Source organism: Scomber japonicus, chromosome 21 (genome assembly GCF_027409825.1).
Source record: "Scomber japonicus isolate fScoJap1 chromosome 21, fScoJap1.pri, whole genome shotgun sequence".
Classification (NCBI taxonomy): Eukaryota; Metazoa; Chordata; class Actinopteri; order Scombriformes; family Scombridae; genus Scomber; species Scomber japonicus.
The window spans coordinates 28603340-28742047 of NC_070598.1; the positions used below are offsets into that span (position 1 = coordinate 28603340).

Sequence of the window (138708 nt, forward strand, 5' to 3'; positions counted from 1 at the left end):
CGGTGTACAGCTGCACACCTGGTGGGTCCTGGATGCAGCTGAGATGGCGCCTCTGCGTACTCCAAATGTCCCGGATTCGGAAAGCGTCGAGCAACGGGACGCCCAGGGTGTCGTTTCCTGACGGGCCGCCGAAGGCGTCCAGCAGGTCCTGTATGAGGAGCGTAGTCTCCTCGGCCCCACGTGTCCTCCGTCGACAGTGGAGCCGCCACTCCTCCTTGGTGATCCTCTGGATCACCTCGGCGTCAGTCAGGCCGACCGTCCCGTGCCTCCCCTCCAGCTGGGACCGCTTAGCCTCCTTGAGACGGCTGGCATCTCCGGGGTCCACCTCGAAGATGCAGTGAGACAGCTGCCCCATGAAGGCAGGGTACAGCTCGTGGCTTTGGGTGGTGGCACCCAATGAGAACCGTCTCATTAGGTGCCAGATGTCTAGCCTCACCACGAGCTGTCCCCACTCCTGTGATCCAGAAACAACATAATAATGTGTTAAATCATTCATATTACATTTTAACTGTCATTGGGAGCGTTAGAGTTTACAGTCTCTCTTTCACACCTGAAACAAGGCAGCTGTCTTCGACAAGCCGTCTCTCTTGCAGCAGTCCCGGTCCACGTACATGACCTCTGGAGGGGGAACCCCGGCGAGTCGGTACCGCCTCATTAGTCCGGCCGCCATACTGGACAGGCCCTCAGCGCCCTCGGTGCACGTGAGGACGCTCATGAGGACCTGCCCGTGCTCATTCCCTACATTAGAGACCCAGGCGGCCGTGTCGGAGGCGGCACCTGCGAGCTTCTTCGTCACCTGGCAGGGGGAAAGAGAGAAGGGGGGGGGGGGGGGGGGGGGATTTCAAAAGTTAATGTCAGTGAGCACACACACACACACACACACAAACACACACAGAGAGCTGTGGTGTAAAATATGAAATTGTGAGAGACAACTTGCCATCTTGGTCGAATCCATCTTCAAGATGGATCCGAAGGTGGACGTGATCCTGGCCTTGTACTCATCCAGCCGCGTCAGGACATCGTAGCCGAAGACCGTCAGCAGCCAGATGGGTGATGGAACAGGGGGCATTTGGGGCGGTGGTGGAAAATGCCCCCCGGACAAGGCCAGGAACTGCTCGCAAACGCCGAGGTAGTTGATCGCTTTCCGCATCCAGGCGTCAGAGTGTTGCTCCCGCAGGGTGTTGTACAGCTGATTCGCACTATTGCCCAGAGTGCGGGACTTCAGCTGTCCAACCACCCTCAGGTCACAGGACAGCCTGCAGAAGCACAACACAAAGTTATATACACATTTATCACAACTAACACTCATACATATATATATATAACGATAACAAGTCTGTCTCACTTGTACGTCAGTACAGCCGGAAACTGGCAGCTGTAGGTGGGGGACAGCTGCCTGATGATGCCCTGTGACCATCCGCCGACCTTCTTCGTGCATCGACGGCACTCCAGGTACTCAGTGGCCATGAGATACCAGCCGTCGATGTCCAGGACCCTCCGGATGGTCCTGTAGAGCCCAGCCTTTGTGAGGATCCCAGTGCACAAAGGCTGGGGGCATGTCAGCTGCAGACCCCAGATCCTGTGTGGCATCCAGAGAAACAGCCGACATGCGAAGAAGGGTTCGGGGGACGCGGGAGGCTGATTGTAGATCGGCCGGGCTTGGGGAGGGTACCACCAGAGGTTCAGCTCATTGATGAGCTGAGCCCTCCCCGTGCTGCTCCTGGTAAACAGCACCCGACCGATCCACTGCTGCTGCTCCGCAGTGAGAGCTGCCCGCCAGGACACAGGCAGCAGCTGGAGGGAGAACAAGACAAACATACAAAGCACTTATACTTATATACTTATTCTTATACTTATACTTATTAATATTTTAGGAAATGACTTTATGGGTGAGGACAGCAGTGACCTCTGAGACCTGACAGGTAACATTTAGTGTTTAGTGACAGACAGCTTTACCTCAGCACTGCTAGCAGGTGGTGGAGGAGGGAGGAAGGCAGGCCCAGGCATCTCCTCCAAGTCCTCTCCGGGTGGCGGCGGCAGCGGTCCTGCTGGCGGTCCTGCTGTGGAGGGAGCTGGTGACTCTGCGGGCTGGTCCAGGATGAGGGCTGCTGGAGGTTCCGTGGGGAGGTTCTCCTGCGATGCTTCCAGCAGCTCCTCATCACTGGGTTCCAGCACGGCAGAGACACCAGCCCCCTGACGCGGTGCAGCGGCGGTGGTGGCAGCGGTGGTGGCAGCGGCGATGGCAGGAGGTGGATGCAGCGGTCGGAGAGAGAGAGAGAGGGGCCTGTACTTGGGAGGCTTAAAGAGAAATACAGTGTTCAATAATCTGAAATATTTGCAGAGTATAGAGGAAAATATTAAGAGCAGTCAAAATGAATCCCAGCTTCTCTTTCATAAACAATATTCCATATTTAACACTTTATTTTTACTACTTACACTCTTCAGTGTCAACTACCGCCTTGACCAGCTCTTCATCTGATGGCTCCTCAGATGACAATGAGGGAAGAGCTGGTCTGGAGGAGGCTGCAGTCACACAGTCAGAGGGAATCAACAAAGAGCAAAAACAGCGAACATGAGAAAAACAGTCAAGTTGAACTCTGGGATGTGATCAGACTGTACTGGAACTTGCCTGGAAATGCAGGCTTTGGTGGCATCAGCTTCTGCAGCTTGGCCTGCATTTCCAACACAGACAGAGAACGCCGCCCGGAGAGAAAGGCCTTTATGGCAGGGTCAAGAGGTCTACAATGAGAAGAAACACACAACAGCATGTATAATGTCACAACATGACAAATACGTCTCTGCAGAGAGTGCATCTATTCAACATCACAGCTTTAAAACACTTACGTAGATCCACTCTTGGTGGCCCAGGCAGAGGCTGTGCTGCTGCTGCTGGTGCTGCTGGTGCTGCTGGTGCCGGTGGTGGTGGTGGTGCTGGTGGCAGCAGCGGTGGACGATCCAGCAGCAGCAGGAGCAGCTCTCTGCCTGTCTCTCTTCCGGATGTACTGGACGGCGTTCTCCATCTGTGTCCCGGGAGCTGGGGCCTTCCTCCGGAGGTAGTTGACAAACCTGTGCAAATCAGAGAGCTTGTTAGATGAATGTAATCACCACAGCAGCTACATAACTATTCACATTTTATTACATTTGACCTGATTTTCTTCTTGTCCTCCGACTCGTACAGGCTCTGCAGGGTCTCAGATTTAAAGTCACCAAAGCCAACAAGTGCCTGTCCCTCCTGACCGGGCTGGAGGGACTTTGCCCGCGCCTCCTCGAACGCACGGTGGAACCTGACTGCCTCCACAAAGTCAGGGTACGCCGAGGAGTAGCGGACAAGGGCATCCTGTAAATTGACACAGAAGTAAAGCTGTCATCACTCTTATAAGTGTGTTGTATAAATATCAGACTGAAGGCTCTGACTCTACCTTGTTGGCCATTAGGGGGGACTGAGACCCTGTCCTCTCTCTCTCCTTCTGGTGGGAGGCGACCAGGTTGACGACGTAGCCCACGTCGTTCTCCAGGAGCCAGTGGAAGATCTTGCCCTGGTACTTGCCAAACTGGACCTTCCACCGGCTCAGGACGAGGGCGGCGTTGGAGGTGTCGCCGCCCTCGGAGGCGACGTGGGCCCAGGCCTCTGCATCCACCTCCTCTGGCTTCTTGGCCCTGTACCCCCCAACTGCCTGCTGGTTGGCCAGGGCCTGTGCTTCGGCCGAAGCCTTTAGGAGGAGAGTCCCGTTGGGGGCTCTCCTAAAAGTTGGATGTTCAGTCTAAGCAGAGAAAATGAACATCAGCGTTATGATAAGTGCAAGTACAGATATGAAATGCAAATGGGGTGAAGACACATGTAGTACTTACAGTCATACTTTCAAAAATGATCTGTATAACACAAGAAGACAACACAGTTACATTAGGGTTCAGCTGTGCTCATAATTTCTCTCTTTTAAATATCACTGTGTGTGTGAAAGTAATGCAGCAAAAACATAGGTTTACATTAGTGTTCAGCTGTGCTCATAATTTCTCTCTTTTAAATGTCACTGTGTGTGTGAAAGTAATGCAGAAACTTATAACATAGGTTTAATAATGTCTCTAGAGGATTTATATGTGACACGTGTGAAAATATAATGCACTTAATAAATATTCATTGATTTTTTACATGGTATATGGCGCCTGTCATGTCGTCTGTGTGTCAACATGTGTGTCAAAGCGTCCCGTTACAACGCGTCAAAGCGTCCCGTTACAAACACATGTAAAAATAAATTCAGAAAATAATTCTTATATAAAGTCCGATATAAATAAAGACATTATGTGCACTTTACAAGTAATAGCGGGACCTAGCAAGACCGCGCCGCCATTAGCGGCAACACCTCAGCTAGCAATACAGCCATTTAAGAGTAGTATAACGTAGTTAGTAGTAAGAGTGGTATAACGTGACGACGGGAAGCAAAATTCAAGCATATATTTTTATTTAACACGGCATAATATTCGGCTAATACATACAGCACTTTAGATAAGTATTAAGTGAGTTTTACACTTACCAGATGCTCTCCGTTTCCAGTCTGAAGGCTGAATGAAGGCAGCGGGGCGGGGAGAAAAGATGGCGGAGAATTGGGACAAATCCAGCTCTCCTATTGGTTGAGAAAGTTGGATTCTCCAAATTGAGACAAATATTTCAACCTGATTGGCTGGGCCGATTTGCTCAATGAAAAAGAAAAAGAAAAACTGGGAATTGGGACAATTGGGACAGAGAACAAGTGTTTCACGGATCGCGAGAGCGTACCGAACGTTCTTCTCTGTGCGAGGAGGCGGGAGAGAAGGGGGCTTTTGCTCTTGCGAGATGTGAAGCGGGGAACCCGTGTTCGATTCCCGGTTGGAGCAAGGATTAGACACTGGGTGTAGTAGTGTGTAGTGAGTGACAAAAGTGATTGTAGTCTTTATGATTCCCAAAATAATGAGTAATGAATGTATGAAATTATATATATATGTACATTTTTGTGTGTGGATTCATCTAATGTAATTTCTGCTGCTGTTATTTGTGACCTTTTTTTAATAAAACCACTTTATAATAACCCACAGTTTGCTGCAGACTTTTCCAGTGGAGACAGACCTGGATCAATTTGAGGCTGAAGTGTCCCTGTCCAATGGAGCCTCATTCTGTCCCTGCCGTTATTTTAAGTGTACAATCTTTTTATACTTAAGTTACACCCCATAAATGTATACATCATCTTAAACATGAGTACTCTGCTTTTCATCCATAAAAGGACACAATCTATACTGGTTTATATTCCCAGCTCCAATGCCTTTACTGTTTGACAACCTCTAGATATTAATGACCATTATACTGGATGGAACCAGATTTCACATGAAGACACTGACTGTTATATAAACTATACTTTAAGGCCTACACACAGAGACAGAACTTTAGCTTAGAAATACAATAATAGAAATACATAGATCTGTAGCAGAAAATACACTACATAGTCTTTATGATTCCCAAAATAATGAGAAATTATATATATATATATATATATGTACATTTTTGTGTGTGGATTCATGTAATGTAATTTCTGCTGCTGTTATTTGTGACCTTTTTTTAATAAAACCACTTTATAATAACCCACAGTTTGCTGCAGACTTGTAGTCTTTATGATTCCCAAAATAATGTTTGAGTAATGAATGTATTAAATTATATATATTATATTGTGTGGATTCATGTATTGTGGTTTCTGCTGCTCTGTTATTTGTGACCTTTTTTAAAATAAAACCCACAGTTAGCTGCAGACTCTCTGGTGAACACAATGAAGCATTAATAGCAATAAGCAAAAAGAATAAGACAGACACATGTATTTACCATTGAAAGGTTTTTTTATTATAAAAAAAAGTAAATAAAAACAAATTAAAAAAAACTAAGATGCCCCCCCCCCATTGTCTTGTCCTTTCTTCCTCAATTCCTCCTTCCACTCCTCCACAGTCTTTCCCCCGACGGCCGCACAGTACGCCACACCATTGACCCTTGTGTGGCCCGTGTCCAGCCTCTTGGGCTGGCCACACTGGCGGCAGACGTACTGTGCCACTGGCCGTCGGGTTTTGCCCCCAGGCAGCGGGCCCTGCTCCCCAGCAGCGGCAGCCGCCTCAGCCGCCTTCCTCTTCCTGTGGGCTGTTGATCGGGGTACAGCAGGAAGAGGAGGAGGCTGAGGGGCAGGTGGGGTGAGGCTACCTGGGAGCAGTGGAGGAGCAGTGAGGAGTTGAAGAGGAAGATGAGGGGGGGGGGCAGCAGCAGCTGGAGGATGTCCAGGGGGAGCAGGGGGAGCAGCAGCAGCAGCAGTAGCAGCAGCAGCAGCAGCAGGATGAGGAGGAGGTGGCAGGCCCCTCCAGGAGGGCCCTGGCTCCTCGGGCACGACGAAGGAGAAGAGCTGTCCTCGTCCCACCGGCACGGAGGACAGCCCTTTGGCAGCAGGGAGAGGCTGTTGGGCAATGGCTACTGCAGGGACGACGCCAGTTCCCTGCAGCAGCACAGCCGCTCCCCTCTCCTTCTGGCGTCTAGAGAACCTGGAAGGACAAACACAGACAGTTTTTACACTCTTCAGCTTTCATCAAAAGATAAAATCACAGTGCAACTTCATGTCACACTCTTACCATTGTGAGAGCGTCCTTTGATTTAGCTCAAAGAGCTGAATCTCAGTCTGAGCCATCAGCCTCGGGCTGGCCAGCACTGCCTCTCTGACGGCCACGTAGTCCGCCAGGATGAGGGACCACCGAGTTTTGGCGATCCCCCCGACCCGCGTGGCCGCGGGGTGGAGACGGCAGAGCTGGCGGCAAATGGCCTCCACCAGGCGACTGGTGCTAGGCCAATTTGCAGGGCCCGAGTGCGGTCCGAGAAGGCAGCTGAGAGGAGAGCGAGAGTGTTAGTGTGCATTAATGTACAGCAGATTTTTACTAGAGGAAATCAGAATATTGTTGATGACACTCACCGTTGGAGACTCTGCTTTCCAGGGCAAGAGGTGTCCTTCCCCTTCGCTGCCTTGAAGCGCCCCGCGTGCTGCCCCTCCCGGTGTCTGGGAGGGTAGACGACTCTCTTCTTGTCGCTCTCTGGCAGGCGTTGCCAGAGCGCGACGAGTCTGTCTACCCTCCTGTCTGAAAGCCCCTGAAGGCTCCGTGCCTCCAGCAGGGCCTTGGCCAGCTTCAGGACATGCTGATATCCTGGCTGGCCATCAGGACCCTGCATCTCCTCCTGAGGAGAAACAAGACAGAAGGAAGACATGAGCAAATAGCCAGTAAGCTTTATCCAAAATCTACACTGCTACTACTATTATTATTATCATTATTACTATTGTTCAAGAATATAATCAGTAAAATTAAGTTGAATCAGTTAACTTACCTCAGACTCTGAGGAGGAGTCGCGGGAGGCAGGAGCAGGCTTCCCTTCAGGGGCCTCGGGAGGGGCGGATTGGTCGGGGGCGTCCGGACCGGATGGCTCAGACTTGGGTGCGTCAGCTGGATGACCTGACCGGGCTGCTGGAGTATCGGGCGGGAAGATGGTGGGATCGTCCTCGTCCACCTCGATACCCTCGTCGACGTTTTCAAGCGCGTCGACGGCAGCAGCCTCGTCCGGAGTGTCAGGGTCCAAGCTGACATCCTCAAGCACCCTGTTAGTCTGCTGGTACAGGTACTCAACCCCGATGAGCTCCCCTGTCACAGCAAAAAACAAAGGATTTGAGAAATGCTACTTGTCTTTTTGTTTAGTTTCACATTCATGATGTGAGACTAAAGTGAAGACACATCACTTAAAGTTGTCAGGTCACATACCTGTGTACGCAGCAGGCTTGGTGAAGTCCTTAACCATGTGAAGGCCAAGCACCCTTTGGCTCTTCTGATTAAGGACGTGCTTGAGGTGGCCACTGTAGGAGTGCAGAGGTGCCATCTGTTGACCCTCAGCTGCATCTGGTGGTGGTGGTGGTGCAGCTGCTGCTGCGCGGTCCTCGTTCCACCTCACCAGTCCATCGACCAGGAACGCCTGAAAGTACTTTGCACTAGCTCTCGTTCCTGAGGAAGGAGGTTTCACATGAAAAAGTGAATTTTCATTTCTACGAGAACACAGAATATATTTGATCACGTGGCACACATTCAGATACCTGGGATGAACCGGTTGAGGTGGAGGTGGAAGGACTCCAAGGACGTGGAGCCCCTCGTGCAGCGATAAACCGGCAGGATGACTCCGCCCTTGGTCAGCCTGCCGGTCTCGGTGTACAGCTGCACACCTGGTGGGTCCTGGATGCAGCTGAGATGGCGCCTCTGCGTACTCCAAATGTCCCGGATTCGGAAAGCGTCGAGCAACGGGACGCCCAGGGTGTCGTTTCCTGACGGGCCGCCGAAGGCGTCCAGCAGGTCCTGTATGAGGAGCGTAGTCTCCTCGGCCCCACGTGTCCTCCGTCGACAGTGGAGCCGCCACTCCTCCTTGGTGATCCTCTGGATCACCTCGGCGTCAGTCAGGCCGACCGTCCCGTGCCTCCCCTCCAGCTGGGACCGCTTAGCCTCCTTGAGACGGCTGGCATCTCCGGGGTCCACCTCGAAGATGCAGTGAGACAGCTGCCCCATGAAGGCAGGGTACAGCTCGTGGCTTTGGGTGGTGGCACCCAATGAGAACCGTCTCATTAGGTGCCAGATGTCTAGCCTCACCACGAGCTGTCCCCACTCCTGTGATCCAGAAACAACATAATAATGTGTTAAATCATTCATATTACATTTTAACTGTCATTGGGAGCGTTAGAGTTTACAGTCTCTCTTTCACACCTGAAACAAGGCAGCTGTCTTCGACAAGCCGTCTCTCTTGCAGCAGTCCCGGTCCACGTACATGACCTCTGGAGGGGGAACCCCGGCGAGTCGGTACCGCCTCATTAGTCCGGCCGCCATACTGGACAGGCCCTCAGCGCCCTCGGTGCACGTGAGGACGCTCATGAGGACCTGCCCGTGCTCATTCCCTACATTAGAGACCCAGGCGGCCGTGTCGGAGGCGGCACCTGCGAGCTTCTTCGTCACCTGGCAGGGGGAAAGAGAGAAGGGAGGGGGGGGGATTTCAAAAGTTAATGTCAGTGAGTGCACACACACACACAGAGAGAGAGAGAGAGAGACAGAGAGCTGTGGTGTAAAATATGAAATTGTGAGAGACAACTTGCCATCTTGGTCGAATCCATCTTCAAGATGGATCCGAAGGTGGACGTGATCCTGGCCTTGTACTCATCCAGCCGCGTCAGGACATCGTAGCCGAAGACCGTCAGCAGCCAGATGGGTGATGGAACAGGGGGCATTTGGGGCGGTGGTGGAAAATGCCCCCCGGACAAGGCCAGGAACTGCTCGCAAACGCCGAGGTAGTTGATCGCTTTCCGCATCCAGGCGTCAGAGTGTTGCTCCCGCAGGGTGTTGTACAGCTGATTCGCACTATTGCCCAGAGTGCGGGACTTCAGCTGTCCAACCACCCTCAGGTCACAGGACAGCCTGCAGAAGCACAACACAAAGTTATATACACATTTATCACAACTAACACTCATACATATATATATATATATATAACGATAACAAGTCTGTCTCACTTGTACGTCAGTACAGCCGGAAACTGGCAGCTGTAGGTGGGGGACAGCTGCCTGATGATGCCCTGTGACCATCCGCCGACCTTCTTCGTGCATCGACGGCACTCCAGGTACTCAGTGGCCATGAGATACCAGCCGTCGATGTCCAGGACCCTCCGGATGGTCCTGTAGAGCCCAGCCTTTGTGAGGATCCCAGTGCACAAAGGCTGGGGGCATGTCAGCTGCAGACCCCAGATCCTGTGTGGCATCCAGAGAAACAGCCGACATGCGAAGAAGGGTTCGGGGGACGCGGGAGGCAGATTGTAGATCGGCCGGGCTTGGGGAGGGTACCACCAGAGGTTCAGCTCATTGATGAGCTGAGCCCTCCCCGTGCTGCTCCTGGTAAACAGCACCCGACCGATCCACTGCTGCTGCTCCGCAGTGAGAGCTGCCCGCCAGGACACAGGCAGCAGCTGGAGGGAGAACAAGACAAACATACAAAGCACTTATACTTATATACTTATTCTTATACTTATACTTATTAATATTTTAGGAAATGACTTTATGGGTGAGGACAGCAGTGACCTCTGAGACCTGACAGGTAACATTTAGTGTTTAGTGACAGACAGCTTTACCTCAGCACTGCTAGCAGGTGGTGGAGGAGGGAGGAAGGCAGGCCCAGGCATCTCCTCCAAGTCCTCTCCGGGTGGCGGCGGCAGCGGTCCTGCTGGCGGTCCTGCTGTGGAGGGAGCTGGTGACTCTGCGGGCTGGTCCAGGATGAGGGCTGCTGGAGGTTCCGTGGGGAGGTTCTCCTGCGATGCTTCCAGCAGCTCCTCATCACTGGGTTCCAGCACGGCAGAGACACCAGCCCCCTGACGCGGTGCAGCGGCGGTGGTGGCAGCGGTGGTGGCAGCGGCGATGGCAGGAGGTGGATGCAGCGGTCGGAGAGAGAGAGAGAGGGGCCTGTACTTGGGAGGCTTAAAGAGAAATACAGTGTTCAATAATCTGAAATATTTGCAGAGTATAGAGGAAAATATTAAGAGCAGTCAAAATGAATCCCAGCTTCTCTTTCATAAACAATATTCCATATTTAACACTTTATTTTTACTACTTACACTCTTCAGTGTCAACTACCGCCTTGACCAGCTCTTCATCTGATGGCTCCTCAGATGACAATGAGGGAAGAGCTGGTCTGGAGGAGGCTGCAGTCACACAGTCAGAGGGAATCAACAAAGAGCAAAAACAGCGAACATGAGAAAAACAGTCAAGTTGAACTCTGGGATGTGATCAGACTGTACTGGAACTTGCCTGGAAATGCAGGCTTTGGTGGCATCAGCTTCTGCAGCTTGGCCTGCATTTCCAACACAGACAGAGAACGCCGCCCGGAGAGAAAGGCCTTTATGGCAGGGCCAAGAGGTCTACAATGAGAAGAAACACACAACAGCATGTATAATGTCACAACATGACAAATACGTCTCTGCAGAGAGTGCATCTATTCAACATCACAGCTTTAAAACACTTACGTAGATCCACTCTTGGTGGCCCAGGCAGAGGCTGTGCTGCTGCTGCTGGTGCTGCTGGTGCTGCTGGTGCCGGTGGTGGTGGTGGTGCTGGTGGCAGCAGCGGTGGACGATCCAGCAGCAGCAGGAGCAGCTCTCTGCCTGTCTCTCTTCCGGATGTACTGGACGGCGTTCTCCATCTGTGTCCCGGGAGCTGGGGCCTTCCTCCGGAGGTAGTTGACAAACCTGTGCAAATCAGAGAGCTTGTTAGATGAATGTAATCACCACAGCAGCTACATAACTATTCACATTTTATTACATTTGACCTGATTTTCTTCTTGTCCTCCGACTCGTACAGGCTCTGCAGGGTCTCAGATTTAAAGTCACCAAAGCCAACAAGTGCCTGTCCCTCCTGACCGGGCTGGAGGGACTTTGCCCGCGCCTCCTCGAACGCACGGTGGAACCTGACTGCCTCCACAAAGTCAGGGTACGCCGAGGAGTAGCGGACAAGGGCATCCTGTAAATTGACACAGAAGTAAAGCTGTCATCACTCTTATAAGTGTGTTGTATAAATATCAGACTGAAGGCTCTGACTCTACCTTGTTGGCCATTAGGGGGGACTGAGACCCTGTCCTCTCTCTCTCCTTCTGGTGGGAGGCGACCAGGTTGACGACGTAGCCCACGTCGTTCTCCAGGAGCCAGTGGAAGATCTTGCCCTGGTACTTGCCAAACTGGACCTTCCACCGGCTCAGGACGAGGGCGGCGTTGGAGGTGTCGCCGCCCTCGGAGGCGACGTGGGCCCAGGCCTCTGCATCCACCTCCTCTGGCTTCTTGGCCCTGTACCCCCCAACTGCCTGCTGGTTGGCCAGGGCCTGTGCTTCGGCCGAAGCCTTTAGGAGGAGAGTCCCGTTGGGGGCTCTCCTAAAAGTTGGATGTTCAGTCTAAGCAGAGAAAATGAACATCAGCGTTATGATAAGTGCAAGTACAGATATGAAATGCAAATGGGGTGAAGACACATGTAGTACTTACAGTCATACTTTCAAAAATGATCTGTATAAAACAAGAAGACAACACAGTTACATTAGGGTTCAGCTGTGCTCATAATTTCTCTCTTTTAAATATCACTGTGTGTGTGAAAGTAATGCAGCAAAAACATAGGTTTACATTAGTGTTCAGCTGTGCTCATAATTTCTCTCTTTTAAATGTCACTGTGTGTGTGAAAGTAATGCAGAAACTTATAACATAGGTTTAATAATGTCTCTAGAGGATTTATATGTGACACGTGTGAAAATATAATGCACTTAATAAATATTCATTGATTGTTTACATGGTATATGGCGCCTGTCATGTCGTCTGTGTGTCAACGCGTGTGTAAACGCATCAAAGCGTCCCGTTACAACGGGTCAAAGCGTCCCGTTACAACGGGTCAAAGAGGATTTATATGTGACACGTGTGAAAATATAATGCACTTAATAAATATTCATTGATTTTTTACATGGTATATGGCACCTGTCATGTCGTCTGTGTGTCAACATGTGTGTCAAAGCGTCCCGTTACAACGCGTCAAAGCGTCCCGTTACAAGCACACATGTAAAAATAAATTCAGAAAATAATTCTTATATAAAGTCCGATATAAATAAAGACATTATGTGCACTTTACAAGTAATAGCGGGACCTAGCAAGACCGCGCCGCCATTAGCGGCAACACCTCAGCTAGCAATACAGCCATTTAAGAGTAGTATAACGTAGTTAGTAGTAAGAGTGGTATAACGTGACGACGGGAAGCAAAATTCAAGCATATATTTTTATTTAACACGGCATAATATTCGGCTAATACATACAGCACTTTAGATAAGTATTAAGTGAGTTTTACACTTACCAGATGCTCTCCGTTTCCAGTCTGAAGGCTGAATGAAGGCAGCGGGGCGGGGAGAAAAGATGGCGGAGAATTGGGACAAATCCAGCTCTCCTATTGGTTGAGAAAGTTGGATTCTCCAAATTGAGACAAATATTTCAACCTGATTGGCTGGGCCGATTTGCTCAATGAAAAAGAAAAAGAAAAACTGGGAATTGGGACAATTGGGACAGAGAACAAGTGTTTCACGGATCGCGAGAGCGTACCGAACGTTCTTCTCTGTGCGAGGAGGCGGGAGAGAAGGGGCTTTTGCTCTTGCGAGATGTGAAGCGGGGAACGCGTGTTCGATTCCCGGTTGGAGCAAGGATTAGACACTGGGTGGAGTAGTGTGTAGTGAGTGACAAAAGTGATTGTAGTCTTTATGATTCCCAAAATAATGAGTAATGAATGTATGAAATTATATATATATATGTACATTTTTGTGTGTGGATTCATGTAATGTAATTTCTGCTGCTGTTATTTGTGACCTTTTTTTAATAAAACCTCTTTATAATAACCCACAGTTTGCTGCAGACTTTTGCAGTGGAGACAGACCTGGATCAATTTGAGGCTGAAGTGTCCCTGTCCAACGGAGCCTCATTCTGTCTCTGCCGTTATTTTAAGTGTACAATCTTTTTATACTTAAGTTACACCCCATAAATGTATACATCATCTTAAACATGAGTACTCTGCTTTTCATCCATAAAAGGACACAATCTATACTGGTTTATATTCCCAGCTCCAATGCCTTTACTGTTTGACAACCTCTAGATATTAATGACCATTATACTGGATGGAACCAGATTTCACATGAAGACACTGACTGTTATATAAACTATACTTTAAGGCCTACACACAGAGACAGAACTTTAGCTTAGAAATACAATAATAGAAATACATAGATCTGTAGCAGAAAATACACTACATAGTCTTTATGATTCCCAAAACAATGAGTAATGAATGTATGAAATTATATATATATATGTACATTTTTGTGTGTGGATTCATGTAATGTAATTTCTGCTGCTGTTATTTGTGACCTTTTTTTTAATAAAACCACTTTATAATAACCCAGTTTGCTGCAGACTTGTAGTCTTTATGATTCCCAAAATAATGAGTAATGAATGTATTAAATTATATATATTATATTGTGTGGATTCATGTAATGTGGTTTCTGCTGCTCTATCTGTTATTTTTGACCTTTTTTAAAATAAAACCCACAGTTAGCTGCAGACTCTCTGGTGAACACAATGAAGCATTAATAGCAATAAGCAAAAAGAATAAGACAGACACATGTATTTACCATTGAAAGGTTTTTTTATTATAAAAAAAAAGTAAATAAAAACAAATTTAAAAAACTAAGATGCCCCCCCCCCTTTGTCCTGTCCTTTCCTCCTCAATTCCTCCTTCCACTCCTCCACGGTCTTTCCCCCGACGGCCGCACAGTACGCCACACCATCGATGCGAGTGTGGCCCGTGTCCAGCCTCTTGGGCTGGCCACACTGGCGGCAGACGTACTGTGCCACTGGCCGTCGGGTTTTGCCCCCAGGCAGCGGGCCCTGCTCCCCAGCAGCGGCAGCCGCCTCAGCCGCCTTCCTCTTCCTGTGGGCTGTTGATCGGGGTACAGCAGGAAGAGGAGGAGGCTGAGGGGCAGGTGGGGTGAGGCTACCTGGGAGCAGTGGAGGAGCAGTGAGGAGTTGAAGAGGAAGATGAGGGGGGGGAGCAGCAGCAGCTGGAGGATGTCCAGGGGGAGCAGCAGCAGCAGCAGCAGCAGCAGCAGCAGGATGAGGAGGTGGTGGCAGGCCCCTCCAGGAGGGCCCTGGCTCCTCGGGCACGACGAAGGAGAAGGGCTGTCCTCGTCCCACCGGCACGGAGGACAGCCCTTTGGCAGCAGGGAGAGGCTGTTGGGCAATGGCTACTGCAGGGACGACGCCAGTTCCCTGCAGCAGCACAGCCGCTCCCCTCTCCTTCTGGCGTCTAGAGAACCTGGAAGGACAAACACAGACAGTTTTTACACTCTTCAGCTTTCATCAAAAGATAAAATCACAGTGCAGCTTCATGTCACACTCTTACCACTGTGAGAGCGTCCTTTGATTTAGCTCAAAGAGCTGAATCTCAGTCTGAGCCATCAGCCTCGGGCTGGCCAGCACTGCCTCTCTGACGGCCACGTAGTCCGCCAGGATGAGGGACCACCGAGTTTTGGCGATCCCCCCGACCCGCGTGGCCGCGGGGTGGAGACGGCAGAGCTGGCTGCAGATGGCCTCCACCAGGCGACTGGTGCTAGGCCAATTTGCAGGGCCCGAGTGCGGTCCGAGAAGGCAGCTGAGAGGAGAGCGAGAGTGTTAGTGTGCATTAATGTACAGCAGATGTTTACTAGAGGAAATCAGAATATTGTTGATGACACTCACCGTTGGAGACTCTGCTTTCCAGGGCAAGAGGTGTCCTTCCCCTTCGCTGCCTTGAAGCGCCCCGCGTGCTGCCCCTCCCGGTGTCTGGGAGGGTAGACGACTCTCTTCTTGTCGCTCTCTGGCAGGCGTTGCCAGAGCGCGACGAGTCTGTCTACCCTCCTGTCTGAAAGCCCCTGAAGGCTCCGTGCCTCCAGCAGGGCCTTGGCCAGCTTCAGGACATGCTGATATCCTGGCTGGCCATCAGGACCCTGCATCTCCTCCTGAGGAGAAACAAGACAGAAGGAAGACATGAGCAAATAGCCAGTAAGCTTTATCCAAAATCTACACTGCTACTACTATTATTATTATCATTATTACTATTGTTCAAGAATATAATCAGTAAAATTAAGTTGAATCAGTTAACTTACCTCAGACTCTGAGGAGGAGTCGCGGGAGGCAGGAGCAGGCTTCCCTTCAGGGGCCTCGGGAGGGGCGGATTGGTCGGGGGCGTCCGGACCGGATGGCTCAGACTTGGGTGCGTCAGCTGGATGACCTGACCGGGCTGCTGGAGTATCGGGCGGGAAGATGGTGGGATCGTCCTCGTCCACCTCGATACCCTCGTCGACGTTTTCAAGCGCGTCGACGGCAGCAGCCTCGTCCGGAGTGTCAGGGTCCAAGCTGACATCCTCAAGCACCCTGTTAGTCTGCTGGTACAGGTACTCAACCCCGATGAGCTCCCCTGTCACAGCAAAAAACAAAGGATTTGAGAAATGCTACTTGTCTTTTTGTTTAGTTTCACATTCATGATGTGAGACTAAAGTGAAGACACATCACTTAAAGTTGTCAGGTCACATACCTGTGTACGCAGCAGGCTTGGTGAAGTCCTTAACCATGTGAAGGCCAAGCACCCTTTGGCTCTTCTGATTAAGGACGTGCTTGAGGTGGCCACTGTAGGAGTGCAGAGGTGCCATCTGTTGACCCTCAGCTGCATCTGGTGGTGGTGGTGGTGCAGCTGCTGCTGCGCGGTCCTCGTTCCACCTCACCAGTCCATCGACCAGGAACGCCTGAAAGTACTTTGCACTAGCTCTCGTTCCTGAGGAAGGAGGTTTCACATGAAAAAGTGAATTTTCATTTCTACGAGAACACAGAATATATTTGATCACGTGGCACACATTCAGATACCTGGGATGAACCGGTTGAGGTGGAGGTGGAAGGACTCCAAGGACGTGGAGCCCCTCGCGCAGCGATAAACCGGCAGGATGACTCCGCCCTTGGTCAGCCTGCCGGTCTCGGTGTACAGCTGCACACCTGGTGGGTCCTGGATGCAGCTGAGATGGCGCCTCTGCGTACTCCAAATGTCCCGGATTCGGAAAGCGTCGAGCAACGGGACGCCCAGGGTGTCGTTTCCTGACGGGCCGCCGAAGGCGTCCAGCAGGTCCTGTATGAGGAGCGTAGTCTCCTCGGCCCCACGTGTCCTCCGTCGACAGTGGAGCCGCCACTCCTCCTTGGTGATCCTCTGGATCACCTCGGCGTCAGTCAGGCCGACCGTCCCGTGCCTCCCCTCCAGCTGGGACCGCTTAGCCTCCTTGAGACGGCTGGCATCTCCGGGGTCCACCTCGAAGATGCAGTGAGACAGCTGCCCCATGAAGGCAGGGTACAGCTCGTGGCTTTGGGTGGTGGCACCCAATGAGAACCGTCTCATTAGGTGCCAGATGTCTAGCCTCACCACGAGCTGTCCCCACTCCTGTGATCCAGAAACAACATAATAATGTGTTAAATCATTCATATTACATTTTAACTGTCATTGGGAGCGTTAGAGTTTACAGTCTCTCTTTCACACCTGAAACAAGGCAGCTGTCTTCGACAAGCCGTCTCTCTTGCAGCAGTCCCGGTCCACGTACATGACCTCTGGAGGGGGAACCCCGGCGAGTCGGTACCGCCTCATTAGTCCGGCCGCCATACTGGACAGGCCCTCAGCGCCCTCGGTGCACGTGAGGACGCTCATGAGGACCTGCCCGTGCTCATTCCCTACATTAGAGACCCAGGCGGCCGTGTCGGAGGCGGCACCTGCGAGCTTCTTCGTCACCTGGCAGGGGGAAAGAGAGAAGGGAGGGGGGGGGGTTTCAAAAGTTAATGTCAGTGAGTGCACACACACACACAGAGAGAGAGAGAGAGAGACAGAGAGCTGTGGTGTAAAATATGAAATTGTGAGAGACAACTTGCCATCTTGGTCGAATCCATCTTCAAGATGGATCCGAAGGTGGACGTGATCCTGGCCTTGTACTCATCCAGCCGCGTCAGGACATCGTAGCCGAAGACCGTCAGCAGCCAGATGGGTGATGGGACGGGGGGCATTTGGGGCGGTGGTGGAAAATGCCCCCCGGACAAGGCCAGGAACTGCTCGCAAACGCCGAGGTAGTTGATCGCTTTCCGCATCCAGGCGTCAGAGTGTTGCTCCCGCAGGGTGTTGTACAGCTGATTCGCACTATTGCCCAGAGTGCGGGACTTCAGCTGTCCAACCACCCTCAGGTCACAGGACAGCCTGCAGAAGCACAACAACAACAAAGTTATATACACATTTATCACAACTAACACTCATACGTATATATAACAATAAGAAGTCTGTCTCACTTGTACGTGAGTACAGCCGGAAACTGGCAGCTGTAGGTGGGGGACAGCTGCCTGATGACGCCCTGTGACCATCCGCCGACCTTCTTCGTGCATCGACGGCACTCCAGGTACTCAGTGGCCATGAGATACCAGCCGTCGATGTCCAGGACCCTCCGGATGGTCCTGTAGAGCCCAGCCTTTGTGAGGATCCCAGTGCACAAAGGCTGGGGGCATGTCAGCTGCAGACGCCAGATCCTGTGCGGCATCCAGAGAAACAGCCGACATGCGAAGAAGGGTTCGGGGGACGCGGGAGGCTGATTGTAGATCGGCCGGGCTTGGGGAGGGTACCACCAGAGGTTCAGCTCATTGATGAGCTGAGCCCTCCCCGTGCTGCTCCTGGTAAACAGCACCCGACCGATCCACTGCTGCTGCTCCGCAGTGAGAGCTGCTCGCCAGGACACAGGCAGCAGCTGGAGGGAGAACGAGACAAACATACAAAGCACTTATACTTATATACTTATACTTATACTTATACTTATTAATATTTTAGGAAATGACTTTATGAGGACAGCAGTGACCTCTGAGACCTGACAGGTAACATGTAGTGTTTGACAGACAGCTTTACCTCAGCACTGCTAGCAGGTGGTGGAGGAGGGAGGAAGGCAGGCCCAGGCATCTCCTCCAAGTCCTCTCCGGGCGGCGGTCCTGCTGGCGGTCCTGGTGTGGAGGGAGCTGGTGACTCTGCGGGCTGGTCCAGGATGAGGGCTGCTGGAGGTTTCGTGGGGAGGTTCTCCTGCGATGCTTCCAGCAGCTCCTCATCACTGGGTTCCAGCACGGCAGAGACACCAGCCCCCACACGCGGTGCAGCGGCGGCAGCAGCGGTGATGGCAGCGGCGATGGCAGGAGGTGGATGCAGCGGTCGGAGAGAGAGAGGGGCCTGTACTTGGGAGGCTTAAAGAGAAATACAGTGTTCAATAATCTCAAATATTTGCAGAGTATAGAGCAAAATATTAAGAGCAGTCAAAATGAATCCCAGCTTCTCTTTCATAAACAATATTCCATATTTAACACTTTATTTTTTACTACTTACACTTTTCAGTGTCAACTACTGCCTTGACCAGCTCTTCATCTGAAGGCTCCTCAGATGACAATGAGGGAAGAGCTGGTCTGGAGGAGGCTGCAGTCACACAGTCAGAGGGAATCAACAAAGAGCAAAAACAGCAAACATGAGAAAAACAGTCAAGTTGAACTCTGGGATGTGATCAGACTGTACTGGAACTTGCCTGGAAATGCAGGCTTTGGTGTCCTCAGCTTCTGCAGCTTGGCCTGCATTTCCAACCCAGACAGAGAACGCCGCCCGGAGAGAAAGGCCTTGATGGCAGGGTCAAGAGGTCTACAATGAGAAGAAACACACAACAGCATGTATAATGTCACAACATGACAAATACGTCTCTGCAGAGAGTGCATCTATTCAACTAACATCACAGCTTTAAAACACTTACGTAGATCCACTCTTGGTGGCCCAGGCAGAGGCTGTGCTGCTGCTGCTGCTGGTGGTGGTGCTGGTGCTGGTGGCAGCAGCGGTGGACGATCCAGCAGCAGCAGGAGCAGCTCTCTGCCTGTCTCTCTTCTTGATGTACCGGACGGCGTTCTCCATCTGTGTCCCGGGACCTGGGACCTTCCTCCGGAGGTAGTTGACAAACCTGTGCAAATCAGAGAGCTTGTTAGATGAATGTAATCACCACAGCAGCTACATAACTATTCACATTTTATTACATTTGACCTGATTTTCTTCTTGTCCTCCGACTCGTACAGGCTCTGCAGGGTCTCTGATTTAAAGTCCCCAAAGCCAACAAGCGCCTGTCCCTCCTGACCGGGCTGGAGGGACTTTGCCCGCGCCTCCTCGAACGCACGGTGGAACCTGACTGCCTCCACAAAGTCAGGGTACGCCGAGGAGTAGCGGACAAGGGCATCCTGTAAATTGACACAGAAGTAAAGCTGTCATCACTCTTACCTATAACTGTGTTGTGTAAATATCAGACTGAAGGCTCTGACTCTACCTTGTTAGCCATTAGGGGGGACTGAGACCCCGTCCTCTCTCTCTCCTTCTGGTGGGAGGCGACCAGGTTGATGACGTAGCCCACGTCGTTCTCCAGGAGCCAGTGGAAGATCTTGCCCTGGTACTTGCCAAACTGGACCTTCCACCGGCTCAGGACGAGGGCGGCGTTGGAGGTGTCGCCGCCCTCGGAAGCGACGTGGGCCCAGGCCTCTGCATCCACCTCCTCTGGCTTCTTGGCCCTGTACCCCCCAACTGCCTGCTGGTGGGCCAGGGCCTGTGCCTCAGCCGAAGCCTTTAGGAGGAGAGTCCCGTTGGGGGCTCTCCTAAAAGTTGGATGTTCAGTCTAAGGAGAGAAAATGAACATCAGCGTTATGAAAAGTGCAAGTACAGATATGAAATGCAAATGGGGTGAAGACACATGTACTACTTACAGTCATACTTTCAAAAATGATCTGTATAAAACAAGAAGACAACACAGTTACATTAGTGTTCAGCTGTGCTCATAATTTCTCTCTTTTAAATGTCACTGTGTGTGAAAGTAATGCAGCAACTTATAACATAGGTTTACATTAGTGTTCAGCTGTGCTCATAATTTCTCTCTTTTAAATGTCACTGTGTATGTGTGAAAGTAATGCAGCAACATATGTGTTTACATTAGTGTTCAGCTGTGCTCATAATTACACTCCTTTAAATATCACTGTGTGTGTGTGTGAAAGTAATGCAGCAACATATAACATGTGTTTACATTAGTGTTCAGCTGTGCTCATAATTTCTCTCTTTTAAATGTCACTGTGTGTGTGAAAGTAATGCAGAAACTTATAACATAGGTTTAATAATGTCTCTAGAGGATTTATATGTGACACGTGTGAAAATATAATGCACTTAATAAATATTCATTGATTTTTTACATGCTATATGGCACCTGTCATGTCGTCTGTGTGTCAACACCTGTGTCAACGCATCAAAGCGTCCCGTTACAACGGGTCAAAGCGTCCCGTTACAACGCGTCAAAGAGGATTTATATGTGACACGTGTGAAAATATAATGCACTTAATAAATATTCATTGATTTTTTACATGGTATATGGCGCCTGTCATGTCGTCTGTGTGTCAACACGTGTGTCAAAGCGTCCCGTTACAACGCGTCAAAGCGTCCCGTTACAAGCACACATGTAAAAATAAATTCATAAAATAATTCTTATATAAAGTCCGATATAAATAAAGACATTATGTGCACTTTCCAAGTAATAGCGGGACCTAGCAAGACCGCGCCGTCATTAGCGGCAACACCTCAGCTAGCAATACAGCCATTTAAGAGTAAAGGTGGTATAACGTGACGAAGGGAAGCAAAATTCAAGCATATATTTTTATTTAACACGGCATAATATTCGGCTAATACATACAGCACTTTAGATAAGTATTAAGTGAGTTTTACACTTACCAGATGCTCTCCTATTGAAGTCTGAAGGCTGAATGAAGGCAGCGGGGCGGGGAGAAAAGATGGCGGAGAATTGGGACAAATCCAGCTCTCCTATTGGTTGAGAAAGTTGGATTCTCCAAATTGAGACAAATTGAGACAAATAATTCAACCTGATTGGCTGGGCTGATTTGCTCAATGAAAAAGAAAAAAAAAACCTGGGAATTGGGACAATTGGGACAGAGAACAAGGGTTTCACTGCTGCGAAAGGATGACACGCAACATCGTGAAGCGTTTCCACATTTTGACCCTTGCTCCTCTGGAACACCCGAGTAGGACGTTAGTCCTGTGGCTGGAAAGCCTGGAGCTCTTTGCCGCATTTCACAAAATCTAAAAACATGACAAGAAAAAGTTGGCGCCTTGCTCTTGCTGCGCGGTGTAGGGGAATGGGTGTTCACCATGTCGGGGCTCACCGTGAAGGGGGTGACTGGGACCACTGTTGTGTTCGTCTGCTGTTGGTGAGCGGGGCGTACTTACTCGGCTTTCTCTTCATCACGTACAAGTCTTTCGCCTTTTACTAAAGACTTCCGTGGAGAGGAACACCCACGAGTTAGATCTATTTTTGGCGGGCTTTGCCGTTTGGCAGAGCCTCATTGTGTTTGTGAAAAGACAAGCGAGCGGCCTTCCTCAGTAAGACGTGTTTTGCTGCGTGTATCACACCTAGGGGGGCCGAGCTGCTAAGCAGCGGCCGTTCTCCAAGCCCGTTGAAACGACGGCACCACGCTGAGGCTGAAGCTTGCGGGAGGTGGGCCGGGGCGGCCAACGTCCAGGGGTCATCGCTTCTCGGCCTTTTGGCTAAGATCAAGTGTAGTATCTGTTCTTATCAGTTTAATATCTGATACGTCCCCTACCCGGGGACCATATATTAAATTGCTTTTTGGAGCAGGGAGATGGAATAGGGGCTTGCTCCGTCCACTCCACGCATCGACCCGGTATTGCAGTACCTCCAGGAACGGTGCACCCCCTCTCTCTCTCTCTCTGTTTAATATGAAAAAAGACTTAACTGAGTAGGTAGGCCGGCCTAGCAGCACTGACGAGTTGAGATCCATCTCAAGGTTGTTCAAGCACCCCTGAAAATGAGCAAATTATCTTTGTTTCCTATGAATTATTTTATACAACTTTGGCCAGGGGGATTGAGTCACAGCAGATGGCAGGTTGCCTGTCTCAAGGAGAGCAGACATGCCCCCTGCTGGATCTTCATCAGTATCTCTAAATCACCTGCGTCGAATAGGGGGGAAAGTGCAGCGTGACACGGTGTGAGATTTGCACCTTGGGGCGGCACACACAGAGGGAGATTGTGGGGGCATAAGAGGTTTGGCATGAAGGCCATTCCACAGCGAGGCTTGTCATAAAGATGAGTCCACAGGGTGTGTCTGAGAGGCTCTCGGTTGTCCTGCTATGGGTCACACGAGGGGATTGATCGCTCTTTTCATGCTTCATGCAAGGGTGCTGCCCACTGCCCTCCGGACCGCACCGCGGCCAAGGGGTCATTCTTCCCACGGGGGAGTAAAAGGGAAGCAGCACCTGTCTGCCTGTGTACTTGCCAAGGCAGTACATATGAAAAATTGGAATCGATACAGAGAAGATTAGCATGGCCCCTGCGAAAGGATGACACGCAACATCGTGAAGCGTTTCCACATTTTGACCCTTGCTCCTCTGGAACACCCGAGTAGGACGTTAGTCCTGTGGCTGGAAAGCCTGGAGCTCTTTGCCGCATTTCACAAAATCTAAAAACATGACAAGAAAAAGTTGGCGCCTTGCTCTTGCTGCGCGGTGTAGGGGAATGGGTGTTCACCATGTCGGGGCTCACCGTGAAGGGGGTGACTGGGACCACTGTTGTGTTCGTCTGCTGTTGGTGAGCGGGGCGTACTTACTCGGCTTTCTCTTCATCACGTACAAGTCTTTCGCCTTTTACTAAAGACTTCCGTGGAGAGGAACACCCACGAGTTAGATCTATTTTTGGCGGGCTTTGCCGTTTGGCAGAGCCTCATTGTGTTTGTGAAAAGACAAGCGAGCGGCCTTCCTCAGTAAGACGTGTTTTGCTGCGTGTATCACACCTAGGGGGGCCGAGCTGCTAAGCAGCGGCCGTTCTCCAAGCCCGTTGAAACGACGGCACCACGCTGAGGCTGAAGCTTGCGGGAGGTGGGCCGGGGCGGCCAACGTCCAGGGGTCATCGCTTCTCGGCCTTTTGGCTAAGATCAAGTGTAGTATCTGTTCTTATCAGTTTAATATCTGATACGTCCCCTACCCGGGGACCATATATTAAATTGCTTTTTGGAGCAGGGAGATGGAATAGGGGCTTGCTCCGTCCACTCCACGCATCGACCCGGTATTGCAGTACCTCCAGGAACGGTGCACCCCCTCTCTCTCTCTCTCTGTTTAATATGAAAAAAGACTTAACTGAGTAGGTAGGCCGGCCTAGCAGCACTGACGAGTTGAGATCCATCTCAAGGTTGTTCAAGCACCCCTGAAAATGAGCAAATTATCTTTGTTTCCTATGAATTATTTTATACAACTTTGGCCAGGGGGATTGAGTCACAGCAGATGGCAGGTTGCCTGTCTCAAGGAGAGCAGACATGCCCCCTGCTGGATCTTCATCAGTATCTCTAAATCACCTGCGTCGAATAGGGGGGAAAGTGCAGCGTGACACGGTGTGAGATTTGCACCTTGGGGCGGCACACACAGAGGGAGATTGTGGGGGCATAAGAGGTTTGGCATGAAGGCCATTCCACAGCGAGGCTTGTCATAAAGATGAGTCCACAGGGTGTGTCTGAGAGGCTCTCGGTTGTCCTGCTATGGGTCACACGAGGGGATTGATCGCTCTTTTCATGCTTCATGCAAGGGTGCTGCCCACTGCCCTCCGGACCGCACCGCGGCCAAGGGGTCATTCTTCCCACGGGGGAGTAAAAGGGAAGCAGCACCTGTCTGCCTGTGTACTTGCCAAGGCAGTACATATGAAAAATTGGAATCGATACAGAGAAGATTAGCATGGCCCCGCGAGAGCGTACCGAACGTTCTTCTCTGTGCGAGGAGGCGGGAGAGAAGGGGGCTTTTGCTCTTGCGAGATGTGAAGCGGGGAACCCGCGTTCGATTCCCGGTTGGAGCAAGGATTAGACATTGAGTGTAGTAGTGTGTAGTGCACAGGTGTCAAACTCATTCCACAAAGGGCCATGTGGCTGCAGGTTTTCATTCCAACCAAGCAGTGAGTTTGACATGCCTGGTGTAGTGGGTGACAAAAGTGATTGTAGTCTTTATGATTCCCAAAATAATGAGTAATGAATGTATGAAATTATATACAGTATCTCACAAAAGTCACTCACTTTTTTGCAAATATTTTATTATATCTTTTCATGGGACTACACTATAGAAATGAAACTTTGATATGCGTGTACAGCTTGTATAGCTTATAGATTTACTGTTAAATTGTATCAAAGTTTCATTTCTATAGTGTTGTCCCATGAAAAGATATAATAAAATATTTGCAAAAATGTGAGGGGTGTACTCACTTCTGTGAGATACTGTATATATATATATATTAGAGCTGTCAGTCGATTAAAAAAATTAATCCCATTAATCACATGGTTGTCCATAATTAACTCATGATTAATCACAAAATAATCGCATCTTTTGTATCTGTTCTAAATCAACCTTAAACTGATATTTTCAATTTTATAATCATATATCAATAAAGGGGTAGCCAAATACTTGATTTCTGCAAATGCAGCATATTTATTAGTCCCCATAAGTGCAAACTACAAACCAAAAGATGCAAAGGGAAAAATAATATATTATATATACACTCAACCCCAACAAAAATAACAGGTTGGTATATCACACACTACATACAGCGTTGTAGTACTGATTTTTAAAGTGCAGGAACGCCCAATGCATGCTGCAGAAAAAAACAATAAAACAAAAACAAACAGTGCAATACAGAATAGGACTCAAATAAGTGCAGTTAGGCATAATGTAACCTATAATAATAACAGCTATTCAGCCATAGTAAAAATCCAGCATCCATCACAGTATCCAGTATCCAGTCAGTGTCATATTGATCCATAGTTAGTACACTAATCATCCAGTCAGTATATTCATCCAGTCATTGTCATATTCATCAAGTCAGTCTAATATTCAGCCATAGTCTGCGTCATATTCATCCAGAGTCAGAAAGACAGACAAACACAAAACATAATAGTATCCAGTACACTTATGTTTTCTTGGGACTCTCTGGACTGAGCCAGTCGCTCAAACAGACGAGCCTGTTGACATTTTCAGCTAACAGGGAGGCTCGCTTCTTCTGAACAATGTGCCCAGACAGTGAAAACAATCTCTCACATGGTACAGAGGTGGCAGGTGTTGCCAGGTACTTGCGTGCAAGGCGGGCCATCAAGCTGTGTGCACCTTCATGGTTGGACCACCACTCCAGCGGACATGCCTCCAAGTCAATAGTGGGCTCCGCCCTGTAGCGGGCTAGACAAGTCTCAATAGTGTCCTCCTCGTCATCAGTTGAAGACTCTGCGAACATGAGAGCTAACCTTTTCTTGGGAGGCTCAGACGTCGTCGGTTGTTCCGGTTGGGCAGGGCTTATCCCCCTGAGCAAGGCAGTGATGGAACGCCACACCCCAGCCCTGTCAGCTTTGTTGAGAGACTTTAGGTCCTTAAACCTCGGGTCGAGAGCCGTCGCAACCTTAAGCCATTCCATGTTGGTTTTGTCTTTTCGCTGATCCAGATCGTTCATGAGGGCCTCCTTGAATTTCGCCAGGTATGCTGGGTCATCCTCAGAGACCTGCATGGCATTGTAGAGATGGGACAGGGCTGGCAGGACCACTGAAGAGGATACATACTTCTCTCCTCCCAGGAGTTCAGTTATGTACCTGCAGAACAGAGAAAACATAAGTTAGAATTGTTAAGATGAATTATATAGGGCTGAGGACCCCCCCCCCCCCCCTATGACACAAACAGCTTTCTTTCTCTCTTGCCCTTTCCTCATTTCTCTAACACATCCCCCATCTCTCTCTATCACACACTCCCAGACCCCTTCCCCCATCACCCACATGCACGCACGCACGCACACACACACAAGAACAATATCAATCATTTACCTGCAGGGTTCCAGCACTGCCTCCAGCTTCTGCAGTTTATCCATCTCTGCTGGTGTAGGCATGGTGACTTTGGTTGTATGCAGGGCCAGGGTATTTTTCAGTGGTTCTTTATTTTTAAGAACACTCCTCACCATCTCTAGGGTGCTGTTCCACCTAGTGGAAACGTCCTGTGTGAGAGCATCTTTTGGTAAGCCATGAGCAACTTGCTGCTGCTCCAGTTCTGCTGCATTTGGTGGGCTGTGTTTGAAATGTCCCACAACTTTCCTGCACTTTGCCAGTACACCATCAAATGGGCTGTTATTTAGAGTCACTGTGATGGCTCGTTGCAGCAGGTGTGCGGCGCAAGGCATGTGTTCAAAGGGGAGCTCCCTGGACGCCGCTATCATATTGCGTGCACTATCGGTGGTCAATGTGCTGACTTTGTTTTCAATGTCCCACTCCTGAGCTACTTTCATGAAGTGCTCTGCAACTGTGTTGGCCAAGTGCCTCTCCTCTGTCTTCATAACAGTCAACACATGAGACTTGAGCACCCACTTGCTGTCAAAATAATGTGCTGTGACGCCGAGGTAGCTGTGATTACCGAGTGAGGTCCAGTAGTCACCAGTGAGCGCCACAGTGCTAGTCTGAGCTACAGCCTCCGCTACTTTGGCTCTCTCACCTTCATACAAGTCGTGCATCTTTGTTGTTGTAGTAGTTCTGCAAGGCAGTGCATACGTATAGTCACCGGAGGCGATGCGAATGATGTTGCGCAGACCCTCGTCCTCCACAATACTAATCGGCCTGCAAGACGTAGACACCCATTTAGCTAGCTCTGTTGAAAGTTGGCAGGTGGTGGACACGTCTAGTGGTCTCCGTGCCACACCACCCAGAGTCGTTTGTTTTAGATTAGAGGGTGGCGGAGGGCTCTCCGCGTCAGCTGTATGCTTTGCAGCTAAGTGATACTTCAGACTGCTCGTGCTCCGGTGGAAACTAAACACAGATTTACAGTAAATGCATATCGCTTTTGTCCTGTCAATACCACCATCTGGCAGGGCTTTGAAGATAAACTTTCCATTCAAAATCGACGTCGCCTTATCCATGTCTCTCAGTGTCTTTTTTGTTGCTTTTGTTGTGTATAAACGCCGGCTGCAAGCGTGTCCTTTTTCTTGCAGGTGTCAGTCATAGGGCGTTAGCTTGCCGAGGTTCGCGCCTCTGTATAGTCAGGCAACGCCCATATGACCGTCTCCTACTACGGAAAGACCAAAGGCTCAAAAACAACGGCCGCGCGTTAATCGTGCGTCAATTAAATTGACGGCGATAAGGGTGCGTTGGATTAACTAGTTAATAATGCGCTAATTTTGACAGCTCTAATATATATATATATGTGTGTGTGTGTATATGTACATTTTTGTGTGTGGATTCATGTAATGTAATTTCTGCTGCTGTTATTTGTGACCTTTTTTGAATAAAACCACTTTATAATAACCCACAGTTTGCTGCAGACTTGTAGTCTTTATGATTCCCAAAATAATGAGTAATGAATGTATTAAATTATATATATTATATTGTGTGGATTTATGTAATGTGGTTTCTGCTGCTCTATCTGTTATTTTTGACCTTTTTTAAAATAAAACCCACTGTATAATGACCCACAGTTAGCTGCAGACTCTCTGGTGAACACAATGAAGCATTAATAGCAATAAGCAAAAAGAATAAGACAGACACATGTATTTACCATTAAAAGGTTTTTTTATTATAAAAAAAGTAAATAAAAACAAATTTAAAAAACTAAGATGCCCCCCCCCCCTTGAGGACGCTCATGAGGACCTGCCCGTGCTCATTCCCTACATTAGAGACCCAGGCGGCCGTGTCGGAGGCGGCACCTGCGAGCTTCTTCGTCACCTGGCAGGGGGAAAGAGAGAAGGGGGGGGGGGGGGGGGGGGGGGGGGGGGGGGGGGGGGGGGATTTCAAAAGTTAATGTCAGTGAGCACACACACACACACACACACAAACACACACAGAGAGCTGTGGTGTAAAATATGAAATTGTGAGAGACAACTTGCCATCTTGGTCGAATCCATCTTCAAGATGGATCCGAAGGTGGACGTGATCCTGGCCTTGTACTCATCCAGCCGCGTCAGGACATCGTAGCCGAAGACCGTCAGCAGCCAGATGGGTGATGGAACAGGGGGCATTTGGGGCGGTGGTGGAAAATGCCCCCCGGACAAGGCCAGGAACTGCTCGCAAACGCCGAGGTAGTTGATCGCTTTCCGCATCCAGGCGTCAGAGTGTTGCTCCCGCAGGGTGTTGTACAGCTGATTCGCACTATTGCCCAGAGTGCGGGACTTCAGCTGTCCAACCACCCTCAGGTCACAGGACAGCCTGCAGAAGCACAACACAAAGTTATATACACATTTATCACAACTAACACTCATACATATATATATATAACGATAACAAGTCTGTCTCACTTGTACGTCAGTACAGCCGGAAACTGGCAGCTGTAGGTGGGGGACAGCTGCCTGATGATGCCCTGTGACCATCCGCCGACCTTCTTCGTGCATCGACGGCACTCCAGGTACTCAGTGGCCATGAGATACCAGCCGTCGATGTCCAGGACCCTCCGGATGGTCCTGTAGAGCCCAGCCTTTGTGAGGATCCCAGTGCACAAAGGCTGGGGGCATGTCAGCTGCAGACCCCAGATCCTGTGTGGCATCCAGAGAAACAGCCGACATGCGAAGAAGGGTTCGGGGGACGCGGGAGGCTGATTGTAGATCGGCCGGGCTTGGGGAGGGTACCACCAGAGGTTCAGCTCATTGATGAGCTGAGCCCTCCCCGTGCTGCTCCTGGTAAACAGCACCCGACCGATCCACTGCTGCTGCTCCGCAGTGAGAGCTGCCCGCCAGGACACAGGCAGCAGCTGGAGGGAGAACAAGACAAACATACAAAGCACTTATACTTATATACTTATATACTTATTCTTATACTTATACTTATTAATATTTTAGGAAATGACTTTATGGGTGAGGACAGCAGTGACCTCTGAGACCTGACAGGTAACATTTAGTGTTTAGTGACAGACAGCTTTACCTCAGCACTGCTAGCAGGTGGTGGAGGAGGGAGGAAGGCAGGCCCAGGCATCTCCTCCAAGTCCTCTCCGGGTGGCGGCGGCAGCGGTCCTGCTGGCGGTCCTGCTGTGGAGGGAGCTGGTGACTCTGCGGGCTGGTCCAGGATGAGGGCTGCTGGAGGTTCCGTGGGGAGGTTCTCCTGCGATGCTTCCAGCAGCTCCTCATCACTGGGTTCCAGCACGGCAGAGACACCAGCCCCCTGACGCGGTGCAGCGGCGGTGGTGGCAGCGGTGGTGGCAGCGGCGATGGCAGGAGGTGGATGCAGCGGTCGGAGAGAGAGAGAGAGGGGCCTGTACTTGGGAGGCTTAAAGAGAAATACAGTGTTCAATAATCTGAAATATTTGCAGAGTATAGAGGAAAATATTAAGAGCAGTCAAAATGAATCCCAGCTTCTCTTTCATAAACAATATTCCATATTTAACACTTTATTTTTACTACTTACACTCTTCAGTGTCAACTACCGCCTTGACCAGCTCTTCATCTGATGGCTCCTCAGATGACAATGAGGGAAGAGCTGGTCTGGAGGAGGCTGCAGTCACACAGTCAGAGGGAATCAACAAAGAGCAAAAACAGCGAACATGAGAAAAACAGTCAAGTTGAACTCTGGGATGTGATCAGACTGTACTGGAACTTGCCTGGAAATGCAGGCTTTGGTGGCATCAGCTTCTGCAGCTTGGCCTGCATTTCCAACACAGACAGAGAACGCCGCCCGGAGAGAAAGGCCTTTATGGCAGGGTCAAGAGGTCTACAATGAGAAGAAACACACAACAGCATGTATAATGTCACAACATGACAAATACGTCTCTGCAGAGAGTGCATCTATTCAACATCACAGCTTTAAAACACTTACGTAGATCCACTCTTGGTGGCCCAGGCAGAGGCTGTGCTGCTGCTGCTGGTGCTGCTGGTGCTGCTGGTGCCGGTGGTGGTGGTGGTGCTGGTGGCAGCAGCGGTGGACGATCCAGCAGCAGCAGGAGCAGCTCTCTGCCTGTCTCTCTTCCGGATGTACTGGACGGCGTTCTCCATCTGTGTCCCGGGAGCTGGGGCCTTCCTCCGGAGGTAGTTGACAAACCTGTGCAAATCAGAGAGCTTGTTAGATGAATGTAATCACCACAGCAGCTACATAACTATTCACATTTTATTACATTTGACCTGATTTTCTTCTTGTCCTCCGACTCGTACAGGCTCTGCAGGGTCTCAGATTTAAAGTCACCAAAGCCAACAAGTGCCTGTCCCTCCTGACCGGGCTGGAGGGACTTTGCCCGCGCCTCCTCGAACGCACGGTGGAACCTGACTGCCTCCACAAAGTCAGGGTACGCCGAGGAGTAGCGGACAAGGGCATCCTGTAAATTGACACAGAAGTAAAGCTGTCATCACTCTTATAAGTGTGTTGTATAAATATCAGACTGAAGGCTCTGACTCTACCTTGTTGGCCATTAGGGGGGACTGAGACCCTGTCCTCTCTCTCTCCTTCTGGTGGGAGGCGACCAGGTTGACGACGTAGCCCACGTCGTTCTCCAGGAGCCAGTGGAAGATCTTGCCCTGGTACTTGCCAAACTGGACCTTCCACCGGCTCAGGACGAGGGCGGCGTTGGAGGTGTCGCCGCCCTCGGAGGCGACGTGGGCCCAGGCCTCTGCATCCACCTCCTCTGGCTTCTTGGCCCTGTACCCCCCAACTGCCTGCTGGTTGGCCAGGGCCTGTGCTTCGGCCGAAGCCTTTAGGAGGAGAGTCCCGTTGGGGGCTCTCCTAAAAGTTGGATGTTCAGTCTAAGCAGAGAAAATGAACATCAGCGTTATGATAAGTGCAAGTACAGATATGAAATGCAAATGGGGTGAAGACACATGTAGTACTTACAGTCATACTTTCAAAAATGATCTGTATAACACAAGAAGACAACACAGTTACATTAGGGTTCAGCTGTGCTCATAATTTCTCTCTTTTAAATATCACTGTGTGTGTGAAAGTAATGCAGCAAAAACATAGGTTTACATTAGTGTTCAGCTGTGCTCATAATTTCTCTCTTTTAAATGTCACTGTGTGTGTGAAAGTAATGCAGAAACTTATAACATAGGTTTAATAATGTCTCTAGAGGATTTATATGTGACACGTGTGAAAATATAATGCACTTAATAAATATTCATTGATTTTTTACATGGTATATGGCGCCTGTCATGTCGTCTGTGTGTCAACATGTGTGTCAAAGCGTCCCGTTACAACGCGTCAAAGCGTCCCGTTACAAACACATGTAAAAATAAATTCAGAAAATAATTCTTATATAAAGTCCGATATAAATAAAGACATTATGTGCACTTTACAAGTAATAGCGGGACCTAGCAAGACCGCGCCGCCATTAGCGGCAACACCTCAGCTAGCAATACAGCCATTTAAGAGTAGTATAACGTAGTTAGTAGTAAGAGTGGTATAACGTGACGACGGGAAGCAAAATTCAAGCATATATTTTTATTTAACACGGCATAATATTCGGCTAATACATACAGCACTTTAGATAAGTATTAAGTGAGTTTTACACTTACCAGATGCTCTCCGTTTCCAGTCTGAAGGCTGAATGAAGGCAGCGGGGCGGGGAGAAAAGATGGCGGAGAATTGGGACAAATCCAGCTCTCCTATTGGTTGAGAAAGTTGGATTCTCCAAATTGAGACAAATATTTCAACCTGATTGGCTGGGCCGATTTGCTCAATGAAAAAGAAAAAGAAAAACTGGGAATTGGGACAATTGGGACAGAGAACAAGTGTTTCACGGATCGCGAGAGCGTACCGAACGTTCTTCTCTGTGCGAGGAGGCGGGAGAGAAGGGGGCTTTTGCTCTTGCGAGATGTGAAGCGGGGAACCCGCGTTCGATTCCCGGTTGGAGCAAGGATTAGACATTGAGTGTAGTAGTGTGTAGTGCACAGGTGTCAAACTCATTCCACAAAGGGCCATGTGGCTGCAGGTTTTCATTCCAACCAAGCAGTGAGTTTGACATGCCTGGTGTAGTGGGTGACAAAAGTGATTGTAGTCTTTATGATTCCCAAAATAATGAGTAATGAATGTATGAAATTATATACAGTATCTCACAAAAGTCACTCACTTTTTTGCAAATATTTTATTATATCTTTTCATGGGACTACACTATAGAAATGAAACTTTGATATGCGTGTACAGCTTGTATAGCTTATAGATTTACTGTTAAATTGTATCAAAGTTTCATTTCTATAGTGTTGTCCCATGAAAAGATATAATAAAATATTTGCAAAAATGTGAGGGGTGTACTCACTTCTGTGAGATACTGTATATATATATATATATATATATATATATGTGTGTGTGTGTATATGTACATTTTTGTGTGTGGATTCATGTAATGTAATTTCTGCTGCTGTTATTTGTGACCTTTTTTGAATAAAACCACTTTATAATAACCCACAGTTTGCTGCAGACTTGTAGTCTTTATGATTCCCAAAATAATGAGTAATGAATGTATTAAATTATATATATTATATTGTGTGGATTTATGTAATGTGGTTTCTGCTGCTCTATCTGTTATTTTTGACCTTTTTTAAAATAAAACCCACTGTATAATGACCCACAGTTAGCTGCAGACTCTCTGGTGAACACAATGAAGCATTAATAGCAATAAGCAAAAAGAATAAGACAGACACATGTATTTACCATTAAAAGGTTTTTTTATTATAAAAAAAGTAAATAAAAACAAATTTAAAAAACTAAGATGCCCCCCCCCCCCTTGAGGACGCTCATGAGGACCTGCCCGTGCTCATTCCCTACATTAGAGACCCAGGCGGCCGTGTCGGAGGCGGCGGCACCTGCGAGCTTCTTCGTCACCTGGCAGGGGGAAAGAGAGAGGGGGGGGGGGGGGGGATTTCAAAAGTTAATGTCAGTGAGCACGCACACACACACACGCACACACAAACACACACACACAGAGAGCTGTGGTGTAAAATATGAAATTGTGAGAGACAACTTGCCATCTTGGTCGAATCCATCTTCAAGATGGATCCGAAGGTGGACGTGATCCTGGCCTTGTACTCATCCAGCCGCGTCAGGACATCGTAGCCGAAGACCGTCAGCAGCCAGATGGGTGATGGAACAGGGGGCATTTGGGGCGGTGGTGGAAAATGCTGAGGCAAACGCCGAGGTAGTTGATCGCTTTCCGCATCCAGGCGTCAGAGTGTTGCTCCCGCAGGGTGTTGTACAGCTGATTCGCACTATTGCCCAGAGTGCGGGACTTCAGCTGTCCAACCACCCTCAGGTCACAGGACAGCCTGCAGGAGCACAACACAAAGTTATATACACATTTATCACAACTAACACTCATACATATATATATATAACAATAACAAGTCTGTCTCACTTGTACGTCAGTACAGCCGGAAACTGGCAGCTGTAGGTGGGGGACAGCTGCCTGATGATGCCCTGTGACCATCCGCCGACCTTCTTCGTGCATCGACGGCACTCCAGGTACTCAGTGGCCATGAGATACCAGCCGTCGATGTCCAGGACCCTCCGGATGGTCCTGTAGAGCCCAGCCTTTGTGAGGATCCCAGTGCACAAAGGCTGGGGGCATGTCAGCTGCAGACCCCAGATCCTGTGTGGCATCCAGAGAAACAGCCGACATGCGAAGAAGGGTTCGGGGGACGCGGGAGGCTGATTGTAGATCGGCCGGGCTTGGGGAGGGTACCACCAGAGGTTCAGCTCATTGATGAGCTGAGCCCTCCCCGTGCTGCTCCTGGTAAACAGCACCCGACCGATCCACTGCTGCTGCTCCGCAGTGAGAGCTGCCCGCCAGGACACAGGCAGCAGCTGGAGGGAGAACAAGACAAACATACAAAGCACTTATACTTATATACTTATTCTTATACTTATACTTATTAATATTTTAGGAAATGACTTTATGGGTGAGGACAGCAGTGACCTCTGAGACCTGACAGGTAACATTTAGTGTTTAGTGACAGACAGCTTTACCTCAGCACTGCTAGCAGGTGGTGGAGGAGGGAGGAAGGCAGGCCCAGGCATCTCCTCCAAGTCCTCTCCGGGTGGCGGCGGCAGCGGTCCTGCTGGCGGTCCTGCTGGCGGTCCTGCTGTGGAGGGAGCTGGTGACTCTGCGGGCTGGTCCAGGATGAGGGCTGCTGGAGGTTCCGTGGGGAGGTTCTCCTGCGATGCTTCCAGCAGCTCCTCATCACTGGGTTCCAGCACGGCAGAGACACCAGCCCCCTGATGCGGTGCAGCGGCGGCGGCGGCAGCGGCGATGGCAGGAGGTGGATGCAGCGGTCGGAGAGAGAGAGGGGCCTGTACTTGGGAGGCTTAAAGAGAAATACAGTGTTCAATAATTTGAAATATTTGCAGAGTATAGAGCAAAATATTAAGAGCAGTCAAAATGAATCCCAGCTTCTCTTTCATAAACAATATTCCATATTTAACACTTTAACTCTAACCCATTAGGGGCTCTCCTGAAAGTTGGATGTTCACTCTAAGCAGAGAAAATGAACATCAGCAAGTACAGATATGAAATGCAAATGGGGTGAAGACACATGTAGTACTTACAGTCATACTTTCAAAAATGATCTGTATAACACAAGAAGACAACACAGTTACATTAGTGTTCAGCTGTGCTCATAATTTCTCTCTTTTAAATATCACTGTGTGTGTGTGAAAGTAATGCAGCAACTTATAACATGTGTTCAGCTGTGCTCATAATTTCTCTCTTTTAAATGTCACTGTGTGTGTGTGAAAGTAATGCAGCAACTTATAACATAGGTTTACATTAGTGTTCAGCTGTGCTCATAATTTCTCTCTTTATGTCACTGTGTGTGTGAAAGTAATGCAGCAACTTATAACATAGGTTTAATAATGTCTCTAGAGGATTTATATGTGACAGGTGTGAAAATATAATGCACTTAATAAATATTCATTGATTTTTTACATGGTATATGGCACCTGTCATGTCGTCTGTGTGTCAACGCGTGTGTAAACGCATCAAAGCGTCCCGTCACAACGGGTCAAAGCGTCCCGTTACAAGCACACATGTAAAAATAAATTCAGAAAATAATTCTTATATAAAGTCCGATATAAATAAAGACATTATGTGCACTTTACAAGTAATAGCGGGACCTAGCAAGACCGCGCCGTCATTAGCGGCAACACCTCAGCTAGCAATACAGCCATTTAAGAGTAGTATAACGTAGTTAGTAGTAAGAGTGGTATAACGTGACGACGGGAAGCAAAATTCAAGCATATATATTTATTTAACACGGCATAATATTCGGCTAATACATACAGCACTTTAGATAAGTATTAAGTGAGTTTTACACTTAGCAGATGCTCTCCGTTTCCAGTCTGAAGGCTGAATGAAGGCAGCGGGGCGGGGAGAAAAGATGGCGGAGAATTGGGACAAATCCAGCTCTCCTATTGGTTGAGAAAGTTGGATTCTCCAAATTGAGACAAATTGAGACAAATATTTCAACCTGATTGGCTGGGCCGATTTGCTCAATGAAAAAGAAAAAGAAAAACTGGGAATTGGGACAATTGGGACAGAGAACAAGTGTTTCACGGCTGCGAAAGGATGACACGCAACATCGTGAAGCGTTTCCACACTTTGACCCTTGCTCCTCTGGAACACCCGAGTAGGACGTTAGTCCTGTGGCTGGAAAGCCTGGAGCTCTTTGCCGCATTTCACAAAATCTAAAAACATGACAAGAAAAAGTTGGCGCCTTGCTCTTGCTGCGCGGTGTAGGGGAATGGGTGTTCACCATGTCGGGGCTCACCGTGAAGGGGGTGACTGGGACCACTGTTGTGTTCGTCTGCTGTTGGTGAGCGGGGCGTACTTACTCGGCTTTCTCTTCATCACGTACAAGTCTTTCGCCTTTTACTAAAGACTTCCGTGGAGAGGAACACCCACGAGTTAGATCTATTTTTGGCGGGCTTTGCCGTTTGGCAGAGCCTCATTGTGTTTGTGAAAAGACAAGCGAGCGGCCTTCCTCAGTAAGACGTGTTTTGCTGCGTGTATCACACCTAGGGGGGCCGAGCTGCTAAGCAGCGGCCGTTCTCCAAGCCCGTTGAAACGACGGCACCACGCTGAGGCTGAAGCTTGCGGGAGGTGGGCCGGGGCGGCCAACGTCCAGGGGTCATCGCTTCTCGGCCTTTTGGCTAAGATCAAGTGTAGTATCTGTTCTTATCAGTTTAATATCTGATACGTCCCCTACCCGGGGACCATATATTAAATTGCTTTTTGGAGCAGGGAGATGGAATAGGGGCTTGCTCCGTCCACTCCACGCATCGACCCGGTATTGCAGTACCTCCAGGAACGGTGCACCCCCTCTCTCTCTCTCTCTGTTTAATATGAAAAAAGACTTAACTGAGTAGGTAGGCCGGCCTAGCAGCACTGACGAGTTGAGATCCATCTCAAGGTTGTTCAAGCACCCCTGAAAATGAGCAAATTATCTTTGTTTCCTATGAATTATTTTATACAACTTTGGCCAGGGGGATTGAGTCACAGCAGATGGCAGGTTGCCTGTCTCAAGGAGAGCAGACATGCCCCCTGCTGGATCTTCATCAGTATCTCTAAATCACCTGCGTCGAATAGGGGGGAAAGTGCAGCGTGACACGGTGTGAGATTTGCACCTTGGGGCGGCACACACAGAGGGAGATTGTGGGGGCATAAGAGGTTTGGCATGAAGGCCATTCCACAGCGAGGCTTGTCATAAAGATGAGTCCACAGGGTGTGTCTGAGAGGCTCTCGGTTGTCCTGCTATGGGTCACACGAGGGGATTGATCGCTCTTTTCATGCTTCATGCAAGGGTGCTGCCCACTGCCCTCCGGACCGCACCGCGGCCAAGGGGTCATTCTTCCCACGGGGGAGTAAAAGGGAAGCAGCACCTGTCTGCCTGTGTACTTGCCAAGGCAGTACATATGAAAAATTGGAATCGATACAGAGAAGATTAGCATGGCCCCTGCGAAAGGATGACACGCAACATCGTGAAGCGTTTCCACATTTTGACCCTTGCTCCTCTGGAACACCCGAGTAGGACGTTAGTCCTGTGGCTGGAAAGCCTGGAGCTCTTTGCCGCATTTCACAAAATCTAAAAACATGACAAGAAAAAGTTGGCGCCTTGCTCTTGCTGCGCGGTGTAGGGGAATGGGTGTTCACCATGTCGGGGCTCACCGTGAAGGGGGTGACTGGGACCACTGTTGTGTTCGTCTGCTGTTGGTGAGCGGGGCGTACTTACTCGGCTTTCTCTTCATCACGTACAAGTCTTTCGCCTTTTACTAAAGACTTCCGTGGAGAGGAACACCCACGAGTTAGATCTATTTTTGGCGGGCTTTGCCGTTTGGCAGAGCCTCATTGTGTTTGTGAAAAGACAAGCGAGCGGCCTTCCTCAGTAAGACGTGTTTTGCTGCGTGTATCACACCTAGGGGGGCCGAGCTGCTAAGCAGCGGCCGTTCTCCAAGCCCGTTGAAACGACGGCACCACGCTGAGGCTGAAGCTTGCGGGAGGTGGGCCGGGGCGGCCAACGTCCAGGGGTCATCGCTTCTCGGCCTTTTGGCTAAGATCAAGTGTAGTATCTGTTCTTATCAGTTTAATATCTGATACGTCCCCTACCCGGGGACCATATATTAAATTGCTTTTTGGAGCAGGGAGATGGAATAGGGGCTTGCTCCGTCCACTCCACGCATCGACCCGGTGTTGCAGTACCTCCAGGAACGGTGCACCCCCTCTCTCTCTCTCTCTCTGTTTAATATGAAAAAAGACTTAACTGAGTAGGTAGGCCGGCCTAGCAGCACTGACGAGTTGAGATCCATCTCAAGGTTGTTCAAGCACCCCTGAAAATGAGCAAATTATCTTTGTTTCCTATGAATTATTTTATACAACTTTGGCCAGGGGGATTGAGTCACAGCAGATGGCAGGTTGCCTGTCTCAAGGAGAGCAGACATGCCCCCTGCTGGATCTTCATCAGTATCTCTAATCACCTGCGTCGAATAGGGGGGAAAGTGCAGCGTGACACGGTGTGAGATTTGCACCTTGGGGCGGCACACAAAGAGGGAGATTGTGGGGGCATAAGAGGTTTGGCATGAAGGCCATTCCACAGCGAGGCTTGTCATAAAGATGAGTCCACAGGGTGTGTCTGAGAGGCTCTCGGTTGTCCTGCTATGGGTCACACGAGGGGATTGATCGCTCTTTTCATGCTTCATGCAAGGGTGCTGCCCACTGCCCTCCGGACCGCACCGCGGCCAAGGGGTCATTCTTCCCACGGGGGAGTAAAAGGGAAGCAGCACCTGTCTGCCTGTGTACTTGCCAAGGCAGTACATATGAAAAATTGGAATCGATACAGAGAAGATTAGCATGGCCCCTGCGAAAGGATGACACGCAACATCGTGAAGCGTTTCCACATTTTGACCCTTGCTCCTCTGGAACACCCGAGTAGGACGTTAGTCCTGTGGCTGGAAAGCCTGGAGCTCTTTGCCGCATTTCACAAAATCTAAAAACATGACAAGAAAAAGTTGGCGCCTTGCTCTTGCTGCGCGGTGTAGGGGAATGGGTGTTCACCATGTCGGGGCTCACCGTGAAGGGGGTGACTGGGACCACTGTTGTGTTCGTCTGCTGTTGGTGAGCGGGGCGTACTTACTCGGCTTTCTCTTCATCACGTACAAGTCTTTCGCCTTTTACTAAAGACTTCCGTGGAGAGGAACACCCACGAGTTAGATCTATTTTTGGCGGGCTTTGCCGTTTGGCAGAGCCTCATTGTGTTTGTGAAAAGACAAGCGAGCGGCCTTCCTCAGTAAGACGTGTTTTGCTGCGTGTATCACACCTAGGGGGGCCGAGCTGCTAAGCAGCGGCCGTTCTCCAAGCCCGTTGAAACGACGGCACCACGCTGAGGCTGAAGCTTGCGGGAGGTGGGCCGGGGCGGCCAACGTCCAGGGGTCATCGCTTCTCGGCCTTTTGGCTAAGATCAAGTGTAGTATCTGTTCTTATGGGTGGTGTGCAATACTTATTTATTTATTTATTGTTTTTGATAATTTATTACAGTTTCTAGATTCCTTTTAGTCTCTTACTGTTTATTTAGTTTGTCTTTTATCTGGTTTTAAGGGATTTTATTCTCTTTTAACCGTTTTTAGCTGGTGGTGCCTCCACCATGTCAGCCAACCATGCCGGCATGCGGAGGCACCACAGTGTCCGTTTTACTTTTGCTAACAAGGATGTTGAATCTGTGAAGATGTCGAGGCTGGACTTCTCCAGAAAATTGATTCAAGGTACGTTGAAATTTAAGCCAGAAGACCTAAACTGTATTTTAACATTGCCATACAACAAGGGATTTGATTTAAGCTTCAGAACTGCTGTATTGCTAAGAGAATTTTGGGTACGATTTGAAAATGTAAAACCCCAGTTTGCTGTGTTTAATGTGGAGAAACTGACTGACAATACGTTGAAAACCGTTATTGTCAGAATGTTCAATGAAACAGTGAATGCAGATGACATTTGTTTGTGGCTGGGGAGATATTGCACTGTTAAAGGCCAGGCTACGAAAGTGAGAGATGAGGACGGCATCTGGAATTGCGCTTGGAGGGTCCCCATCCAACAATGGCAGGACCCCCAAGGCTTCCAGGGCTTGAAACATCTGCCGTCTATGGTAGTTCTGGGAGAGAACAGGGGCTATATCCATTACCAGGGCCAACCCAAACTCTGCCGCAAGTGTGGTGAGCATGGGCACCTGGTTGAAGCATGTCAGCAGATTGTATGTGGAAAATGCAGAGAAATTGGACACACTTTTGAAGAGTGCACCAATGGCAGACGATGCAATCTTTGTGGGGAAACAAACCACCTGTTCAGAGATTGCCCAAAGTCATTTGCCAACAAATTGAAGGCTGCAAAAGTCACGGACAAGGCAAAAGATGGCGGACAGACAGAACAGTTAGGAGAGCAAATTGAAGTTGCTGGGCAGGAAAATTCAAATCTCCCTCCAAATCCTGTGATTGGAAGAGAGGGAACAGGTGAGGAGGGAGTGAGGGAGGGGCCTGCATTTACCCCTCCAATGGAGAGCACTCCAGAGGATGGGGTGGTGCAGGCAGAAGGCGGAGCTAGCAATGAAGACCAACCACAGGATGACAGTGAGGATGCCTCCCTCCCCAATGCCCAGCAAACTAAGAGGCCTTTGTCTGAATTGTCCTCGGATTCTCCCATTGTGTTGGAGAAGAAGGGAAGAGTTGCGGCTCACTCAGACAGTTCATCTGTGGAGGAGCCCAGAGTCTTCCCTTCCGATTCACCCAATGAGGTTTCTTTTTTAACAATTGCTCTGCAATCGACCCCCAGGGACTCCAAATTAAATGCAACATTGCAGCAGAGGCCAACCCCCAGAGTCCCAAAGGGGAACAGAGCTCAAACCCTTCATTTTTCACCCGCAGAGATGAAGGAAGAGCTCTGTTCACAAGAAATTACCTAACTGTTTTTTAAATGTTTTTTTAACACCCTCTGAGTCTTTTAAAATGTCTTACCTGTTGTTTTTAACCATACTCATGACACTCACCTTCTCTACCATTAATGTGAGAAGTGTGAAGTCGAGAGTTAGAGCCCAGAGTGTTTTATCCTTTTTAAGTTCCTTTAAGTCAGATGTGTTTTTATTGCAGGAATGCAGCCTACCGTTTTTAAAACATTACAGACAGTGGGAGGAGATGTGGCCAAAAATGTCAATATGGAGTGGATCCAATCAAAATAAAAATGACGGAGTGGCCATTTTAATCAAAAACCCTCAAGTTCTGGTGAAGGGCAGCACTGTGGTGAGAGACGGTCGGGCACTTTTAGCACATTTGGCTTTTATGGGACAGGATTTCAACCTTTTAAATATTTACGGTTTTAACGACAAGAACGACAGGTATGACCTTTTAGAAGACTTGCAGTCCCACATGCTAGGTAGGGCACCTTTAGTTGTAGGGGGGGATTTTAACTGTATTCTGAGTAGGGAAGATAGGAGAAGAGCAGGGGAAGATTTTAAAGTAGACAAAACATCGGTTTTATTGCAGGGCATTTGTAGAGATTTTAAACTTCAGGACTGTTTTAAAATCATGCATCCCAGAGAGGAGGGCTTCACCTGGTTCAGTGGTGATGGCACCAGAGCCTCTCGCATAGATTATGTTTTTACACGGGACTGCCCACCCACCGATGCTAGATTAATTCCTGTTTTCTTCTCCGATCACCTTATGCTCTCTTGCACCCTTTCACTCTCTTCGGGCGTGACATCAGGAAGTGGTCTGTGGAAACTCAACTGCTCCCTTTTAGAAGATAGGGAGCTAGTTAGGCAGTTCAGGGAGCGGTACAAAGAGTGGCAGACCCTTCAAGACTTCTACGAAACACGTGCACACTGGTGGGAAATGGTGAAGGGAAAGACGCAGACTTTCTTTAGGCAGGCAGGTAAGAATCGAAAGAACAGGGAATACAGACGCATGATGGGACTGCAGAAACGACTACAACGGTATTTTAATCTAAACCAGATTGGCATGGATTTTAATGAGGAAATTAAACAAGTCAAAAAAGAGATGTCGGTTCTATCAGAAATTAAAAGCAAAGGTGTCATTTTAAGGAGCAGAGAACGGGAAATAGAGGAGGGTGAAAAGTGCACAAGGTATTTTTTCAGGAAAATTATGAATAAAGGGGGGGGCATTACAAAGCTGAAAAAAGAAGATGGGTGCACAACTGAAACCATGGACGACATTAAGGAAACAATTGAAATATTTTATTCAAACCTGTACAAAGAAAAACCTGTAAAAATGGACATCATGACTGAAGTTTTAAAATTCATTGTAAAAACAGTAAACAAAAGTGTGCTTTTATCCCAGGATTTTACTTTTTTAGAGTTAAATAAATGTATGACTGGTTTTAAAAAAGGGAAGTCCCCTGGACAAGACGGACTTCCCTTGGAGTTTTATCTGACTTTTTGGGACATTTTAGCACCTGATTTGATTACTGTTTTTATGGATTTTGAACGACTTGACCGGCTTCCTGACAGTTTTAGAGTAGGGATAGTGACTCTCCTTTATAAACACAACGACAAGACTGACCTAAAAAACTGGAGACCAATCACGCTTTTAAACTTTGACTGTAAACTTTTTAGCAAACTTTTAGCGACACGTACGTCTATGTTTTTAGAAGACGTGATTCACCCGGATCAAGCCTGTGCCATCCCGGGGAGGAAGATCACTGACAGCCTCGTACTGATCAGAGACACCATCTGTTACGCGAGAGACAGAAACATCCGGCTAGTAGTACTAAATTTAGATTTTGAGAAAGCTTTTGATCGGGTCTCGCACCAGTACCTCTTCCAGGTCCTGCAAAAAATGGGGTTCCCAGAAAGATTTATAGCTTGGGTGGGATTGCTGTACCGGGGCATCACCAGCAAATTTGTTGTTAATGGGCATCTGACAAAAGCAGTCGACATTAACTGCGGTGTCCGTCAGGGGTGTCCGTTATCTGCCCTCCTCTACATCATCTGCATAGAACCACTGGCACAGGTCTTGAGAAAGGACAAACGAATCAATGGGGTAGGACTGCCGGGGAGTGGGGCACTGGGAAATAGGTGTAACCTATACATGGACGACGTGAACATTTTATGTACAGACCTTTTATCTGTCAACAGGACGCTGGACTTGACTGACTGGTTTGGACAGGCCTCTGTGTCAAAATTAAACAGAGAAAAGACCCAAGCCCAATTTTATGGACCATGGACGGCGACTGAGACGACAGGACTCCCCCTGACTGTGACCCAGACTGACCAAAAAATACTGGGAATTAAATTTGACAGGGAGGGGGAAGGGAAAACAAATTGGCCAGACGTGGTAGGGAAAGTCAGACAAAGACTAGGATACTGGGGACTTAGAGGACTGACCATGGAAGGAAAGGTTTTAATCATCAAAGCAGTGATTTTACCTTTGCTTTTATTGATCAGTTCTGTTTTTATTCCTCCTAGGTATGTGCTTTTAAATCTGGAGCGAGCCATTTTTTATTTTCTGTGGGGATCCAAGTGGGAAAGATTGAAGAGAGAAATTATGAAAAGGCCAAAGGAGAAAGGAGGAAAAGAAGTACCGGATCTACACCTGTTTTTAGGAAGCACATACACCACAGTACACATGAAAATAGCCATGACCCCATCCAGAAACCCCAAGACAACTGCAATGACACGCTTCTGGATGGGGTCCTACCTCAGAAAACTTAAGATTTTACATGTGGACCTAAGAATACCTGTGTCTTTTAACTTGCCGCCAGCCTATGTTTTTATTCAGAAGTTTTTAAGGCATTTTAACCTTGAGCATGAGGAGTTGCAGATTTTAACTAACCACAGATCACTTGTCTCTGTTGTGCAGGAGCGGGAACCAGTGAGTCCGGTGCGCGGGCTCGCACTCGGCGAGCCCACAACAGTTTGGCGCAACGTCAACCATCCTGCTCTCCCTAACAGACTCCGGGACCTGTCATGGATGGTGGCTCATGAGATCCTCCCGGTCAGGTCCGTCATGCACTCCCGGGGCATGTCAACGCACTCAACCTGCCCCCGACCTGGTTGTGGCGCGCCTGAGTCGGTGAGGCATCTGCTCTGGGAGTGCAGTGCTGCTGTAGACCAGTGGGCAACGGCCGGCTCCTTGCAATTCCCGTACTTACCAGCAAGGGAGGTCCTCACAGAACAACTAGTGCTATATGGGGTGAGCCAGCAAAAAATACCATCAAAAGACTTTGCAAAACAGTGGCTCACCCTAGCCGCCATCAAAGACGCCACATGGACCTCCAGAAACTTGCTGGTAAGAAAGCACATGCAGATCCCCCCCGTGGCTGTGATCCGAATGGCCGCAGCAACGGTCAAAACGGCCGTAGCTGCAGGCGGCAGGCCTAGGACACAGCCACAAAGAAGAATCGCCTCTGTGCCCATTCGGATGAAGGAGCCGGAGCCACACAGCAAAAGGTCACAGCAGCAGCGGCCTGGCTCTCCGGGTGAGGCAGGTGGGAAGGAGCATCAGGGCGAGGATCTCCTCTGACCACCACGACAGCATCCCGAGAGACCAAATGTTTGGGGGAGCAGAATGAGTTATCCTTGGTAGGGACTCACTGCGCTCCTGCACAAAGATGGAATTGAAAAAAAAAAGCCCTTTTTAACGGATGCACTCCTTTTTATGGACTTTTAATGGACACTCAATCACATAAACACCTGACATATGTTTTACAAATGAACAGCTATTTAACCTGTATTACCATTTTAGAACAATTGGTTTTATTGTTTTAAATATGGTTTTACATACTGCACATATTTATTGTAATTCATTGTATATACTATGTCCACGTGAATATTTTATCTAAACTGTAAATCATTGTTTGAAATAATCTGAACGAGTGTCAATAAAACTTTTTCGAAAGAAAAAAAATCTGTTCTTATCAGTTTAATATCTGATACGTCCCCTACCCGGGGACCATATATTAAATTGCTTTTTGGAGCAGGGAGATGGAATAGGGGCTTGCTCCGTCCACTCCACGCATCGACCCGGTATTGCAGTACCTCCAGGAACGGTGCACCCCCTCTCTCTCTCTCTCTGTTTAATATGAAAAAAGACTTAACTGAGTAGGTAGGCCGGCCTAGCAGCACTGACGAGTTGAGATCCATCTCAAGGTTGTTCAAGCACCCCTGAAAATGAGCAAATTATCTTTGTTTCCTATGAATTATTTTATACAACTTTGGCCAGGGGGATTGAGTCACAGCAGATGGCAGGTTGCCTGTCTCAAGGAGAGCAGACATGCCCCCTGCTGGATCTTCATCAGTATCTCTAAATCACCTGCGTCGAATAGGGGGGAAAGTGCAGCGTGACACGGTGTGAGATTTGCACCTTGGGGCGGCACACACAGAGGGAGATTGTGGGGGCATAAGAGGTTTGGCATGAAGGCCATTCCACAGCGAGGCTTGTCATAAAGATGAGTCCACAGGGTGTGTCTGAGAGGCTCTCGGTTGTCCTGCTATGGGTCACACGAGGGGATTGATCGCTCTTTTCATGCTTCATGCAAGGGTGCTGCCCACTGCCCTCCGGACCGCACCGCGGCCAAGGGGTCATTCTTCCCACGGGGGAGTAAAAGGGAAGCAGCACCTGTCTGCCTGTGTACTTGCCAAGGCAGTACATATGAAAAATTGGAATCGATACAGAGAAGATTAGCATGGCCCCTGCGAAAGGATGACACGCAACATCGTGAAGCGTTTCCACATTTTGACCCTTGCTCCTCTGGAACACCCGAGTAGGACGTTAGTCCTGTGGCTGGAAAGCCTGGAGCTCTTTGCCGCATTTCACAAAATCTAAAAACATGACAAGAAAAAGTTGGCGCCTTGCTCTTGCTGCGCGGTGTAGGGGAATGGGTGTTCACCATGTCGGGGCTCACCGTGAAGGGGGTGACTGGGACCACTGTTGTGTTCGTCTGCTGTTGGTGAGCGGGGCGTACTTACTCGGCTTTCTCTTCATCACGTACAAGTCTTTCGCCTTTTACTAAAGACTTCCGTGGAGAGGAACACCCACGAGTTAGATCTATTTTTGGCGGGCTTTGCCGTTTGGCAGAGCCTCATTGTGTTTGTGAAAAGACAAGCGAGCGGCCTTCCTCAGTAAGACGTGTTTTGCTGCGTGTATCACACCTAGGGGGGCCGAGCTGCTAAGCAGCGGCCGTTCTCCAAGCCCGTTGAAACGACGGCACCACGCTGAGGCTGAAGCTTGCGGGAGGTGGGCCGGGGCGGCCAACGTCCAGGGGTCATCGCTTCTCGGCCTTTTGGCTAAGATCAAGTGTAGTATCTGTTCTTATCAGTTTAATATCTGATACGTCCCCTACCCGGGGACCATATATTAAATTGCTTTTTGGAGCAGGGAGATGGAATAGGGGCTTGCTCCTTCCACTCCACGCATCGACCCGGTATTGCAGTACCTCCAGGAACGGTGCACCCCCTCTCTCTCTCTCTCTCTGTTTAATATGAAAAAAGACTTAACTGAGTAGGTAGGCCGGCCTAGCAGCACTGACGAGTTGAGATCCATCTCAAGGTTGTTCAAGCACCCCTGAAAATGAGCAAATTATCTTTGTTTCCTATGAATTATTTTATACAACTTTGGCCAGGGGGATTGAGTCACAGCAGATGGCAGGTTGCCTGTCTCAAGGAGAGCAGACATGCCCCCTGCTGGATCTTCATCAGTATCTCTAATCACCTGCGTCGAATAGGGGGGAAAGTGCAGCGTGACACGGTGTGAGATTTGCACCTTGGGGCGGCACACAAAGAGGGAGATTGTGGGGGCATAAGAGGTTTGGCATGAAGGCCATTCCACAGCGAGGCTTGTCATAAAGATGAGTCCACAGGGTGTGTCTGAGAGGCTCTCGGTTGTCCTGCTATGGGTCACACGAGGGGATTGATCGCTCTTTTCATGCTTCATGCAAGGGTGCTGCCCACTGCCCTCCGGACCGCACCGCGGCCAAGGGGTCATTCTTCCCACGGGGGAGTAAAAGGGAAGCAGCACCTGTCTGCCTGTGTACTTGCCAAGGCAGTACATATGAAAAATTGGAATCGATACAGAGAAGATTAGCATGGCCCCTGCGAAAGGATGACACGCAACATCGTGAAGCGTTTCCACATTTTGACCCTTGCTCCTCTGGAACACCCGAGTAGGACGTTAGTCCTGTGGCTGGAAAGCCTGGAGCTCTTTGCCGCATTTCACAAAATCTAAAAACATGACAAGAAAAAGTTGGCGCCTTGCTCTTGCTGCGCGGTGTAGGGGAATGGGTGTTCACCATGTCGGGGCTCACCGTGAAGGGGGTGACTGGGACCACTGTTGTGTTCGTCTGCTGTTGGTGAGCGGGGCGTACTTACTCGGCTTTCTCTTCATCACGTACAAGTCTTTCGCCTTTTACTAAAGACTTCCGTGGAGAGGAACACCCACGAGTTAGATCTATTTTTGGCGGGCTTTGCCGTTTGGCAGAGCCTCATTGTGTTTGTGAAAAGACAAGCGAGCGGCCTTCCTCAGTAAGACGTGTTTTGCTGCGTGTATCACACCTAGGGGGGCCGAGCTGCTAAGCAGCGGCTGTTCTCCAAGCCCGTTGAAACGACGGCACCACGCTGAGGCTGAAGCTTGCGGGAGGTGGGCCGGGGCGGCCAACGTCCAGGGGTCATCGCTTCTCGGCCTTTTGGCTAAGATCAAGTGTAGTATCTGTTCTTATCAGTTTAATATCTGATACGTCCCCTACCCGGGGACCATATATTAAATTGCTTTTTGGAGCAGGGAGATGGAATAGGGGCTTGCTCCGTCCACTCCACGCATCGACCCGGTGTTGCAGTACCTCCAGGAACGGTGCACCCCCTCTCTCTCTCTCTCTCTGTTTAATATGAAAAAAGACTTAACTGAGTAGGTAGGCCGGCCTAGCAGCACTGACGAGTTGAGATCCATCTCAAGGTTGTTCAAGCACCCCTGAAAATGAGCAAATTATCTTTGTTTCCTATGAATTATTTTATACAACTTTGGCCAGGGGGATTGAGTCACAGCAGATGGCAGGTTGCCTGTCTCAAGGAGAGCAGACATGCCCCCTGCTGGATCTTCATCAGTATCTCTAATCACCTGCGTCGAATAGGGGGGAAAGTGCAGCGTGACACGGTGTGAGATTTGCACCTTGGGGCGGCACACAAAGAGGGAGATTGTGGGGGCATAAGAGGTTTGGCATGAAGGCCATTCCACAGCGAGGCTTGTCATAAAGATGAGTCCACAGGGTGTGTCTGAGAGGCTCTCGGTTGTCCTGCTATGGGTCACACGAGGGGATTGATCGCTCTTTTCATGCTTCATGCAAGGGTGCTGCCCACTGCCCTCCGGACCGCACCGCGGCCAAGGGGTCATTCTTCCCACGGGGGAGTAAAAGGGAAGCAGCACCTGTCTGCCTGTGTACTTGCCAAGGCAGTACATATGAAAAATTGGAATCGATACAGAGAAGATTAGCATGGCCCCTGCGAAAGGATGACACGCAACATCGTGAAGCGTTTCCACATTTTGACCCTTGCTCCTCTGGAACACCCGAGTAGGACGTTAGTCCTGTGGCTGGAAAGCCTGGAGCTCTTTGCCGCATTTCACAAAATCTAAAAACATGACAAGAAAAAGTTGGCGCCTTGCTCTTGCTGCGCGGTGTAGGGGAATGGGTGTTCACCATGTCGGGGCTCACCGTGAAGGGGGTGACTGGGACCACTGTTGTGTTCGTCTGCTGTTGGTGAGCGGGGCGTACTTACTCGGCTTTCTCTTCATCACGTACAAGTCTTTCGCCTTTTACTAAAGACTTCCGTGGAGAGGAACACCCACGAGTTAGATCTATTTTTGGCGGGCTTTGCCGTTTGGCAGAGCCTCATTGTGTTTGTGAAAAGACAAGCGAGCGGCCTTCCTCAGTAAGACGTGTTTTGCTGCGTGTATCACACCTAGGGGGGCCGAGCTGCTAAGCAGCGGCCGTTCTCCAAGCCCGTTGAAACGACGGCACCACGCTGAGGCTGAAGCTTGCGGGAGGTGGGCCGGGGCGGCCAACGTCCAGGGGTCATCGCTTCTCGGCCTTTTGGCTAAGATCAAGTGTAGTATCTGTTCTTATCAGTTTAATATCTTATACGTCCCCTACCCGGGGACCATATATTAAATTGCTTTTTGGAGCAGGGAGATGGAATAGGGGCTTGCTCCGTCCACTCCACGCATCGACCCGGTATTGCAGTACCTCCAGGAACGGTGCACCCCCTCTCTCTCTCTCTCTGTTTAATATGAAAAAAGACTTAACTGAGTAGGTAGGCCGGCCTAGCAGCACTGACGAGTTGAGATCCATCTCAAGGTTGTTCAAGCACCCCTGAAAATGAGCAAATTATCTTTGTTTCCTATGAATTATTTTATACAACTTTGGCCAGGGGGATTGAGTCACAGCAGATGGCAGGTTGCCTGTCTCAAGGAGAGCAGACATGCCCCCTGCTGGATCTTCATCAGTATCTCTAAATCACCTGCGTCGAATAGGGGGGAAAGTGCAGCGTGACACGGTGTGAGATTTGCACCTTGGGGCGGCACACACAGAGGGAGATTGTGGGGGCATAAGAGGTTTGGCATGAAGGCCATTCCACAGCGAGGCTTGTCATAAAGATGAGTCCACAGGGTGTGTCTGAGAGGCTCTCGGTTGTCCTGCTATGGGTCACACGAGGGGATTGATCGCTCTTTTCATGCTTCATGCAAGGGTGCTGCCCACTGCCCTCCGGACCGCACCGCGGCCAAGGGGTCATTCTTCCCACGGGGGAGTAAAAGGGAAGCAGCACCTGTCTGCCTGTGTACTTGCCAAGGCAGTACATATGAAAAATTGGAATCGATACAGAGAAGATTAGCATGGCCCCGCGAGAGCGTACCGAACGTTCTTCTCTGTGCGAGGAGGCGGGAGAGAAGGGGGCTTTTGCTCTTGCGAGATGTGAAGCGGGGAACCCGCGTTCGATTCCCGGTTGGAGCAAGGATTAGACATTGAGTGTAGTAGTGTGTAGTGCACAGGTGTCAAACTCATTCCACAAAGGGCCATGTGGCTGCAGGTTTTCATTCCAACCAAGCAGTGAGTTTGACATGCCTGGTGTAGTGGGTGACAAAAGTGATTGTAGTCTTTATGATTCCCAAAATAATGAGTAATGAATGTATGAAATTATATACAGTATCTCACAAAAGTCACTCACTTTTTTGCAAATATTTTATTATATCTTTTCATGGGACTACACTATAGAAATGAAACTTTGATATGCGTGTACAGCTTGTATAGCTTATAGATTTACTGTTAAATTGTATCAAAGTTTCATTTCTATAGTGTTGTCCCATGAAAAGATATAATAAAATATTTGCAAAAATGTGAGGGGTGTACTCACTTCTGTGAGATACTGTATATATATATATATTAGAGCTGTCAGTCGATTAAAAAAATTAATCCCATTAATCACATGGTTGTCCATAATTAACTCATGATTAATCACAAAATAATCGCATCTTTTGTATCTGTTCTAAATCAACCTTAAACTGATATTTTCAATTTTATAATCATATATCAATAAAGGGGTAGCCAAATACTTGATTTCTGCAAATGCAGCATATTTATTAGTCCCCATAAGTGCAAACTACAAACCAAAAGATGCAAAGGGAAAAATAATATATTATATATACACTCAACCCCAACAAAAATAACAGGTTGGTATATCACACACTACATACAGCGTTGTAGTACTGATTTTTAAAGTGCAGGAACGCCCAATGCATGCTGCAGAAAAAAACAATAAAACAAAAACAAACAGTGCAATACAGAATAGGACTCAAATAAGTGCAGTTAGGCATAATGTAACCTATAATAATAACAGCTATTCAGCCATAGTAAAAATCCAGCATCCATCACAGTATCCAGTATCCAGTCAGTGTCATATTGATCCATAGTTAGTACACTAATCATCCAGTCAGTATATTCATCCAGTCATTGTCATATTCATCAAGTCAGTCTAATATTCAGCCATAGTCTGCGTCATATTCATCCAGAGTCAGAAAGACAGACAAACACAAAACATAATAGTATCCAGTACACTTATGTTTTCTTGGGACTCTCTGGACTGAGCCAGTCGCTCAAACAGACGAGCCTGTTGACATTTTCAGCTAACAGGGAGGCTCGCTTCTTCTGAACAATGTGCCCAGACAGTGAAAACAATCTCTCACATGGTACAGAGGTGGCAGGTGTTGCCAGGTACTTGCGTGCAAGGCGGGCCATCAAGCTGTGTGCACCTTCATGGTTGGACCACCACTCCAGCGGACATGCCTCCAAGTCAATAGTGGGCTCCGCCCTGTAGCGGGCTAGACAAGTCTCAATAGTGTCCTCCTCGTCATCAGTTGAAGACTCTGCGAACATGAGAGCTAACCTTTTCTTGGGAGGCTCAGACGTCGTCGGTTGTTCCGGTTGGGCAGGGCTTATCCCCCTGAGCAAGGCAGTGATGGAACGCCACACCCCAGCCCTGTCAGCTTTGTTGAGAGACTTTAGGTCCTTAAACCTCGGGTCGAGAGCCGTCGCAACCTTAAGCCATTCCATGTTGGTTTTGTCTTTTCGCTGATCCAGATCGTTCATGAGGGCCTCCTTGAATTTCGCCAGGTATGCTGGGTCATCCTCAGAGACCTGCATGGCATTGTAGAGATGGGACAGGGCTGGCAGGACCACTGAAGAGGATACATACTTCTCTCCTCCCAGGAGTTCAGTTATGTACCTGCAGAACAGAGAAAACATAAGTTAGAATTGTTAAGATGAATTATATAGGGCTGAGGACCCCCCCCCCCCCCTATGACACAAACAGCTTTCTTTCTCTCTTGCCCTTTCCTCATTTCTCTAACACATCCCCCATCTCTCTCTATCACACACTCCCAGACCCCTTCCCCCATCACCCACATGCACGCACGCACGCACACACACACAAGAACAATATCAATCATTTACCTGCAGGGTTCCAGCACTGCCTCCAGCTTCTGCAGTTTATCCATCTCTGCTGGTGTAGGCATGGTGACTTTGGTTGTATGCAGGGCCAGGGTATTTTTCAGTGGTTCTTTATTTTTAAGAACACTCCTCACCATCTCTAGGGTGCTGTTCCACCTAGTGGAAACGTCCTGTGTGAGAGCATCTTTTGGTAAGCCATGAGCAACTTGCTGCTGCTCCAGTTCTGCTGCATTTGGTGGGCTGTGTTTGAAATGTCCCACAACTTTCCTGCACTTTGCCAGTACACCATCAAATGGGCTGTTATTTAGAGTCACTGTGATGGCTCGTTGCAGCAGGTGTGCGGCGCAAGGCATGTGTTCAAAGGGGAGCTCCCTGGACGCCGCTATCATATTGCGTGCACTATCGGTGGTCAATGTGCTGACTTTGTTTTCAATGTCCCACTCCTGAGCTACTTTCATGAAGTGCTCTGCAACTGTGTTGGCCAAGTGCCTCTCCTCTGTCTTCATAACAGTCAACACATGAGACTTGAGCACCCACTTGCTGTCAAAATAATGTGCTGTGACGCCGAGGTAGCTGTGATTACCGAGTGAGGTCCAGTAGTCACCAGTGAGCGCCACAGTGCTAGTCTGAGCTACAGCCTCCGCTACTTTGGCTCTCTCACCTTCATACAAGTCGTGCATCTTTGTTGTTGTAGTAGTTCTGCAAGGCAGTGCATACGTATAGTCACCGGAGGCGATGCGAATGATGTTGCGCAGACCCTCGTCCTCCACAATACTAATCGGCCTGCAAGACGTAGACACCCATTTAGCTAGCTCTGTTGAAAGTTGGCAGGTGGTGGACACGTCTAGTGGTCTCCGTGCCACACCACCCAGAGTCGTTTGTTTTAGATTAGAGGGTGGCGGAGGGCTCTCCGCGTCAGCTGTATGCTTTGCAGCTAAGTGATACTTCAGACTGCTCGTGCTCCGGTGGAAACTAAACACAGATTTACAGTAAATGCATATCGCTTTTGTCCTGTCAATACCACCATCTGGCAGGGCTTTGAAGATAAACTTTCCATTCAAAATCGACGTCGCCTTATCCATGTCTCTCAGTGTCTTTTTTGTTGCTTTTGTTGTGTATAAACGCCGGCTGCAAGCGTGTCCTTTTTCTTGCAGGTGTCAGTCATAGGGCGTTAGCTTGCCGAGGTTCGCGCCTCTGTATAGTCAGGCAACGCCCATATGACCGTCTCCTACTACGGAAAGACCAAAGGCTCAAAAACAACGGCCGCGCGTTAATCGTGCGTCAATTAAATTGACGGCGATAAGGGTGCGTTGGATTAACTAGTTAATAATGCGCTAATTTTGACAGCTCTAATATATATATGTATGTGTGTGTGTGTATATGTACATTTTTGTGTGTGGATTCATGTAATGTAATTTCTGCTGCTGTTATTTGTGACCTTTTTTGAATAAAACCACTTTATAATAACCCACAGTTTGCTGCAGACTTGTAGTCTTTATGATTCCCAAAATAATGAGTAATGAATGTATTAAATTATATATATTATATTGTGTGGATTTATGTAATGTGGTTTCTGCTGCTCTATCTGTTATTTTTGACCTTTTTTAAAATAAAACCCACTGTATAATGACCCACAGTTAGCTGCAGACTCTCTGGTGAACACAATGAAGCATTAATAGCAATAAGCAAAAAGAATAAGACAGACACATGTATTTACCATTAAAAGGTTTTTTTATTATAAAAAAAGTAAATAAAAACAAATTTAAAAAACTAAGATGCCCCCCCCCCCTTGAGGACGCTCATGAGGACCTGCCCGTGCTCATTCCCTACATTAGAGACCCAGGCGGCCGTGTCGGAGGCGGCACCTGCGAGCTTCTTCGTCACCTGGCAGGGGGAAAGAGAGAAGGGGGGGGGGGGGGGGGGGGGGGATTTCAAAAGTTAATGTCAGTGAGCACACACACACACACACACACAAACACACACAGAGAGCTGTGGTGTAAAATATGAAATTGTGAGAGACAACTTGCCATCTTGGTCGAATCCATCTTCAAGATGGATCCGAAGGTGGACGTGATCCTGGCCTTGTACTCATCCAGCCGCGTCAGGACATCGTAGCCGAAGACCGTCAGCAGCCAGATGGGTGATGGAACAGGGGGCATTTGGGGCGGTGGTGGAAAATGCCCCCCGGACAAGGCCAGGAACTGCTCGCAAACGCCGAGGTAGTTGATCGCTTTCCGCATCCAGGCGTCAGAGTGTTGCTCCCGCAGGGTGTTGTACAGCTGATTCGCACTATTGCCCAGAGTGCGGGACTTCAGCTGTCCAACCACCCTCAGGTCACAGGACAGCCTGCAGAAGCACAACACAAAGTTATATACACATTTATCACAACTAACACTCATACATATATATATATAACGATAACAAGTCTGTCTCACTTGTACGTCAGTACAGCCGGAAACTGGCAGCTGTAGGTGGGGGACAGCTGCCTGATGATGCCCTGTGACCATCCGCCGACCTTCTTCGTGCATCGACGGCACTCCAGGTACTCAGTGGCCATGAGATACCAGCCGTCGATGTCCAGGACCCTCCGGATGGTCCTGTAGAGCCCAGCCTTTGTGAGGATCCCAGTGCACAAAGGCTGGGGGCATGTCAGCTGCAGACCCCAGATCCTGTGTGGCATCCAGAGAAACAGCCGACATGCGAAGAAGGGTTCGGGGGACGCGGGAGGCTGATTGTAGATCGGCCGGGCTTGGGGAGGGTACCACCAGAGGTTCAGCTCATTGATGAGCTGAGCCCTCCCCGTGCTGCTCCTGGTAAACAGCACCCGACCGATCCACTGCTGCTGCTCCGCAGTGAGAGCTGCCCGCCAGGACACAGGCAGCAGCTGGAGGGAGAACAAGACAAACATACAAAGCACTTATACTTATATACTTATTCTTATACTTATACTTATTAATATTTTAGGAAATGACTTTATGGGTGAGGACAGCAGTGACCTCTGAGACCTGACAGGTAACATTTAGTGTTTAGTGACAGACAGCTTTACCTCAGCACTGCTAGCAGGTGGTGGAGGAGGGAGGAAGGCAGGCCCAGGCATCTCCTCCAAGTCCTCTCCGGGTGGCGGCGGCAGCGGTCCTGCTGGCGGTCCTGCTGTGGAGGGAGCTGGTGACTCTGCGGGCTGGTCCAGGATGAGGGCTGCTGGAGGTTCCGTGGGGAGGTTCTCCTGCGATGCTTCCAGCAGCTCCTCATCACTGGGTTCCAGCACGGCAGAGACACCAGCCCCCTGACGCGGTGCAGCGGCGGTGGTGGCAGCGGTGGTGGCAGCGGCGATGGCAGGAGGTGGATGCAGCGGTCGGAGAGAGAGAGAGAGGGGCCTGTACTTGGGAGGCTTAAAGAGAAATACAGTGTTCAATAATCTGAAATATTTGCAGAGTATAGAGGAAAATATTAAGAGCAGTCAAAATGAATCCCAGCTTCTCTTTCATAAACAATATTCCATATTTAACACTTTATTTTTACTACTTACACTCTTCAGTGTCAACTACCGCCTTGACCAGCTCTTCATCTGATGGCTCCTCAGATGACAATGAGGGAAGAGCTGGTCTGGAGGAGGCTGCAGTCACACAGTCAGAGGGAATCAACAAAGAGCAAAAACAGCGAACATGAGAAAAACAGTCAAGTTGAACTCTGGGATGTGATCAGACTGTACTGGAACTTGCCTGGAAATGCAGGCTTTGGTGGCATCAGCTTCTGCAGCTTGGCCTGCATTTCCAACACAGACAGAGAACGCCGCCCGGAGAGAAAGGCCTTTATGGCAGGGTCAAGAGGTCTACAATGAGAAGAAACACACAACAGCATGTATAATGTCACAACATGACAAATACGTCTCTGCAGAGAGTGCATCTATTCAACATCACAGCTTTAAAACACTTACGTAGATCCACTCTTGGTGGCCCAGGCAGAGGCTGTGCTGCTGCTGCTGGTGCTGCTGGTGCTGCTGGTGCCGGTGGTGGTGGTGGTGCTGGTGGCAGCAGCGGTGGACGATCCAGCAGCAGCAGGAGCAGCTCTCTGCCTGTCTCTCTTCCGGATGTACTGGACGGCGTTCTCCATCTGTGTCCTGGGAGCTGGGGCCTTCCTCCGGAGGTAGTTGACAAACCTGTGCAAATCAGAGAGCTTGTTAGATGAATGTAATCACCACAGCAGCTACATAACTATTCACATTTTATTACATTTGACCTGATTTTCTTCTTGTCCTCCGACTCGTACAGGCTCTGCAGGGTCTCAGATTTAAAGTCACCAAAGCCAACAAGTGCCTGTCCCTCCTGACCGGGCTGGAGGGACTTTGCCCGCGCCTCCTCGAACGCACGGTGGAACCTGACTGCCTCCACAAAGTCAGGGTACGCCGAGGAGTAGCGGACAAGGGCATCCTGTAAATTGACACAGAAGTAAAGCTGTCATCACTCTTATAAGTGTGTTGTATAAATATCAGACTGAAGGCTCTGACTCTACCTTGTTGGCCATTAGGGGGGACTGAGACCCTGTCCTCTCTCTCTCCTTCTGGTGGGAGGCGACCAGGTTGACGACGTAGCCCACGTCGTTCTCCAGGAGCCAGTGGAAGATCTTGCCCTGGTACTTGCCAAACTGGACCTTCCACCGGCTCAGGACGAGGGCGGCGTTGGAGGTGTCGCCGCCCTCGGAGGCGACGTGGGCCCAGGCCTCTGCATCCACCTCCTCTGGCTTCTTGGCCCTGTACCCCCCAACTGCCTGCTGGTTGGCCAGGGCCTGTGCTTCGGCCGAAGCCTTTAGGAGGAGAGTCCCGTTGGGGGCTCTCCTAAAAGTTGGATGTTCAGTCTAAGCAGAGAAAATGAACATCAGCGTTATGATAAGTGCAAGTACAGATATGAAATGCAAATGGGGTGAAGACACATGTAGTACTTACAGTCATACTTTCAAAAATGATCTGTATAACACAAGAAGACAACACAGTTACATTAGGGTTCAGCTGTGCTCATAATTTCTCTCTTTTAAATATCACTGTGTGTGTGAAAGTAATGCAGCAAAAACATAGGTTTACATTAGTGTTCAGCTGTGCTCATAATTTCTCTCTTTTAAATGTCACTGTGTGTGTGAAAGTAATGCAGAAACTTATAACATAGGTTTAATAATGTCTCTAGAGGATTTATATGTGACACGTGTGAAAATATAATGCACTTAATAAATATTCATTGATTTTTTACATGGTATATGGCGCCTGTCATGTCGTCTGTGTGTCAACATGTGTGTCAAAGCGTCCCGTTACAACGCGTCAAAGCGTCCCGTTACAAACACATGTAAAAATAAATTCAGAAAATAATTCTTATATAAAGTCCGATATAAATAAAGACATTATGTGCACTTTACAAGTAATAGCGGGACCTAGCAAGACCGCGCCGCCATTAGCGGCAACACCTCAGCTAGCAATACAGCCATTTAAGAGTAGTATAACGTAGTTAGTAGTAAGAGTGGTATAACGTGACGACGGGAAGCAAAATTCAAGCATATATTTTTATTTAACACGGCATAATATTCGGCTAATACATACAGCACTTTAGATAAGTATTAAGTGAGTTTTACACTTACCAGATGCTCTCCGTTTCCAGTCTGAAGGCTGAATGAAGGCAGCGGGGCGGGGAGAAAAGATGGCGGAGAATTGGGACAAATCCAGCTCTCCTATTGGTTGAGAAAGTTGGATTCTCCAAATTGAGACAAATATTTCAACCTGATTGGCTGGGCCGATTTGCTCAATGAAAAAGAAAAAGAAAAACTGGGAATTGGGACAATTGGGACAGAGAACAAGTGTTTCACGGATCGCGAGAGCGTACCGAACGTTCTTCTCTGTGCGAGGAGGCGGGAGAGAAGGGGGCTTTTGCTCTTGCGAGATGTGAAGCGGGGAACCCGCGTTCGATTCCCGGTTGGAGCAAGGATTAGACATTGAGTGTAGTAGTGTGTAGTGCACAGGTGTCAAACTCATTCCACAAAGGGCCATGTGGCTGCAGGTTTTCATTCCAACCAAGCAGTGAGTTTGACATGCCTGGTGTAGTGGGTGACAAAAGTGATTGTAGTCTTTATGATTCCCAAAATAATGAGTAATGAATGTATGAAATTATATACAGTATCTCACAAAAGTCACTCACTTTTTTGCAAATATTTTATTATATCTTTTCATGGGACTACACTATAGAAATGAAACTTTGATATGCGTGTACAGCTTGTATAGCTTATAGATTTACTGTTAAATTGTATCAAAGTTTCATTTCTATAGTGTTGTCCCATGAAAAGATATAATAAAATATTTGCAAAAATGTGAGGGGTGTACTCACTTCTGTGAGATACTGTATATATATATATATATATATATATATGTGTGTGTGTGTATATGTACATTTTTGTGTGTGGATTCATGTAATGTAATTTCTGCTGCTGTTATTTGTGACCTTTTTTGAATAAAACCACTTTATAATAACCCACAGTTTGCTGCAGACTTGTAGTCTTTATGATTCCCAAAATAATGAGTAATGAATGTATTAAATTATATATATTATATTGTGTGGATTTATGTAATGTGGTTTCTGCTGCTCTATCTGTTATTTTTGACCTTTTTTAAAATAAAACCCACTGTATAATGACCCACAGTTAGCTGCAGACTCTCTGGTGAACACAATGAAGCATTAATAGCAATAAGCAAAAAGAATAAGACAGACACATGTATTTACCATTAAAAGGTTTTTTTATTATAAAAAAAGTAAATAAAAACAAATTTAAAAAACTAAGATGCCCCCCCCCCCCTTGAGGACGCTCATGAGGACCTGCCCGTGCTCATTCCCTACATTAGAGACCCAGGCGGCCGTGTCGGAGGCGGCGGCACCTGCGAGCTTCTTCGTCACCTGGCAGGGGGAAAGAGAGAGGGGGGGGGGGGGGGGAATTTCAAAAGTTAATGTCAGTGAGCACGCACACACACACGCACACACAAACACACACACACAGAGAGCTGTGGTGTAAAATATGAAATTGTGAGAGACAACTTGCCATCTTGGTCGAATCCATCTTCAAGATGGATCCGAAGGTGGACGTGATCCTGGCCTTGTACTCATCCAGCCGCGTCAGGACATCGTAGCCGAAGACCGTCAGCAGCCAGATGGGTGATGGAACAGGGGGCATTTGGGGCGGTGGTGGAAAATGCTGAGGCAAACGCCGAGGTAGTTGATCGCTTTCCGCATCCAGGCGTCAGAGTGTTGCTCCCGCAGGGTGTTGTACAGCTGATTCGCACTATTGCCCAGAGTGCGGGACTTCAGCTGTCCAACCACCCTCAGGTCACAGGACAGCCTGCAGGAGCACAACACAAAGTTATATACACATTTATCACAACTAACACTCATACATATATATATATAACAATAACAAGTCTGTCTCACTTGTACGTCAGTACAGCCGGAAACTGGCAGCTGTAGGTGGGGGACAGCTGCCTGATGATGCCCTGTGACCATCCGCCGACCTTCTTCGTGCATCGACGGCACTCCAGGTACTCAGTGGCCATGAGATACCAGCCGTCGATGTCCAGGACCCTCCGGATGGTCCTGTAGAGCCCAGCCTTTGTGAGGATCCCAGTGCACAAAGGCTGGGGGCATGTCAGCTGCAGACCCCAGATCCTGTGTGGCATCCAGAGAAACAGCCGACATGCGAAGAAGGGTTCGGGGGACGCGGGAGGCTGATTGTAGATCGGCCGGGCTTGGGGAGGGTACCACCAGAGGTTCAGCTCATTGATGAGCTGAGCCCTCCCCGTGCTGCTCCTGGTAAACAGCACCCGACCGATCCACTGCTGCTGCTCCGCAGTGAGAGCTGCCCGCCAGGACACAGGCAGCAGCTGGAGGGAGAACAAGACAAACATACAAAGCACTTATACTTATATACTTATTCTTATACTTATACTTATTAATATTTTAGGAAATGACTTTATGGGTGAGGACAGCAGTGACCTCTGAGACCTGACAGGTAACATTTAGTGTTTAGTGACAGACAGCTTTACCTCAGCACTGCTAGCAGGTGGTGGAGGAGGGAGGAAGGCAGGCCCAGGCATCTCCTCCAAGTCCTCTCCGGGTGGCGGCGGCAGCGGTCCTGCTGGCGGTCCTGCTGTGGAGGGAGCTGGTGACTCTGCGGGCTGGTCCAGGATGAGGGCTGCTGGAGGTTCCGTGGGGAGGTTCTCCTGCGATGCTTCCAGCAGCTCCTCATCACTGGGTTCCAGCACGGCAGAGACACCAGCCCCCTGATGCGGTGCAGCGGCGGCGGCGGCAGCGGCGATGGCAGGAGGTGGATGCAGCGGTCGGAGAGAGAGAGGGGCCTGTACTTGGGAGGCTTAAAGAGAAATACAGTGTTCAATAATTTGAAATATTTGCAGAGTATAGAGCAAAATATTAAGAGCAGTCAAAATGAATCCCAGCTTCTCTTTCATAAACAATATTCCATATTTAACACTTTAACTCTAACCCATTAGGGGCTCTCCTGAAAGTTGGATGTTCACTCTAAGCAGAGAAAATGAACATCAGCAAGTACAGATATGAAATGCAAATGGGGTGAAGACACATGTAGTACTTACAGTCATACTTTCAAAAATGATCTGTATAACACAAGAAGACAACACAGTTACATTAGTGTTCAGCTGTGCTCATAATTTCTCTCTTTTAAATATCACTGTGTGTGTGTGAAAGTAATGCAGCAACTTATAACATGTGTTCAGCTGTGCTCATAATTTCTCTCTTTTAAATGTCACTGTGTGTGTGTGAAAGTAATGCAGCAACTTATAACATAGGTTTACATTAGTGTTCAGCTGTGCTCATAATTTCTCTCTTTATGTCACTGTGTGTGTGAAAGTAATGCAGCAACTTATAACATAGGTTTAATAATGTCTCTAGAGGATTTATATGTGACAGGTGTGAAAATATAATGCACTTAATAAATATTCATTGATTTTTTACATGGTATATGGCACCTGTCATGTCGTCTGTGTGTCAACGCGTGTGTAAACGCATCAAAGCGTCCCGTCACAACGGGTCAAAGCGTCCCGTTACAAGCACACATGTAAAAATAAATTCAGAAAATAATTCTTATATAAAGTCCGATATAAATAAAGACATTATGTGCACTTTACAAGTAATAGCGGGACCTAGCAAGACCGCGCCGCCATTAGCGGCAACACCTCAGCTAGCAATACAGCCATTTAAGAGTAGTATAACGTAGTTAGTAGTAAGAGTGGTATAACGTGACGACGGGAAGCAAAATTCAAGCATATATATTTATTTAACACGGCATAATATTCGGCTAATACATACAGCACTTTAGATAAGTATTAAGTGAGTTTTACACTTAGCAGATGCTCTCCGTTTCCAGTCTGAAGGCTGAATGAAGGCAGCGGGGCGGGGAGAAAAGATGGCGGAGAATTGGGACAAATCCAGCTCTCCTATTGGTTGAGAAAGTTGGATTCTCCAAATTGAGACAAATTGAGACAAATATTTCAACCTGATTGGCTGGGCCGATTTGCTCAATGAAAAAGAAAAAGAAAAACTGGGAATTGGGACAATTGGGACAGAGAACAAGTGTTTCACGGCTGCGAAAGGATGACACGCAACATCGTGAAGCGTTTCCACACTTTGACCCTTGCTCCTCTGGAACACCCGAGTAGGACGTTAGTCCTGTGGCTGGAAAGCCTGGAGCTCTTTGCCGCATTTCACAAAATCTAAAAACATGACAAGAAAAAGTTGGCGCCTTGCTCTTGCTGCGCGGTGTAGGGGAATGGGTGTTCACCATGTCGGGGCTCACCGTGAAGGGGGTGACTGGGACCACTGTTGTGTTCGTCTGCTGTTGGTGAGCGGGGCGTACTTACTCGGCTTTCTCTTCATCACGTACAAGTCTTTCGCCTTTTACTAAAGACTTCCGTGGAGAGGAACACCCACGAGTTAGATCTATTTTTGGCGGGCTTTGCCGTTTGGCAGAGCCTCATTGTGTTTGTGAAAAGACAAGCGAGCGGCCTTCCTCAGTAAGACGTGTTTTGCTGCGTGTATCACACCTAGGGGGGCCGAGCTGCTAAGCAGCGGCCGTTCTCCAAGCCCGTTGAAACGACGGCACCACGCTGAGGCTGAAGCTTGCGGGAGGTGGGCCGGGGCGGCCAACGTCCAGGGGTCATCGCTTCTCGGCCTTTTGGCTAAGATCAAGTGTAGTATCTGTTCTTATCAGTTTAATATCTGATACGTCCCCTACCCGGGGACCATATATTAAATTGCTTTTTGGAGCAGGGAGATGGAATAGGGGCTTGCTCCGTCCACTCCACGCATCGACCCGGTATTGCAGTACCTCCAGGAACGGTGCACCCCCTCTCTCTCTCTCTCTGTTTAATATGAAAAAAGACTTAACTGAGTAGGTAGGCCGGCCTAGCAGCACTGACGAGTTGAGATCCATCTCAAGGTTGTTCAAGCACCCCTGAAAATGAGCAAATTATCTTTGTTTCCTATGAATTATTTTATACAACTTTGGCCAGGGGGATTGAGTCACAGCAGATGGCAGGTTGCCTGTCTCAAGGAGAGCAGACATGCCCCCTGCTGGATCTTCATCAGTATCTCTAAATCACCTGCGTCGAATAGGGGGGAAAGTGCAGCGTGACACGGTGTGAGATTTGCACCTTGGGGCGGCACACACAGAGGGAGATTGTGGGGGCATAAGAGGTTTGGCATGAAGGCCATTCCACAGCGAGGCTTGTCATAAAGATGAGTCCACAGGGTGTGTCTGAGAGGCTCTCGGTTGTCCTGCTATGGGTCACACGAGGGGATTGATCGCTCTTTTCATGCTTCATGCAAGGGTGCTGCCCACTGCCCTCCGGACCGCACCGCGGCCAAGGGGTCATTCTTCCCACGGGGGAGTAAAAGGGAAGCAGCACCTGTCTGCCTGTGTACTTGCCAAGGCAGTACATATGAAAAATTGGAATCGATACAGAGAAGATTAGCATGGCCCCTGCGAAAGGATGACACGCAACATCGTGAAGCGTTTCCACATTTTGACCCTTGCTCCTCTGGAACACCCGAGTAGGACGTTAGTCCTGTGGCTGGAAAGCCTGGAGCTCTTTGCCGCATTTCACAAAATCTAAAAACATGACAAGAAAAAGTTGGCGCCTTGCTCTTGCTGCGCGGTGTAGGGGAATGGGTGTTCACCATGTCGGGGCTCACCGTGAAGGGGGTGACTGGGACCACTGTTGTGTTCGTCTGCTGTTGGTGAGCGGGGCGTACTTACTCGGCTTTCTCTTCATCACGTACAAGTCTTTCGCCTTTTACTAAAGACTTCCGTGGAGAGGAACACCCACGAGTTAGATCTATTTTTGGCGGGCTTTGCCGTTTGGCAGAGCCTCATTGTGTTTGTGAAAAGACAAGCGAGCGGCCTTCCTCAGTAAGACGTGTTTTGCTGCGTGTATCACACCTAGGGGGGCCGAGCTGCTAAGCAGCGGCCGTTCTCCAAGCCCGTTGAAACGACGGCACCACGCTGAGGCTGAAGCTTGCGGGAGGTGGGCCGGGGCGGCCAACATCCAGGGGTCATCGCTTCTCGGCCTTTTGGCTAAGATCAAGTGTAGTATCTGTTCTTATCAGTTTAATATCTGATACGTCCCCTACCCGGGGACCATATATTAAATTGCTTTTTGGAGCAGGGAGATGGAATAGGGGCTTGCTCCGTCCACTCCACGCATCGACCCGGTATTGCAGTACCTCCAGGAACGGTGCACCCCCTCTCTCTCTCTCTCTGTTTAATATGAAAAAAGACTTAACTGAGTAGGTAGGCCGGCCTAGCAGCACTGACGAGTTGAGATCCATCTCAAGGTTGTTCAAGCACCCCTGAAAATGAGCAAATTATCTTTGTTTCCTATGAATTATTTTATACAACTTTGGCCAGGGGGATTGAGTCACAGCAGATGGCAGGTTGCCTGTCTCAAGGAGAGCAGACATGCCCCCTGCTGGATCTTCATCAGTATCTCTAATCACCTGCGTCGAATAGGGGGGAAAGTGCAGCGTGACACGGTGTGAGATTTGCACCTTGGGGCGGCACACAAAGAGGGAGATTGTGGGGGCATAAGAGGTTTGGCATGAAGGCCATTCCACAGCGAGGCTTGTCATAAAGATGAGTCCACAGGGTGTGTCTGAGAGGCTCTCGGTTGTCCTGCTATGGGTCACACGAGGGGATTGATCGCTCTTTTCATGCTTCATGCAAGGGTGCTGCCCACTGCCCTCCGGACCGCACCGCGGCCAAGGGGTCATTCTTCCCACGGGGGAGTAAAAGGGAAGCAGCACCTGTCTGCCTGTGTACTTGCCAAGGCAGTACATATGAAAAATTGGAATCGATACAGAGAAGATTAGCATGGCCCCTGCGAAAGGATGACACGCAACATCGTGAAGCGTTTCCACATTTTGACCCTTGCTCCTCTGGAACACCCGAGTAGGACGTTAGTCCTGTGGCTGGAAAGCCTGGAGCTCTTTGCCGCATTTCACAAAATCTAAAAACATGACAAGAAAAAGTTGGCGCCTTGCTCTTGCTGCGCGGTGTAGGGGAATGGGTGTTCACCATGTCGGGGCTCACCGTGAAGGGGGTGACTGGGACCACTGTTGTGTTCGTCTGCTGTTGGTGAGCGGGGCGTACTTACTCGGCTTTCTCTTCATCACGTACAAGTCTTTCGCCTTTTACTAAAGACTTCCGTGGAGAGGAACACCCACGAGTTAGATCTATTTTTGGCGGGCTTTGCCGTTTGGCAGAGCCTCATTGTGTTTGTGAAAAGACAAGCGAGCGGCCTTCCTCAGTAAGACGTGTTTTGCTGCGTGTATCACACCTAGGGGGGCCGAGCTGCTAAGCAGCGGCCGTTCTCCAAGCCCGTTGAAACGACGGCACCACGCTGAGGCTGAAGCTTGCGGGAGGTGGGCCGGGGCGGCCAACGTCCAGGGGTCATCGCTTCTCGGCCTTTTGGCTAAGATCAAGTGTAGTATCTGTTCTTATCAGTTTAATATCTGATACGTCCCCTACCCGGGGACCATATATTAAATTGCTTTTTGGAGCAGGGAGATGGAATAGGGGCTTGCTCCGTCCACTCCACGCATCGACCCGGTGTTGCAGTACCTCCAGGAACGGTGCACCCCCTCTCTCTCTCTCTCTCTGTTTAATATGAAAAAAGACTTAACTGAGTAGGTAGGCCGGCCTAGCAGCACTGACGAGTTGAGATCCATCTCAAGGTTGTTCAAGCACCCCTGAAAATGAGCAAATTATCTTTGTTTCCTATGAATTATTTTATACAACTTTGGCCAGGGGGATTGAGTCACAGCAGATGGCAGGTTGCCTGTCTCAAGGAGAGCAGACATGCCCCCTGCTGGATCTTCATCAGTATCTCTAATCACCTGCGTCGAATAGGGGGGAAAGTGCAGCGTGACACGGTGTGAGATTTGCACCTTGGGGCGGCACACAAAGAGGGAGATTGTGGGGGCATAAGAGGTTTGGCATGAAGGCCATTCCACAGCGAGGCTTGTCATAAAGATGAGTCCACAGGGTGTGTCTGAGAGGCTCTCGGTTGTCCTGCTATGGGTCACACGAGGGGATTGATCGCTCTTTTCATGCTTCATGCAAGGGTGCTGCCCACTGCCCTCCGGACCGCACCGCGGCCAAGGGGTCATTCTTCCCACGGGGGAGTAAAAGGGAAGCAGCACCTGTCTGCCTGTGTACTTGCCAAGGCAGTACATATGAAAAATTGGAATCGATACAGAGAAGATTAGCATGGCCCCTGCGAAAGGATGACACGCAACATCGTGAAGCGTTTCCACATTTTGACCCTTGCTCCTCTGGAACACCCGAGTAGGACGTTAGTCCTGTGGCTGGAAAGCCTGGAGCTCTTTGCCGCATTTCACAAAATCTAAAAACATGACAAGAAAAAGTTGGCGCCTTGCTCTTGCTGCGCTGTGTAGGGGAATGGGTGTTCACCATGTCGGGGCTCACCGTGAAGGGGGTGACTGGGACCACTGTTGTGTTCGTCTGCTGTTGGTGAGCGGGGCGTACTTACTCGGCTTTCTCTTCATCACGTACAAGTCTTTCGCCTTTTACTAAAGACTTCCGTGGAGAGGAACACCCACGAGTTAGATCTATTTTTGGCGGGCTTTGCCGTTTGGCAGAGCCTCATTGTGTTTGTGAAAAGACAAGCGAGCGGCCTTCCTCAGTAAGACGTGTTTTGCTGCGTGTATCACACCTAGGGGGGCCGAGCTGCTAAGCAGCGGCCGTTCTCCAAGCCCGTTGAAACGACGGCACCACGCTGAGGCTGAAGCTTGCGGGAGGTGGGCCGGGGCGGCCAACGTCCAGGGGTCATCGCTTCTCGGCCTTTTGGCTAAGATCAAGTGTAGTATCTGTTCTTATCAGTTTAATATCTGATACGTCCCCTACCCGGGGACCATATATTAAATTGCTTTTTGGAGCAGGGAGATGGAATAGGGGCTTGCTCCGTCCACTCCACGCATCGACCCGGTATTGCAGTACCTCCAGGAACGGTGCACCCCCTCTCTCTCTCTCTCTGTTTAATATGAAAAAAGACTTAACTGAGTAGGTAGGCCGGCCTAGCAGCACTGACGAGTTGAGATCCATCTCAAGGTTGTTCAAGCACCCCTGAAAATGAGCAAATTATCTTTGTTTCCTATGAATTATTTTATACAACTTTGGCCAGGGGGATTGAGTCACAGCAGATGGCAGGTTGCCTGTCTCAAGGAGAGCAGACATGCCCCCTGCTGGATCTTCATCAGTATCTCTAAATCACCTGCGTCGAATAGGGGGGAAAGTGCAGCGTGACACGGTGTGAGATTTGCACCTTGGGGCGGCACACACAGAGGGAGATTGTGGGGGCATAAGAGGTTTGGCATGAAGGCCATTCCACAGCGAGGCTTGTCATAAAGATGAGTCCACAGGGTGTGTCTGAGAGGCTCTCGGTTGTCCTGCTATGGGTCACACGAGGGGATTGATCGCTCTTTTCATGCTTCATGCAAGGGTGCTGCCCACTGCCCTCCGGACCGCACCGCGGCCAAGGGGTCATTCTTCCCACGGGGGAGTAAAAGGGAAGCAGCACCTGTCTGCCTGTGTACTTGCCAAGGCAGTACATATGAAAAATTGGAATCGATACAGAGAAGATTAGCATGGCCCCGCGAGAGCGTACCGAACGTTCTTCTCTGTGCGAGGAGGCGGGAGAGAAGGGGGCTTTTGCTCTTGCGAGATGTGAAGCGGGGAACCCGCGTTCGATTCCCGGTTGGAGCAAGGATTAGACATTGAGTGTAGTAGTGTGTAGTGCACAGGTGTCAAACTCATTCCACAAAGGGCCATGTGGCTGCAGGTTTTCATTCCAACCAAGCAGTGAGTTTGACATGCCTGGTGTAGTGGGTGACAAAAGTGATTGTAGTCTTTATGATTCCCAAAATAATGAGTAATGAATGTATGAAATTATATACAGTATCTCACAAAAGTCACTCACTTTTTTGCAAATATTTTATTATATCTTTTCATGGGACTACACTATAGAAATGAAACTTTGATATGCGTGTACAGCTTGTATAGCTTATAGATTTACTGTTAAATTGTATCAAAGTTTCATTTCTATAGTGTTGTCCCATGAAAAGATATAATAAAATATTTGCAAAAATGTGAGGGGTGTACTCACTTCTGTGAGATACTGTATATATATATATATTAGAGCTGTCAGTCGATTAAAAAAATTAATCCCATTAATCACATGGTTGTCCATAATTAACTCATGATTAATCACAAAATAATCGCATCTTTTGTATCTGTTCTAAATCAACCTTAAACTGATATTTTCAATTTTATAATCATATATCAATAAAGGGGTAGCCAAATACTTGATTTCTGCAAATGCAGCATATTTATTAGTCCCCATAAGTGCAAACTACAAACCAAAAGATGCAAAGGGAAAAATAATATATTATATATACACTCAACCCCAACAAAAATAACAGGTTGGTATATCACACACTACATACAGCGTTGTAGTACTGATTTTTAAAGTGCAGGAACGCCCAATGCATGCTGCAGAAAAAAACAATAAAACAAAAACAAACAGTGCAATACAGAATAGGACTCAAATAAGTGCAGTTAGGCATAATGTAACCTATAATAATAACAGCTATTCAGCCATAGTAAAAATCCAGCATCCATCACAGTATCCAGTATCCAGTCAGTGTCATATTGATCCATAGTTAGTACACTAATCATCCAGTCAGTATATTCATCCAGTCATTGTCATATTCATCAAGTCAGTCTAATATTCAGCCATAGTCTGCGTCATATTCATCCAGAGTCAGAAAGACAGACAAACACAAAACATAATAGTATCCAGTACACTTATGTTTTCTTGGGACTCTCTGGACTGAGCCAGTCGCTCAAACAGACGAGCCTGTTGACATTTTCAGCTAACAGGGAGGCTCGCTTCTTCTGAACAATGTGCCCAGACAGTGAAAACAATCTCTCACATGGTACAGAGGTGGCAGGTGTTGCCAGGTACTTGCGTGCAAGGCGGGCCATCAAGCTGTGTGCACCTTCATGGTTGGACCACCACTCCAGCGGACATGCCTCCAAGTCAATAGTGGGCTCCGCCCTGTAGCGGGCTAGACAAGTCTCAATAGTGTCCTCCTCGTCATCAGTTGAAGACCTTTTCTTGGGAGGCTCAGACGTCGTCGGTTGTTCCGGTTGGGCAGGGCTTATCCCCCTGAGCAAGGCAGTGATGGAACGCCACACCCCAGCCCTGTCAGCTTTGTTGAGAGACTTTAGGTCCTTAAACCTCGGGTCGAGAGCCGTCGCAACCTTAAGCCATTCCATGTTGGTTTTGTCTTTTCGCTGATCCAGATCGTTCATGAGGGCCTCCTTGAATTTCGCCAGGTATGCTGGGTCATCCTCAGAGACCTGCATGGCATTGTAGAGATGGGACAGGGCTGGCAGGACCACTGAAGAGGATACATACTTCTCTCCTCCCAGGAGTTCAGTTATGTACCTGCAGAACAGAGAAAACATAAGTTAGAATTGTTAAGATGAATTATATAGGGCTGAGGACCCCCCCCCCCCCCCCTATGACACAAACAGCTTTCTTTCTCTCTTGCCCTTTCCTCATTTCTCTAACACATCCCCCATCTCTCTCTATCACACACTCCCAGACCCCTTCCCCCATCACCCACATGCACGCACGCACGCACACACACACAAGAACAATATCAATCATTTACCTGCAGGGTTCCAGCACTGCCTCCAGCTTCTGCAGTTTATCCATCTCTGCTGGTGTAGGCATGGTGACTTTGGTTGTATGCAGGGCCAGGGTATTTTTCAGTGGTTCTTTATTTTTAAGAACACTCCTCACCATCTCTAGGGTGCTGTTCCACCTAGTGGAAACGTCCTGTGTGAGAGCATCTTTTGGTAAGCCATGAGCAACTTGCTGCTGCTCCAGTTCTGCTGCATTTGGTGGGCTGTGTTTGAAATGTCCCACAACTTTCCTGCACTTTGCCAGTACACCATCAAATGGGCTGTTATTTAGAGTCACTGTGATGGCTCGTTGCAGCAGGTGTGCGGCGCAAGGCATGTGTTCAAAGGGGAGCTCCCTGGACGCCGCTATCATATTGCGTGCACTATCGGTGGTCAATGTGCTGACTTTGTTTTCAATGTCCCACTCCTGAGCTACTTTCATGAAGTGCTCTGCAACTGTGTTGGCCAAGTGCCTCTCCTCTGTCTTCATAACAGTCAACACATGAGACTTGAGCACCCACTTGCTGTCAAAATAATGTGCTGTGACGCCGAGGTAGCTGTGATTACAGAGTGAGGTCCAGTAGTCACCAGTGAGCGCCACAGTGCTAGTCTGAGCTACAGCCTCCGCTACTTTGGCTCTCTCACCTTCATACAAGTCGTGCATCTTTGTTGTTGTAGTAGTTCTGCAAGGCAGTGCATACGTATAGTCACCGGAGGCGATGCGAATGATGTTGCGCAGACCCTCGTCCTCCACAATACTAATCGGCCTGCAAGACGTAGACACCCATTTAGCTAGCTCTGTTGAAAGTTGGCAGGTGGTGGACACGTCTAGTGGTCTCCGTGCCACACCACCCAGAGTCGTTTGTTTTAGATTAGAGGGTGGCGGAGGGCTCTCCGCGTCAGCTGTATGCTTTGCAGCTAAGTGATACTTCAGACTGCTCGTGCTCCGGTGGAAACTAAACACAGATTTACAGTAAATGCATATCGCTTTTGTCCTGTCAATACCACCATCTGGCAGGGCTTTGAAGATAAACTTTCCATTCAAAATCGACGTCGCCTTATCCATGTCTCTCAGTGTCTTTTTTGTTGCTTTTGTTGTGTATAAACGCCGGCTGCAAGCGTGTCCTTTTTCTTGCAGGTGTCAGTCATAGGGCGTTAGCTTGCCGAGGTTCGCGCCTCTGTATAGTCAGGCAACGCCCATATGACCGTCTCCTACTACGGAAAGACCAAAGGCTCAAAAACAACGGCCGCGCGTTAATCGTGCGTCAATTAAATTGACGGCGATAAGGGTGCGTTGGATTAACTAGTTAATAATGCGCTAATTTTGACAGCTCTAATATATATATATATGTGTGTGTGTGTATATGTACATTTTTGTGTGTGGATTCATGTAATGTAATTTCTGCTGCTGTTATTTGTGACCTTTTTTGAATAAAACCACTTTATAATAACCCACAGTTTGCTGCAGACTTGTAGTCTTTATGATTCCCAAAATAATGAGTAATGAATGTATTAAATTATATATATTATATTGTGTGGATTTATGTAATGTGGTTTCTGCTGCTCTATCTGTTATTTTTGACCTTTTTTAAAATAAAACCCACTGTATAATGACCCACAGTTAGCTGCAGACTCTCTGGTGAACACAATGAAGCATTAATAGCAATAAGCAAAAAGAATAAGACAGACACATGTATTTACCATTAAAAGGTTTTTTTATTATAAAAAAAGTAAATAAAAACAAATTTAAAAAACTAAGATGCCCCCCCCCCCTTGAGGACGCTCATGAGGACCTGCCCGTGCTCATTCCCTACATTAGAGACCCAGGCGGCCGTGTCGGAGGCGGCACCTGCGAGCTTCTTCGTCACCTGGCAGGGGGAAAGAGAGAAGGGGGGGGGGGGATTTCAAAAGTTAATGTCAGTGAGCACGCACACACACACACACACACACACACACAGAGAGCTGTGGTGTAAAATATGAAATTGTGAGAGACAACTTGCCATCTTGGTCGAATCCATCTTCAAGATGGATCCGAAGGTGGACGTGATCCTGGCCTTGTACTCATCCAGCCGCGTCAGGACATCGTAGCCGAAGACCGTCAGCAGCCAGATGGGTGATGGAACAGGGGGCATTTGGGGCGGTGGTGGAAAATGCCCCCCGGACAAGGCCAGGAACTGCTCGCAAACGCCGAGGTAGTTGATCGCTTTCCGCATCCAGGCGTCAGAGTGTTGCTCCCGCAGGGTGTTGTACAGCTGATTCGCACTATTGCCCAGAGTGCGGGACTTCAGCTGTCCAACCACCCTCAGGTCACAGGACAGCCTGCAGAAGCACAACACAAAGTTATATACACATTCATCACAACTAACACTCATACATATATATATATATATATAACAATAACAAGTCTGTCTCACTTGTACGTCAGTACAGCCGGAAACTGGCAGCTGTAGGTGGGGGACAGCTGCCTGATGACGCCTTGTGACCATCCGCTGACCTTCTTCGTGCATCGACGGCACTCCAGGTACTCAGTGGCCATGAGATACCAGCCGTCGATGTCCAGGACCCTCCGGATGGTCCTGTAGAGCCCAGCCTTTGTGAGGATCCCAGTGCACAAAGGCTGGGGGCATGTCAGCTGCAGACCCCAGATCCTGTGTGGCATCCAGAGAAACAGCCGACATGCGAAGAAGGGTTCGGGGGACGCGGGAGGCTGATTGTAGATCGGCCGGGCTTGGGGAGGGTACCACCAGAGGTTCAGCTCATTGATGAGCTGAGCCCTCCCCGTGCTGCTCCTGGTAAACAGCACCCGACCGATCCACTGCTGCTGCTCCGCAGTGAGAGCTGCCCGCCAGGACACAGGCAGCAGCTGGAGGGAGAACAAGACAAACATACAAAGCACTTATACTTATATACTTATTCTTATACTTATACTTATTAATATTTTAGGAAATGACTTTATGGGTGAGGACAGCAGTGACCTCTGAGACCTGACAGGTAACATTTAGTGTTTAGTGACAGACAGCTTTACCTCAGCACTGCTAGCAGGTGGTGGAGGAGGGAGGAAGGCAGGCCCAGGCATCTCCTCCGGCGGTCCTGCTGTGGAGGGAGCTGGTGACTCTGCGGGCTGGTCCAGGATGAGGGCTGCTGGAGGTTCCGTGGGGAGGTTCTCCTGCGATGCTTCCAGCAGCTCCTCATCACTGGGTTCCAGCACGGCAGAGACACCAGCCCCCTGATGCGGTGCAGCGGCGGCGGCGGCAGCGGTGGTGGCAGCGGCGATGGCAGGAGGTGGATGCAGCGGTCGGAGAGAGAGAGGGGCCTGTACTTGGGAGGCTTAAAGAGAAATACAGTGTTCAATAATTTGAAATATTTGCAGAGTATAGAGGAAAATATTAAGAGCAGTCAAAATGAATCCCAGCTTCTCTTTCATAAACAATATTCCATATTTAACACTTTAACTCTAACCCATTAGGGGCTCTCCTGAAAGTTGGATGTTCACTCTAAGCAGAGAAAATGAACATCAGCGTTATGATAAGTGCAAGTACAGATATGAAATGCAAATGGGGTGAAGACACATGTAGTACTTACAGTCATACTTTCAAAAATGATCTGTATAACACAAGAAGACAACACAGTTACATTAGTGTTCAGCTGTGCTCATAATTTCTCTCTTTTAAATGTCACTGTGTGTGTGAAAGTAATGCAGCAACTTATAACATAGGTTTACATTAGTGTTCAGCTGTGCTCATAATTTCTCTCTTTTAAATGTCACTGTGTGTGTGAAAGTAATGCAGAAACTTATAACATAGGTTTAATAATGTCTCTAGAGGATTTATATGTGACAGGTGTGAAAATATAATGCACTTAATAAATATTCATTGATTTTTTACATGGTATATGGCACCTGTCATGTCGTCTGTGTGTCAACGCGTGTGTAAACGCATCAAAGCGTCCCGTTACAACGCGTCAAAGCGTCCCGTTACAAGCACACATGTAAAAATAAATTCAGAAAATAATTCTTATATAAAGTCCGATATAAATAAAGACATTATGTGCACTTTACAAGTAATAGCGGGACCTAGCAAGACCGCGCCGCCATTAGCGGCAACACCTCAGCTAGCAATACAGCCATTTAAGAGTAGTATAACGTAGTTAGTAGTAAGAGTGGTATAACGTGACGACGGGAAGCAAAATTCAAGCATATATTTTTATTTAACACGGCATAATATTCGGCTAATACATACAGCACTTTAGATAAGTATTAAGTGAGTTTTACACTTACCAGATGCTCTCCGTTTCCAGTCTGAAGGCTGAATGAAGGCAGCGGGGCGGGGAGAAAAGATGGCGGAGAATTGGGACAAATCCAGCTCTCCTATTGGTTGAGAAAGTTGGATTCTCCAAATTGAGACAAATATTTCAACCTGATTGGCTGGGCCGATTTGCTCAATGAAAAAGAAAAAGAAAAACTGGGAATTGGGACAATTGGGACAGAGAACAAGTGTTTCACGGATCGCGAGAGCGTACCGAACGTTCTTCTCTGTGCGAGGAGGCGGGAGAGAAGGGGGCTTTTGCTCTTGCGAGATGTGAAGCGGGGAACCCGCGTTCGATTCCCGGTTGGAGCAAGGATTAGACATTGAGTGTAGTAGTGTGTAGTGCACAGGTGTCAAACTCATTCCACAAAGGGCCATGTGGCTGCAGGTTTTCATTCCAACCAAGCAGTGAGTTTGACATGCCTGGTGTAGTGGGTGACAAAAGTGATTGTAGTCTTTATGATTCCCAAAATAATGAGTAATGAATGTATGAAATTATATACAGTATCTCACAAAAGTCACTCACTTTTTTGCAAATATTTTATTATATCTTTTCATGGGACTACACTATAGAAATGAAACTTTGATATGCGTGTACAGCTTGTATAGCTTATAGATTTACTGTTAAATTGTATCAAAGTTTCATTTCTATAGTGTTGTCCCATGAAAAGATATAATAAAATATTTGCAAAAATGTGAGGGGTGTACTCACTTCTGTGAGATACTGTATATATATATATATATATATATGTGTGTGTGTGTATATGTACATTTTTGTGTGTGGATTCATGTAATGTAATTTCTGCTGCTGTTATTTGTGACCTTTTTTGAATAAAACCACTTTATAATAACCCACAGTTTGCTGCAGACTTGTAGTCTTTATGATTCCCAAAATAATGAGTAATGAATGTATTAAATTATATATATTATATTGTGTGGATTTATGTAATGTGGTTTCTGCTGCTCTATCTGTTATTTTTGACCTTTTTTAAAATAAAACCCACTGTATAATGACCCACAGTTAGCTGCAGACTCTCTGGTGAACACAATGAAGCATTAATAGCAATAAGCAAAAAGAATAAGACAGACACATGTATTTACCATTAAAAGGTTTTTTTATTATAAAAAAAGTAAATAAAAACAAATTTAAAAAACTAAGATGCCCCCCCCCCCCTTGAGGACGCTCATGAGGACCTGCCCGTGCTCATTCCCTACATTAGAGACCCAGGCGGCCGTGTCGGAGGCGGCGGCACCTGCGAGCTTCTTCGTCACCTGGCAGGGGGAAAGAGAGAGGGGGGGGGGGGGGGATTTCAAAAGTTAATGTCAGTGAGCACGCACACACACACACACACACACAAACACACACACACAGAGAGCTGTGGTGTAAAATATGAAATTGTGAGAGACAACTTGCCATCTTGGTCGAATCCATCTTCAAGATGGATCCGAAGGTGGACGTGATCCTGGCCTTGTACTCATCCAGCCGCGTCAGGACATCGTAGCCGAAGACCGTCAGCAGCCAGATGGGTGATGGAACAGGGGGCATTTGGGGCGGTGGTGGAAAATGCTGAGGCAAACGCCGAGGTAGTTGATCGCTTTCCGCATCCAGGCGTCAGAGTGTTGCTCCCGCAGGGTGTTGTACAGCTGATTCGCACTATTGCCCAGAGTGCGGGACTTCAGCTGTCCAACCACCCTCAGGTCACAGGACAGCCTGCAGGAGCACAACACAAAGTTATATACACATTTATCACAACTAACACTCATACATATATATATATAACAATAACAAGTCTGTCTCACTTGTACGTCAGTACAGCCGGAAACTGGCAGCTGTAGGTGGGGGACAGCTGCCTGATGATGCCCTGTGACCATCCGCCGACCTTCTTCGTGCATCGACGGCACTCCAGGTACTCAGTGGCCATGAGATACCAGCCGTCGATGTCCAGGACCCTCCGGATGGTCCTGTAGAGCCCAGCCTTTGTGAGGATCCCAGTGCACAAAGGCTGGGGGCATGTCAGCTGCAGACCCCAGATCCTGTGTGGCATCCAGAGAAACAGCCGACATGCGAAGAAGGGTTCGGGGGACGCGGGAGGCTGATTGTAGATCGGCCGGGCTTGGGGAGGGTACCACCAGAGGTTCAGCTCATTGATGAGCTGAGCCCTCCCCGTGCTGCTCCTGGTAAACAGCACCCGACCGATCCACTGCTGCTGCTCCGCAGTGAGAGCTGCCCGCCAGGACACAGGCAGCAGCTGGAGGGAGAACAAGACAAACATACAAAGCACTTATACTTATATACTTATTCTTATACTTATACTTATTAATATTTTAGGAAATGACTTTATGGGTGAGGACAGCAGTGACCTCTGAGACCTGACAGGTAACATTTAGTGTTTAGTGACAGACAGCTTTACCTCAGCACTGCTAGCAGGTGGTGGAGGAGGGAGGAAGGCAGGCCCAGGCATCTCCTCCAAGTCCTCTCCGGGTGGCGGCGGCAGCGGTCCTGCTGGCGGTCCTGCTGTGGAGGGAGCTGGTGACTCTGCGGGCTGGTCCAGGATGAGGGCTGCTGGAGGTTCCGTGGGGAGGTTCTCCTGCGATGCTTCCAGCAGCTCCTCATCACTGGGTTCCAGCACGGCAGAGACACCAGCCCCCTGATGCGGTGCAGCGGCGGCGGCGGCAGCGGCGATGGCAGGAGGTGGATGCAGCGGTCGGAGAGAGAGAGGGGCCTGTACTTGGGAGGCTTAAAGAGAAATACAGTGTTCAATAATTTGAAATATTTGCAGAGTATAGAGCAAAATATTAAGAGCAGTCAAAATGAATCCCAGCTTCTCTTTCATAAACAATATTCCATATTTAACACTTTAACTCTAACCCATTAGGGGCTCTCCTGAAAGTTGGATGTTCACTCTAAGCAGAGAAAATGAACATCAGCAAGTACAGATATGAAATGCAAATGGGGTGAAGACACATGTAGTACTTACAGTCATACTTTCAAAAATGATCTGTATAACACAAGAAGACAACACAGTTACATTAGTGTTCAGCTGTGCTCATAATTTCTCTCTTTTAAATATCACTGTGTGTGTGTGAAAGTAATGCAGCAACTTATAACATGTGTTCAGCTGTGCTCATAATTTCTCTCTTTTAAATGTCACTGTGTGTGTGTGAAAGTAATGCAGCAACTTATAACATAGGTTTACATTAGTGTTCAGCTGTGCTCATAATTTCTCTCTTTATGTCACTGTGTGTGTGAAAGTAATGCAGCAACTTATAACATAGGTTTAATAATGTCTCTAGAGGATTTATATGTGACAGGTGTGAAAATATAATGCACTTAATAAATATTCATTGATTTTTTACATGGTATATGGCACCTGTCATGTCGTCTGTGTGTCAACGCGTGTGTAAACGCATCAAAGCGTCCCGTCACAACGGGTCAAAGCGTCCCGTTACAAGCACACATGTAAAAATAAATTCAGAAAATAATTCTTATATAAAGTCCGATATAAATAAAGACATTATGTGCACTTTACAAGTAATAGCGGGACCTAGCAAGACCGCGCCGTCATTAGCGGCAACACCTCAGCTAGCAATACAGCCATTTAAGAGTAGTATAACGTAGTTAGTAGTAAGAGTGGTATAACGTGACGACGGGAAGCAAAATTCAAGCATATATATTTATTTAACACGGCATAATATTCGGCTAATACATACAGCACTTTAGATAAGTATTAAGTGAGTTTTACACTTAGCAGATGCTCTCCGTTTCCAGTCTGAAGGCTGAATGAAGGCAGCGGGGCGGGGAGAAAAGATGGCGGAGAATTGGGACAAATCCAGCTCTCCTATTGGTTGAGAAAGTTGGATTCTCCAAATTGAGACAAATTGAGACAAATATTTCAACCTGATTGGCTGGGCCGATTTGCTCAATGAAAAAGAAAAAGAAAAACTGGGAATTGGGACAATTGGGACAGAGAACAAGTGTTTCACGGCTGCGAAAGGATGACACGCAACATCGTGAAGCGTTTCCACATTTTGACCCTTGCTCCTCTGGAACACCCGAGTAGGACGTTAGTCCTGTGGCTGGAAAGCCTGGAGCTCTTTGCCGCATTTCACAAAATCTAAAAACATGACAAGAAAAAGTTGGCGCCTTGCTCTTGCTGCGCGGTGTAGGGGAATGGGTGTTCACCATGTCGGGGCTCACCGTGAAGGGGGTGACTGGGACCACTGTTGTGTTCGTCTGCTGTTGGTGAGCGGGGCGTACTTACTCGGCTTTCTCTTCATCACGTACAAGTCTTTCGCCTTTTACTAAAGACTTCCGTGGAGAGGAACACCCACGAGTTAGATCTATTTTTGGCGGGCTTTGCCGTTTGGCAGAGCCTCATTGTGTTTGTGAAAAGACAAGCGAGCGGCCTTCCTCAGTAAGACGTGTTTTGCTGCGTGTATCACACCTAGGGGGGCCGAGCTGCTAAGCAGCGGCCGTTCTCCAAGCCCGTTGAAACGACGGCACCACGCTGAGGCTGAAGCTTGCGGGAGGTGGGCCGGGGCGGCCAACGTCCAGGGGTCATCGCTTCTCGGCCTTTTGGCTAAGATCAAGTGTAGTATCTGTTCTTATCAGTTTAATATCTGATACGTCCCCTACCCGGGGACCATATATTAAATTGCTTTTTGGAGCAGGGAGATGGAATAGGGGCTTGCTCCGTCCACTCCACGCATCGACCCGGTATTGCAGTACCTCCAGGAACGGTGCACCCCCTCTCTCTCTCTCTCTGTTTAATATGAAAAAAGACTTAACTGAGTAGGTAGGCCGGCCTAGCAGCACTGACGAGTTGAGATCCATCTCAAGGTTGTTCAAGCACCCCTGAAAATGAGCAAATTATCTTTGTTTCCTATGAATTATTTTATACAACTTTGGCCAGGGGGATTGAGTCACAGCAGATGGCAGGTTGCCTGTCTCAAGGAGAGCAGACATGCCCCCTGCTGGATCTTCATCAGTATCTCTAAATCACCTGCGTCGAATAGGGGGGAAAGTGCAGCGTGACACGGTGTGAGATTTGCACCTTGGGGCGGCACACACAGAGGGAGATTGTGGGGGCATAAGAGGTTTGGCATGAAGGCCATTCCACAGCGAGGCTTGTCATAAAGATGAGTCCACAGGGTGTGTCTGAGAGGCTCTCGGTTGTCCTGCTATGGGTCACACGAGGGGATTGATCGCTCTTTTCATGCTTCATGCAAGGGTGCTGCCCACTGCCCTCCGGACCGCACCGCGGCCAAGGGGTCATTCTTCCCACGGGGGAGTAAAAGGGAAGCAGCACCTGTCTGCCTGTGTACTTGCCAAGGCAGTACATATGAAAAATTGGAATTGATACAGAGAAGATTAGCATGGCCCCTGCGAAAGGATGACACGCAACATCGTGAAGCGTTTCCACATTTTGACCCTTGCTCCTCTGGAACACCCGAGTAGGACGTTAGTCCTGTGGCTGGAAAGCCTGGAGCTCTTTGCCGCATTTCACAAAATCTAAAAACATGACAAGAAAAAGTTGGCGCCTTGCTCTTGCTGCGCGGTGTAGGGGAATGGGTGTTCACCATGTCGGGGCTCACCGTGAAGGGGGTGACTGGGACCACTGTTGTGTTCGTCTGCTGTTGGTGAGCGGGGCGTACTTACTCGGCTTTCTCTTCATCACGTACAAGTCTTTCGCCTTTTACTAAAGACTTCCGTGGAGAGGAACACCCACGAGTTAGATCTATTTTTGGCGGGCTTTGCCGTTTGGCAGAGCCTCATTGTGTTTGTGAAAAGACAAGCGAGCGGCCTTCCTCAGTAAGACGTGTTTTGCTGCGTGTATCACACCTAGGGGGGCCGAGCTGCTAAGCAGCGGCCGTTCTCCAAGCCCGTTGAAACGACGGCACCACGCTGAGGCTGAAGCTTGCGGGAGGTGGGCCGGGGCGGCCAACGTCCAGGGGTCATCGCTTCTCGGCCTTTTGGCTAAGATCAAGTGTAGTATCTGTTCTTATCAGTTTAATATCTGATACGTCCCCTACCCGGGGACCATATATTAAATTGCTTTTTGGAGCAGGGAGATGGAATAGGGGCTTGCTCCTTCCACTCCACGCATCGACCCGGTATTGCAGTACCTCCAGGAACGGTGCACCCCCTCTCTCTCTCTCTCTCTGTTTAATATGAAAAAAGACTTAACTGAGTAGGTAGGCCGGCCTAGCAGCACTGACGAGTTGAGATCCATCTCAAGGTTGTTCAAGCACCCCTGAAAATGAGCAAATTATCTTTGTTTCCTATGAATTATTTTATACAACTTTGGCCAGGGGGATTGAGTCACAGCAGATGGCAGGTTGCCTGTCTCAAGGAGAGCAGACATGCCCCCTGCTGGATCTTCATCAGTATCTCTAATCACCTGCGTCGAATAGGGGGGAAAGTGCAGCGTGACACGGTGTGAGATTTGCACCTTGGGGCGGCACACAAAGAGGGAGATTGTGGGGGCATAAGAGGTTTGGCATGAAGGCCATTCCACAGCGAGGCTTGTCATAAAGATGAGTCCACAGGGTGTGTCTGAGAGGCTCTCGGTTGTCCTGCTATGGGTCACACGAGGGGATTGATCGCTCTTTTCATGCTTCATGCAAGGGTGCTGCCCACTGCCCTCCGGACCGCACCGCGGCCAAGGGGTCATTCTTCCCACGGGGGAGTAAAAGGGAAGCAGCACCTGTCTGCCTGTGTACTTGCCAAGGCAGTACATATGAAAAATTGGAATCGATACAGAGAAGATTAGCATGGCCCCTGCGAAAGGATGACACGCAACATCGTGAAGCGTTTCCACATTTTGACCCTTGCTCCTCTGGAACACCCGAGTAGGACGTTAGTCCTGTGGCTGGAAAGCCTGGAGCTCTTTGCCGCATTTCACAAAATCTAAAAACATGACAAGAAAAAGTTGGCGCCTTGCTCTTGCTGCGCGGTGTAGGGGAATGGGTGTTCACCATGTCGGGGCTCACCGTGAAGGGGGTGACTGGGACCACTGTTGTGTTCGTCTGCTGTTGGTGAGCGGGGCGTACTTACTCGGCTTTCTCTTCATCACGTACAAGTCTTTCGCCTTTTACTAAAGACTTCCGTGGAGAGGAACACCCACGAGTTAGATCTATTTTTGGCGGGCTTTGCCGTTTGGCAGAGCCTCATTGTGTTTGTGAAAAGACAAGCGAGCGGCCTTCCTCAGTAAGACGTGTTTTGCTGCGTGTATCACACCTAGGGGGGCCGAGCTGCTAAGCAGCGGCCGTTCTCCAAGCCCGTTGAAACGACGGCACCACGCTGAGGCTGAAGCTTGCGGGAGGTGGGCCGGGGCGGCCAACGTCCAGGGGTCATCGCTTCTCGGCCTTTTGGCTAAGATCAAGTGTAGTATCTGTTCTTATCAGTTTAATATCTGATACGTCCCCTACCCGGGGACCATATATTAAATTGCTTTTTGGAGCAGGGAGATGGAATAGGGGCTTGCTCCGTCCACTCCACGCATCGACCCGGTATTGCAGTACCTCCAGGAACGGTGCACCCCCTCTCTCTCTCTCTCTGTTTAATATGAAAAAAGACTTAACTGAGTAGGTAGGCCGGCCTAGCAGCACTGACGAGTTGAGATCCATCTCAAGGTTGTTCAAGCACCCCTGAAAATGAGCAAATTATCTTTGTTTCCTATGAATTATTTTATACAACTTTGGCCAGGGGGATTGAGTCACAGCAGATGGCAGGTTGCCTGTCTCAAGGAGAGCAGACATGCCCCCTGCTGGATCTTCATCAGTATCTCTAAATCACCTGCGTCGAATAGGGGGGAAAGTGCAGCGTGACACGGTGTGAGATTTGCACCTTGGGGCGGCACACACAGAGGGAGATTGTGGGGGCATAAGAGGTTTGGCATGAAGGCCATTCCACAGCGAGGCTTGTCATAAAGATGAGTCCACAGGGTGTGTCTGAGAGGCTCTCGGTTGTCCTGCTATGGGTCACACGAGGGGATTGATCGCTCTTTTCATGCTTCATGCAAGGGTGCTGCCCACTGCCCTCCGGACCGCACCGCGGCCAAGGGGTCATTCTTCCCACGGGGGAGTAAAAGGGAAGCAGCACCTGTCTGCCTGTGTACTTGCCAAGGCAGTACATATGAAAAATTGGAATCGATACAGAGAAGATTAGCATGGCCCCTGCGAAAGGATGACACGCAACATCGTGAAGCGTTTCCACATTTTGACCCTTGCTCCTCTGGAACACCCGAGTAGGACGTTAGTCCTGTGGCTGGAAAGCCTGGAGCTCTTTGCCGCATTTCACAAAATCTAAAAACATGACAAGAAAAAGTTGGCGCCTTGCTCTTGCTGCGCGGTGTAGGGGAATGGGTGTTCACCATGTCGGGGCTCACCGTGAAGGGGGTGACTGGGACCACTGTTGTGTTCGTCTGCTGTTGGTGAGCGGGGCGTACTTACTCGGCTTTCTCTTCATCACGTACAAGTCTTTCGCCTTTTACTAAAGACTTCCGTGGAGAGGAACACCCACGAGTTAGATCTATTTTTGGCGGGCTTTGCCGTTTGGCAGAGCCTCATTGTGTTTGTGAAAAGACAAGCGAGCGGCCTTCCTCAGTAAGACGTGTTTTGCTGCGTGTATCACACCTAGGGGGGCCGAGCTGCTAAGCAGCGGCCGTTCTCCAAGCCCGTTGAAACGACGGCACCACGCTGAGGCTGAAGCTTGCGGGAGGTGGGCCGGGGCGGCCAACGTCCAGGGGTCATCGCTTCTCGGCCTTTTGGCTAAGATCAAGTGTAGTATCTGTTCTTATCAGTTTAATATCTGATACGTCCCCTACCCGGGGACCATATATTAAATTGCTTTTTGGAGCAGGGAGATGGAATAGGGGCTTGCTCCGTCCACTCCACGCATCGACCCGGTGTTGCAGTACCTCCAGGAACGGTGCACCCCCTCTCTCTCTCTCTCTCTGTTTAATATGAAAAAAGACTTAACTGAGTAGGTAGGCCGGCCTAGCAGCACTGACGAGTTGAGATCCATCTCAAGGTTGTTCAAGCACCCCTGAAAATGAGCAAATTATCTTTGTTTCCTATGAATTATTTTATACAACTTTGGCCAGGGGGATTGAGTCACAGCAGATGGCAGGTTGCCTGTCTCAAGGAGAGCAGACATGCCCCCTGCTGGATCTTCATCAGTATCTCTAATCACCTGCGTCGAATAGGGGGGAAAGTGCAGCGTGACACGGTGTGAGATTTGCACCTTGGGGCGGCACACAAAGAGGGAGATTGTGGGGGCATAAGAGGTTTGGCATGAAGGCCATTCCACAGCGAGGCTTGTCATAAAGATGAGTCCACAGGGTGTGTCTGAGAGGCTCTCGGTTGTCCTGCTATGGGTCACACGAGGGGATTGATCGCTCTTTTCATGCTTCATGCAAGGGTGCTGCCCACTGCCCTCCGGACCGCACCGCGGCCAAGGGGTCATTCTTCCCACGGGGGAGTAAAAGGGAAGCAGCACCTGTCTGCCTGTGTACTTGCCAAGGCAGTACATATGAAAAATTGGAATCGATACAGAGAAGATTAGCATGGCCCCTGCGAAAGGATGACACGCAACATCGTGAAGCGTTTCCACATTTTGACCCTTGCTCCTCTGGAACACCCGAGTAGGACGTTAGTCCTGTGGCTGGAAAGCCTGGAGCTCTTTGCCGCATTTCACAAAATCTAAAAACATGACAAGAAAAAGTTGGCGCCTTGCTCTTGCTGCGCGGTGTAGGGGAATGGGTGTTCACCATGTCGGGGCTCACCGTGAAGGGGGTGACTGGGACCACTGTTGTGTTCGTCTGCTGTTGGTGAGCGGGGCGTACTTACTCGGCTTTCTCTTCATCACGTACAAGTCTTTCGCCTTTTACTAAAGACTTCCGTGGAGAGGAACACCCACGAGTTAGATCTATTTTTGGCGGGCTTTGCCGTTTGGCAGAGCCTCATTGTGTTTGTGAAAAGACAAGCGAGCGGCCTTCCTCAGTAAGACGTGTTTTGCTGCGTGTATCACACCTAGGGGGGCCGAGCTGCTAAGCAGCGGCCGTTCTCCAAGCCCGTTGAAACGACGGCACCACGCTGAGGCTGAAGCTTGCGGGAGGTGGGCCGGGGCGGCCAACGTCCAGGGGTCATCGCTTCTCGGCCTTTTGGCTAAGATCAAGTGTAGTATCTGTTCTTATGGGTGGTGTGCAATACTTATTTATTTATTTATTGTTTTTGATAATTTATTACAGTTTCTAGATTCCTTTTAGTCTCTTACTGTTTATTTAGTTTGTCTTTTATCTGGTTTTAAGGGATTTTATTCTCTTTTAACCGTTTTTAGCTGGTGGTGCCTCCACCATGTCAGCCAACCATGCCGGCATGCGGAGGCACCACAGTGTCCGTTTTACTTTTGCTAACAAGGATGTTGAATCTGTGAAGATGTCGAGGCTGGACTTCTCCAGAAAATTGATTCAAGGTACGTTGAAATTTAAGCCAGAAGACCTAAACTGTATTTTAACATTGCCATACAACAAGGGATTTGATTTAAGCTTCAGAACTGCTGTATTGCTAAGAGAATTTTGGGTACGATTTGAAAATGTAAAACCCCAGTTTGCTGTGTTTAATGTGGAGAAACTGACTGACAATACGTTGAAAACCGTTATTGTCAGAATGTTCAATGAAACAGTGAATGCAGATGACATTTGTTTGTGGCTGGGGAGATATTGCACTGTTAAAGGCCAGGCTACGAAAGTGAGAGATGAGGACGGCATCTGGAATTGCGCTTGGAGGGTCCCCATCCAACAATGGCAGGACCCCCAAGGCTTCCAGGGCTTGAAACATCTGCCGTCTATGGTAGTTCTGGGAGAGAACAGGGGCTATATCCATTACCAGGGCCAACCCAAACTCTGCCGCAAGTGTGGTGAGCATGGGCACCTGGTTGAAGCATGTCAGCAGATTGTATGTGGAAAATGCAGAGAAATTGGACACACTTTTGAAGAGTGCACCAATGGCAGACGATGCAATCTTTGTGGGGAAACAAACCACCTGTTCAGAGATTGCCCAAAGTCATTTGCCAACAAATTGAAGGCTGCAAAAGTCACGGACAAGGCAAAAGATGGCGGACAGACAGAACAGTTAGGAGAGCAAATTGAAGTTGCTGGGCAGGAAAATTCAAATCTCCCTCCAAATCCTGTGATTGGAAGAGAGGGAACAGGTGAGGAGGGAGTGAGGGAGGGGCCTGCATTTACCCCTCCAATGGAGAGCACTCCAGAGGATGGGGTGGTGCAGGCAGAAGGCGGAGCTAGCAATGAAGACCAACCACAGGATGACAGTGAGGATGCCTCCCTCCCCAATGCCCAGCAAACTAAGAGGCCTTTGTCTGAATTGTCCTCGGATTCTCCCATTGTGTTGGAGAAGAAGGGAAGAGTTGCGGCTCACTCAGACAGTTCATCTGTGGAGGAGCCCAGAGTCTTCCCTTCCGATTCACCCAATGAGGTTTCTTTTTTAACAATTGCTCTGCAATCGACCCCCAGGGACTCCAAATTAAATGCAACATTGCAGCAGAGGCCAACCCCCAGAGTCCCAAAGGGGAACAGAGCTCAAACCCTTCATTTTTCACCCGCAGAGATGAAGGAAGAGCTCTGTTCACAAGAAATTACCTAACTGTTTTTTAAATGTTTTTTTAACACCCTCTGAGTCTTTTAAAATGTCTTACCTGTTGTTTTTAACCATACTCATGACACTCACCTTCTCTACCATTAATGTGAGAAGTGTGAAGTCGAGAGTTAGAGCCCAGAGTGTTTTATCCTTTTTAAGTTCCTTTAAGTCAGATGTGTTTTTATTGCAGGAATGCAGCCTACCGTTTTTAAAACATTACAGACAGTGGGAGGAGATGTGGCCAAAAATGTCAATATGGAGTGGATCCAATCAAAATAAAAATGACGGAGTGGCCATTTTAATCAAAAACCCTCAAGTTCTGGTGAAGGGCAGCACTGTGGTGAGAGACGGTCGGGCACTTTTAGCACATTTGGCTTTTATGGGACAGGATTTCAACCTTTTAAATATTTACGGTTTTAACGACAAGAACGACAGGTATGACCTTTTAGAAGACTTGCAGTCCCACATGCTAGGTAGGGCACCTTTAGTTGTAGGGGGGGATTTTAACTGTATTCTGAGTAGGGAAGATAGGAGAAGAGCAGGGGAAGATTTTAAAGTAGACAAAACATCGGTTTTATTGCAGGGCATTTGTAGAGATTTTAAACTTCAGGACTGTTTTAAAATCATGCATCCCAGAGAGGAGGGCTTCACCTGGTTCAGTGGTGATGGCACCAGAGCCTCTCGCATAGATTATGTTTTTACACGGGACTGCCCACCCACCGATGCTAGATTAATTCCTGTTTTCTTCTCCGATCACCTTATGCTCTCTTGCACCCTTTCACTCTCTTCGGGCGTGACATCAGGAAGTGGTCTGTGGAAACTCAACTGCTCCCTTTTAGAAGATAGGGAGCTAGTTAGGCAGTTCAGGGAGCGGTACAAAGAGTGGCAGACCCTTCAAGACTTCTACGAAACACGTGCACACTGGTGGGAAATGGTGAAGGGAAAGACGCAGACTTTCTTTAGGCAGGCAGGTAAGAATCGAAAGAACAGGGAATACAGACGCATGATGGGACTGCAGAAACGACTACAACGGTATTTTAATCTAAACCAGATTGGCATGGATTTTAATGAGGAAATTAAACAAGTCAAAAAAGAGATGTCGGTTCTATCAGAAATTAAAAGCAAAGGTGTCATTTTAAGGAGCAGAGAACGGGAAATAGAGGAGGGTGAAAAGTGCACAAGGTATTTTTTCAGGAAAATTATGAATAAAGGGGGGGGCATTACAAAGCTGAAAAAAGAAGATGGGTGCACAACTGAAACCATGGACGACATTAAGGAAACAATTGAAATATTTTATTCAAACCTGTACAAAGAAAAACCTGTAAAAATGGACATCATGACTGAAGTTTTAAAATTCATTGTAAAAACAGTAAACAAAAGTGTGCTTTTATCCCAGGATTTTACTTTTTTAGAGTTAAATAAATGTATGACTGGTTTTAAAAAAGGGAAGTCCCCTGGACAAGACGGACTTCCCTTGGAGTTTTATCTGACTTTTTGGGACATTTTAGCACCTGATTTGATTACTGTTTTTATGGATTTTGAACGACTTGACCGGCTTCCTGACAGTTTTAGAGTAGGGATAGTGACTCTCCTTTATAAACACAACGACAAGACTGACCTAAAAAACTGGAGACCAATCACGCTTTTAAACTTTGACTGTAAACTTTTTAGCAAACTTTTAGCGACACGTACGTCTATGTTTTTAGAAGACGTGATTCACCCGGATCAAGCCTGTGCCATCCCGGGGAGGAAGATCACTGACAGCCTCGTACTGATCAGAGACACCATCTGTTACGCGAGAGACAGAAACATCCGGCTAGTAGTACTAAATTTAGATTTTGAGAAAGCTTTTGATCGGGTCTCGCACCAGTACCTCTTCCAGGTCCTGCAAAAAATGGGGTTCCCAGAAAGATTTATAGCTTGGGTGGGATTGCTGTACCGGGGCATCACCAGCAAATTTGTTGTTAATGGGCATCTGACAAAAGCAGTCGACATTAACTGCGGTGTCCGTCAGGGGTGTCCGTTATCTGCCCTCCTCTACATCATCTGCATAGAACCACTGGCACAGGTCTTGAGAAAGGACAAACGAATCAATGGGGTAGGACTGCCGGGGAGTGGGGCACTGGGAAATAGGTGTAACCTATACATGGACGACGTGAACATTTTATGTACAGACCTTTTATCTGTCAACAGGACGCTGGACTTGACTGACTGGTTTGGACAGGCCTCTGTGTCAAAATTAAACAGAGAAAAGACCCAAGCCCAATTTTATGGACCATGGACGGCGACTGAGACGACAGGACTCCCCCTGACTGTGACCCAGACTGACCAAAAAATACTGGGAATTAAATTTGACAGGGAGGGGGAAGGGAAAACAAATTGGCCAGACGTGGTAGGGAAAGTCAGACAAAGACTAGGATACTGGGGACTTAGAGGACTGACCATGGAAGGAAAGGTTTTAATCATCAAAGCAGTGATTTTACCTTTGCTTTTATTGATCAGTTCTGTTTTTATTCCTCCTAGGTATGTGCTTTTAAATCTGGAGCGAGCCATTTTTTATTTTCTGTGGGGATCCAAGTGGGAAAGATTGAAGAGAGAAATTATGAAAAGGCCAAAGGAGAAAGGAGGAAAAGAAGTACCGGATCTACACCTGTTTTTAGGAAGCACATACACCACAGTACACATGAAAATAGCCATGACCCCATCCAGAAACCCCAAGACAACTGCAATGACACGCTTCTGGATGGGGTCCTACCTCAGAAAACTTAAGATTTTACATGTGGACCTAAGAATACCTGTGTCTTTTAACTTGCCGCCAGCCTATGTTTTTATTCAGAAGTTTTTAAGGCATTTTAACCTTGAGCATGAGGAGTTGCAGATTTTAACTAACCACAGATCACTTGTCTCTGTTGTGCAGGAGCGGGAACCAGTGAGTCCGGTGCGCGGGCTCGCACTCGGCGAGCCCACAACAGTTTGGCGCAACGTCAACCATCCTGCTCTCCCTAACAGACTCCGGGACCTGTCATGGATGGTGGCTCATGAGATCCTCCCGGTCAGGTCCGTCATGCACTCCCGGGGCATGTCAACGCACTCAACCTGCCCCCGACCTGGTTGTGGCGCGCCTGAGTCGGTGAGGCATCTGCTCTGGGAGTGCAGTGCTGCTGTAGACCAGTGGGCAACGGCCGGCTCCTTGCAATTCCCGTACTTACCAGCAAGGGAGGTCCTCACAGAACAACTAGTGCTATATGGGGTGAGCCAGCAAAAAATACCATCAAAAGACTTTGCAAAACAGTGGCTCACCCTAGCCGCCATCAAAGACGCCACATGGACCTCCAGAAACTTGCTGGTAAGAAAGCACATGCAGATCCCCCCCGTGGCTGTGATCCGAATGGCCGCAGCAACGGTCAAAACGGCCGTAGCTGCAGGCGGCAGGCCTAGGACACAGCCACAAAGAAGAATCGCCTCTGTGCCCATTCGGATGAAGGAGCCGGAGCCACACAGCAAAAGGTCACAGCAGCAGCGGCCTGGCTCTCCGGGTGAGGCAGGTGGGAAGGAGCATCAGGGCGAGGATCTCCTCTGACCACCACGACAGCATCCCGAGAGACCAAATGTTTGGGGGAGCAGAATGAGTTATCCTTGGTAGGGACTCACTGCGCTCCTGCACAAAGATGGAATTGAAAAAAAAAAGCCCTTTTTAACGGATGCACTCCTTTTTATGGACTTTTAATGGACACTCAATCACATAAACACCTGACATATGTTTTACAAATGAACAGCTATTTAACCTGTATTACCATTTTAGAACAATTGGTTTTATTGTTTTAAATATGGTTTTACATACTGCACATATTTATTGTAATTCATTGTATATACTATGTCCACGTGAATATTTTATCTAAACTGTAAATCATTGTTTGAAATAATCTGAACGAGTGTCAATAAAACTTTTTCGAAAGAAAAAAAATCTGTTCTTATCAGTTTAATATCTGATACGTCCCCTACCCGGGGACCATATATTAAATTGCTTTTTGGAGCAGGGAGATGGAATAGGGGCTTGCTCCGTCCACTCCACGCATCGACCCGGTATTGCAGTACCTCCAGGAACGGTGCACCCCCTCTCTCTCTCTCTGTTTAATATGAAAAAAGACTTAACTGAGTAGGTAGGCCGGTCTAGCAGCACTGACGAGTTGAGATCCATCTCAAGGTTGTTCAAGCACCCCTGAAAATGAGCAAATTATCTTTGTTTCCTATGAATTATTTTATACAACTTTGGCCAGGGGGATTGAGTCACAGCAGATGGCAGGTTGCCTGTCTCAAGGATAGCAGACATGCCCCCTGCTGGATCTTCATCAGTATCTCTAATCACCTGCGTCGAATAGGGGGGAAAGTGCAGCGTGACACGGTGTGAGATTTGCACCTTGGGGCGGCACACAAAGAGGGAGATTGTGGGGGCATAAGAGGTTTGGCATGAAGGCCATTCCACAGCGAGGCTTGTCATAAAGATGAGTCCACAGGGTGTGTCTGAGAGGCTCTCGGTTGTCCTGCTATGGGTCACACGAGGGGATTGATCGCTCTTTTCATGCTTCATGCAAGGGTGCTGCCCACTGCCCTCCGGACCGCACCGCGGCCAAGGGGTCATTCTTCCCACGGGGGAGTAAAAGGGAAGCAGCACCTGTCTGCCTGTGTACTTGCCAAGGCAGTACATATGAAAAATTGGAATCGATACAGAGAAGATTAGCATGGCCCCTGCGAAAGGATGACACGCAACATCGTGAAGCGTTTCCACATTTTGACCCTTGCTCCTCTGGAACACCCGAGTAGGACGTTAGTCCTGTGGCTGGAAAGCCTGGAGCTCTTTGCCGCATTTCACAAAATCTAAAAACATGACAAGAAAAAGTTGGCGCCTTGCTCTTGCTGCGCGGTGTAGGGGAATGGGTGTTCACCATGTCGGGGCTCACCGTGAAGGGGGTGACTGGGACCACTGTTGTGTTCGTCTGCTGTTGGTGAGCGGGGCGTACTTACTCGGCTTTCTCTTCATCACGTACAAGTCTTTCGCCTTTTACTAAAGACTTCCGTGGAGAGGAACACCCACGAGTTAAATCTATTTTTGGCAGGCTTTGCCGTTTGGCAGAGCCTCAATGTGTTTGTGAAAAAACAAAGACAAGCGAGCGGCCTTCCTCAGTAAGACGTGTTTTGCTGCGTGTATCACACCTAGGGGGGCCGAGCTGCTAAGCAGCGGCCGTTCTCCAAGCCCGTTGAAACGACGGCACCACGCTGAGGCTGAAGCTTGCGGGAGGTGGGTCGTAAGCGATGAAACAGGCTGCAGAAAGCCCATTTAAACATGCTGTGACACCACTGACAGTTGCTCACACCAGCTGAGTGGCGGATAATGTTGTCTCAGCCATCAAACACATGCTATCCTTTACCATTACTTTGATAGGAATAATTTTTTTTCTGCGGATAAACACACAGCTGGAAGGACTGCAACCTTGTTTCTCAGGCCATTTGTGTACATGCGGGATGATTGCAGGCTTTTTACAGGCTGTAACAGTGAGAACTGGAACCCTAAAAACTACTTGGAAAGTGAGGCGTCTCAGTGCCACCTCTCTGGCGTGCATTCAGATACAGCTGGAATGATTGCAGCTTTTGTTCCTCAAAGCCCTGTGTGCGGTGATGGAGCAACAGCGCCCTCCTTTGGTGACAGCTGAGAGGGAAAAAAAGCTTACAGCACCTGGTATTCCCAGGCAGTCTCCTATCCAAGTACTAACCAGGCCGGACCCTACTTAGCTCCCGAGATCGGGCGTGTTCAGGGTGGTATGGCCGTAAGCGACGAAACAGGCCGCAGAAAGCCCATTTAAACATGCTGTGACACCACTGACAGTTGCTCACACCAGCTGAGTGGCGGATAATGGTGTCTCAGCCATCAAACACATGCTATCCTTTAACAGTACTTTGATAGGAATAGTTTTTTTTTCTGCGGAGAAACACACAGCTGGAAGGACTGCAACCTTGTTTCTCAGGCCATTTGTGTACATGCGGGATGATTGCAGGCTTTTTACAGGCTGTAACAGTGAGAACTGGAACCCTAAAAACTACTTGGAAAGTGAGGCGTCTCAGTGCCACCTCTCTGGCGTGCATTCAGACACAGCTGGAATGATTGCAGCTTTTGTTCCTCAAAGCCCTGTGTGCGGTGATGGAGCAACAGCGCCCTCCTTTGGTGACAGCTGAGAGGGAAAAAAAGCTTACAGCACCTGGTGTTCCCAGGCACTTTCTCCACCAAGTCCCTAAGCTGCCGTCAACTGACCAATGGTTGAGCAATGTTGAGCAGAGTTGAGGAGCGATCAGCCAATGGTTGAGCAATGTTGAGCAGAGCTCAGCGCTCAACAGACCAATCATTGAGCGAGGATCAGAATACGTCAGCTAATGTATTCACCGGTCATTGCCACTACTGTCAACGGAGGATTCACTCAGGTAAATTGTATTCTCTTCATCCTTTGCTAGTTAATTTTTTTAAGGTATGTATTAAGCTGTATCGATTTTGTAGAAAGAGAAAATATTCTGTGTCATAACACGGTCGTTGTGTATAAAGGGAAGACATTGAAGGTATGTTTTTAGCTGCTGGGTAGACTTCAGTCAACCTAACGCCGTTTTGTCTGTGAGTAACCATATTACTCGTGGTTGGTCTCGTTTTAATCGTGGCAATGTAAGCTTTCCAACGGTGTATGGCATGACTATATTCACCCAAGCTGATTAATGTGCGTCTGTAGCTAGCTAACGCGGCTAACAAGACTGTTTACAATGAGTTGAAAGTGTGTTGTTAGAAGAAAGTTTTTCTTAGTATTAATCTATTAATTTGTCGAAATTTGTTTGAGTTGGGGGCTATCGGCAAAGTTTTCTGTCAGGTTCATCCGCCTCCTGAGGTAATTAGTCTGCTAGCGGTCAGCGCAACGACGATTACAGTAGCACTAGCGGCTACATCGCACACCTGCACACCTGTTGCTTTTCAGCGACAATCAACATTTTCTTGGTCAATTTGATGTGGATATGTGTTAATGTGGGTAAATGTGACTGTTTAGACAACAGCCGATGCCAGAGTAAGTGTAACATAAAGCAATTTGGCGACCGTGTTAATCTCTTGTTGCATGGGATGCGCTGCATACCTGGTAAACAGCAATTTCTAACAACATAGGGCTATTTAGAACAATCTGGCGAGCGTGTTGTCCTAGGCTAATACACCAACAGCACATTTCTGTATAGCCGATCATGTATCATGTGAAGATTATGTCTGTTGAGGGAAAGGATGTCATTGCATGAAATACTGTATTGGGTGACTAATTCCAGCTTTGAAATGTTGCTAGACTGAACTAATGACAGCCCGCTGTATAGTAGGCTAACCACTGTAACAGCTGTGTTGTGTAACTAAATACTGTCATCCAGTTTAAATAAATAACTTGGCTGTCTTGCTTTGACCTTATTCATATGATGACTACTGACTGTAAATAAGCCATGTTTAAAAGTTTTGTTACAGTCACTTGTTGGAAAGTTAAATGAACAGTCATCACTGTCTGATCCCTATTACCTGTGTTTACATTACCAGAAAGAATGGAGAGCCATGATAGCTATGAGTGTGAGGTATGCAGGTTAAGTTTTAATTTTAGGTAAGCATTGCACTCCAGTTAGTTTCAGGTTAGTATAATACAGGTAAGTATTGTTATTCATATTTTTGGACCATTAATTTCAGGTTACGTTTTAATTTCAGGTAAGCATTGCACTCCAACATAGGTTCATGTTACAAAAGTTACCCAAGTGGATATTTTTAGTATGTAAAGCAGTTAATAACTGGTAAGTATTAATCGATTAAGCCATGGCAACACATGAATAAAAAATGACCCTTTTTATACAGTGAGTGTACACTGTAAATAATTGCTGTAAATTTACAGTAGGATTCCAACAGTTTTATCCTGTTATTTTAAAATACAGCACTTTACTGTTAATACAAACAAAAATCTGTCAATTTACCGTTTTTTTTACGGAACTATAATGTATACCTAAAATACAGCACTTTACCGCTAATAAATCATCCAAAGTATCTAAACTACAGTATCATGCAGTATTTTTTGAATTCTGGGAAGGGCAATTCACCTGAACAGCACATGTGAAGCTGGGTCTGCTATTTTCTTCATCCATCCCCATCTTGCTATTTATTTGGTGAGTAGCAGTTTTATTTAATCTATAAATCAAAGTATATCAGTGATGTTTAAAATTTGTTTACATTAGCCTACTGAATATGTGCACGTCATGATAGAAGGATTCAGCAGCAGGATTCGGCAGCTAGCTAGAATTTCATAGATGATTGCCAAATAATCAGACAACACAAGGAACTCAATCTAAATTAACTAACCACAAGTATTTATTTAGTAAGGTTAGATACTTTCAGGAAAACCTGTAGTTTTTCTTATCTTTTAGATGAAATGCTATTGTCCATCTACATTTGCTGCCTTTTATTGTGTTAATCTGAGTGAGTGACACAACTTGATTTTTACACAGTGTTTGAAGAAATACTTTAATTTTTCAGATGCTTCATTGGAATAAACCCTGAGAGAGGCACCAAGACTGGACGGGGCAAAGTCTTATCAAAGAAAACTGGCAAAAGACTACACCAGTCAATCCACATGTATCCACTCTGCTGCGGAGACTCATGGACTTTCAGTGGGACTTCATTTAAAATGGTGAGATTACTCAATCCCATTACTCACATATATTTATCAAAAACTATCTTGTGTCATCCCTTTAACTCTTTCTTCATCTCAATCTCATCCTCCTCTCTTCTTCTCTCTCCCTGATAGAGTGTCAGGGCTTAGGATATTTTTTCTTTGGATTTTTATGTTCATAGTTCACATTATGATAACAGGGAATGAGGGGTACACACGTTCATTGTGTATGTGAGAAAATGCAGTGAAAATTATTTTGGAACTAATCTCTCTCTCTCTCTCTCTCTCTCTCTCTCTCTCTCTCTCTCTCTCTCTCTCTCTCTCTCTCTCTCTCTCTCTCTCTCTCACAGTCTTCAAAGTCTTCAAGTGGGCCTTACTGTAAGTCATTCACTAACTCACTCCCCTGCCATCCCCCAATACTTTGACTTCTACACTTAACAATGTGCCTTATAACAGCTTGAACATACATTTAAAATTTGGACATGATGTAACATGTCTGGTGGTGTTCATTGTATTTTTATTTTTATTTAAACTGTTTTTGACAGATGGCATTATATAGACAGAATATTTTTTGTTAAATGAACTTTTTATTTATTATTTGTGCCACTGATTTAATGCTGGACAATATATTCAGTACATTGAGATGTTACATGATATAGGGTAAAGGGAATTTGTGTTCTGTTTCTGAACCTACACAAGTGTTTGAATGCTACAGGTTGAGTTCAAGACTTGGGATATTTTTCTTTGGATGTTTATGTTCATAGTCCACATTACGAAAAGTGGACATGAGGGGCACACATGTCTTAGAGTTTTGTTGTTTTTAATTTTATGTTTTATGTATGTATGATGTAGCTGAACTGTCTGTAACTTTAGGTAATCCACTAAACTGTTATGTTCTGGTCACTTGGTTTATATTTTTCAATGTATTACGTCAAAAAAGTGCCATGTATTGCACCATTTTCAGCAAAAAGCCAAAAGTTTTGAGAGAGAAGGCTCTGTATTTTTTGGTTTTGTTTGCACTTGTTTAAACATACAGCTTCTTTACAATAATGCAAAAAGTGTAATAAAATGCAATGGTACAATAACAGACAGTTTCCCAATAAAAAGATCAGTAAGGCAAGGCTGCCCATTATCAGCGCTATTATATAGCATAGTGGCAGAACCGCTAGCTCAAGCAATAATTAAAGACAAGGAAATAGTAGGAATAAAAACACCCACAAACAGTTCTATCAAAATAACACAATTACGCGGACGACATTACAATAACAATCAAATCAGGGAAATGCATAGACAAAATCATGGAACACTTCAAAACGTACAGCATGGCATCAGGAGCAAAAATAAACATAACTAAATCTGAGATAGGCAAAATAGGAAAGGTGGAAAACTATGTAAATAAATGGGGATTTGGGGAAAACACGGGGTGTAGGAAAATACTGGGTGTATATATAGGAGAGAATGAGAGTGAGGCTAGGGACAGAGGGTGGAGGGAAATGATAGGGAAAGTGCAGAGTAGTTTAAATTTATGGCGAGCAAGAGGGTTAACACTGAAAGGAAAGGTAATTGTAGTTAATGCTTTGATACTGTCAAAAATTAACCACATTTTGGGAACCTGTGAGCTGCCGCAATGGGCTCTAAAAACGCTGACAGCAGCAATCTCCTCCTTCCTCTGGAGGGGAAAGGGAAATTCGATTGCTCACAGAGTGTTAATTGCTAAAAAAAGGGAGGGGGGTTTAGGACTAATTGACATCGGTGCCAAAAGAGACGCACTTAGGATCAAAATTGTTAAGAATTTTCTTGATTCGGACCGGCAGTACCCCTGGGAGGACTGGATGGCGAGCTATCTGGCTGAGTACGGGGAGAGAGACGCGTACAACCTGTGCGCCCTCCTCCCAGGAAAAGCCAGGAGCTGCCTACCTGGTTTCTACCAGGAGGTACTAGAGGCATGGGGCAAAATTCTGCCCCACCTCTGGCCCAAGTGCAGGAATAAAGAGCATGTGCTGCAGTTACCTTTCCTTGACAGTCCATTTTTTATGTGTGGGGGGAGGGTTCTAACCAGCGGTCCTATGCGGGCTGCTGTTTTGACCAGGGTGGGAGATATAATCGATGGGAGGGGTGCTTTTAACGTAGATATAGTTTGTGGAAAACTAAAAGAAAAAAATGTTAGTTATAGGAAAGGAAATATAACAAAACTTAAAGGAAAGTTTGAACAGGCTCTTGACCCTACGTGGCGGAGCCTGTTGAAGGAGAAAGAGAAAGATATCAGAGCCGCCCTTCCCCAGCTACAACTCAAGCAAAAGGACAAAGCAAAGGACATAAAAGAAATAAACACAAGAACCTGGTACCGGACATTAATACACCTCATCAAAAGGCCCCCCACAGCAGAGAAATATTGGAAAGAAAATTACCCCAACATGGACATCAAAACTATATGGACAAACCTGGACATACCACTCATGGACAACACTACAATAAACATGGACGTCAACATTCGACACAGACGGATTTACACAGGGATTATTTTACATCAGATCAACAGAGAAAAATATTCAAGAACATGCACCGTTTGCAATAAAGAATCAGAGGACCTGGAACATATTTTCAACACATGCACAGAATCAAAACATTTTCAGTCATACATCAGGACCATATTAGAGACTCACTGCAACTTCACAACACACACTGATACAGATTGGTCATGGGCTTGGACATTTGGAATCACAGGAAAACATACAAACAGGAACAATACACTCATCAACTCCATCCTAGCATTCGGCAGAAAATCATTATGGACAAGAAGGAATCACCAATTATTTGACAACAAAACAATAAATGTTACAAGATATTTTCAGAACATATTCACAGCTCACCTCAGGACCATATTTCTAGCAGACCAAGACACTTTTCATCAGCAGTTCAACAGTCACAATAATTTGGTAAAAGTAATGGAAGGGAAAAACGTATGTCTGGTGTTATAAAAAAAACTTAGGGGTGTTATGTTGGGGTAGTTATTGTCTACATTTACTTTCTGTATCTTTTCTTTTATTTATTTGTCATCTATATGATTTTTTATTAGTAGTATTATTATTATTTTGACACATAGTGTTATGGTGGTTATGTGTCTTTTTTTGTTGGGATAAGGGGGTGTGTCATGTCTTTAATGTTGGGTTTTATGTTTGTCTCGTCAGCTTGAATGTATGTAAATTGTGAATGTGATTTAATTTTAGTATTTCTTTTGGCACATAGTGTTAATGTGGCTATGTGTCCTTTTTGTTGGGATAAGGGGGTGTTTTATGTCTTTAATGTTGGTTTTTATGTTTGTCTTGTCAGCTTGAATGTATGTAAATTGAGAATATGATTTATGGTTTAGTATTTCTTTTGGCACATAGTGTTATTGTGGCTATGTGTATTTTTGTTTAGTTAAAGGGGTGTTTCATGTCTTTAATGTTGGTTTTTATGTTTGTTTCGTCAGCTGGAATGTATATAAAATAAGATCGTGATATATTTTTGATAATAAAAGATAAAAAAAACAAAAAAAAAAACACGCCCGATCTCGTCTGATCTCGGAAGCTAAGCAGGGTCGGGCCTGGTTAGTACTTGGATGGGAGACCGCCTGGGAACGGCTCATGGGTTAGGGTTAGGGTTAGGGTTAGGGCAAAAGTACCTATTGCTGAACCCTGGGATCGATCAAAAAGGATCAAAACGGACAGCTCCATCTGCTGGCCACTGGTGGGAGGTTTTATTTCCAGAAATGTCATGTACAAGGCCTAGTTTATCAAAATCCATTGGTCTGCTGAATGTTTTGTTTATTATTTTCATAGTTTGAGTTGATGTAGCTGATGAGATTCATATAATCAAGTGGAAAAGTGTTTAATTGTTACATTTTTGGGCTGAATTAAGAAAAAGGGTGTAAGAATGTATTCAGTGTACTCTCACTTTGTCTGGAAGACATCAGTCATTCACTTATTGTTTTGACCACACAGGGGCTGCGGCCAGCACAGTGGGGCTGTATTCACAGCTCTGGTAGCAGGGGAGAAGACACAAGGACTTCTAATTGCTTTGGTGTGTTTTTTCTTTCCACTATCCCACCCCTTGTGAAACCCAAGCACACACAGACTCCAAAATACTTTTACAACTTTTATTTTTCACCCAGAATGTGTTTCATTCAAAAAGGCAATGCATATAAAACACAAGTAAACAAGATCTGTTTAGTTTAAAGCTTGCTCACCACGACAAGGTACAGATCTATGAGCGAGAACACGAGAGACAAACATTTACTACCATCTGCAAACATTTAGTTAAACATGGAGCTGACAGACATACACACATCACAAGGACAGGCACATTTAAATAACAATAATAATCAAAAACACTCAACAATTAAAAAACACACACTTGTACTTAAGATACAAATTAACAATTGGCTTGTACAGGTAAAAGTGCAATAATGAACATGAAGACTCAGGTGACCAATCAACAAATAAAAGGCTCAAGCCGTTCCTCTCTGTTGTGTTTTTCTTTAGCAAACTTTTGTTAAACATGAAGCAGACAAATACATACAAACAAGACGCATGACAAAAACACAGATTATCTGAACATGAACAACCACTAAAGGGTATGTAAACTGATTGTGTTAGATTGGAACTGATTAAGGTTAAAAAGATTGGCCTTGATAATGAACATAGACCAGAACAGATACAACAAAGTGCATTTAAACAGCAATATAAATAATAATAAATAAAAAACAAACAAAAGAACTTTAAGTAAAACTGTAAAGAGCATTTTTTTGAACTATATAAATAAATAGATTGTGCTTGCTGAAGCACTTTAAAACACACACAAAGAAAGAGAAACACACACAAACAAGCCTCTTTCTCTCTCCTACAGATGGCACAGGAACAGTGGCATCACAGAGGTAAGTTATTTTCACACACACACACATATTTACAGGTATTTACACAGTCCTCCTTTCCAACTCCGCATCCACGACACTCTTAAAGTGTTCAAAGTTGTCATACACCACATTGTCGAAGGCAGAGGTGGTAGACTTCCTAGTGGATGGACAGTAGGAAAATATTTTCTGCATGCTTCCAGCCACTTTGTCCTTGGAAGGGGTGTACCTCTTCCGCTGTCCACCACAGTTTGGCACGTGGCAAGCCCCACATGGCCGTGAGGACTTGTTAGGCATGAATGCCTTCACTGTTGGTGCAGGAGGGACAAAGTTCTGGCTGCAGGATGGCCCACGAAACAGGACGGAGGGGGCCTGTGGCTGTGCGGGGAGGACCAGCAGTATGGGTGCTGCCGACACAGGGGGTGGGCCATAGGTGGACGCAGCAGGAGGCCTCGGCTGGAGGTGGGCGGGCGCAGGAGGCCTCGGCAGAATGGGGGTGAGCGCAGCAGGCTTCGGCCGGGTGGAGAACGACAACGCAGTGGGCTGAACGGGCCGGTTTGCGGGAGTCACAGGCTCTGGCTCATCAACAAATAATCTGGAAATATAAAATACACATGTGATCAGTATTGATATGACGTGTGTGCTATTTGCTTTCCACAGCCAACAGGTGAAACAAAGTGCAACTTACCTCCGCTTCTCACCACGTCTCTTTCCAGCCTCATGATGGATGTGCTGGTACTGGACCTGAGGCCGGTCTGGCGGAGGCAGGGCTGTTGGCAGCACAGGAGCCTCCGGGTACGGTGCGTCCTACAGCACTTTCAGGTGAGGAGTCACCTTGGGTAGTACTGTCGCCCCGTAGTTGGCCTTCTTCTCCTCCCTAGCAGTGAAGGTCGAGATCGACTTGGCGTTAATGTTGGGCAGTGGGATGGCGAGACCGCTGAGGATGGGGTCGTCTCTCTCCTCTTGTACTGTCCCTTCAAAGAAACCGTGACCTTGCTAGGGGAGGTGAGCTGGTTGGCCGGCGCGCGGTGCTTCAGCATCTTGAGGAGGAGGTAGAGCAGGCGACTGTCCTCGGTCACCTGTGCCGCCTGAGCATACCTCATCCAGCCAAACTTTGTCTTCTGGGCTGCTCTGGTCTCAGGAGAGTCCGCCCCAAGACACCGACCGAACAAGGTGTAGCCCCACCTTGACTCATACTGCTTGACAAAGCGGGCGGCGGTCTTGTCGTGGTCACGGAGAGCGTTGGCTGCGGTGGCAATCTTCTGCCGGAGGTCGGCCGGCACTAGGAGACGGTCGCTGTCGTCAGCCAGTTCTAGGAGGAGCACGGCCAGTGCCTCCACTTCCTCTATACCTGGCAGATGCAGGTGACGGTGGGTCATGAACACGTCTTGCAGGGCAGGACTGTCCTCCTCTTCCGCCTGTTCTGCCTGAGTGAGGACGACGTGCTTCTCACCGACGCGGTCTATCGGGTCTTCTTCTGCATCAGAAGACATTCCGAGACCCTCATCCGCCGCCTGCTCATCGCCGCCCTGCTCAGTCGACTCCAACTCCTCTTCCTCCTCCTCCTCCTCCTCCTCACGCGACTGCTCTTCCTCAACTGCAAATATATAATTTTACTAATCACAAACATGTCTACAAAACAATAGTTTTTTTTGCACCAGGTTTGTCATCATTGTTTAAGGGTGTGCTTTAACTACTGTACCTTTCTGCACGTAGTAGTCCCTGGCAGTGAAGCTGGTGGACTGGCACATGGCGTACTCCACACCAAGGAGCTCCTCCTTGTCGGGGTGCTCGTACGCTTCGGGGACTGGCATCGGTGCAGCAAAGTTGGGCTCCAGGACGTGCTCCTTGCCAAAAAGAACCTCGGCCTGCTGGTTGACGCGCTGGATCTGCCGCGGGTCCAAGCAAGACGTCTGCCGGCCATGACCACCAGCGACACGGAGCGATGCCATGCGGTGGTTCCACTGCACGACAAAGGACACCAAGTATACCTGAAACACACATTTCCATTTGACTGTTATTGTGTACAATTCTTACAAGTGATGACTGAAGCTGTGAAATAAAATGTATCATTGAAGCGATCATTGACACTTTTCTTTTTAAATTATACCGTATGAACATGTGTCTGAAATATATATATATATATATATGTGTGAGAAGCGGAGGTATATATATATATATGTATATATATATATATACATACATACATACACACACACACACACACACGTGTTTTAATCACTTACTTGGAACGGCATGATCAACTCACCGACAGCAGTTGTTGTCCGCGTACAACACCTTCGGAGCAGGAGCGTTGGCACGGCGAAAGCGGGCGACCAGACCTCTGGCCATGCGTGCGTAGCACCCCTCCGACTCGGACGCAACCAACACCGTGGTCAAGAACTGACCCCACTCATTCAGCACGCTGGTCACGTACTGCATGGTGCCCTGGCCGTCGCCGTAGATCTTCTTGAGAATCTATAAAAACAAAGCAGAACATTCATTGCGTGGTGTGACCATATGGAACAGACTGACTGTTGATAAACAAGTACTTTATGCTGTACATACCTTCCTTGTGCCGTCGATGCACAAGATCTCCCCAGTAGTGCTGAGGATCTGGTCCCTGTACACGGGCATCTTCTCCATCTCTAGGATCAGGTGCGCGCGCCTCAGGACCCGAGCAGACGGAAGATGAGACGGGGCGATGGGAGGGGTGTAAGTGCCAGCCGCTCTGGCAAAAGACAGGATGCCTCGCTGAGAGGAAGAGGATCCAGCCGCCGACATGTGGGCGTCGTACAGGAGGGTCTGGTACAGGTCCCGACGCTCCACGTACCACTCGTCATGGCCCTGCTGCAGCAGCCTCTGCACCTTGGCCATGGACACCGCGTTGAGTCGGTCATTCATCAGGGTGACCACACTCCTGTCCACTGTTTTGTTAAATATTTATGAATAAAAATTCTGTTTTGTTCAATATTTATGAATAGAAATTCTGTTTTGTTAAATATTTATGAAAGTTATTGAATAAAAATCCTGTTTTGTTCAATATTTATGAATAAAAATCCTGTTTTGTTCAATATTTATGAATAAAAATCCTGTTTTGTTAAATATTTATGAAAGTTATTGAATAAAAATTCTGTTTTGTTTAATATTTATGAATAAAAATCCTGTTTTGTTAAATATTTATGAAAGTTATTGAATAAAAATCCTGTTTTGTTAAATATTTATGAATAAAAATCCTGTTTTGTTAAATATTTATGAATAAAAATCCTGTTTTGTTCAATATTTATGAATAAAAATCCTGTTTTGTTCAATATTTATGAATAAAAATCCTGTTTTGTTCAATATTTATGAAAGTTATTGAATAAAAATCCTGTTTTGTTAAATATTTATGAATAAAAATCCTGTTTTGTTCAATATTTATGAATAAAAATCCTGTTTTGTTAAATATTTATGAAAGTTATTGAATAAAAATTCTGTTTTGTTAAATATTTATGAATAAAAATCCTGTTTTGTTAAATATTTATGAAAGTTATTGAATAAAAATTCTGTTTTGTTAAATATTTATGAATAAAAATCCTGTTTTGTTTAATATTTATGAAAGTTATTGAATAAAAATTCTGTTTTGTTCAATATTTATGAATAAAAATCCTGTTTTGTTAAATATTTATTAATAAAAATCCTGTTTTGTTAAATATTTATGAATAAAAATGCTGTTTTGTTTAATATTTATGAATAAAAATCCTGTTTTGTTAAATATTTATGAATAAAAATCCTGTTTTATTAAATATTTATGAATAAAAATCCTGTTTTGTTAAATATTTATGAATAAAAATTGTTTTGTTCAATATTTATGAATAAAAATCCTGTTTTGTTAAATATTTATGAATAAAAATGCTGTTTTGTTTAATATTTATGAATAAAAATCCTGTTTTGTTAAATATTTATGAATAAAAATGCTGTTTTGTTTAATATTTATGAATAAAAATCCTGTTTTGTTAAATATTTATGAATAAAAATCCTGTTTTATTAAATATTTATGAATAAAAATCCTGTTTTATTAAATATTTATGAATAAAAATCCTGTTTTGTTAAATATTTATGAATAAAAATTGTTTTGTTAAATATTTATGAATAAAAATCCTGTTTTATTAAATATTTATGAATAAAAATCCTGTTTTGTTAAATATTTATGAATAAAAATCCTGTTTTGTTCAATATTTATGAATAAAAATCCTGTTTTGTTCAATATTTATGAATAAAAATTGTTTTGTTCAATATTTATGAATAAAAATCCTGTTTTGTTAAATATTTATGAAAGTTATTGAATAAAAATCCTGTTTTGTTAAATATTTATGAAAGTTATTGAATAAAAATCCTGTTTTGTTAAATATTTATTAATAAAAATCCTGTTTTGTTAAATATTTATGAATAAAAATCCTGTTTTGTTCAATATTTATGAATAAAAATCCTGTTTTGTTAAATATTTATGAATAAAAATCCTGTTTTGTTCAATATTTATGAATAAAAATTGTTTTGTTAAATATTTATGAATAAAAATCCTGTTTTGTTCAATATTTATGAATAAAAATTGTTTTGTTAAATATTTATTAATAAAAATCCTGTTTTGTTCAATATTTATGAAAGTTATTGAATAAAAATCCTGTTTTATTAAATATTTATGAATAAAAATCATGTTTTGTTCAATATTTATGAATAAAAATCCTGTTTTGTTCAATATTTATCAAAGTTATTGAATAAAAATTCTGTTTTGTTCAATATTTATGAAAGTTATTGAATAAAAATTCTGTTTTGTTAAATATTTATGAATAAAAATCCTGTTTTGTTTAATATTTATCAAAGTTATTGAATAAAAATCCTGTTTTGTTCAATATTTATGAATAAAAATCCTGTTTTGTTAAATATTTATGAAAGTTATTGAATAAAAATTCTGTTTTGTTAAATATTTATGAATAAAAATCCTGTTTTGTTTAATATTTATGAAAGTTATTGAATAAAAATCCTGTTTTGTTCAATATTTATGAATAAAAATCCTGTTTTGTTCAATATTTGTGAATAAAAATTGTTTTGTTAAATATTTATGAATAAAAATCCTGTTTTGTTCAATATTTATGAATAAAAATCCTGTTTTGTTCAATATTTATGAAAGTTATTGAATAAAAATCCTGTTTTATTAAATATTTATGAATAAAAATCCTGTTTTGTTCAATATTTATGAATAAAAATCCTGTTTTGTTCAATATTTATGAATATAAATCCTGTTTTGTTCAATATTTATGAAAGTTATTGAATAAAAATCCTGTTTTGTTCAATATTTATGAAAGTTATTGAATAAAAATCCTGTTTTGTTCAATATTTATGAATATAAATCCTGTTTTGTTCAATATTTATGAAAGTTATTGAATAAAAATCCTGTTTTGTTCAATATTTATGGAAGTTATTGAATAAAAATCCTGTTTTGTTAAATATTTATGAATAAAAATCCTGTTTTGTTAAATATTTATGAATAAAAATCCTGTTTTGTTAAATATTTATGAATAAAAATCCTGTTTTATTAAATATTTATGAATAAAAATCCTGTTTTGTTAAATATTTATTAATAAAAATCCTGTTTTGTTAAATATTTATGAAAGTTATTGAATAAAAATCCTGTTTTGTTAAATATTTATTAATAAAAATAATTTTTTGTTCAATATTTATGAATAAAAATCCTGTTTTGTTAAATATTTATGAATAAAAATCCTGTTTTGTTCAATATTTATGAATAAAAATCCTGTTTTGTTCAATATTCATGAATAAAAATCCTGTTTTGTTAAATATTTATGAATAAAAATTCTTTTTAATTAAATATTTATGAATAAAAATCCTGTTTTGTTCAATATTTATGAATAAAAATCCTGTTTTGTTCAATATTTATGAAAGTTATTGAATAAAAATCCTGTTTTGTTAAATATTTATGAAAGTTATTGAATAAAAATCCTGTTTTGTTCAATATTTATGAATAAAAATCCTGTTTTGTTCAATATTTATGAATAAACATTCTGTTTTGTTAAATATTTATTATTAAAAATCCTGTTTTGTTAAATATTTATGAATAAAAATCCTGTTTTGTTCAATATTCATGAATAAAAATCCTGTTTTGTTAAATATTTATGAATAAAAATTCTGTTTTGTTCAATATTTATGAATAAAAATCCTGTTTTGTTAAATATTTATGAAAGTTATTGAATAAAAATCCTGTTTTGTTAAATATTTATGAATAAAAATCCTGTTTTGTTCAATATTTATGAATAAAAATCCTGTTTTGTTAAATATTTATTAATAAAAATCCTGTTTTGTTCAATATTTATGAAAGTTATTGAATAAAAATCCTGTTTTGTTAAATATTTATGAATAAAAATCCTGTTTTGTTAAATATTTATGAACAAAAATCCTGTTTTGTTCAATATTTATGAAAGTTATTGAATAAAAATCCTGTTTTATTAAATATTTATGAATAAAAATTCTGTTTTGTTCAATATTTATGAATAAAAATCCTGTTTTGTTAAATATTTATGAAAGTTATTGAATAAAAATCCTGTTTTGTTCAATATTTATGAAAGTTATTGAATAAAAATCCTGTTTTGTTAAATATTTATGAATAAAAATTCTTTTTTATTAAATATTTATGAATAAAAATCCTGTTTTGTTCAATATTCATGAATAAAAATCCTGTTTTGTTAAATATTTATGAATAAAAATTCTTTTTTATTAAATATTTATGAATAAAAATCCTGTTTTGTTCAATATTTATGAATAAAAATCCTGTTTTGTTCAATATTTATGAAAGTTATTGAATAAAAATCCTGTTTTGTTCAATATTTATGAAAGTTATTGAATAAAAATCTTGTTTTGTTAAATATTTATGAATAAAAATTCTTTTTTATTAAATATTTATGAATAAAAATCCTGTTTTGTTCAATATTTATGAATAAAAATCCTGTTTTGTTAAATATTTATGAATAAAAATCCTGTTTTGTTCAATATTTATGAATAAAAATCCTGTTTTGTTAAATATTTATGAATAAAAATCCTGTTTTGTTCAATATTTATGAATAAAAATCCTGTTTTGTTAAATATTTATGAATAAAAATCCTGTTTTGTTCAATATTTATGAATAAAAATCCTGTTTTGTTTAATATTTATGAAAGTTATTGAATAAAAATCCTGTTTTGTTAAATATTTATGAATAAAAATTCTTTTTTATTAAATATTTATGAATAAAAATCCTGTTTTGTTCAATATTTATGAATAAAAATCCTGTTTTGTTAAATATTTATGAATAAAAATCCTGTTTTGTTCAATATTTATGAATAAAAATCCTGTTTTGTTAAATATTTATGAATAAAAATCCTGTTTTGTTCAATATTTATGAATAAAAATCCTGTTTTGTTTAATATTTATGAAAGTTATTGAATAAAAATCCTGTTTTGTTAAATATTTATGAATAAAAATCCTGTTTTGTTCAATATTTATTAATAAAAATCCTGTTTTGTTAAATATTTATGAATAAAAATTCTGTTTTGTTAAATATTTATGAATAAAAATCCTGTTTTGTTCAATATTTATGAATAAAAATCCTGTTTTGTTCAATATTTATGAATAAAAATCCTGTTTTGTTCAATATTTATGAATAAAAATCCTGTTTTGTTAAATATTTATGAATAGGGTTAGGGTTAGGGTTAGGGTTAGGGTTAGGTTGGGGGAAGTGATCCCTCTTCCAGCCGGAGAAGGGAGGTGCACGGTCCACCCACCGTTGGTCTGCCCCGTACCACCGATCATCTCTGGGTTGACGCTGGCGCCGGCGTCCTCGGCGTACCAGCGTCCAACCCTCCTCAGCCATGCTGAGTCAGCTGTCGTTCCAGGTAAGTAGTTTTTTTTCTTTTTCAGGTACCAGGTAAGTATTTTTTCTTTTCAGGTATCAGGTAAGTATTTTTTCTTTTTTTCAGGTATCAGGTAAGTATTTGTTTTGTTTTTTAATTGTTTTTTTTTTTTTAAATATTAAAATCCAATTAAACCAAACAACTAAGGGCGCTCTCAAAAGAGAGGATAATCCAAAAATCAAATTGTTCTTAATGAAATCAAATAGGTTTTTAAATCAAAATGAAATTCTTTTTTGAATTAAAAGGCTACGAAATAAAAAAGCTAGCGAAATAAAACAGCTAGCGAAATAAAAACGGTGTGCCAAAAAGCAACGTTTCGACCCGTTACGGGTCTTCCTCAGGCAATGGCACACTGAAAAAAGCTGCTAGTGTGGTATCTGTTCTGCATCGGTACTGTGATAATATATGACACCCTAGAAATTCTGTATCACTTGAACAGATCACCTGAACAGATGTTTACTTGAGTAAAAGTTTACAGCTAGCCATAAAGGACAGACAAAGGCAATTTTCTTAGACTGACCAGTAATTAGAGCAAGTTATAAATTGAGGGCTTAGGGCTATGTATCCGGAGTGAACTTCTGTTTCTCTAGGTGGAGTTTTTAGGAACTGTATATATAGTGCTGGAAGACTTGAAGAAAGAGAGAGAGCTTCAGATTGGACCAGGGCTCACTCAAGATTGGATGTTTGACATTGTTCTCCTTTGTAATAAAACCTTTCAAAGTTACAATTGAGACGTGTCAGCGGTGGTTTCCTTCTTCATCAACACATCAAGAATCTACCTATTGTAAGAAACCTCACTAGAAAGGCTGGAGAGAGATGTGTATCGATCACTGTTCTGATGCAAAGTGAGCTCCTTTCTCTGCTCACCTCCCTTTATACCCTCTGTTTTTGGTGCGCAAATTTTAAATGTCACAGTTTTCGCGTACCATTTTATTTTGCGTCACCTCCAAATTAACCCCTTAAAGCCCAAACAAAATGAAATACCATCAATATAATGTATATATTAAAACCCAAATTATATTTTTAAATCATAAATTATTGTTTTTAACCCAATGAACTTATTTATATAACTTAAATCTTTTATGAAATATTCTTTTAAACGTAAAAACATTTAGGATTAGGGTTAAGATTTGAGATTCAGGTTTAGGGTTAGGATTAGGGTTAAGATTTGAGATTAAGGTTTAGGGTTAGGATTAGGGTTAAATTTAGGGTTAGGGTTAGGTCTAGAATTAGGATGGATGTTAGGTTTAGGGTTAGGGTTCTGGTTAGGTTGGGGGAAAGAACGGGGTCCCTGCTCACACCAGGGTCCGTGGTGCATGGGCATCTCCGTTTGGGTGGCCAGCCTCCCACACTCCATCTTCCATTTTTAGGCTTTTATTTATTATTTATTATTATTATTATTTATTAATCCTTCTTTTAGGTTTCCTTTTCTTCTTTCTTCGTCCTTTGTTTAGGTTTTATTCTATGCCTTCTTTGCGTTTCTTTTCCTCTTCCTTTGTTCAGGTTCTGGTTTCGCCTTGGCTATATCAAATATGTAATCATTTTTTGTCTTTTTGTTTTTCTATTTTTTTGTTTTTTTCTTGTTTTTTCAGTTGGTTTATTTATTCTTCATTTTTCTTCTTTTTCCCTCCCTTTAGGTATACCATGGTTTTGTTTTTTGTCTGTAGGTGGCGCTCGCGACGTTTCGACCTCATTTCGGGCCTTCTTCAGGCATGCCACCCCAGACAGGTAAGTATGAGGAGATGTTACTCCTTCAGTGCTCTTCTTCCAACTGATTTTTCCTCCGTGTTTCTCCCTTTTTATACTCTCCCCCCGGTAAGTATTTCGTTTCGTGATTTTCCCGGTAAGTATTTTTGTTTCGTGTTTTTCTGTCTTTGCAGCTTATATTGTCCTTTGTAACCCTTTTTCCACATCAAATAAACACCGTCATGAATTTAAACTGTGTGTTTATTGTATTTATTTGTTTATTTATTGATTAATTTATTTCTAACCCTTTTTCCTTAATTTATGTCCCTTCCCATTTTCCTGATTACCATCCTTCACTTTTCCCCTGCGTACCTCGTATATTTCTTTTTGCCTTTTATTTAACCCTGCTTTTATGGCTATATACGGAATTATCTCAGCCGGAAACTACCGTAACTGGAATCTTGTTTTTCCTCCTTTGGACTTTTTTTGGACCGCATTTTGGGTTCCATGGGGTTAGGGTTAGGGTTTGGGGTCAGGGTTAGGGTTAGGGTTAGGGTTAGGTTTGGGTTAGGGTTAGTGCTCAGGAGTCCAAGGGAGGTTGTGGTGCACTGGCCTGGGGATGTGCGGTCCGTTGCATTCCCCCCGCCTCCCTGCAAATGAAATAGGTGAGTGTGAGTTCCATTTTAATTGTATGCAAGTAATTTTTAATCAATTATAATATATGTATATATTTGTAGTGAACACAGCATCAGGACGGCTCAGAACACCCTCTGGTCAGAGTCACCTTTGACCCTCAGATGAGGAAATCGAACCAGGCTTGATACAGAGACAAATAGGGTCTTTCTCTTGGACAAACAAAGATCCCTTACCATTCCATGGGACAGAATCGGTCCATATGGAAGGCTTTGAGCTAATCACAGAGGGACTGTTAAGTGATAAATCACTTTGTAAGAATGAGCCAGTTTGTCCCCCCTTCCCATTCTTCCGGTCATAAGGTTAACCCGAGGCATGGAAGATGGCCTTTCTCACCCCAAACCCGGAGACTCTGGTCTTATGAGGGGTCTCATGAGAAGCTTGTAAGCCATCCAGTCTTCCAACGGGCAACCAAGGGTGAACAGAACTACATAAAGTAACGAAAAACAGACGTGGTGTCTCCTTCGGACGTCATAATTTATCAAAGAGACTCCTTCTCCTCAGAGAAGAATCACACAGACAACGGTCGTAAACTAAAAGACATTCCTGACCCCCCTCTGTGTCTCCTGAAACCACACAGAGCATGAAAGTGAGAAAATGAGTGTTAAATACTTAAATAAGAACATCTTAGTGAAAAGTATGGTTTAAACAATACCAATTACTTTTATCCTTATCAATTACCTAAACCTCCACTGTAACAGCTATTACAGCGATCATAGATAAATGTGTATTTGAAGAACTGTGATTATACTTTCTTACTTACTTTAGTTTACTTACTTACTAAATTTTGGTATGAAAATGTTGTTTAATGTGAGAAAGTGTTATATTGATGTTATGCTGACATTTTGGTGATAATCAATTATCTATCATGGAATAAGTAGAATAACTATGTGTAATGTCTGATCATATTAATCCTCTTCAGGTTTTAATGAATGACAGCTTGATGAATCAAGCTGATGTCATATTAATAACAGAATAATACATCCTGTGTTCTGTGTCAATAGATTATAGTATGCATTTTATAATCAGGATTAAATAATGAATGAATGATGATGATGAAAAGTTTCATGATAAAAAGCTGGAAATTAGATCCTCAGAGTGAGCTCTGATGAATCTGATTGGCTGACACACAGCCCACCCCAGGGACAAAACCCAGCTGCACCCATGAACTCGCTCTCTTGCCCTCTTGTCCTCTTCCCTTCTTGGTCTTAGCATGACCTGAACCGGACTCAGCATGACCCGAACCAGCGGTCTTGCTCTGTCCATCTTTTCTTTTCTTCTTAGCTTAATCTTTAGTTATCCTTCATCTAAGTTTTCTTAAGTTTTGTAATCTTGTAACTTTCACCAGCAACGTCTAGAAAAAGGCCCTTTAAGTGAACACGTCATTAAGTTTTGCATTCAGCCTGTTTTTGACATTTTTGATGATTTTGACGCTGAGATCTCTCCAGAAAGAGAGCTAGTTAAATTAGACCCTTCCTCCATCTTTCATCAACCCGAGAGAACCTTTTGAGCAGACAAACGTCTGTCAACCCTACGACTCATCATAACCGAGAGGAACAAAGTCTGCCAGCGGAAAACGACCGGAACCGGCAGTCTGACGGAGGCCAGCCGACCCGGACATCGAACCCCGCCCGAATCTGCGACGCTGTCTGAGATCTTCCACTTGGTGTGCGTTACGCGTGGTTCTGCAGGACGGACAGCTGAGACCCTCCACGGATGAAAGTAGGATCCAAATATTGCATTAATCAAGGGTTGATGTCAGATCGAGTAATTCAAATTTCCTTTAAAATTAAGGCTCAGTGAAACTTATAGACTAAGTTTCTTAGCTTCCACATAATTACATATCTTTCATTTAAGTTCATCATTCACCATCATCTTTCATTCATGTTGCTATATCGAGTAACCTCTTGAATTCATATTGTATTGTACCATCACATTTATTTATACATCATTTGTTAGTAGTGTGTAGTTAATAAAACCCATAAAACTCAATCAATTGTGTATGTCTATTCTTTGAAGTGATACAGGGGATCTATTGAACCGTAGAGCCACGAACTTTAGATATTTGACTGATTCAGAAATGTATTGATTTATTAATTATTATGATTTATTGATTTATTAATTGGCTAATCAAACAACCAATTAAGTAAAAATCTTTTCCTTCATACGAAGGTGGTGCCCCTTATTACGAGAGCTATTTTCAATACCTTAAAGATATACCTATATTCCACGCTACATATTTATATATGTACCACAATCAATTTTCATAACTGAAATCACCAAAAAACCTTTAAAAACCTGTGTACAATGTGGTTTATGGAAGTGTGTGGTATGTACATATGACCAGGTACAGATGCAGCCCAGGACAAACAAGATGAGAGTACAGTGACCTTGTTATTTTAAATTAAACACAGTTGACCTTAATTGAACACAGATGGAAGAAGACACAGATGATTTCCTTTAATGTCTTTATTTTTATTGATTGAGTTTTAGGTGGTGGTGTGTGTAAGTGATCTCTGTCCGAGCTATATAAAGAAGGTTATGGTTAGTCAACAAGGTTATGTAAAGAAAACAAAATTAAAAAATTCTATGTGTGAGTTTTCTTGCTCCAGATTCTCTCCACTCTCCTCCCCAGGAACAGGGATCCAGATGCGGCCTATAGTGAACTTAAGGTGAGTAATATGCTCTGTTGGGGTAGGTTGTAATTGACAGTAGGGTCCAAGGTACGCCCTCCCCAGTGCTGTACTGCTTATAATGTGTGTATGCCTTAGTATGGAGTTCTGTTCTATGAAGGTAAGTATTATGTGTATGTGTGACTTTATAGGTGAAGTGGTTCGGTCACTGCAGCGGGGCCTCACTCACACCAGGGAGGGTTACGTTTAGTTGTCTACACCAGTGAGAGAGGACCCCACTAGCAGTTTCCGGGGTCCAGTGGATGTTGTTCTTTTGAGTGTGAAAGAGTTCCTGAGGAAGTGGGTGAAGAAAGGAGAAGTTCTGTTGTATGTAGAGATTGATTTTGTGTAATTTATTCTTTTGTGCTGTTGATAAGCGTGGTGAGAAGTTAATGATAGGGATCCAAATTTCAGCACTGGGGAAGGCGCAGCTGGCCTTTTCATGCATGGAGCGGAGCTGTTCGATTGTGGCTGAATCCGCATCCTCGTCCCTGTTATAAAGTCCCACTGAAAGAATCAATACCTGAACCTGGCTGTGTTGTCCCGACTTCAGTATTAATTTTTTGAAGTCGTTGAAGGTAGCCCCCGGGTAGCTATCAGCCTGCACCGTGTAGTAGGAAAGTTGGGGGATAAAACCAATGTTCGTGTCCCCCAGGATGAGAAATTCTTTGCGTGTTGGGATTTCCCAGTCCTGGAGCTCGTTGCCAGGTCCGGCCGAATGACAGATGGGGCTGGGGGTCTCATCCTCGGTCTCCGTCTCCTGGGGCCACTCACATGACTGCGACACAGTTAGATCTTGTGAAGGGGGGTCAGGGATCGGTACAGATTCTGTCATATTGACTTTCTGACCATGATATTTCATCATTTGGTCCCCCCTATGATCTTTTGTGTGTGCCCGGGGACTGGCCTCTGAGTCAGAGTATGTCCCCTTGTTGTGAGGAGGAGACCATGGGAGTGTGGACACCCGAGTGGAATTGGTGTCCACCTCCAGCACACCTCTGTCACGGCCAAAGCATGTAGGCTTGGTGTTGGAGCTCCAGGACTGGGTAGCCTGATTGACTGTTTGGGTGGTAATGTTTTGTTTTTTAACAGACTGATAGCTGTTCCCAGGGGCCAAGATGGCCACCGTCCTCTGGAGGTCCTGCCTGGGGGAAGAAGAAGTGGTGGGTAAGAGGAAGTCAGAGGTGGGAGAGGGGGAGGAAGAAACAGGTATGTCCGGAGGAGGATCCGGAGGGGATGGAGGTGGTGGGGGGTGGGGGCCTGTAGGGAAAAGGAGTGAATGTGTTATGTTGATGGTGTCCGGGTCCAGTCTGGCTCCATATCGTTTTCTAGCCCAGTTTGTGGCTACGTTAAGAGCCAGCTGGTTACTCTGTGTTCTGGTGAGGGAAGTGATGAGGTTAGTGTAGTGTTCCTTGAGTATAACCATGTTATTGTGCATCCACGTGTTTGTGTTTTGTGTGATCCAGTCCTGAGTATTGTCAGTGGGTGAAGCAGGTTTAATGAAGTGTGTGAGTCTTTGTGTCTGTTTTAACATGCCTGTGGGTATTTGTCCTGTGTTTATGGCTGTATCTATGATCCTTGAGTGATGAACTGCTTGTATGAGCTTAAAATGTTTTTTAGCTGACGCTCTAATGTCCGGATCCAAAGCCTGTCGTGATGATGTAGTTGAGTGACTGTAGTTGTGTGCATGTGTGGTGTATGAGGCTCTGCCCCTAGTGTAATGTGTGTTGGGTGCGATGTAGGGGGCCCTGTGGTACTCGGCTGCAGGCCTGCCTTGTCCCCCACATCCCTGCCCACACCGGTGCCTGCAACCCTCCACCAAACCTGCACCCATGTGTGGAGCACCCACCTGTTGCCAGTTACTGCAGTTGTTTCTCCTGTGCTGTGGTTCCTTCCTCCTTCCAGGTCCCGTGTGTCCCGGATTAGGGTGGTTGGGGTTTCTGGAAAACATGCTTGTGGTTCTTGAGGTTAGGTCCATGGAGAAGCAGAAAAAGGTTTAAAAAGGCCAGACGGCGGTGCGGTGTAAAATGGTGGTGCTCCTAGGGTGATTTAAAACTTAACTTTTAATAAATAGGTTTAAAATACCAACAATGGGTTTCAAAAGTGGTTTAAAAAGCCGAATTGCTATAAAAAAAGGTTAAACAAGACAATCCGGTGAGAGCAAGGTCCCTGACGTTTCGCACTCCTGGTGCTTCTTCAGAGGGAAACTGTGGGAAAACAAGGCTCAGAGGGAGAGAGGGCCCTTTATAGGGGAGTTTCATTTTCCCTCCAAAAATTAGGCCCACTCTCCCTTCTGATTGGCCCACAGCCAAGACCTGCCCTAAGTTTAAATGAACCTATGTATGAGCGGGGAATGAGAGGGAAAGGGAGTGATAGGTAGGAATGAGGGGAGGAAAGAAAAAGGAGGGGAAAGAGACTCCAACCTATGGGAGAGTGGTTGGAGGGAGAACCAGGAACTCTTGTGTGGGATGCCTCCAGAGGAACAGCAAAGATGTTGCTGGTTTGATTCCTCCAGTGGGCACAGTAATACACTGTTGAAAGATGTTGTTAATAAAGATGGTGGAGGAGAGTGGAGAGAGTCCAGAAATCCTGAGCTGCACCTGTCGGTTAATTATAGATGTTCTTGGAATGTGTATTGTACGTGAAAGGAAAAAAGGACAAAATAGAAGGAGGTAGTGGATAACTTTTAAAATAACATATAGAAAGAAAGAGTTATGATGAACGTAAAGGTTAGGTTTAGGCGTGAGGGTGGAGTGGTTAGGTTTAGGGTAAGAAAACAGGGGTAGGTTAACCCTGAAAGGAAAAACACAGTTGGAAAAATAAAACAAAACAAAACAAACTTATGTTTAGGGGTTAGGTTTAGGCGTGAGGGTGGAGTGGTTAGGTTTAGGGTAAGAAAACAGGGGTAGGTTAACCTTAAAGGAAAAAACAATGTGTGAAAAAACAAAAGATTATGTTAAGGGGTTAGGTTTAGGCTTATGGTAAGGAGTGGTTAGGTTTAGGGTTAGAAGACCAGATAGGTTGACAGATAAAACAATGGTGCAGGGTAGACGGAGGGGTACAAGAGACCACACATCCCCGGCTCGGGCTGGGTTAGGTTTGGGTTAGGGTTAGTGCTCAGGAGTCCAAAGGAGGTTGTGGTGCACTGGCCTGGGGAGGGTTAGGGTTAGGGTTAGGGTTAGGGTGAACTGTTGTGTGTGTTCAGTCTGTCAGGATGTCTGATCACAGAGGAAGGCTGCGCTTCTCTGGCCTCAGCTCTGAGTGCCAACCCCTCCCATCTGAGAGAGCTGGACCTGAGATACAATCATCCAGGAGACTCAGGAGAGAAGTTCCTGTCTGCTGGACTGGAGGATCCCCACTGGAGACTGGACACTCTCAGGTATAGACAGACAGGTGGACACTCTCAGGTATCAATCAATCAATCAATCATTATTTGTATAGCGCCAAATCACAACAAAGTTATCTCAAGGCTCTTTACACATAGAGCAGGTTCTAAACCGAACTCTTCAGGTTTTAACTTTAAAGAGACCCAACATTCCCACATGAGACACAGCGGAGAGAAAAAACTCCCTTTAACAGGAAGAACCCTCAGAATCAGACTCAGAGTGAGAGAACATCTGCCTCGACCGGTTGGGTTGAGAGGAGAGAAAGGAAGGATAGAGGAGAGAAGCACAATGAAAATCAACAATGAAGCTAGAAGGTCCGGGACTGGAATCCGTCATCCGGACGTCTCCAGGCCCAGATTACCTGTGAGACGAGAAAGCACAGACAACTCCTGGGAAGAAGTTTAGCTTATTGAATACATTGATAGAACATGAATGTTTTAAAGTATATATTTTTGGGCTTTTTGCCTTTAATTGACAGGTTAGTAGAGATAGACAGGAAACAGGAGGCAGAGAGGGGGGTAATGACACGCAGGAGAGGACCGCTCGGTGCGGGATTCGAACCGGGGTCGCCTGCAGCGAGGACTACAGCCTCAACACATGTGGCGGGCGCTCCTCCCACTGAGCTAAACTCCGCCACAGAACATGAATGTTAATGGAAATAGATGGATAGAGAGAGAAAGGGGGAGAAGGAGAGAGGAGCTCAGTGCATCATGGGGGTCCCCCGGCAGTCTAAGCCTATAGCAGCATAAGTTAGGGGCTCTAAGAGCCCTAACTATAAGCTTTATCAAAAAGGAAAGTTTTAAGCCTACTCTTAAATGTAGGGAGGGTGTCTGCCCCCCGGACCAAATCAAATGTATGTATGGACAGACAGGTGGACACTCTCAGGTATGAACAGATGGACACTCTCAGGTATGGACAGGTGGACACTCTCAGGTATGGACAGACAGGTGGACACTCTCAGGTATGGACAGACAGATGGACACTCTCAGGTATGGACAGACAGGTAGACACTCTCAGGTATGGACAGACAGATGGACACTCTCAGGTATGGACAGACAGGTGGACACTCTCAGGTATGGACAGACAGATGGACACTCTCAGGTATGGAGAGACAGATGGACACTCTCAGGTATGGACAGATGGACACTCTCAGGTATGGACAGACAGATGGACACTCAGGTATGGACAGACAGGTGGACACTCTCAGGTATGGACAGACAGGTGGACACTCTCAGGTATGGACAGACAGGTGGACACTCAGGTATGGACAGATGGACAGACACTCTGACTTACTGAGGGACTGTGGTTCATGTTTAATGGTGGATATGAGTGAAGGTGTATGAAGCTGATTGTGTCTTTGTCTCTTCCTCCAGGATGGACCATGGTGGACCACAGAGACTGAAACCTGGTCTGAGGAAGTGTGAGTGTGTTTTCAGTTTGATTCATGAGAACTTTGAGAAAAACTGGATGAAATATGTAAAAGAAGTGAAAAAAGTTCATAATGATGGAAAATGTGTTTAGTCAGAAATGGGCGTGGCCTAAACTGACATTTATCTTGAACCAATGAATCCATGAAACAGAAATTTCCTTCTGTTGGTCACAGTTCAGGAGTTAAAAGAGAAATGTTTTATAAATGTCCACATGGTGGCGCTACCTGCTCCAAAATGTCCCTCATGTCTCTCCTGCAGATAAAGTTCATTCATTCATACTGACTTCAGCTGTTTGGAGCATTTGGACTAAAATGTGTTTGTAACAGACGACAGTTTGAGATGAAAATAACAGACTTGATGTGCAAAGACCTTCACTTTACACCAAACCTGATGAACAAACATGAATATTACTGAATATCACTGTCATGTTGACTGTTCATGTTCTAACTGAACTGGTAAAGGTTCACTTACTCTGTATGTCCAAAGCTTTCAGTCACATCTCATGGTCTTCCTCAGTGATGTCTCAGTTGTTGGGACTCAGTAGGAGCAGGTTTGATTATCAGCAATAAGTAATAGTTATCAAAGATAATCATTAAAAATCAATAAAAACATGAATATGAATGAATAATTAGGTGTTGCCTCCCTGAGGTCAGAGACCAATAACCAAACATCAGTGACCTCATCAACAACCAATCACAGGAGATGAAATGTAAATATGATTGAGTTGAGCTGATGTGTAATGTGTCTCCACTTCAGTATGAAACAGCAGAGATGTTGTGATGAATCAGATCAGTGTGATCAGCTGCAGCAGCTCATCAATAAATAAGGAGGCGTGTGAGCCGCTAAAAGACTTGAGTGAAGGCTGCTCTCACGTTTCCTCAGAGCAGAAATACTGTAGAAAGACTTGGGACCAACGTTAAATGGAGGACCAGAACTACTTCCTGTTCAGGCAGGATGGAGGAGGAAATATGAAATAAGAGAGTTGAGATGCAGCCTTTGTTATCAGACTGTGTGACTGTGTGCACACCTGCTTCTGTCTGCTGGTATGAGGCAAACACAGTCGTCATGGAGACACTTTAAGTTTGAATGGTTTCAGTAAAGTAGTTCATAAATCAACAGATGATAAAATGCAGCTGTATTGTGTCTCATTCTCTCCATCAGATGCCTGTGAACTGGAACTGGATCCAAACACAGTGAGCAGAGGACTCAAACTGTCTGATAACAACAGGAAGGTGACACGTGTAAAGAAGTATCAGTCATATCCTGATCATCCAGACAGATTTGACTACTGTCCTCAGCTGCTGTGTAGAAATGTTCTGACTGGTCGCTGTTACTGGGAGGTCGAGTGGAGCGGAGACATTTATGTATCAGTGAGTTACAGAAGAATCAACAGGAAAGGATGCAGTGCTGACTGTTGGTTTGGAAGAAATGATCAGTCCTGGAGTCTGAGCTGCTCTGATGTTATTGGTCGTTATTCTGTGTGTCACAATAACAGAGAAACAAACATCCCCTCCTATTCCTCCTCTTCCTCCTCCTCCTCCTCCTCCTCCTCCTCCTCCTCTGTCTCTAACAGAGTAGCAGTGTATGTGGACTGTCCTGCTGGCACTCTGTCCTTCTACAGAGTCTCCTCTGACACACTGATCCACCTCCACACCTTCAACACCACATTCACTCAACCTCTGTATGCTGGGTTTGCAGTCTGGTCATGGTTTGGTTCAGTCTCTCTCTGGTTCTTCTGTAGGAGGGAGAGTCTCTCTGGTTCCTCTGTAGGAGGGAGAGTCTCTCTGGTTCCTCTGTAGGAGGGAGAGTCTCTCCTGTGGACAGAAACTCTGCTGACTGAAGATCAGCCGCTGAAATCAAACATCACACACACTCTGCACTGTGAAGCAGATCTGTCTCAGACTCAAACACTCAGTTATTTTTCCTTCTACATGATTCATTGATTAGTCTCAGTTGACTCTGCTGTTGTTACTGTCAGGATCCAATGATTATTTTACTGTAACACAATTAATTCATCAGTGTATAAAACGATTTATTTCCTCACATTTACACCGATGATAATAAAGTCCCAACGTCCTCAAACGCCCTGATTAGCAGTGTCGTAGCTTGTTGCTAAAATGAGTCAAATTCATATCAATTAAACATTATTAAACAGGTTTTGTTCCTGCTTCACTTTTATCTGGGATCAGCTGATTGATTTGGCCAAGAAGCCATCTGGTTTCTACACTGATTAATGTGTAATGTGCTTTTTTGACCACTAGGTGGCACAAAGAGGTGTTTATGAACGAGGACAGCAGGTCAAAGTTCAGCAGAGTGAAGTTTAATGTCGTCTCCATATGAGGAGGCAGGAGGTTTAAGTTGAACCTTCAGAAATAAATCAAACTTTAATGGAGTCTCTTGTTTCCTGCTGGAGCTCTGCAGGGTCCAAACACGCTTCCTTCAATTACAGGTTACCATAGCAACAAGAGCGACACCTCCGCTAGCTAACGTTAAACAGCCTGATGAACAGCTGACGAGTCTCTACTGTCATCTACTATTTTTGTACATTACAACATATTACATATTAATGACATATTTTAAAGATATTAAACCATAAATGTCGAGAATTTTATACCCTGAAAAAGAATATCTGACATCCTGAGAATGAAACTGTAGAACTTTTATTTCATTTTGTCCCCAAATGTAAAAGTGGAATAATGTCAGTAAGATGTTTATCTGGGGGTTAAGCATGCGAGTGTGCTAGACGGTTTCCTCGCAGCTCCTGCTGAAAAAAACATTTTATTCGTGCTTTTGCAAACTTTTACCGAGTTATTTTCATCTCAAGGTTGGAAGAGACTTAAGAGTCTGGAAATATGCCAGAGACGAGACAGAAGACTAAAGATAATATGCACTCCACGGCTGACTCCGATTCCACGGCTAATGTAGCTAAGCAACCTAGCTTGTGCTCCCCCTCACCCACGGTCATGGACGCCGCCGCTGATTTCCAAGCCACCATCGACAAGTTGAAGAACGAAAATCTCGAGTCACTTGCAAACTTTCAGAAAGAGTGTGGCGCTGCTATTTCAGCTCTACAGCGGACAGTTGATGTTCACGGAAAAAAGATTCAAGATGTGGAGGAGTCCCTGACCGATGCTTGTGACCAGCTCACTGGGCTAGGTGAGACGGTAGCTCGGCTAACGAAGGAAAACGAGGCCATGAAGAAACAACTTGATTACCTGAGCAATTACACACGGAGAGAGAATATCCGTATTATTGGCCTGCCCGAATCTGTGGAGTTGCCTAAACCGGCTGATTTTGTGTGTAACCTCCTCCGTGAAATTTTTGGCCCCAATGCCTTTGAAATGCCCATTATCATTGACCGCGTCCACCGAACCGCCGCACCCAAACCACCAGCTGATGCCAAGCCAAGACCACTTCTGGTTCGGATGCACAGCTACAGAGTACGCGAATTGGTGCTGCGTCTCGCCAGCCGCCATGAGGGGCCGATTCTGTATCGAGACAAGCGGATTCACTTCTTTCCCGATGTCAGCCCGGAGGTAGACTTCACCAGGCTAACATCACCTTCCGTCTCTACCATCCCGCCCGTCTGGTTTTCATGTGGGACAACCAGAAGGTGAGCTTCACCGCGCCAGCAGAGGCTCTCGGCTTCATTGATCAACATATGCCAGCGTCCTCCGGAGACTCCATCAGTGCAGCTGACACTTGACTTCTCAATAGCGGTGAGCTAACATGGCTTAACCAAATCCGTTTGCCACCCAGATGGCGTTTTGTGACATGACTGTTTGTGTATGCTTAAAATGTATAAACTTTGAGTCGGATTCCCACCGCAGTCGGTATGCACTAAATAGCTTAGATGGGTTATTCCCCTTCAGTGAGGTTAGCCGTGTTACAGTTTGTCAAAAGCGACCCCTTGTGTGTTAGTTGTTAATAGTGTACATTGGACTGTTTTGCGGCGGCACGTTTAACCTTTTTCTATTGTTCTCTCTCTAATATTAACTGCCGCCTGCCTTCACGTATGGTTTTCTGTGCACATGTACATTTACAGTTCTTTTCGTTTCGATACTGGCATGATAACGTCCTGCTCAGATGAGCGTGAACTAGTACTATGTCCCCCCCTGTCCTTTTTTTTTTTTTTTTTTTTTTTGTTAACTTAAAAAGAAAGACGCACGGCAGATGTCCCCAGCTAAAGAGACTGCAAGTCCAGCTGTTTTGGTTTCATGTTAATTTGGTCGCTGTGATACTGCCACATGTCTGGAGAGGGGGAAAAGAGGAGAAATTGTGTGGGAGGAAGGAAAAAAAAGAGAAGCTCGACTGAGATTGAGATGGGGATAGAGGTCTTATGCACTTTGCTTTTATTAGTTCATACTGGGAGTAGTTGTCCAGTACCCTTCCACTGTGCTTTTAATTATTCTTCATTACTCCACTTAGTTTTACAGTAATGCCCAGTGTCTTAGTTCTTCGGATTGGTTCTATTCAATTTACACTCCCTTTGCAGAATTATTTCCCCAGCCTAAAACATTAAGTGTGGGTTTTTTTTTTCATTTTCTTTTTATGCCATCTAAATTGTTATTATTAGTAGTATTATTATTGTTTTTTCTGTTTGTTTCCTCTCACCTCTATATACTTTTGAGCTCTGATTTTGGTCTTTAGTGACCTTGATTGTTGTTGTTGTTGTTGTTATTATCTTTGGTTTAAAGATCTAGCTAATTCTCTAATACATTAGTCATTTATGGAAAAAAAAAAAAAGTTTGCTGTTTTCCTGTTTGTTTTCTATTTAGCCAGGATGCTGCTTAACCGGCATCACAGTATATATATACATACAGTTACGAAGTGTTGTAGGGTAGGTTGCCTTCACCCCATTTGGGGGGGGTGAAGTGCATTCACGTCAGTTTAGTCATGTTTTCTTGTGTTTGGTTCTCGTGATACCTATTTTCCCTTTTTCTTTTGATGTGTTCTTTGTTGTTGCGTCTCTGTCCACCCCTCCTCTTCCTCTTCCCCACCCCACCCTCCCCCACCCTCAGGTCCAGTTATCGCTACTCCCTCACCTCGGTGAAAGGTAATTACACCAATGAGCACTCTATCTAGGAAGCTGCATACTAATCTGGTCAGCTGGAATGTGAATGGTATGAACAATCCCGTTAAAAGAAAGCGTGTACTTGACCATCTTCAACACCTGGAAACAGGCATTGCCTTTTTGCAAGAGACACATCTTCGTACATTAGACCATTTTAGGATCAGGAAGGGGTGGGTGGGGCAGATGTTCCACTCCAACTTTCATTCTAAAAGCAGAGGTACTGCCATCCTCATCCATAAAGATGTTTCTTTTTCTGTATCCAGCGTCATTTCAGACTCCTATGGTCGACACGTGATGGTCTTTGGCACCCTGTATAACACAGCCCTTGCACTGGTTAACATCTATGCCCCTAACTGGGATGATGTTAATTTTTTTAATAACCTCTTCAGTTCTATACCAAATTTAGACACACATCATCTAATCCTTGGTGGTGATTTTAATTTAGTTCTAGACCCGGTCCGTGATCGTTCCTCCAATAAACCTTATCCTACTTCCAAATCATCTAAGGTAGTTAAATCATTCCTGGAGACCTATAATTATGTGGACCCTTGGCGTTTCAAATTCCCTAACTCCAGATCCTACTCTTTCTTTTCCTCTGTACATAATTCATTTTCACGGATCGATCATTTCTTTATTGATGCTTTTTTACTGGGTTCTATCAGAGCTTGTGATTACCAGGGTATTGTTGTTTCGGACCACTCACCTCTCAAACTTGAACTCGCTTTACAGGAAAGACCTCCAAGTAGGTCATGGCGCTTTAACCCTCTTCTCCTCTCAAACCCTGAGTTCGTCACCTATGTCTCTAACCAAATTGACGCATTTCTTTTGACTAATCCTGTGGCTGATACCTCATCAGGTATCCGCTGGGAAGCTTTGAAGGTTTTTCTGCGAGGACAAATCATTTCTTATACATCACATGTAAATAAACTTCGAAAAAGTAGAATCTCTGACCTCACCTCCTCCATTCTCCGTTTAGACCAGCAATATGCAGTAAATCCTACTCCCGAACTCCTTAAAGATAGGATCGCTTTACAAACAGAATTTGACCTCTTAACAACTCAGCGCGCAGAGGAGTCACTACTTAAGTCCCGCCATAAATTATATGAAGATGGGGATAGACCTACTAGACTTTTAGCCCATCAGCTTCGTCAAAAAGCCGCCTCTCGTACCATTCCCTCTATAAAAACAATCTCGGGCTCTATCACTTCTGATCATAAGCTCATCAACGATGAGTTTAAAAGTTTTTACTCAAGTCTTTATGCTTCTGAATCACAGCTTAACCCAGACCAAAGTTAGCTCTGATGATGTTTTATTCCTTGAAGAGACTCTCACCCCCGAGTTTATAAAAAAATCTATTGCTTCTATGCAGAGCGGGAAGGCTGCTGGCCCGGACGGCTTTCCAGCCGACTTTTATAAAAAGTTTTCTGACAAATTAGTACCCCTTCTGCATGCGATGTATACTGAGTCCTTTCAAACAAAAACCCTTCCTCCGACTTTATATCACGCCACTATCTCACTCCTCTTGAAAAAGGACAAGGATCCTCAGTGCTGCTCCTCTTTCCGACCTATAAGCCTCCTTAATCAGGACTTTAAGATTCTTGCTAAAGCCTTAGGTCTCCGTTTGGAGAAGTTACTTCCCTCCATCATTTCTAATGACCAAACTGGTTTCATCCGTGGTAGACAGTCATTTTGTAATGTACGACGTCTGCTCAATATCTTGCATACGCCTTCCCAACATTCAGGTGCTGAGGCTGTAATTTCGCTTGACGCAGAAAAGGCTTTTGATCGCGTCGAATGGGATTATCTTTTTTTTGCTTTAGAAAAGTTTGGTTTCGGTCATAATTTCATTTCTTGGATCAAGCTTTTATATACATCACCCATGGCTTCTGTACTTACCAACTATCAAATGTCTGACCATATCTATTTAGGTAGAGGCACTAGACAGGGGTGCCCTTTAAGTCCCCTCTTATTTTCAATTGCTATTGAGCCCCTTGTCATAGCTTTGAGACAAGATGATAGGATAGAGGGAATCACTCGGGGTGGTCAGACGCATAAAGTTTCTCTCTATGCTGATGACCTCCTTCTTTTTCTCTCTAACCCTGATACCACTCTCCCTCACGTCTTATCTCTGCTCAGTTCTTTCGGGGCCATCTCAGGCTACAAACTTAATCTGAATAAGAGCGAATATTTTCCCATAACACCCTCACACCCTCTGCAAATTGATATACCATTTAAGATTGTAAAGGACTCATTTAAATATCTTGGTGTGACCATCACTCGGACATACTCCAAACCATTTCAGGCTAATTTTACTCCTCTTCTTGAGCGCTGTAAAGCTGACTTTGCACGATGGGCAGCCCTACCTCTTTCCTTAATTGGCAAACTTAATTCAGTTAAGATGAACATTCTCCCTAAATTTATTTATTTATTTCAATGTCTTCCTATTTTTATTACTTGCTCATTCTTTAAGACTTTACAACGACTCATTTCTGACTTTATCTGGGCAGGTAAACGTGCACGCATACGTAAAGAGTTCCTTGAGAGACCTAAGCGGCTTGGGGGCCTTTCTGCCCCTAATTTTCAACTATATTATTGGGCGTCGAACTTAACCAACATGTCCTTTTGGCTTTTATCCTCTGACAGTGCAAACTGTCCGGCATGGGTCAATATCGAGGCCTCCCTTTGTCATCCGTACTCCCTCTCTGCTCTCTTAGGGGCGTTGCTTCCGCTTCCAGTTTCAATCCCCAAACGTATTGTTGTTGTGTGGCACTCTTTGAGAATTCTGAGACAGTTTAAACTTTCCTTTGGTCTGCAGAGCATCTCTCTTTTCTCCCCGCTCTCTTACAACCCCTTATTCCCCCCTTCTAGCCATTCCTCTGCTTTTAAAACCTGGCATGATAAGGGCATCCAAAAACTGGAGCACTTGTATATAGATGGTGTTTTTGCCAGTTTCACACAACTTAAAGAAAAATTTGCTCTCCCACGGTCTCCTTTTTTTCAATACTTGCAGGTGAGGGACTTTATTAGGAAGAAATTCCCAGATTTTCCCTCTCTCCCACCTAAAACTCATCTGGATCATATTATTAACATGCTTTTACACTCTCAAAAGGGTAGGCTGGCCAAAGTTTACGAATACATAATTTCAATTAACATGCCCTCTTTAACTATCATCAAACAACACTGGGAGGAAGAGCTTGGTTTTAACATCTCGGATGACATTTGGGACGCAGCTTTGGATCGTGTACACTCTTCATCCATATGTGCACGTCACAGTCTTATCCAGTTCAAGGTATTGCACCGCTTACATTATTGTAAGACTGCCCTGACAAGAATCTACCCAGACATTGACCCCCTGTGTGACAGATGCAAAATGCTTCCTGCGACTTTATATCATATGTTCTGGGGTTGCCCCGACTTAGATAGGTTTTGGTACTCTTTCTTTGATTCATTTTCTAAAATATTTAAGAAAACTGTTACTCCTTGTCCCCTTATGGCCATCTTTGGGGTAACCGCAGGAAACACATCTTTGACCTCCTGGCAGCGCAGGGCTTTGGCATTCTCCTCCTTACTAGCACGGCGGTTGATTTTACTAAATTGGAAAAATTCTGCTCCACCCACCCACACACATCTCATCAGGAGTATCATGTGTAATCTCAAATTAGAAAAGATCAGGTATACTGTTAGTGGTGCTCTTCAGAATTTCCATAGGACGTGGGATGGCGTTGTCGAATTTGTGAAGCGGTTAGATGGACTTCAGTTGGAGTAATAGGCTTTCATCGGACCCACTGTAGCTATACCCTAGCTGAGGACGAGTGACTGAATGCGCAACTGGACCCCCCAACCCCAGCCCTTCCCCCGTCTTTGTTTTCCCTCCCTGTGTGTTTGTATTTGTCTCTTCTGCCCCCCCCCCCTTTTTTTTGTGAAGGTTGGTTTTGTTTTATCCCCCCCCCCCCCCCCCCACATTTCTTTCATATATTTTATTTAACTTGCATTGTTTTGGTATGATTTGATTCTGTATGATCTTGGCATTGTTTTTACTTTGATTACAAATTGATTTATTTTATTTACTTATTTCCTATATGTTGAAGTGAATCCCTCGTGCCCTGACATTTTCTGTTAAAATGCATCCAAGGAAAACTCAATAAAAAGAATTTTGAAAGAAAGAAAGATGTTTAACTGGTTTCATTTCATTTAACGAAATTTAACTGTCCTGTTATTAACTCATCATCATATTATTATTACTACAACTATTATTAACTACGCTAACATTAGCCACACAAACGCTAATGTTTATTTTAGTTTCACTCTAAATGACAAAGGTTGGCAGATAATGAAAGCTAACGTTATCCAGCTGATTAAATGGTTTCTAATTAGCAGCTAAAAGCACGTTAAAGGAACAGCTAGCTAGCTTAGCACAAAGCTAGTCAGATTAGCATCAAAGCTAACTAGCATAATGGGTTACTGCATACTACATCACTATAATACTGCAGTACTGAAAAATAAAAATCAGTATTGAAAACATGTTGTTATATTAATCATATTCTAGTAGTCTCCTGGGCCATAATATAGTGATTATGAATGTCTTTTTTAACCTCTTAAAACACGCACCTCTTTTTATGTTTATGTTATTTGTATGTCTGGTATCATTGGAAAGGAAACACTCTCAGGATTCTTGTAAAAGTATCTGTGTGATTCTTATTGACAAAGAGTGGCAGAGGTTAGAATGATGAGGTTGTTTCCTTTGCCTTTACAATAACATTAGTGGGGTTGCTTAAGACTCAGTCATTTCAAATTGATGTTAAAGTTTGGTTTCCACTTCTAAGTTGAAGTTAAGGGTCTATAGAACAATTTTGGTCCGTGTGTCAAACACACAGATAAAAAAAGCCCTCTAGGGGGCGCCGCAAAATATGTAAACTGCTATAACTTTTGGCTGGATTATCCAATTTTAACATATGAGGTATGTGTGGATTCAGAATTAAAAGGAGAAACTGGTATGTCAAGCATTTGGTGACCAGATTAAAAATAATTACACTTTTAGCCCAGTTTATTAAATGGACACAAGCGAAATTATACATAAAGCCTGAAAATGTCCTCACAGTTGCTGGCAAAAAACAAACATGGCGACTGTGGAGGAGATATTGTTAATGTTCCTCTTGCATAAAAGACCAAAACGATATGTTTAAAGTTTCTAACCAACTCACAAAACCTTTCCTCAAAAAGTTCCTCAATTGTTATTTCTTCTTCGTGTCTCACTAGAGCTACATATCGAGTAGTGACAGCAACACTGCCCCCCCATGGTTTCCAGTGGTACTGCTCCGTTTGGTCCGTATCCGTAAGCTTTATGGAAACGTGCAGAAATACGGAGGAAATGAACGCAGAGCACGGACAGAAGGCTTCGTCTGTGTCCGTATTTAACGTTGCGCATAATTTTTTTTTTTTTTCTTCCAATCTCAAAATTTATTAACAAAATCCGGCATTACATAGACAAAATTAAAAATATTTCTATCAACTTGTGGCCAAAAAGACCAAGCAAACACTACATAACTGACCACCAACATAAGGTGATAGAACAAAGACAACAACATACAAATGAAAAAAAAAAAAAAATACACAGTCAGAGTTAGTCTAGAATTAAGGTAGTTAAACTTTCATAAACACATAAGGCTTGTTTCGTTTTGATATGTTTTAAGGACTTTTTAAAAATAAACATCTCATTTAAAAAAAGTAAAAACAGTGGTGTGCTTTTTGAAAATCTACATCTATGGATAAAATATTTCGCCAAAATAATTAACGTGTTATAATAGCATATCTCTCTTCTTATCCTGCATCAAAACCCCTATTTTAAAACGTTGCACATAAATGGGTCTTAAACGGGTAATAATGCCGTTTGTTTATGGACAACCAAACTGATAGCGTGGTGTCATGGTGTCATACACTGGTTGGAAACCTCATACTATTGGCTAAAAGGCTATTACGTCATTCACTGAAAAAGTCTATTGGCTACAACAGCTGTCAATCCTTGACATCGATAACAAATGTACTTTTTGTGAAATTGAACTTGAACATGTAACCCATTTGTTTTATGGTTGTTCACATAGTATTACATTTTGGAAAGAACTTGAGAATTATATATTATGCAAAACAAAATACAAAATCAACATCGAGGGGAAGGACATTATCACTTATTTTGATTTCAAAGAAAATAAATTATGTACTATAGTAAACCTTTTTATTTTATTAGGAAAGTTTCATATTCATAAATGTAAATTTCAATGAATATATATTTAGAAATGTTTAAATAATCTGTCACTAAATCTAATTTTTTTTATAGAATACAAGTCTGTCACCATTTATTTATTTATTTTCTTATTTCTTTTCTTACGTACTTTAATGTTAATCTTTGAACTTCAGTTGTTGTATTGTCATATAAATTGTGACTTGTTGTATTGTATTGTGAGCTGAAAGACTGAAATATTGTTATTACGACTTTAAATAAAGTTGAAAAAAAAACAAATAAAAAATACAACAGCTGTCAATCAAACCCACGTTGTCGTTGTCGTCGGTCACATGTTCTCATTGGCTCACGGACGTCATGCTCTGCCCTGTACCAAGATGGCGGCGCTTTAGGCACGCCTCTCCACAGTCAATGCGGCGTCTACGTATATATGTCTATGGTCACGTGCATAGACATATATACGTAGACGCCGCATTGACTGCTGCTGACGATTGGAGTGACGTGCCTACACGGCGGCCATCTTGGTACGGGGCCACTCGCCCCTGCAGCGCATTACATCTATAGAGGAATGACTGTTTGCACCATGGTTTGCACTATTAAAAAGTGCTCATACATCGCTGAATGGTAATAAAAATAAATAAATAAAATTGCTGAATTGTCAAGACAGACAGACAGACAGATAAAGACATAAGTAGAACAAAATGAACCCAGAAAACGTTTAGATGTGTTCAAGTCTTTATTTAGGAAATGCTTGTAGGGTTATATTTCATTTGATTATTATTTTTATTATTATGTTGCTATTATCATTATATTATTATTATTACTATTATTATAATTTTGTTGCTATTATCATTATATTATTATTATTATCACCACTATTATAATTATATTGCTATTATCATATTTTCATTATCATTATAATTATATTACTATCATCATTGAATTAGTCCCAGATAGCAGAGTCATTGAAACAATGTTAAATCAACATTGTTTTGTCAATGTTAAGTCATTGAAACAACGTTGAACTCTGATGTTGATTCAACATCATTTTTGCACCCTCAATTAATATTGAAATGTTGATTTTCTAACTGAAGATCAACAGAATTTCAATGGTATTTCAACTAACACAAATGTTGAAATTTCAACTTAACCATAGATCAACGTGCTTTCAATGATATTTCAATATTAAATATAATAATATTAAACTATAATAATTACTAAATATGCCTTTATAAAAATAGGCTAATAATACAAATCCTGCTTTATCTACAGTCAGGGTGTTATGGACATAGGCCTAAATATGATGGGCCTTATTAAACAGGTTTTTCTCTAATAGCAAATGACAAATCCACACAATTGTTTTTTAAACAGTCATTTATTTAATCAATAAATTTCACAGCTTCTAAGGGCGTCCAATCCCTCCTGACTGGTCTGGGGTGTAATGCAGCCTCTTCTGATCTGCCTGAGAAAAGGTTAATTCGTTTGCAGTCCCCATTTGTAGTGTCAGGGCATCTAAAACAGAAAACACAAGCAAAACACAAACTGTCAGTTAAATAGCTGTTACTGTACATGTCATTGTGCAAGTGGTGTGCAGATTCAGATATTAAAAAGAAACAAAAATAAGGCATAAAGTACTTTAAAGACTTGCTTACTTGATAAATGATGTGGATCAATGATCTGTAAAAAGGACAAAAAAGGTTAAGTAAACAGCAATTTAACATTAACAACCAACCACAGTCCTGATAACTCTACAGCAAGTGTTTTTGTGACCATGGAAACACACAGTGTATATGCTAACTTCAGAAGAAAAGTGAACGTATCTTTCCTAATATCTCTTTAATTAATAAAATGGCTGCAAATTGGTCATATTGCTTTTAAATTGAGCGATAATATGGACTGTATGTATCCTCGATCGCTGATCCTAGATAACATTGTCCTCATACAGTTAAAAAGATAAGCTATCTTAGCGAGCTATGCTAATGCTAACGCTAATGCTAACGCTAATGCTAACGCTAATGCTAACGCTAATGCTAACGCTAATGCTAATGCTAACGCTATGTATACACTTAATCGATAATTTCACATCCTGTTTATTTAAAGCTAACATTTCCACGAAATAAACCGGTAGGCCTACATAAATGCTTGCTTTATAACTTCTGAGTGTTTATGAAGCGCTTGAATGAACTTGCTGTGGTGCTGCATGAATGTGTGTATTAGTATATTATACTTATAAATTATAACTTATAAATTAATGGTAATGGTAAATTCTGACAGCATACGAATGACTGCATATAATGCTGCACTACCGTTTGGAGATTGGTCGACATTTCAGTGAATAATTCTACTTTTAGACTGTGGAGTACCTCTTACCTCCGTAGACATACATGTAGTACTGTCTCTGCTAACCCCGTACCAAGATGGCGGCGCTTTAGGCACGCCTCTCAACAGTCAATGCGGCGTCTACGTATATATGTCTATGGTCACGTGTCCCTCAGATGAACGTTCAGTTCAGGAAATGACGTAAAAGGGACTTTACATTGTAGTGATGGGAACGGCAGTTCTTTTTACTGTACTGAATCTTTAGAATCCGTTCATTAAAATGATTCGTTCAAAAGATTCGTTCACCGAATCGTTCAGTGCTCTCCAACTCCCTGAACTGATAAACAGCCAAATAATCCGTCATTCAGTTCATGATTCAGCCCTGAGGTTCACGTTCACTTACTGAGGGACGGTGCGTTCAAGGACTATATTATACAATCATTCGCGGGAGACGCAGCGCTGCTTATACATGCACTAAAAATATTACACAGTGAAAGTGTCCTCTGTGCACAGTAAAATAACATAACATGATGCTACACTGATGTTAGCAACACAGCGCTAATGTTAGCAGTACATGTACTGAACGTGAATCAACTCCTCAGCCCTCAGTGAGTGCCCTGAGTCAGTGAGTGACTGACACAGCGCCACTTTCAGCAGTTCGCGAACGATTCATTGAACGACATGCTGAGGACGTGAATCTCGTTCACGTACTGTGCTGAAAGTGGGCTGAATCATGAACTGAATGACGGCGAATCACGTTCGCGAACGAATCATTGAACGACATGCTGAGGACATGAATCTCGTTCACGTACTGTGCTGAAAGTGGCGCTGTGTCAGTCACTCACTGACTCAGGGCACTGAGTGACTCTCACTCACTCTTCTGTCTCCTCTCCTCTCATTACTTTATGTGTGCCTAAGTCCATTACGATAATGGGGATGGGGGCGTGTGTGTGTGTTTGTTTTCGTTACCCGTTACTTAGCTTGGAGAAATTGATGCTATTGGCATGAAAGCGTGTCCCCGCGAAGGGGAAACAGAATCACTCAGAGTCAGTCAAAGTGTTGTCGTTCACTGAGTGATTCGTTCGCAGTGAACGAGTGAGTGAGTCGCGGCAGTTCCACTCCCGACCGGCAGCCATGCTCGCGGCTGAGCTCAACTGAACTGAACTGAGGAACGAATCAGTTCATGAAGTGATTCAGTTCATTTCGTTCACTCAAAAGATTCGTTCGTTCGAACGACACGTTCGCGAACGACACAACACTATTACATTGTTTGTTCTGGTTTGTTCCGCGTGTGTTACATTACGTGTTGGACTAAATACATGTTGACATATTGAGGAAAGTATTTGTTTTAGAAGGAAACGGATTTCATATTTCAGCAGAATGGATACTTGGCGAGCTGTACAGGAAGTCCTGAGTCATAAGATGATCGTTGTGGATAAAGGGAAGACTTTGAAGGTATGTAGCATTATAGCTGTTAGCTTACTTTAGCTGAGTGGCTAGCCGAGCTAACCGCTAATACTATTACGGCTGTGAGCAACCATATAAGTCGTGAGTGGTCTTGAATGAATCAGGACAATCTAAGCTTTCTAACAATGTACGGCATGAATATATATGTTTAAGGGTTGGTGTTTAAAACATTCAGAAGAACTTGTGGCTACCTCCTAATATCCGGTCCGTCCCGTAGGCGGAACAGCGTCTTCTAAGACTAATCAAATATTTATGAATGGGGTATTTATGAATGTGTGTTAGTTACTGTGTGTGTGTGTGTGTGTGTTACTGTGTGTGTGTGTGTGTGTGTGTGTTACTGTGTGTGTGTGTTACATAATGGGGTATTTATGAATGTGAATTGGTGCAGAGACTAATTATGAGTCATTTTAAAGGATGTTCAGGTCATGTCAGGAGCTCAAAATCACTCGTGTGTGTGTGTGTGTGTTACTGTGTGTTACTGTGTGTGTGTCTCTGTGTGTGTGTGTGTGTTACTGTGTATGTGTGTGTTAGTTACTGTATGTGTTACTGTGTGTGTATGTGTGTGTGTGTCTGTGTGTGTGTGTGTTACTGTGTGTGTGTCTCTGTGTGTGTGTTACTGTATGTGTGTGTGTGTTACTGTTTGTGAGTGTGTGTGTTAGTTACTGTGTGTGTCTCTCTGTGTGTGTGTGTGTGTGTTACTGTGTGTGTGTTACTGTGTGTGTGTGTGTGTATATGTTACTGTGTGTTACTGTATGTGTGTGTGTGTGTGTGTGTGTGTATATGTTACTGTGTGTTACTGTATGTGTGTGTGTGTTACGGTGTGTGTCTCTCTCTGTGTGTGTGTGTGTGTGTGTGTGTGTGTGTGTGTGTGTGTGTTACTGTGTGTGTCTCTGTGTGTGTGTGTGTGTGTGTGTCTGTCTGTCTGTGTGTGTTACTGTGTGTGTCTCTGTGTGTGTGTGTTACTGTGTGTTACTGTATCTGTGTGTGTGTTACTGTGTGTGTGTGTGTGTGTGTGTGTGTGTGTATGTGTGTGTGTGTGTTACTGTGTGTGTGTGTATGTGTGTGTCTCTGTGTGCGTGTGTTACTGTTTGTGTGTGTGTGTGTTACTGTGTGTGTGTGTGTGTCACTGTGTGTGTGTTAGTTACTGTGTGTGTGTTACTGTGTGTGTGTCTCTGTATGTGTGTGTTAGTTACTGTGTGTGTGTCTCTCTGTGTCTCTCTGTGTGTGTGTGTGTGTGTGTCTCTCTCTGTGTGTGTTACTGTGTGTTACTGTATGTGTGTGTTACTGTGTGTGTGTGTGTGTGTGTGTTACTGTGTGTTGCTGTATGTGTGTGTTACTATGTGTGTGTTACTCTGTGTGTGTGTGTGTTACTGTGTGTTACTGTATGTGTGTGTTACTATGTGTGTGTTACTCTGTGTGTGTGTGTGTGTTAGTCACTCAATCATTAAAAACTCATAAACTTTTTTTATTTTATTGGCATTGCAACAAATCCTCTGAGTTAAATGAAATATGTTGGGGGGGGGGGGGGTTTCAGTGATGTGATTAAAGTCTAACTTCAGGGTGGAGAAACCTGTGTGTTGAAGTTAGTAGGTTTATGTTGAGTTATACAAACTTTGTCATCATGGTTTTAATAATGAATGATGCTAGTTAAAGTTTTTCTTACAGTCTTGATGGTCCCTGATTTCATTGGATTTCCTCCTTTGTGTTTGTCATATCTTCTACTGTGTGTGTGTTACTGTGTGTTACTGTATGTGTGTGTGTGTGTGTGTGTGTTACTGAGTGTGTTACTGTGTGTGAGTGTGTGTGTTAGTTGCTGTGTGTGTGTCTATCTCCGTGTGTGTCTCTGTGTGTATGTGTGTGTGTGTGTGTTACTGTGTGTGTTACTATGTGTGGTGTGTGTGTTTTCCTTCCTTCCTTCCTTCCTTCCTTCCTTCCTTTCTTCCCTTCTTCCCTTCCTTCCTTCCTTCCTTGTATTCTTTTCCTTTCTTCCTTTCTTACTTCTTTCCTTCTTTGTTTCCTTCGCTCCATCCTTCCTTCCTGCTCCTCAGGTGCAGCCCAGGCTGATGAATCAGGTAATCGAAAAACTGTCACCATATATATTTAATTTCTAGTCAGATGATCTCATTAAGATGTAATAATATCATCTCAGGTCCATCTCTATCCTCTGCTCCATCCACTGTACCCACTGTCATCTCTGCACCCTCAGCTGTATCTGGTGAGTTAACAACAAAACAGCCTTTATAATTGCTCCTCCCGTCCCCCTCCCCCTAAAACACTCCTGTCCCCCTCCCACAAGAACACTCCTGTCCCCCTCCCATAAGAACACTCCTGTCTCGTCCCCCTCCCACAAAAACGCTCCTGTCCCCCTCCCACAAAAACGCTCCCCTCCCCCTCCCACAAGAACGCTCCTGTCTCGTCCCCCTACCACAAAAACACTCCTGTCCCCCTCCCACAAGAACACTCCTGTCTCGTCCCCCTACCACAAAAACACTCCTGTCCCCCTCCCACAAAAACACTCCTGTCCCCCTCCCACAAGAACACTCCTGTCCCCCTCCCACAAGAACACTCCTGTCTCGTCCCCCTCCCACAAAAACGCTCCTGTCCCCCTCCCACAAGAACACTCCTGTCTCGTCCCCCTACCACAAAAACACTTCTGTCCCCCTCCCACAAAAACACTCCTGTCCCCCTCCCACAAAAATACTCCTGTCCCCCTCCCACAAGAACACTCCTTTACCCCTCCCACAAAAATACTCCTGTCCCCCTCCCACAAAAACACTCCTGTCCCCCTCCCACAAAAATACTCCTGTCCCCCTCCCACAAGAACACTCCTGTCCCCCTCCCACAAAAATACTCCTGTCCCCCTCCCACAAAAATACTCCTGTCCCCCTCCCACAAGAACGTTCCTGTCCCCCTCCCACAAAAACACTCCTGTCCCCCTCCCACAAAAACACTCCTGTCCCCCTCCCACAAAAACGCTCCTGTCTCGTCCCCCTACCACAAAAACACTCCCGACCCCCTCCCACAAGAACACTCCTGTCCCCCTCCCACAAAAACACTCCTGTCCCCCTCCCACAAAAATACTCCTGTCCCCCTCCCACAAAAACGCTCCCGACCCCCTCCCACAAGAACACTCCTGTCCCCCTCCCACGAAAACGCTCCTGTCCCCCTCCCAGAAAAACGCTCCTGTCCCGTTCCCCTACCACAAAAACGCTCCTGTCCCCCTCCCACAAAAACACTCCTGTCCCCCTCCCACAAAAACACTCCTGTCCCGTCCCCCTACCACAAAAACGCTCCCGTCCCCCTCCCACAAGAACACTCCTGTCCCCCTCCCACAAAAACGCTCCTGTCCCCCTACCACAAAAACACTCCTGTCCCCCTCCCACAAAAACACTCCTGTCCCCCTCCCACAAAAATACTCCTGTCCCCCTCCCACAAAAACACTCCTGTCCCCCTCCCACAAAAACACTCCTGTCCCCCTCCCACAAAAACGCTTCCTATCCCCCTCCCACAAAAACGCTCCTGTCTCGTCCCCCTACCACAAAAACACTCCTGTCCCCCTACCACAAAAACACTCCTGTCCCCCTCCCACAAAAACACTCCTGTCCCCCTCCCACAAAAACGCTCCCGACCCCCTCCCACAAGAACACTCCTGTCCCCCTCCCACGAAAACGCTCCTGTCCCCCTCCCACAAAAACGCTCCTGTCCCCCTCCCACAAAAGCCTTTATAATTGCTCAGTGTACTGCAGAATATTCTGAGATTAATCATTTTGTCCAAAAATATTATTTTAATTTCCCTATAGGTCCTTCATCTTTGGTCATCGTCTTCTTCAGCATCCAGTTTGCAGCAGGGATCAGCAGCTCTGCCAGTGGACCCAGCTGAGTGTCCCTCTTTCCTGTCAGACTCAGAAAGGACTGAACAGGTATTCAGAGGGCCACTGCCTATAAAGGACACATTCACATTCCCCAAGAGACATTTTTACATAGTTTTCAGACGTAAATATTTAACTTTCTATTTTATTTGATATTTCTTTGTTTATTTTATTCAATGCTGCTGATGTTTTGTACATATAAAAGTCAAATGTTTGAATTACAGGAGTGTGTTTTGTATTTCCCTCCCTATTTTTACCAAATATTTTGCACATTTTTACATAGTTTTCAGACCTAATTCAACTTAATATTTTATTTATCAACCGTTTGTGTTACCTTGTTTTAGGTGCCTGTTGATTTTCATCATTATTTAAGTATTTGTTGTTGTATTTTTATTTTATTTAATACTGTCTGTTTTTGTATATATGGTGTAGCAGTTTATTTAAAATAATAATAATAAAGCAGATTGTGTTTACAGTAAATGATTAGTTTATTTTGTTACTTTTAATTGACCTAGATGACATTCAGTATCCCACTTAGTACTATATCACGTTAATATTAAGTGTTAATCAACCCACCATTTCAGATTAAAAACCATAGATGGGTAAAACATGCCGGGCTGCTCTTTGAGGTTTTACGAGGACATTTGCATGTTATTGGATTCCCCTCCCACAAAAACGCTCCCGTCCCCCTCCCACAAGAACACTCCTGTCCCCCTCCCACAAAAACGCTCCCGACCCCCTCCCACAAAAACGCTCCTGTCCCGTCCCCCTCCCACAAAAACACTCTCGTCCCGTCCCCCTCCCACAACAACACTCCCGTCCCCCTCCCACAAAAACGCTCCTGTCCCCCTCCCACAAAAACGCTTCCGTCCCGTCCCCCTCCCACAAAGACACTCCCGTCCCCCTCCCACAAGAACACTCCTGTCCCCCTCCCACAAAAACACTCCTGTCCCCCTCCCACAAGAACACTCCTGTCCCCCTCCCACAAAAACGCTCCTGTCCCGTCCCCCTCCCACAAAAACACTCCTGTCCCCCTCCCACAAAAACACTCCTGTCCCCCTCCCACAAAAACACTCCTGTCCCTCTCCCACAAAAACGCTCCTGTCCCGTCCCCCTCCTACAAAAACACTCCTGTCCCGTCCCCCTTCCCAAAAGAACACTCCTGTCCCCCTCCCACAAGAACACTCCTGTCCCCCTCCCACAAGAACACTCCTGTCCCCCTCCCACAAAAACACTCCTGTCCCCCTCCCACAAGAACACTCCTGTCCCCCTTCCACAAGAACGCTCCTGTCCCCCTCCCACAAAAACACTCCTGTCCCCCTCCCACAAGAACGCTCCTGTCCCCCTCCCACAAAAACGCTCCTGTCCCCCTCCCACAAAAACGCTCCTGTCCCCCTTCCACAAAAACACTCCTGTCCCCCTCCCACAAGAACGCTCCTTTCCCCCTCCCACAAAAACGGACCATCAGGATGTGTACTGGGACCATCAGGATGTATACTGGGTATACTGGGACCATCAGGATGTATACTGGGACCATCAGGATGTATACTGGGTATACTGGGACCATCAGGATGTATACTGGGACCATCAGGATGTATACTGGGTATACTGGGACCATCAGGATGTATACTGGGTACACTGGGACCATCAGGATGTATACTGGGTACACTGGGACCATCAGGATGTATACTGGGTACACTGGGACCATCAGGATGTATACTGGGTATACTTGGACCATCAGGATGTATACTGGCTATATTGGGACCATCAGGATGTGTACTGGGTATACTGGGACCATCAGGATGTATACTGGGACCATCAGGATGTATACTGGGTATACTGGGACCATCAGGATGTATACTGGGACCATCAGGATGTATACTGGGTATACTGGGACCATCAGGATGTATACTGGGTATACTGGGACCATCAGGATGTATACTGGGACCATCAGGATTTATACTGGGTATACTGGGACCTTCAGGATGTATACTGTGTATACTGGGACCATCAGGATGTATACTGGGACCATCAGGATGTATACTGGGACCATCAGGATGTATACTGGGACCATCAGGATGTATACTGGGTATACTGGGACCATCAGGATGTATACTGGGTATACTGGGACCATCAGGATGTATACTGGGTATACTGGGACCATCAGGATTTATACTGGGTATACTGGGACCATCAGCATGTATACTGGGTATACTGGGACCATCAGGATGTATACTGGGTATATTGGGACCATCAGGATGTATACTGGGACCATCAGGATGTATACTGGGTATACTGGGACCATCAGGATGTATACTGGGACCATCAGGATGTATACTGGGACCATCAGGATGTATACTGGGTATACTGGGACCATCAGGATGTATACTGGGACCATCAGGATGTATACTGGGTATACTGGGACCATCAGGATGTATACTGGGACAATCAGGATGTGTACTGGGACCATCAGGATGTAAAAAGGGTATACTGGGACCATCAGGATTTATTCTGGGACCATCAGGATTCATACTGGGTACACTGGGACCATCAGGATGTGCACTGGGTATACTGGGACCATCTGGATGTATACTGGGTATATTGGGACCATCAGGATGTGCACTGGGACCAACAGGATGTATACTGGGTATACTGGGACCATCAGGATGTATACTGGGACCATCAGGATGTGCACTGGGACCAACAGGATGTATACTGGGACCATCAGGATGTATACTGGGTATACTGGGACTATCAGGATGTATACTGGGTATACTGGGACCATCAGGATGTATACTGGGACCATCAGGATTTATACTGGGACCATCAGGATGTGTACTGGGACCATCAGGATGTATACTGGGTATACT

At 45.6% G+C, this 138708-nt stretch overlaps 1 protein-coding gene, 47 non-coding genes and 8 pseudogenes across 48 annotated transcripts; 54 read left to right on the top strand and 2 right to left on the bottom strand.

Annotated features, from left to right (window-relative positions):
* The first annotated feature begins 21952 nt into the window (after window positions 1–21952).
* On the top strand, window positions 21953–22067 carry LOC128382913 (U5 spliceosomal RNA). Its single transcript, XR_008323832.1, has one exon. It is a non-coding gene; the product is annotated as a U5 spliceosomal RNA (small nuclear RNA).
* A 187-nt stretch (window positions 22068–22254) lies between these two features.
* On the top strand, window positions 22255–22445 carry LOC128382940 (U2 spliceosomal RNA). The gene has a single exon (XR_008323857.1). It is a non-coding gene; the product is annotated as a U2 spliceosomal RNA (small nuclear RNA).
* Window positions 22446–23015: 570 nt separating this feature from the next.
* LOC128382934 (U6 spliceosomal RNA) lies at window positions 23016–23122 on the top strand. Its single transcript, XR_008323851.1, has one exon. It is a non-coding gene; the product is annotated as a U6 spliceosomal RNA (small nuclear RNA).
* Window positions 23123–23349: 227 nt separating this feature from the next.
* LOC128382914 (U5 spliceosomal RNA) lies at window positions 23350–23464 on the top strand. The gene has a single exon (XR_008323833.1). It is a non-coding gene; the product is annotated as a U5 spliceosomal RNA (small nuclear RNA).
* A 187-nt stretch (window positions 23465–23651) lies between these two features.
* LOC128382886 (U2 spliceosomal RNA) lies at window positions 23652–23842 on the top strand. The gene has a single exon (XR_008323813.1). It is a non-coding gene; the product is annotated as a U2 spliceosomal RNA (small nuclear RNA).
* A 570-nt stretch (window positions 23843–24412) lies between these two features.
* Window positions 24413–24475, top strand: LOC128382884 (uncharacterized; annotated as a pseudogene).
* Window positions 24476–25686: 1211 nt separating this feature from the next.
* On the bottom strand, window positions 25687–27660 carry LOC128382397 (E3 SUMO-protein ligase ZBED1-like). Its single transcript, XM_053342385.1, has 2 exons — window positions 26582–27660; window positions 25687–26353 (listed from the first exon to the last, which is right to left on the bottom strand). Exons 1-2 carry the CDS (start codon window positions 27658–27660, stop codon window positions 25687–25689), a joined length of 1746 nt encoding a protein of 581 aa, XP_053198360.1.
* Window positions 27661–36528: 8868 nt separating this feature from the next.
* Window positions 36529–36643, top strand: LOC128382915 (U5 spliceosomal RNA). Its single transcript, XR_008323834.1, has one exon. It is a non-coding gene; the product is annotated as a U5 spliceosomal RNA (small nuclear RNA).
* Window positions 36644–36830: 187 nt separating this feature from the next.
* On the top strand, window positions 36831–37021 carry LOC128382895 (U2 spliceosomal RNA). Its single transcript, XR_008323820.1, has one exon. It is a non-coding gene; the product is annotated as a U2 spliceosomal RNA (small nuclear RNA).
* A 570-nt stretch (window positions 37022–37591) lies between these two features.
* LOC128382935 (U6 spliceosomal RNA) lies at window positions 37592–37698 on the top strand. The gene has a single exon (XR_008323852.1). It is a non-coding gene; the product is annotated as a U6 spliceosomal RNA (small nuclear RNA).
* Window positions 37699–37925: 227 nt separating this feature from the next.
* On the top strand, window positions 37926–38040 carry LOC128382917 (U5 spliceosomal RNA). The gene has a single exon (XR_008323836.1). It is a non-coding gene; the product is annotated as a U5 spliceosomal RNA (small nuclear RNA).
* A 187-nt stretch (window positions 38041–38227) lies between these two features.
* LOC128382902 (U2 spliceosomal RNA) lies at window positions 38228–38418 on the top strand. Its single transcript, XR_008323826.1, has one exon. It is a non-coding gene; the product is annotated as a U2 spliceosomal RNA (small nuclear RNA).
* A 571-nt stretch (window positions 38419–38989) lies between these two features.
* On the top strand, window positions 38990–39096 carry LOC128382936 (U6 spliceosomal RNA). Its single transcript, XR_008323853.1, has one exon. It is a non-coding gene; the product is annotated as a U6 spliceosomal RNA (small nuclear RNA).
* Window positions 39097–39323: 227 nt separating this feature from the next.
* On the top strand, window positions 39324–39438 carry LOC128382918 (U5 spliceosomal RNA). Its single transcript, XR_008323837.1, has one exon. It is a non-coding gene; the product is annotated as a U5 spliceosomal RNA (small nuclear RNA).
* Window positions 39439–39625: 187 nt separating this feature from the next.
* On the top strand, window positions 39626–39723 carry LOC128382909 (uncharacterized; annotated as a pseudogene).
* A 5350-nt stretch (window positions 39724–45073) lies between these two features.
* Window positions 45074–45250, top strand: LOC128382907 (uncharacterized; annotated as a pseudogene).
* Window positions 45251–45820: 570 nt separating this feature from the next.
* LOC128382937 (U6 spliceosomal RNA) lies at window positions 45821–45927 on the top strand. The gene has a single exon (XR_008323854.1). It is a non-coding gene; the product is annotated as a U6 spliceosomal RNA (small nuclear RNA).
* Window positions 45928–46154: 227 nt separating this feature from the next.
* Window positions 46155–46269, top strand: LOC128382919 (U5 spliceosomal RNA). Its single transcript, XR_008323838.1, has one exon. It is a non-coding gene; the product is annotated as a U5 spliceosomal RNA (small nuclear RNA).
* A 187-nt stretch (window positions 46270–46456) lies between these two features.
* On the top strand, window positions 46457–46647 carry LOC128382916 (U2 spliceosomal RNA). The gene has a single exon (XR_008323835.1). It is a non-coding gene; the product is annotated as a U2 spliceosomal RNA (small nuclear RNA).
* A 571-nt stretch (window positions 46648–47218) lies between these two features.
* Window positions 47219–47325, top strand: LOC128382938 (U6 spliceosomal RNA). Its single transcript, XR_008323855.1, has one exon. It is a non-coding gene; the product is annotated as a U6 spliceosomal RNA (small nuclear RNA).
* Window positions 47326–47552: 227 nt separating this feature from the next.
* LOC128382920 (U5 spliceosomal RNA) lies at window positions 47553–47667 on the top strand. Its single transcript, XR_008323839.1, has one exon. It is a non-coding gene; the product is annotated as a U5 spliceosomal RNA (small nuclear RNA).
* Window positions 47668–47854: 187 nt separating this feature from the next.
* Window positions 47855–48045, top strand: LOC128382903 (U2 spliceosomal RNA). The gene has a single exon (XR_008323827.1). It is a non-coding gene; the product is annotated as a U2 spliceosomal RNA (small nuclear RNA).
* Window positions 48046–48616: 571 nt separating this feature from the next.
* On the top strand, window positions 48617–48723 carry LOC128382939 (U6 spliceosomal RNA). The gene has a single exon (XR_008323856.1). It is a non-coding gene; the product is annotated as a U6 spliceosomal RNA (small nuclear RNA).
* A 227-nt stretch (window positions 48724–48950) lies between these two features.
* On the top strand, window positions 48951–49065 carry LOC128382922 (U5 spliceosomal RNA). Its single transcript, XR_008323840.1, has one exon. It is a non-coding gene; the product is annotated as a U5 spliceosomal RNA (small nuclear RNA).
* Window positions 49066–49252: 187 nt separating this feature from the next.
* Window positions 49253–49443, top strand: LOC128382906 (U2 spliceosomal RNA). The gene has a single exon (XR_008323830.1). It is a non-coding gene; the product is annotated as a U2 spliceosomal RNA (small nuclear RNA).
* A 570-nt stretch (window positions 49444–50013) lies between these two features.
* On the top strand, window positions 50014–50076 carry LOC128382885 (uncharacterized; annotated as a pseudogene).
* Window positions 50077–62087: 12011 nt separating this feature from the next.
* Window positions 62088–62202, top strand: LOC128382923 (U5 spliceosomal RNA). Its single transcript, XR_008323841.1, has one exon. It is a non-coding gene; the product is annotated as a U5 spliceosomal RNA (small nuclear RNA).
* Window positions 62203–62389: 187 nt separating this feature from the next.
* Window positions 62390–62580, top strand: LOC128382896 (U2 spliceosomal RNA). Its single transcript, XR_008323821.1, has one exon. It is a non-coding gene; the product is annotated as a U2 spliceosomal RNA (small nuclear RNA).
* Window positions 62581–63150: 570 nt separating this feature from the next.
* Window positions 63151–63257, top strand: LOC128382941 (U6 spliceosomal RNA). Its single transcript, XR_008323858.1, has one exon. It is a non-coding gene; the product is annotated as a U6 spliceosomal RNA (small nuclear RNA).
* A 227-nt stretch (window positions 63258–63484) lies between these two features.
* Window positions 63485–63599, top strand: LOC128382924 (U5 spliceosomal RNA). The gene has a single exon (XR_008323842.1). It is a non-coding gene; the product is annotated as a U5 spliceosomal RNA (small nuclear RNA).
* Window positions 63600–63786: 187 nt separating this feature from the next.
* LOC128382897 (U2 spliceosomal RNA) lies at window positions 63787–63977 on the top strand. Its single transcript, XR_008323822.1, has one exon. It is a non-coding gene; the product is annotated as a U2 spliceosomal RNA (small nuclear RNA).
* A 569-nt stretch (window positions 63978–64546) lies between these two features.
* On the top strand, window positions 64547–64653 carry LOC128382942 (U6 spliceosomal RNA). Its single transcript, XR_008323859.1, has one exon. It is a non-coding gene; the product is annotated as a U6 spliceosomal RNA (small nuclear RNA).
* Window positions 64654–64880: 227 nt separating this feature from the next.
* Window positions 64881–64995, top strand: LOC128382925 (U5 spliceosomal RNA). The gene has a single exon (XR_008323843.1). It is a non-coding gene; the product is annotated as a U5 spliceosomal RNA (small nuclear RNA).
* Window positions 64996–65182: 187 nt separating this feature from the next.
* LOC128382904 (U2 spliceosomal RNA) lies at window positions 65183–65373 on the top strand. Its single transcript, XR_008323828.1, has one exon. It is a non-coding gene; the product is annotated as a U2 spliceosomal RNA (small nuclear RNA).
* Window positions 65374–65944: 571 nt separating this feature from the next.
* On the top strand, window positions 65945–66051 carry LOC128382944 (U6 spliceosomal RNA). The gene has a single exon (XR_008323860.1). It is a non-coding gene; the product is annotated as a U6 spliceosomal RNA (small nuclear RNA).
* A 227-nt stretch (window positions 66052–66278) lies between these two features.
* Window positions 66279–66393, top strand: LOC128382926 (U5 spliceosomal RNA). Its single transcript, XR_008323844.1, has one exon. It is a non-coding gene; the product is annotated as a U5 spliceosomal RNA (small nuclear RNA).
* A 187-nt stretch (window positions 66394–66580) lies between these two features.
* LOC128382898 (U2 spliceosomal RNA) lies at window positions 66581–66771 on the top strand. The gene has a single exon (XR_008323823.1). It is a non-coding gene; the product is annotated as a U2 spliceosomal RNA (small nuclear RNA).
* Window positions 66772–67341: 570 nt separating this feature from the next.
* On the top strand, window positions 67342–67404 carry LOC128382887 (uncharacterized; annotated as a pseudogene).
* A 10661-nt stretch (window positions 67405–78065) lies between these two features.
* On the top strand, window positions 78066–78180 carry LOC128382927 (U5 spliceosomal RNA). Its single transcript, XR_008323845.1, has one exon. It is a non-coding gene; the product is annotated as a U5 spliceosomal RNA (small nuclear RNA).
* A 187-nt stretch (window positions 78181–78367) lies between these two features.
* On the top strand, window positions 78368–78558 carry LOC128382900 (U2 spliceosomal RNA). The gene has a single exon (XR_008323824.1). It is a non-coding gene; the product is annotated as a U2 spliceosomal RNA (small nuclear RNA).
* Window positions 78559–79128: 570 nt separating this feature from the next.
* On the top strand, window positions 79129–79235 carry LOC128382883 (U6 spliceosomal RNA). Its single transcript, XR_008323812.1, has one exon. It is a non-coding gene; the product is annotated as a U6 spliceosomal RNA (small nuclear RNA).
* A 227-nt stretch (window positions 79236–79462) lies between these two features.
* LOC128382929 (U5 spliceosomal RNA) lies at window positions 79463–79577 on the top strand. Its single transcript, XR_008323847.1, has one exon. It is a non-coding gene; the product is annotated as a U5 spliceosomal RNA (small nuclear RNA).
* Window positions 79578–79764: 187 nt separating this feature from the next.
* LOC128382928 (U2 spliceosomal RNA) lies at window positions 79765–79955 on the top strand. Its single transcript, XR_008323846.1, has one exon. It is a non-coding gene; the product is annotated as a U2 spliceosomal RNA (small nuclear RNA).
* Window positions 79956–80526: 571 nt separating this feature from the next.
* LOC128382945 (U6 spliceosomal RNA) lies at window positions 80527–80633 on the top strand. Its single transcript, XR_008323861.1, has one exon. It is a non-coding gene; the product is annotated as a U6 spliceosomal RNA (small nuclear RNA).
* Window positions 80634–80860: 227 nt separating this feature from the next.
* Window positions 80861–80975, top strand: LOC128382930 (U5 spliceosomal RNA). Its single transcript, XR_008323848.1, has one exon. It is a non-coding gene; the product is annotated as a U5 spliceosomal RNA (small nuclear RNA).
* Window positions 80976–81162: 187 nt separating this feature from the next.
* Window positions 81163–81353, top strand: LOC128382901 (U2 spliceosomal RNA). The gene has a single exon (XR_008323825.1). It is a non-coding gene; the product is annotated as a U2 spliceosomal RNA (small nuclear RNA).
* Window positions 81354–81923: 570 nt separating this feature from the next.
* Window positions 81924–82030, top strand: LOC128382946 (U6 spliceosomal RNA). Its single transcript, XR_008323862.1, has one exon. It is a non-coding gene; the product is annotated as a U6 spliceosomal RNA (small nuclear RNA).
* Window positions 82031–82257: 227 nt separating this feature from the next.
* Window positions 82258–82372, top strand: LOC128382931 (U5 spliceosomal RNA). The gene has a single exon (XR_008323849.1). It is a non-coding gene; the product is annotated as a U5 spliceosomal RNA (small nuclear RNA).
* Window positions 82373–82559: 187 nt separating this feature from the next.
* LOC128382905 (U2 spliceosomal RNA) lies at window positions 82560–82750 on the top strand. Its single transcript, XR_008323829.1, has one exon. It is a non-coding gene; the product is annotated as a U2 spliceosomal RNA (small nuclear RNA).
* A 571-nt stretch (window positions 82751–83321) lies between these two features.
* On the top strand, window positions 83322–83428 carry LOC128382881 (U6 spliceosomal RNA). Its single transcript, XR_008323809.1, has one exon. It is a non-coding gene; the product is annotated as a U6 spliceosomal RNA (small nuclear RNA).
* Window positions 83429–83655: 227 nt separating this feature from the next.
* On the top strand, window positions 83656–83770 carry LOC128382933 (U5 spliceosomal RNA). Its single transcript, XR_008323850.1, has one exon. It is a non-coding gene; the product is annotated as a U5 spliceosomal RNA (small nuclear RNA).
* Window positions 83771–83957: 187 nt separating this feature from the next.
* Window positions 83958–84055, top strand: LOC128382911 (uncharacterized; annotated as a pseudogene).
* A 5350-nt stretch (window positions 84056–89405) lies between these two features.
* LOC128382908 (uncharacterized) lies at window positions 89406–89582 on the top strand (annotated as a pseudogene).
* Window positions 89583–90149: 567 nt separating this feature from the next.
* LOC128382882 (U6 spliceosomal RNA) lies at window positions 90150–90256 on the top strand. The gene has a single exon (XR_008323810.1). It is a non-coding gene; the product is annotated as a U6 spliceosomal RNA (small nuclear RNA).
* A 227-nt stretch (window positions 90257–90483) lies between these two features.
* LOC128382912 (U5 spliceosomal RNA) lies at window positions 90484–90598 on the top strand. The gene has a single exon (XR_008323831.1). It is a non-coding gene; the product is annotated as a U5 spliceosomal RNA (small nuclear RNA).
* Window positions 90599–91184: 586 nt separating this feature from the next.
* Window positions 91185–91293, bottom strand: LOC128382880 (uncharacterized; annotated as a pseudogene).
* Between the last annotated feature and the right edge of the window lie 47415 nt (window positions 91294–138708).

Bases quoted from the DNA above. Each gene is read 5' to 3' on its own strand.
- LOC128382397 (XM_053342385.1), bottom strand. From the start codon at position 27,660: ATGGATAAGGCGACGTCGATTTTGAATGGAAAGTTTATCTTCAAAGCC. The intron at 26,354-26,581 runs GTAAATGATTGA...TCTGTTCTGCAG, and splicing joins GCAGTGCTGGAACCCTGCAG to GTACATAACTGAACTCCTGG.